The 144,179-nt window shown below is 38.8% G+C and overlaps 7 protein-coding genes across 7 annotated transcripts in view; 6 read left to right on the top strand and 1 right to left on the bottom strand.

Moving 5' to 3' along the window:
* The window catches only part of LOC128362991 (neuronal acetylcholine receptor subunit alpha-7-like), a 29,104-nt gene extending 5,206 nt beyond the window's left edge, over positions 1 to 23,898 (top strand). The window contains exons 2-9 of the mRNA XM_053323871.1: positions 6,632 to 6,771; positions 9,552 to 9,596; positions 10,343 to 10,452; positions 18,310 to 18,557; positions 19,448 to 19,642; positions 20,301 to 20,387; positions 23,051 to 23,160; positions 23,275 to 23,898. Coding sequence (XP_053179846.1) covers positions 6,632 to 6,771; positions 9,552 to 9,596; positions 10,343 to 10,452; positions 18,310 to 18,557; positions 19,448 to 19,642; positions 20,301 to 20,387; positions 23,051 to 23,160; positions 23,275 to 23,898 — 1,559 coding nt within the window. The remainder of the gene's footprint in view (positions 1 to 6,631; positions 6,772 to 9,551; positions 9,597 to 10,342; positions 10,453 to 18,309; positions 18,558 to 19,447; positions 19,643 to 20,300; positions 20,388 to 23,050; positions 23,161 to 23,274) is intronic.
* Positions 23,899 to 37,436: 13,538 nt separating this feature from the next.
* On the bottom strand, positions 37,437 to 40,734 carry si:ch211-175m2.5 (uncharacterized protein LOC568697 homolog). Its single transcript, XM_053323782.1, has 5 exons — positions 40,433 to 40,734; positions 40,180 to 40,344; positions 40,012 to 40,111; positions 38,640 to 38,770; positions 37,437 to 38,393 (listed from the first exon to the last, which is right to left on the bottom strand). Exons 1-5 carry the CDS (start codon positions 40,484 to 40,486, stop codon positions 38,109 to 38,111), a joined length of 735 nt encoding a protein of 244 aa, XP_053179757.1. The 5' UTR covers positions 40,487 to 40,734; the 3' UTR covers positions 37,437 to 38,108.
* Positions 40,735 to 40,923: 189 nt separating this feature from the next.
* Positions 40,924 to 45,808, top strand: polr2g (RNA polymerase II subunit G). The gene is made up of 8 exons (XM_053323853.1): positions 40,924 to 41,163; positions 41,366 to 41,475; positions 42,077 to 42,236; positions 43,758 to 43,808; positions 43,915 to 43,980; positions 44,944 to 45,015; positions 45,176 to 45,209; positions 45,441 to 45,808. The coding sequence occupies exons 1-8, from the start codon at positions 41,152 to 41,154 to the stop codon at positions 45,452 to 45,454; spliced, it is 519 nt and encodes a 172-aa protein (XP_053179828.1). The 5' UTR covers positions 40,924 to 41,151; the 3' UTR covers positions 45,455 to 45,808.
* A 255-nt stretch (positions 45,809 to 46,063) lies between these two features.
* eef1g (eukaryotic translation elongation factor 1 gamma) lies at positions 46,064 to 54,084 on the top strand. The gene is made up of 10 exons (XM_053323767.1): positions 46,064 to 46,102; positions 46,923 to 47,081; positions 47,386 to 47,449; positions 48,175 to 48,317; positions 48,476 to 48,619; positions 48,781 to 48,910; positions 50,496 to 50,700; positions 51,572 to 51,744; positions 52,823 to 52,947; positions 53,719 to 54,084. The coding sequence occupies exons 1-10, from the start codon at positions 46,091 to 46,093 to the stop codon at positions 53,875 to 53,877; spliced, it is 1,314 nt and encodes a 437-aa protein (XP_053179742.1). The 5' UTR covers positions 46,064 to 46,090; the 3' UTR covers positions 53,878 to 54,084.
* Positions 54,085 to 64,404: 10,320 nt separating this feature from the next.
* Positions 64,405 to 80,015, top strand: LOC128362780 (neuroblast differentiation-associated protein AHNAK-like). Its single transcript, XM_053323633.1, has 7 exons — positions 64,405 to 64,711; positions 72,056 to 72,119; positions 77,791 to 77,849; positions 77,966 to 78,122; positions 78,497 to 78,723; positions 78,821 to 79,933; positions 80,004 to 80,015. The coding sequence occupies exons 4-7, from the start codon at positions 77,966 to 77,968 to the stop codon at positions 80,013 to 80,015; spliced, it is 1,509 nt and encodes a 502-aa protein (XP_053179608.1). The 5' UTR covers positions 64,405 to 64,711; positions 72,056 to 72,119; positions 77,791 to 77,849.
* Positions 80,016 to 80,185: 170 nt separating this feature from the next.
* Positions 80,186 to 98,520, top strand: ahnak (AHNAK nucleoprotein). The gene is made up of 6 exons (XM_053323345.1): positions 80,186 to 81,170; positions 81,312 to 84,365; positions 84,498 to 88,154; positions 88,296 to 88,380; positions 88,543 to 90,671; positions 91,380 to 98,520. The coding sequence occupies exons 1-6, from the start codon at positions 80,231 to 80,233 to the stop codon at positions 97,538 to 97,540; spliced, it is 16,026 nt and encodes a 5,341-aa protein (XP_053179320.1). The 5' UTR covers positions 80,186 to 80,230; the 3' UTR covers positions 97,541 to 98,520.
* A 14,107-nt stretch (positions 98,521 to 112,627) lies between these two features.
* Positions 112,628 to 137,483, top strand: klhl4 (kelch-like family member 4). Its single transcript, XM_053323409.1, has 11 exons — positions 112,628 to 113,088; positions 121,683 to 121,850; positions 123,035 to 123,171; positions 124,047 to 124,243; positions 128,413 to 128,625; positions 130,387 to 130,573; positions 130,662 to 130,886; positions 132,523 to 132,685; positions 133,992 to 134,204; positions 135,568 to 135,739; positions 136,063 to 137,483. The coding sequence occupies exons 1-11, from the start codon at positions 112,628 to 112,630 to the stop codon at positions 136,120 to 136,122; spliced, it is 2,196 nt and encodes a 731-aa protein (XP_053179384.1). The 3' UTR covers positions 136,123 to 137,483.
* The last annotated feature ends 6,696 nt before the right edge of the window (positions 137,484 to 144,179 follow it).

Raw genomic sequence — 144,179 nt, 5'->3', positions numbered from 1 at the left:
AATCATTTTATGTGATAAATGATTATCTAATCTAACTTGGCAGAAAGAGATTAAGAAATAAAGCCATGACCACTACTCTGCATACATGTGTATGCATGTGTGTTGGACAGCGGCTCAGTCTAGATGGGTTCAGCTGAGCTCATCAGGAGCACTAAAACACTGATGTAAGAGGTGGTCATTTAGTGCTCTGCCTAAAATAGCAGTCCTGTTTATTTCTGTGTGTGGGTATGTGTTTATGAGGTGGTTTGTGCAAGAGAAAGAGAGAGAATGTGTCCCTCGGGCCGTCTGTGTTTGGATAGCCTGTCTGTGCGGAAACCTCATCTGAACGCATTGCCCCACTGAAAACATACTCAGATGTATGCCTTTCTTGATATATGTTAATGTGTGTGTGAGAATGTGAGAGAGAAAGAATATTATTCTGCTTATGTGCACGGTTGTTCTACTTTCAAATGCCACTCCAAACAAAGACCTATATTTTTGACTTCACAGATCACACTGTGGTACACTATTCACCTTCTACTGCTATATTTGACCACAACTGTCATCTACCTGAAGTGACATTTTACTTATTTCCCTCCAGTTATTTGTTGATGACACTAATCAATGGGAAGATGGTACTGATTATGTTTTTCTGGCTTTTTTTTTTCTCACAAACACATACTTATCCGCTCATTCATTACAAATAAAAACAAAAAAAGATAAGCGGCAGAAGATGGATGGATATAAGCACTGAATTATACATGATTGTAAGTGCAGTATCAGATATTAAATGTAAAATAAGCTTGTCTGTTTACAAGCATTAACATTTGGGTTAGTGCTTGTAAACTCTGCTTTGCAAGTTTGTACATTAAGGCCTCTCTCTTTTTGGGTTCAATCTCGCCCTCATAGCCCTTTATTTCTCATTGCAAATCACAGCATACAGAAAGTTAAGGATACTTAAGCTAAACAGAGTGTTGGAGATATGCATTATTTTGAGGTGAAAACCTTGCCTCAAAGCATGTAAAGTTAAACATGCAAACACATATCTTAATGCACAAACTTTCAAACTCTGCAAAGTGAAGTTTGAAAGACCTACAGGTATACCATAGCAAAATGGAAATTAAGTTACAGAGTAAAATATAGAAACTTTGAAAATTGAACTTGCAGGCACAAGGCTGAATTAAAAAAAAAAATCCAAATTAAAAATCCAAGCATGAACTTAAGTTTAAAAATAGATAAACTGTCCATCCTGACTCAGAGTTGTAAAGTGGGAGAGGCTGCTGGATCCAGAAATGTTTTAACCCATTTTCCCATTTGAAATTGTTTTCCTCAATGTTGCTGAAGATAGAAATGACTCTGTCAGATAATATAACCGTCACATAAGTTTATATCATGACCATCAGAACTAATTATTCCAACTTCATTTCTGAGAATTCATGTTATTATGTAAATTTGGCATGGCAGTTGGGTCAAAATATTACAATACAAATGAGCCACTGCTACAGGAAAGAAGCCAGTCAGGGATGGGATTCAGAGCATTAGTGAAGTAAACGCTTTGTCATAGAATGATCTGAGGGCAACACAAATCCACGAGTCAATTGATTTAAGCTGCAAATTGTATTGCCTTTCATTTCAATTGCATAACCTTTAGCCTCTGCCGGCCACTAGCAGCGTGTGTCACAGAATGTCAAGCTCAGTAATTGGATGTTTTTTTCCTGAATTGTATCTTGGGAGTCATAATTCTTCTTCCCCAAAGATTTATGTACACAGGACCAGTTGTTGCTCTATTGTATGGATGATTCAGCTCAGTTTAAATGCAGATCAAAGCCGCAGAACTACTCCAACTGAGAGTCCTATAAAATTGTTTATGGGGAAAATGACACCCAAGGCGCCTGAAATAATGTATCTTTTTCCACTTTGCAACATTATTTATGTTCTGGGTGTTATTTTGGTATTTGAACATCATTAAAACTTTCCTCCCAGACTGATTGAAAGGCAAGGTGACACATTCTTGGACAGGTTGTCCACCACAGGGCATAAAGCATAATGCATAAAGATATACAAATCAAATTTACATCTCTATGTCTCACATTGTCAGTTCCTCTTGATTCTCTTTTACAATGTTCTGCTAGAAAGCTCTCTCATCCAATATTCTTCAAGTAAATATCGATGTTGAGGAACTGCGCGCACAAAGAAATGTATTAATATTTTGCAGGGTGCTGCCGAGCTGAAATAAAAGCTCCCCCTGGGTGCTGATACCCTCAGGGCCTTAGAGGTGCCCAGAAGCAGTTCTGCTTATTAAATTAGAATGAATTCTATATGCAGACATGTTAGAACTCAGGGGCAAGTTAGGTTAATATGCACACATCAGTGTACACAGGCTTTGAACACACACACACACACACACACACACACACACACACTGATTGAAGTAATCCTGGCCATTACTTTCAAAGGTGTATTTCACTCATACTGACAACTACAGTAGTTCTTAACCAGGACAGAAGGACTAAGCTACTGAGACTTTTTTGCAGCAACTCCATAATCCACAGTAACAAAAATAAGTTACACTTACCTGCTGCTTAGGACTGGGCTATAGGTTGTAATCAAAGGGCACCTTTGTGTCCTTTATAGCTGAGGCAGGAACTCATGCTCACATTCTCAGATGACACCACCCTGGCTGAATGTCTGACTCAGTTTGCCTCCCTGAACTAAGATGAATGTTTCCTTTCCTTCCAGTGACAATATAAACACAATGTTTGACCTTTATGTATTGAGATATTTATAAATAATGAGCATATTCTCTGTTGGATGTTTCACTGATAATTGATCATGTAGATAGTTCTGCTAATGAGTGACCTTCTCATAGACCTGAACAGGACACACTGGTGACCCTTGACATTTCCTGTAATGACCCACATTGTGTTAGAGTATTGATCTACTTAGCTGCTTATCATTAGCATGTCTGAATTTAACACACACACACACACACACACACACACACACAGGTTACATATGTTTTGTTTGTGTGTATGATAGATTTTTAAGGTCTGTGCAGCTACAATAAAGTGATTTAGTTTAGTGTCAAGAAAGTCAGGGAGAAATAATAATAATGAAACAAATAATAATTAATAACAATTTAATAGAATAAATTAGGCTTTTGATCAATTTCCTTTTATTCCCACTGAGTAATGCCTCTCCAGAGGGTTTTCCATCATGTTCTTTAACTAAAAGGACAAAGGTGGAGAACATGGGGATAAACAACTGCCGACAAATTGTCCTGTTCCCCCTCTTTTGTTCCCTGCTTCTGCTTGAGTTTGTTTGATGAGGCTTCTTGCGGAGATTGGAAAATGAAGTCGTCTTGCCAGCTTCTCATATCAGCTTCATTAGTGAGATGATTAAAAAAAAGAAAGGCAGACATCCATTCCTTCATCCCTGGTGTACACTGCACACTGTTTGTGAATTAAAGTTGCCACAGTGGTATATTTATTTGATTATTGAATCCCTTCTGAACATGATTTTGTGAGACAAGCTGCGACAGAGACTGAGCTTTCAATTTGTCTTCACTGACTTTATTAGTTTAGTTAGGTTTGTTTGGACCTCAGTTTACACATCATAGTGATACAACACAAACACATAGGGAATATATGTTATAGTGCTGTAGTTGAGGCTGTATTCATATTTGTGTGTCCACGTCTGTATGCTAAATTTATTGTGGATAGATGCACAGATTTATGACTTTGCTGTGCAGTGTATTGATTTATTGAGATTGTGTTCTGCCTTTGCAGAATCCTTGAGCAAAACAGCCATTAGACAACTTGCCTGGGTGTCGTTTCAAACATATTTACAGACATAAGACAGCCAAACTTCCACATTAGGTAGTGGGACCTGGATAAATAGCTGAATTGGAAAGAATAAGGTCTGACCATTAGGGATGTATATCGTTAGGATTCTATACTGATACCGATACCGATACTCCTTATCGGTACCGTTATTTATCGGTACTCTTATTGATACTACAACATGTAATTTAGTGTAAAAAAGACAAGATGTTAAAAGATTCAACTGTTTTTTTATTAACACAAGGGGGGTAACACCAGCAACATCATCAAAAAGCTGACAGCAGGGAAGTCGTCTCAACACCTGCCTTTTTAACCCTTAGCAAGTTAACAGTTAACATGTGCCTTGCGAGGTATGTCAAACAAATTAGCAGGCAGCAGACCATCCATACAGCCTTAAAGGCAACTGTCCACGTAATGCAACTTCAACAGAACAGAGGCTATGCTTACAATTACAAATGCTTCTCAAAAGATCATAGATAAAAAAATAAAAAAATAAAACTAGGGAGATGACCAAAGCCCTTGTCTTCATGTTCAACCCAACAGACTGTAAGTACAGACAGACACATACATCAAACAGAACAGTGTAGAGGAGACACTTCTCCTGCTGCATTTGGCCCTAACAGTTTTTGTTAAGGAAAAGCGACATATTTACTTTCTCTGGCAGCAGCCGAGACCTCTCTGGACAGAGTGTGTCTCCAGTGTTTGAGAACACTCGTTCAGACGGTGTTGAAGAGGCCTGGACGCAGAGGTAGGTGAAGGACAGCTGTGAGAGTAAGGGAAGTGTGTCTTGCATCGAGCCGAGTTTTCATTAACTTTGATAAAGTGAGCACATACCTTCGATCGCTTAGACCTCACCGCCGACATGATTGACTAGACTAGAGAGAAAGAGGCGCTGCGTCATCACCTGTCAACGGCGGCAGTGTCATAATTACGTGACGGGTAGGTAGACGTTCACAAAGTACCAATAACAGTATTGTTTGTCCAGAATCTTAACGGTACCCTGGTACCGACTCAATTAGGAACCGGAACCAAAAAATACCGGTCCTCAGTATACATTCCTACTGACCATGTATTAGTCAAAGTTTGGGTGGCTCTTTGTGAGCAGGGAAAATGATTCTGCTTCAAGTAGCTCCCCTATCTCTGACCTCAGGCTAAATCCTGCCATAACTCTCCTCATTACAGGCTTAATGGGCCAATCAGCCCCATGCAAGGCCAAAGACACACTCCTCTCCCATTACAGTTTTACAGGGTTGTAGAGCGCTTTCCCTCCCTCCTCCTTCTCTGTAATCTTCTCTCCTTATTTGTCATCCATACTGCATGTTGTTTTTGATATCCTCTCTTTCTGTTTTCATGTTTCACTTTTTTCTTTCTTCTTTTTGTGATATATGAGGTGTAATTATACTGTCTGTTAATGGGGTGACCTGCTGAGCGCTATATATGCATATCAATGACAGGTTATGCACATCCAATATGTTAGAGAATATATTATGGCATCATATTTGTTGCCTGGAGTGTGAACATTGTCCATACCACAAGTATAAGCTGAAGCCAAGATCTTGTCATTAGTGCTTGAAAACAAAATGCTGGGACATTGTTTTCTTTAATTGCAACTGTTTGTAGTGCAGTCTTATTTAAACAATGCACTTAGGTTTCAGTGTTTTTCCCTTAAAAATGGTCTTGAAGGCTGAATGACTTGTGTGTATTTGTGTATGTCTCACTTTATTTTGGGACAAATGGAAAGTACTTGATGTCTGTGGAAGGTGAGGCAGAAAGGATTAATAATGATGATGAGAATCGGACCAACAAACACATCATCCTAATCACCCTGGACCACAGACTACACCAGCTCACTTCTGCCACACTGCGAATGTGTGTGTGTGTGTGTGTGTGTGTGTGTGTGTGAGTGAGAGAGAGGGGGGGGGGAGAGAGAGAGAGAGAGAGAGAGAGAGCATGTGTTACTTTTCAGCACATTAAAAGTTTCCGGTCTGCAACTAACTTTTGCATTTTAAACACCAGAGCTGAGTTTAAAGGATTTGCTGTGGGAATCAGGGACATCTCAGTACAATGAGAGTGAATAGGTGCAGTATATGTACAATATGTTTGAAACACCACCAGTAAATTATATTCTGGCTGGAGGCTGGTGCCAGCAAAGCAACGGTATTAGGTTAAGAGAAGCATTAAAGCTACTTTCTGGATTGGAATTTAGCATCAGCCCACAAGAATGTGCGCTAAAGTACAATTTGCAAAAGGATAGCCAAAGCCAAAACACTGAGAAATTTTTTTTAAAGAAGCTGCTCCTGAACAGATTTGTTGTTTAAAAATGCAAAGAAAAAGACTACACAAATGATATCTTTAAATAAAGAATTGACATTCCCAAACTATCTGTAGTGACATCAGGGTTGGCCTTTCAATCTTTATTTATATGGTTACTGCTGGTGCTTATGTGTGGCTAAAGAATCTGAAGTGTGTGTGAAAATCCACACACTAGCTTTATCTGTGCATTCAACTTCTTCACATGGTATTTGTCATTGTATAGAGCTGCCTCAGGTCTTATGATGTGACCAAAGTTCCATAACAAAGCTCTCTGGCTGTCCACTGACCAAAATCAACTATCACTGCTCAAGAAGAGGACAGTCACAGGCATGCGATCCTTTGAACAGAGACAAGTTTACAACTGCTTGTTATCATGTAGTTCCATGCTTCCATGTTGACATGTTGGAGTTTTTAAAAAAAAAAATATTATTTTTTAAACCTTTAGTAAATAATCATCACACAAATCTTCTTTGCTCTTGTTTCTTGTGTTTGCCAAGGATCCCTGCAGGGGGAACACCAGAGGAGGCTGTACAAGGAGCTTCTAGCTAATTACAATAGACTGGAAAGACCTGTAGTCAATGACTCAGCTGCCATCCTGGTGGAGCTGGGCCTCACACTGCTGCAGATCATAGATGTGGTAAGGACAACAGCATTTTTTTGAAATATTCACGTGTGTGTGTGTGTGTGTGTGTGTGTGTGTGTGTGTGTGTGTGTGCGTGTGTGTGTGTGTGTCTGTGTGTGTGTGTGCGCCTGAGACAGAGTATTGAGTGGTGTAGTTGGCAGGTTATGTGGTTTGTGCTGTAGTGGGCATGTGTTTTTTAATAGAAAACTGAAGTGTGCTGCTTACTTTTGCATAATTTACATTTCAGTTACTTAGTTGATGAGAACTCAGAAGCACTCAGAGGCAATTATTTCAAGTAAGGGTCAGGATCGCAGGAGTGTATTGGGCCAGTGAAAAAACATTCTTGTGTCACTGATTGATAATGTATGGAGGACAGCTTTTTAGGAAAAATGTCTCACAGAAAAAGATAGCATTGTTTGAAAATGAAAAAAAAACAAAAAAAACAAATGAAAAAAAAAGTTCTTAGAGTAAATGGAGTTGTGAAAAAAGGTGAATGTAAGATATGTTTTATATCTTAGTGGATTTTTTATTTTTTGTCTGTGGGTGACTAATAAATAGTTTCTGTGAGTGTGTGTTATTCTGATGTGTGTGTGTTTGAAGCTGTGGGCATACATGGAATAAGTGACACATTTAGTGGACAGTCTGTGCTTATGAAACAGTTACATTTTGGCGGAAATAATGCTCTTCTGCTGTTTGACTTCTATTATATAAAGGCCCCTTGACTGGGACACATGATACTTTCTGCCACACACACACAAACACACACACACACACAAATACACACACACACACATACATTGGGGACATTTAGATCCTCATACACTGTTTAAAGGGATAGTTTGGGTTTTTTGACATGAAGTCCTGTGACCGGAGTTCTGGCCGGCTTTTGGTGTCGAAGAAAGTAGTTCCGGCTAGTTTCTGGGGTCACAAAAATAAAGCGTTTTGCTTCAAAAAACAATATATGTGCAAAAAAGAAAAAATCGTTGTCCGTAAAAAAGTCAGACCTCATAATCACCTGGCACTATTTTCCCTCCCTTCGTATCACTTCATTTTTTATATATTTTATTGGCTAATAATATATTTACCTCTCTTTAGTTCTCACGTTAGCTCCCTCGCGTATCCGCGCATGTAAACACTGTGAAACAGTTGATGGAAAGGTGCGCAGCTGTCAACAGGCAGCATCGCGCAGTGATACGAAGGGAGGGAAAATAGTCCCAGGTGATTGTGAGGTCTGACTTTTTTACGAACAACGATTTTGTGATGCAAATGTATTACTCTTTTGAACGCATATTGTTTTTTGAAGCAAAACGCTTTATCTTTGTCACCCCAGAAACTAGCTGGAACTACTTTCTTCAACACCAAAAGCCGGCCTCTGCTCACAGGACGCAGTGGGGGAAAAGTCACTGCTGATGCACGATACTGATGATGAGGATGTCATACAACTTCATGTCAAAAAACCCAAACTATCCCTTTAAAGTATGATCTGTGCCAGTGTGTTTATTGCGTGTATGTTCACCATCTGCAGAATGCTTCAGGCGCTCTGACCTTGAATAGTGAGGTAAAGTTAATATTTTTGAGTAATAAATTTTACATGACCCACAATACTATTTTTGATCATTTCAACAAATTGCAAACACACACACAAACGCACTCACACACACACACACACACACACACACACACACACACACACACACACTCACACATGCACACACACGCACACACACGCACACACACATGCCGCTAGGGGATTTGAAATCCCTGAGGAGACACATATTCCAATCATTACCTTCAGCTGTGACTTTTGCTCCATCATCTGGGTCATCTGCTTTCAGAAAAGACATTATTAAAGCGGCTGCCATATGTGCCACATTTCCAACTCCAAACACAGTAAATGGACTAAAACAGGAGAAACACAAGATGGCTGTACAGTGGATACAGTTGAAAAACTGAAACCTTGTTGATCTCATGCAGCCGTTTTGTCTTCTGTTTCTCTTAAGAATCCGTGCAGGCATTCCTGTTCCCACCTTTTCACTCTCACACTGGAAGATAAAATACTGATGCTTGCAGAAATGCTAATTTCACCTTGCAGCTTTAATAAAATGAACAACATACTGCCATTTAGGAAATCTTAAATTAAGTAGTTCCTCCATTTTGGAAATATTTCTATAGCTCATACTTTGATGTGGACACGACAGAAATTTTAAGTCTTGTCATCGATCCCTATTTTTGACAAAAACAAGTTACTGTTAAGTAATTACTGTAACAGTAATAAAGTTGAATTGAATTTATTTGAAACAGTCATTTGTATATGATAAGTAAGTTGTTTGTATTTGTGCTCCTAAAATAAACTTTAAGTGTAAACATGCACTTAAATGAAAACTAATCTGTGAGTTTTGAGAAGAAAAAGTCAGAGCATTACTTTTGTCAGTGAATATGATTTTATTTGCCTAATGCTTCATTTTGGTAGAGACACCATGACAACAGTGTAAATCCACTAGGATCTTAGTTTTTTAGTTTCCTGTAGGGCTGTGTAATTTGTGAGATGGCTCCACTGTGGAACTGTTCAACAGAGCTACATTTTATTATATAAAACCAGCTTTTACTTGGTTTTACATAGTCTCTTTTGGATATGCAAAACAACTGCACCGACTTGCTGATGACAAAGCCTTTTCCACTGTATTAAACTATATTAAATATGGATTGGCCTGGTTGTTCTCTGTTCTATAAAAGATTACTTAAGATAACTTATTTTTTTTGTTCCTCTCCTCCTTCTTATCTTTTTCTGTGCTCAGGATGAGAAGAACCAAGTGCTCATGACCAACGCCTGGCTGCAGCTGGTGAGTGGCATGCAATATTTATAATGTGATATTTATTGTATATTGAGTAAGGATAAGTTTACAATCTTGTGTATCCCTGTTACAGTACAAATGCATATATATATGTAAATGTGTCAATGCACAGAGGAGGAGAATAATGAAGAGGGAGGGAGGAACAGTACAGCATATTTAAGCAGCAAATTTCAGTGAAAGTCAACTTGACTGTTAATGGACTTAATACCAACGGAGAAAAAATTCTACAGATTTGTAGCCTCGAACCAAAATAGTCTGTTCATCAGTTATATATATTTTTAAAGTGGGACACAGTTCGCTCAGTGCTTATTGTTTAGTGCAATTGAAAGCTCAACTTGATGCTTTGAGAAGTCAGAGTAGCTTGACCAAATAGACAAGATTTCAAGAAGCGCACATTGTTTATTCACATCGAATGTAGCTAGTTTTGTAACTGCAGAAAGCTGGAAATGGTCAGAGGCTACTATATTTTACACCTTGTAGTAGGCTTGCATAGTTAGAAACATGTTTCCAAGACTAAGCGTTTCTTTACATTCTTTATCACTTGCTCTAATTTCATTTGTAAGACATGACCCTTCTCATTTCATCTGCCATATTTTTGTTTAATTTTATTAGATTAGTTCAAGTAGTTCAGAAGTAATTCTGAGATTTTTCAGAGTTGACAAGTTATTGCATCCATTGTTTAAAAAAAGTAACATCATCTTAATGTCTCTTTTGAAAATCTCTCTCTGTCTCAGTACTGGACAGACATCTACTTGAGCTGGAATCCAGAAAAATACCCTGGTGTCCAGAACCTCCGATTCCCTTCAGACCAGATCTGGACACCTGACATCCTCCTTTACAACAGGTCAGACATGCCTGCTGCTACTCATAACCACTTTCCATAAGTTGGAAAGGTTGCAAACTTTTTTTTTTAGTTTTTAAATAATGTCCTGTTTATGTTTTTTTTCTGTTGTCAAGTGTAATAAAATAGGTGTAATCCAACAGTGTCACTTCTCTATAACAGATAAACACACATGTCAGAGACTGTGTGTTTTCTTACTATTTTTATATTTGAGGAAGTGTGTCGGTGTGGGAATGAAATGTCATTCTAATCCTTCTTACATGTCACTACTTTATTAAATTCTGTTTTTAATCTCCATAAACCATAGCTGTATCAGGGTTACTATAAACCAGTCTGATAAATAATCACACCCAAACGCAAAAGCCAGTGACATAGGCAGTAGGTGAGAAGGCTGCATTTTAATAACATAAACAGAGATTTACTTGCATTGATGCAGCTAATGCATTTGCCCACAGATATAAAATTACCATGATAAATACTCTATTCACTCTTTGTGTCAGTGACTAAATCTCAACTGTCTCAGCTCAACCTGTTGACATAATGTAGTAGCTGATAAAGTCTGTCAGTTATCAGTAAAGACATTGATTTCATAAATAAAAGCAGATCCATATGTATTGATTGCAAATACAGGTAATCTTTCTTTATATTAAAACAAAAGGTTGCTGTGTTTTATTGCTGCTGTCAAAGTTTTCTTTTTTTCACAAATGAAGCTGAGTGAGCTCATTGCATTTAGTGATTCAGGTCATGCTGTTGCTGTTAGCTTATTGTTCTTCACGCTTCTGTTTGTGGTGTTCTCAAGTCAATTAAAAATGTAGGCCAGTTGTTTTTCTCCAAAACAACTAATTGCATTGGGTTTGCATGCTTGAGTGAGAGAGGGATGATTGGATCTCAGACAGAGGCGACAGAAAGATGAGGAGACAGATAGATTCAGTCCCAAAGAGAAAGTGTGTAGAGCCCTTTAAGGAAAGAATATTGTGAAACAAGGTAGATGGACAGCTTTACCGTTGGTCTTCACTGATATTATGGATGGATGGATGGATGGATGGTTAGATAGATGGTTGGATAAGGGAACCTCAGATGTTTCTCTCGATGCCTGAATTTCCCACAAAAACACACACACACACACACAGACACACACACTTAAACATTACAGTGAACACAAGGACAAAACAAAGGTTTGGGGGTATTAACCCAAATTTTAAAAGCTCAGCTTTTAGACCTGCCAGGATTACTCATTCTAATCTCTCTGCTCTCACCCCTCTCTTTCCCCATCTCTGCCTTTTACCCTCTGCCTCCCTTCCTCCCTCTCTCCCTTCATTATCCATCCTGCCTTACCATCTCTCCTCTCCTCTCATTCCATTTGTGACTCCCTCCATCTCTCTTTCATAACTCACTGTCTCACCATAATTCACTCTATTCAATCAACTCTTTCCCTCCATATTTTATCGTTGCCAGCCATCACTGCTCCTCTCTATAAATCATCCCATCTACCTGTCTCTGTCTGTCAAGGTGTCAGCATGTTACTCTCCTCCTCTTCTCATTGTATACATGTTTGTCTTGCTAGTTTCCCAACTCTCCTCTCTACATCTTACTCTGCTGCCTGCTCAAAATCTGTTCATATATAAAAAATAAAACCTGTCTTATAGAAAGTACTTTAAGATATTACTAATTTGCTTTTCTTAGCTAAGGCTAAGTTAAGGTAAGTAAAGTATATCACTTTGGTTAAATATTGTGTGGTTAAATATTTCTGCCATTTTCTTACCTGCAAACCCAAACAATGGACACAAATAGGGTCTGGCCTGTACCTGGCTGCAACAATGCTTTGAGCTAAATGCTAGAATGTTAGCAGTCTAACATGCTCACAGTGACAATGCTACAGTATCATGCTGATGTTTAGTAGGTACAGCTGATAGTTCAGTCTGGACCAAAATGATGGAAATGAATATGTTCAATATACATACTCAGTATGTTAGCTTAACAGCATTACATTTTCTGTTTGCTAATTTTTAGGAGACATGACTGAAAATGAAAAACACATTCACAGCAACCTGATGAAAACAGCCATTTCCATTTCATTATGTTTAATTGAAAAAACAGCACAAAACTGTGTTGATGTTGCTGGTTTTCAGCCTCAGGCTCTTGGTAACCTTGTTGAAGTTGGCAGAGATGAACAATAATGTGAAGCCAGAGGAAAAGATTCAGTTTACAGTCGAGCCATAAGGTGTACATGCCCCCTTAGGAGAGACGAAGATTTACAGCAATTCTAGCAATAACATGGATTGTTGCTGGGAACACACACACACACTGAACTAATGAAACCACTCAGCTCTCTTCTCCACCCTATCCACTAATGCACAGTTAATACACATGCACACACGTTTAGTATGTGATGCAATCTTGCACAGGGAAGCACAAATGCACAGTCCACATTTCACCAGCACACAGCATACACACACATATAGTCTGTCACACAATTACAGACAATAATGGCACAACACACACCATTACACAGTGGGCCATCAGTGCGCAGCCAATAACAGCAGATGCATTCAGACTCATTACCATGCTGTTCAGATGAGAGCTCACCATAAATTCATTCATAGGTTTATATTGTTTCAATATGAAGTTAGTGATGTTTAGGAGGTCAGATGCCATCTCAACATGCAGTGTGTTAAATAAAAGAAAAGAAAAAATCCAATATTGTCTGTGATGAGTCATTCAACTTCCAGTGTGTAATCTTTCAAATCACTCTCATATTGCTTTTCATATTTCAGATCATTGTGCTCACACTGACTCACAATGATGTTTCATGCATGGATAATACAAATTGTGAGTCATGGATTCACCATCCAGACTGTATCCACGCATACTGACTGATGAAAATATTTCCTTTTTTACCGTATTTGCAATGGTCTTATACTGTGATTGACAGCAGCCATCTCCCAGTAAACCCTCTGGTGATTTGAAATTTTCCTGCCATATTGATCCTCTGGCTATCACCAACTTTGTTATTGAATATATTGCAAACAATGGGAAGAATACAAAAGAAAATCCAAAGCACTGAACACTTCAAGACATACAATGTGCACTTGACCTCTACTGAAACCAAGGAACATGTTTACTGAAGCTGCTCCACTTCTTTCATGAGAACTGTAAACTTTTATATTGGTTGTTTGACTCCATCTCAATCTGTCATAACAGCTGACAATCCACAAGAGTCAGTTTGTGCATGCATGTGTTTGCATGACTGTTTTGTTTATGCTGGTTCTTGTGCATGAATTGTTGCATGTGGGATTGTGTTTGCATAAAGAATGCACAGATATAAAACAGCTATATAAGCCATTGACCCCTCCTCTCTCATTAGAGGTAAAACTCAAATGGTCTCACTTGACTGAGGATCGATGAGGCACATGAAGGACGTCCAAGTCAGGTAAATCACAGAGTGAATCATAATTATGACAGCAGGGAAGGCGGAGGTACAAAACAGACAGAGCATTTTGACAGGCCATGAAGATGAAAGGGGAACTAATCGAATAAATGGGTATTTGGAAGGATTGTTTTGTATGTTAGTGCATGGATGGTTGAAGGACTTGAGAGATGGACTGATTCAATGAACAAACACCAAAGAAAAGGAAAAGGAAATATGGAGCAGAAGCATAATTTCCAAACACAACATATAATTTCAAGAAGGCAGACAGATATTTTGTATTTATGTTTCTGTATGTATTTGGTTAGTCGATTAACAGGAAATGTATTGCCTGTAAGTTGACATTCTTCTTACCAACACTAAAAGAGTTACCATTACAAACACATTTTTAGAATTTTATCAAGACCAGGTTTAAGCCCAGTATTTACACTTAGACAAATTATGTAACAGATCATTATCCTACAAAATTATTCCAAGCCTCCTGTTCCATCTTTTTTACTTGATGAGTTGAGGATGAAGATGTTTAAAGTAATCTATTCTGCTTGGCTCATTACGTGTATTTGGACTTGTGTATTTCCTAAAGTTAGAGATACACTCCCACTGTAAATTGGAAATGTACTTCTTGCCTGCAGCTTCCTTGTCCATCTAGTTAACCACAGAGCCTTAAGGCTGTCAAACAGGATGCCTGATGTCAGGATGCCCTGAGGCTGTTTAGCTGAATGCTTTATTTCTGGGATATGACATAACACACATGGATGGATGAAGCTACACTGACCTGTGTAGCTCTAACTGTGAGTTGCAAACAGCTTTAGGGAAGGTGTTAGCTACCAGAGGAGTTTTTTTTAATCTTATCTGACTTGATGTTGCAAAGCTAATTGTTAACAGAGAAATAATATCATAGCTAAAGGCAAGAAGGTACCGTGTGGTACTCTTTGTTGCTCTTTCAAGCTGAGAAGCCTCATGCTGTCATCAGTCAAGAGTATAATAGTCAAATCACATTACAGCACATACAGTTGTTATATCAGGTATTCTTGTTTAAAGATCTAATTTTAAAGATTAATGCATTTAAAAAATATTTTTAATAATATGTGATAATTTATTCCATCCTGCATAGCCCTTTTCCTATCTTAGATGCACTCATTACTTTATGACTTCCTTGTTTTTGTCATTAGTGAGTCTGTTTGCATCTGTGTGTGCGTAGGTCTGTGGGAGGATATCAGCAGGTGTTGAGTGAATGAGATGAAAACTTGGTGACTCATGTCCCATGATGCAGAAACCTGTCACTGCCACCATTGTCATTGTTGGTCAGTCTCCCCATTGCCTGGCTCTCACATGTGAACAGTACTCTTTCTTTGGTGAACTTTCCATTCCCCTCGTAGTCAATTGCATTTGCTTTCAGTCCATTTCTATGTTGAAGCAAGCTAAATAAAGTAGAATTATTTAAATTCATGACGGTCGAAAACAACACGTCTCACTCTTCTGGCATATTGTCACATCGCATTTAAAAACCGTGTCTTAATGTCTTTGTGTGCATGACATCTCTAGTGTGCTGCACATGTGCATATATTGTACAGCATGTACTCTTCAAAACATACACACACACATACACACACAGCTTTGATGTGTGTAAACGCTGATTGCAGGAAAGCGCGCACCTTCTGATAAAGTAAGGCCAAAGCTTGAATAATTCATAGCAATGCTCCGACTTGGCGAACCCACACATCTCTTCCCCTGGTACAGAGAGCCACAGCTGATAACAACAACACACACAGAGAAGAAATAAATTACAACACTTAACCCCACTGAAAAGGTAAATCTCTCAATTTCAGGGAAGGCAGGGACAAATAAAATGGGTCCATCTACAAATTCTCTTAAAATGCAAGCCGTGTTCTTTTGTCAAGGTTTTAAAAGAGGCTCCTGGGTGTTTCTGACAAACTGGTGTTATCTCTCTTGCTGGGGACTGGATTGTGTGTGTTGATTTGTGTGTTCATTGTGTGTGCCTTCAGACTGTATGTATAGTTGACAGTGTGTGGGAGTTCTAAGTTGGTGTGGGTATAGTTCAATTAAAAGACCTGTCAGCTTTCCAGTGGGATTTTGTATGGTCTTTAATGACAAACGCCAGTTTGCTGATATGAATGTGTTTAGGGACATTGCATGTAATGATCAAAATCTCCACATGACTTTACTACTAATATTTATTACTCATTCACACCTAAACATTGATTTGTCCTCAATTAGTCATTTCCTCTGCCTGATTATTAAGTTTTCTATGATATAACTTTCTTTTTTTCTCAATGCAGTGTTGTGTGGGGTTACATTTCAGCAACATTTTCTACTGCTTCTGCCTCTGCATGCAATTATTTTCTGATGAAAAAGTGCTAGTTTTTCTCTCAACCACTATTTAACTGCCACTATTTTGGTGAACATACTGGATCAAAGTGCAAACAGTATAAATCTGTAAATGTGCCTATTTTGTTTGTCATTTCTAATTTTATGTGATATTTAAAGGATCCAGCCCTACTCGGAAATATTCAAACTTTTGACTACTTCTGGAGATTTTTCAGTGTCTCCCATGATGTGTTTTTCCTGATTTTGCTTTCTAGGACAAAATGTGGCTGCAATTTGTAAATTTAAAAAAAACTGAAATTACTGAAATTAAAATTTTTACCAGAAATATTTTTTTAAGACTTTAAAAATGCTCACATTCCCTAAATGTTGCATGATGGTGTATATGACACCCCTCTGGAGCTTTTTACTCAGTTACCATGCAGACTGTCAGCAAGTGAAAAAATATTATCATGAGAGTAAACTGTTTCCTTCGAAAAACAACTGACAAAGTGTTGTGGTTGAGGTTTCCAAATAATCACTGGCTAATGTTGAATATAAATCCTCTCGTCTCTTGTGCTTCCTGCATGGTGTCCCTGAAGCTATAACAACAGGGACAAAATAAATACTGATAAAGAAAAGGAGAGAGCTTGTTTGTTATATTCTGTACACAGAAACAAAACAGAAGGTACTCCCTAAATTCAAAGTTCAAACATCGCCTCTAGCACTTTATTTAAGCACCAACACCAGAGGAGCTACTCTTTAATACTTAATTAGAGTTCAGCTGGAGTGCCAGAGCTAGGGTTAGATGTCTTAAGCATTTCTGTTTTACTGTAGGCATACTGTGTGTCCTCAGAATCTCAGCACTTACAATTTCTACTTTATTCAACAAATTCCTAAAGTTAGTTGCTGACTCTTGAGGTTGTTTGAGAGCAATATTAATTTTGACAAGAATTTTAGTCTTAGTCTTGTTTTTGTTGTCCTTTGACCTTGTTTGTAATTGTAGTGTAATGTTAGGTAGTGTTTTAGTCATGATTTTCTCAGACAGTTTCATGATGGAATATTTCTCCTGGCTTTATGAATGTGTTATGAACTTATTGTACTTCTTTCATATAAAATTGAATATCTAAAGTTTGTTAGAAAAGGTGCAATACACACCTTCACATAGCTATTATTTTTCAGATCTCATTTTGTGTTATGAGGGCAACAAAACACCCATTTAATTGTGTGTAAAACCTGTTTGTTTTTACAACTTACAATAATCCTATATTAGAAATAGAGAGTACATAACACAGTAATAAAGACAAACTAATTACAGTTAAATTATACCTTGCCCTCTCTCGTTAAATGTTCAATTATGTTGTTGGGCAAGTTTCATAAATTAATAAGAAAATGCATACATTATTAAAATATTTAGGATGGAGTTTGCGTGTGTGACAGAGAGAGACCATGTGTCTGTAAATGCAAGTTTTGGTTAAATGCCAACATGAAACTATGGCAGGGCAGATTGGTTAAAAAGGAAGGTTAAAAGGAGATTTTTCCATAACTTTAGTTGTTAATATTTTTTAATTTACATCTGTGAATTCATCTCATTTTATTCCTGTCACGTCATGTATTTGGCAGTGGATGGAAGTGAGTGTTGAATTTTCCTTGACCATGGATTTCATTTGAGATATAAACATCTGTGTGTGGATTACAGGAGCGAAGAGGCAAGCTGGTTGATCCATAGGTGGCTGAATAGATATGACACTTGATGTGACAGGTTAGGTTGAAACACACTGTCAAACTTTTTTCACACAAACAAATGACCATACACACACAAATATGATATGCACTAAAAACGAAATATCTACTTTTCTAATTACTTTTGTTGATCGGAGCAAACAAGAAAAAATGAAAAATTATCCTCATATGACTTCGGCTATCACAGTTTACATTCAAACAAACTGACACAACCCATTTGGAAGTAGTTGCCAGCTTGTGGTACATGAACATGAAAAATGATAAATAAAGAGATTTGAGCAAGATACACCTTTAGCTCACAGCCAGATGACTAAATGTTTCAAAGGCACTCACACACTCGTTAATCTCTGTTACTCTCTCTACAGTGCGGACGAACGCTTCGATGCCACTTTCCATACCAATGTATTGGTGAATGCATCTGGTTACTGCCAGTACATCCCCCCTGGCATCTTGAAGAGCACCTGTTACATCGATGTGCGCTGGTTCCCTTTTGACGTGCAGAAGTGTGACTTGAAATTTGGCTCCTGGACACACAATGGCTGGCTGTTGGACCTCCAGATGCTGGCTGTGGACACATCCACCTACATACCGAATGGCGAGTGGGATCTTGTTGGTAAGTTCCACTGCAGCTATAACTGTCAGAGTCCAGTAAATGACCATACTTGAGAATCCATAGTGATCGTATGATTCAGTAAGAGCACAAACACAAAACCAATTTCTCCTGGGATTCCTCCATTTGAATGCTAAGATGGAACCAACTTAGAAAAAGTTAACAATACACAACAACAGCTGCTGTATTCAGTCTATGTAGTAATACATCATTTGCCTTCTTTCATCAACACTTTTGATGATTTTTAAATATTTGAAACAGCTGAAATATTTAGGTACAACTGAAGGAGACTATCTGTTAAAGACTGCACAAAGAAAACTACTCAAAATGAAAGAATTACTGTTATATAAATTTCAATTTTGATTGTGGGGCATCATTTGGATGGTTGTACCTAGATGAACTGGAAAGGGGACATTTTTTGGAAGCCCTCCCAAGTGGGGTGTTTCCAGCTGGGACAGAGTAGCAGCAGATCTAAATGCCTGAACCCCCAGGGTGTTGGTTCACTGAAAAATGGGTGTTAGACTGGACCAGATGGCATGCAATAGCAATGTTTGACACTTTGGCAGACATGTAGCCGGACCATATGTGAGAGCAGAACACCACATCCCCAGAGTTGGAGAGTTCAAGGTGAGATAGTTCCACTATGATGAATAATAAAATGGGGGCAGGGGGTGACTTAAAGTACATTATAATAAAGACAAAGCAAAATCCCCAGTCTATTATGATTTAAATCCTCTCCAGTGGATCATGTCATGGGTGCATTTCTAATATTCATGAATTATTTCACTGAGCTTTCCATTCATCCTTTTTTTCATCCATCCATATGAATGGATGAGATCACAACATTTGATAAGTACTGGTGTTCTACTTGTATGTGTGAACTCATCCCTCAGGTGTCCCGGCTAAGCGTAATGAGCTGTACTACGAGTGCTGTAAGGAGCCCTACCCTGATGTGACGTTCACAGTCACTATGCGACGCAGAACCCTGTATTACGGACTCAACCTGCTCATCCCCTGTGTTTTGATCTCTGGCTTGGCCCTGTTGGTCTTCCTGCTGCCTGCTGACTCTGGGGAAAAGATCTCTCTTGGTGAGGGGATGCTGAACACATGTTCTTTGAATGAAATGGCAACTAAAATGAGTTTGATTTACAAGAAATGTGTTATTTCTCAATGGAAGAAAGATAGAAGATTTTTAAAATATTTTTGTAATATTTTAAAAGTAGACCTACAGTGTGCTTGGAAAATAAGAAACTAAATCAAAAAATGAACTAAAGAGGTTTTCATGTACCAGGAGTAATGTGCAAAATTTGTTTAAAGCTCATACAAATAATGTCACAACTGTAAACCAGTACTTGAACACATAAAGTGCACTCACTTTTGTCTGCAAACATGTCCTTATGAATTACCACAAGCAATGACATGCATGCCAAAAACCCTCATACTTTAAGATAAGAGGCTTGCCACTAAATTCATTTTAGAATTCTATCAGCACCTGAGTTTTGATGAAAAGTCGTCTGTAGGTGAGCCGTCACAGTGTTTGAGGGATTTCTGGAGCCGTAACCTACCTTGGACACATCAGAGGAGCCATCAGCTGATAAATGGCTGTGGTCATAAAAACATAACAGATTACATACATAAGTAATTACAGGAATAATTTAATAATAATAATAGCAATTTCCTGATCACCTAATTTTGCATATGCTTATACTTTCGCTCTGTCTATGTTTTCTTCATCTCTGTCTCAAGGCATCACTGTGCTGCTTTCGCTGACTGTCTTCATGCTTCTGGTAGCAGAAATCATGCCGGCCACGTCTGACTCTGTTCCTCTTATCGGTAGGTTATAATTATGTGTGTATATATCTAAATGTAGCATATTGTAATGTCATGAATGCAAAATTATTATGTAATTAATAACATAAGGTGTGTGCATGACATCTGCATGTTTCTGCAACCTACAATTACTCATAACAACCTACTCTATGTATGTTCGCATAGACATTTAAGTGAATCTTTGGAGAAGCAACAAAGAAGTATTTTTCCAGAAAGTTTTGAGCAGGAGCTCACCAGAGCTACACACCGCTAAGCCAAACATTAAAACCAATGACAGATGAAGTCAATAACATTGAATATCTCATTAGAATGGCACCTGTTAAGGGTGGTATATATTCAGCAGCAAGTGAATAAAGAAAGTTGATGCATTGGAAACAGGAAAAATGGGAAAGAGTTAGGATCTGATCAATTTTGACATGGGTCAAATTGTGAGATCAAATTTAGGGGTGCTAGAAAGGGTCTAAAATCGCCCCTGCAGCAGAGAAAGTACACCCCTTCATGGCAGTGGTATTCAATGATGGTGCCGACCTCTTTCAGCAAGATAATGCACTGTGCAAAAATTACTCAGTTATGGTTTGAGGAACAAAAAGCACAGTTCAAGGTGTTGACTTGGCTTGAGAATTCAGTTATTGGTGCCAGATACTAGAGGACACCTTCTAACCTTCAAACTAAAGTGATTGGAATATTGATTCGGTCTATCAACACAAAGGCATTACGGGCCAGTTTGCAGTACAACAACTTGCCTATCCCTCTGAGTATTTCCTGTACTTCCAGTAAACACCAGTAATATAAAACATACATTATTGTTGAGTGTTTTCAATGTTGCGTTTTGCCTGACCTCTATATACACAATATGGTATATATATAAAAACATAATCAAAATAATCATTTGAGAATCATTTCATGGTTTAAGCTGGTGTTTGGTTGGAGTAGCCTGAGGCTATCTATCCATCATTCACACTGCCTCTGAATGGTGGCTGGAGTGAACTGGGCAGCCAGGACTAAAGCTGTTAGCACCAGTAATAGGCTATGAAATATCTGATTCTCCACTCGGGAGGAAAGAAGGGAAAAAAGAGGATGAAGGAATGCAGGATGAAGGGAAGGAGAGGCAAAGAGTCAGGGGAAACGGGATGAGTAACATTTCACGAGCATGGACCACACCCACAACATGATGTGCTTAAACGATTTATTTAAAAAAATTATTGATGAGCATAATTCTTCCGTTGCCGACTATGTTTTGGGGAGGCTCGTAGGAAGTCTGCCATAGCACCCGGCCAGTGAAGACCCCCTCAGGACCCTATGAAGAAGACGAAGAAAAGGGAAAAGAAAAATGGGGTGGGGGGAGGGGCGCAGAATACGAAAGTGGAAGGGCAGGAGAAATCTAGATGGTATTTATAGGAATGGCTGGAGGCGAGGCAGTTGTGGTGTGGTCCCACTCCTGAAACTACACTTTATAAGCTTCCCGTGGGACTAAAGTTCTCAGAGAGAGGCTTTGTGCAGTAAGTAAAGAGGCAGGCTTGTTACAACTCCCAACACATAACACATACTTTGAATGATAACTGCAGTTTTAATGGGTCAAAATTATACACACCATACCTTGTATTTGTAAAATATACAGTACAAGTGTATTGATGTAAGCAGTGTTTGGTCGTACAGAACAGTGTTAGCACTACATCAATATAATAGTAAGAGCTTTCACTGAGAAAAGCTTGACAGATGCTTCATCAATAGAGTCATCATTATTTTTTTTTATTTCCTGTGAACTGAGCACATGGCCAACTGGGACACTTTCACTGGGCTTGTTAAACACAGTGGCTGAATGTGGATGTGAAATTATCATGGCTGCTTGAACTAAACTGGAAATACATGACAAACTGCTGCCTGAATGAAACCCTATGTATTTTGTCATCAGCCTTTAATCACCATGTAAGTGTGTTCAACTTATATCAACTTAGTTAAACCTATTTAATCAATTTCAAGTCCATTTGGCTCACTTCATATAATTCTGTTTGATCCTGAATTTCCTGAATTCAGTCAGCCATGACTCTCCTCCCAAACAAAGTGATTAATGATGTAGCGTAAATCTTCTTTCACTTCTTATAAACATTTTTTTAATATATATTCAACACTTTTCAATGTTATGGCTTTATCTCACTTCCCATCTCATGGTTTTATCATCTTCTGCTCCACCTCTCTTTTGATGCTTTCCTCCATGACCAAACAAATAAGGCTGTGTGTGTGTGTGTGTGTCTGTGTGTGTGTGTGTGTGTGTGTGTGTGTATGTGTGTGTGCTAGGAGAGAGCACAATGTTCAGCTCAACGCTCTCTTACTGTTCCCTTGTGTGGGTGACAACATCCCTCCAGTGCCAGCACTTATCTCTTTTTCTCTCCCTCCCCTACTGTTTTTTGGTTTGTTTACCCCTATTCTCTGTTTTGTTAAAATTTGTGCATTGATTTGTTTCCCTGTTTTTATTCCAAGTGTTCATTTTTGCCCCTTGGTAATGTAACTTATTGCATAGATTGATCACATTGCTTTCCTTTCATGTTAGTGTGAAATCAACCTACTTTTTGGAATTAAGTCAAGCTTAATGTTTTACCTGTTGGTGCATGTTAATTAAATGTCCATGGGGTAGTTCAGGAGGGGCTAAAGTTCTGTGTACTTTGCAGCTCAGTACTTCGCCAGCACCATGATGATTGTGGGAATGTCTGTAGTCGTGACTGTTATAGTCCTGCAGTTTCACCATCATGACCCTCAGGGAGGCAAGATGCCCAAATGGGTAAGTGAATGAAATTGATTTACAGTAATTCAAATTATCATTACTTTTGCTGTCAAATGCTCAAGTTTGCAGGATTGCGTTACATCATATGTGCCACTTCTTCTCTCTTCTCAGGTCCGAGTGGTTCTGTTGAACTGGTGTGCCTGGTTTCTGCGTATGAAACAACCCGGCGATGAGCGCAAGCGTTCCGGTTACAAGTCCCGCTATTCCTCCCAGCACCACTCCAGCACCAGCTCCATTGAGATGGGCGCTGTCCCAAGCCTCACGGTGCCGCTCTCCCAGACTTCTTGCCCACCTTGCCCCACAGGCACCTCCAACGGTTCCATGAGCCTTTACTTTGGCAACTACCACCCTATAGATAGTCCACACTGCCCACCTTCTAGCGACTCAGGAGTAGCGCTTGGGGGACGGACCCATGGCTCCATCAGTGACGAGGCTGGACCACCTGGAGGAGTTGGAAGTGGTGTTGGAGGCCTGGGAATGGGAGTTGGAGCTGGGATGGGAGTCAGTATTCCCCCACCAGAGATCCAACGCATCTTAGAGGAGGTGACCTACATAGCCCAGCGGTTCCGGGACCAGGACGAGGCTGAGGCCATCTGCAGCGAGTGGAAGTTTGCAGCAGCAGTGGTGGACCGGCTGTGCTTGGTGGCCTTCTCTCTCTTCTCAATAATTTGCACCTTCACCATCCTCATGTCAGCACCCAACTTCATAGAGGCTGTTTCCAAGGACTTCACATAGCTGGATGCAGCAGCAGGAGAATAGTAAGAATGTGAAAAGGCGAAGGCAAAATGATAATAGATAAAGAAAGTGAATGGGGAAAGTAACAATGCAATCTACAGCCTTATAAAAGGAAGTGATGGGTTACATAGATTTTCATGAAAAGAATGATAACATCTCTGAAAACTAGTTGCAAAAACAGTAAACAGAACCTTGGGCTTCTGCCAAGCTGCTGAATTATGTAGTAAATAACCCAGTCAAGACACCAAATCACAGCAATTGATGAACCAATATTAATAATAAAGTATTAGTTATTTTTAATGGATTTAAAACAGATCAATTCATAGTCTCACTTTGTCTTAATGTCAGTGACAAATTGTTCATATCTAGAAAAGTAATAGTAGGCAAAGGGCTGGGAATCACACAAGCAGTAGAGGAGGGCACAGTTTGAATTTTCTTTTTCACATTCAGTAAGATATAAATAAGTCAAAGATAATGATGTTTATTGCCTTTGTCCTGAAAAAAAAATGTAAATATCATTATATTATCAGCACTATTCATTTAAAAACAGTCTTCATATACATTACAACAACACTGAGGCCCACCTCACTGCATCCTCTTTGGTTGATTTCAGTCATGTCAATTATTGTTGAACTGTATGTACAAATCCAAATACATATGTAGAAATACTGCCTCACTCTGAACCCACACACTCCAAATGTTCACTCTATAAACTCTTGATGAAGAATCTTTTTCTGGTGATGTACCATCTCTGTAGTAATGTTAGTTTAGTTACTCAAATGAGATGTTTCACTGTGAACTTTGTTGGTTTTTGCTTTCACTTTGACAACCAGACACGACTTTGTTATTTTTACATAAATGCAGAGCCATTTTCTTTATTTATCAAGTATATTACAGTAGGAATGCTTATTTGGGATAATTGTTCACTTCATCAAATCTGTAATGTAATAAGAACTGTTTGGAAAAGTGTAATATTGAGAACATTTAATAGATTGTATTAAAATGCAGCACTGACTGGTATGAAGTGGTGACGACCAGTTAAACAAGACGCACAGCTGTCAAAATACAGTATGTTGAATATTGTACTGTACATTTTTTAACTATCTGGTCTGACACTATAAATACAAAATAATTACATTTATTGTGAAAAATGTGTATGAAAAAAGTTGTTAAAATGCTGTAAAAATACCCATATTCACGTACCTTGATGAACAGGAACATTGTACTTCTTGGAAATCGCTGTACATAAACGGTCACTGAAGATGAAGATCAAAGTGACTTTTGAACCTCTGACAACATAGACAACAGTTAAAAACTTGATAGCAAGATGACCACCTCACAACTCAAACTTCCAAACTTTCATGGACTTCCATCACTGGAGAATATACTGTAGATTTATAAAAGGCCCCCATGTCAGTAAGAGTTTTGTCTGTGTTTTGTAGAGGGAGCTGAGTGATTGATGCACACAACAAAGTTGTTAATGTATTTCATTTTCACCTCCCAACCATCTCTTTGTTGTTGCTACAGTCATTGGTATCTTTTTCTCTTTCTGTCTTTATAAGTGTGAGTTTTTGGCTTTCTATGTTAATAAAAGTCTATTTATTCTCTGTATAACAGACTCTATAGATCTGTAGAGGGAGGGGGAGGGTTTAAAAGAGTATGATGAGCGAGTAACCCGTTAACATCCATATCATCATAGTACTACAATACCCCAGCCTTATACCAGCTTCACTGTGGTGAATGGCCTGATATTTGAGCATGTTATGTGGTGGAATTTAGTTTATTATCCAAAAAAAGTGAATAAAATCTGAATTCTCTCCTTAGATTCATATAGCTGCATATCTGCATAAACCAAAGGTGAAAATATAAACCAACATAGTTTTAAGATTGTTAAACTCAATCCACAAACTACAAATCCAATCACTGCCAACGTGGAAGAAAACAGATCACTCAGATGTGTAGAGTGCAAAATGACTGTTAATGAGGAAAGGAGATTGGACAAGTAATTTAATTGGTGATGCAGTTGAGTAATAGCACATCAATGGTATATTTAAAGATGAGCCCATCAACAAACACAATGTCAGCATCAGTGTCCTCTTTCTTAATTAGGGTGATGGGTGAGCCATTAATGTGTCTAGTGTTCTTGTCTCCAGCCTTTATCTCTTTGAAATATACACTATGCCCTCATTTTAATTGGCCAAATCATGCTAAGCTTGATAGAAAGGCAAAAAGATAATCATAGGGTCAGCCTCAGCTGTGAGTCATTATCGACACGGCAAATGTAATGTCACCCAATTAACAAGAAAGTGAATTTTTCCTTCATTTCTTTATTAATGGTAAAAAATGTCTTTGGTCTGATGTAAGGCAAAGAAGTAAAATATTGAGCAGCAGAGGAAATCTAATAGAAATATTAACTGAAATGGGCCAAAAAAGTATGCAAGACGGAATGTGGGGCATGTTTTCCTTTTTCGGGCTAGGAAATGTGCTCTGATTTCTTTTTTGTGTGGCCAACAAAGGCTTCCTCTCAACTTCCAGTTGTTTGATGTTTTGTGGATGAACTCCAATTTGTAGGACTGGGTCCACATTTGAGGCAGAATGGTGCAATTATTCCTTAAAGAGACCAAGTTTCATTTTATACTGTCTACAGTATTGAGGGATATAAAAAATTTCAGAATGATTGAAGAGGGACAGGAATACTGTCTATCAGTCATTGCGCAATACTGATGCTTCACATCTAAAGACCATGGTGATGTAGCACCATAACCAAATTGTATTTGGGTACAAAGAAAGTACAAATACAATACGTACAATTTGCAACATCATGCTCACTTGTTGATATTAAAATATAATAGCCATACAAGAGCCATATATTCTCCAAATAAAGTCTTATAGATGATTGCAAAATCTTCCCATGAGATGAATATAATCATCTTATTTCAGGACTTTCCATGAATTGTGACTACTTTTGTTAATAGTGGAGTCTTAAATCTGATCCAACTATTGTCACTTGTTTTGCAAAACCTGGAATTATGTGAATCTTCAAATGAAACAATGAAAAATGTCTCTTTTTATTTAAGAAAAACAAACAAACAAAAACAAAACTACATTTAAAGACTAAATATGAAATAGAGCTGTTCAAATAAGCATATTTAAGGAAAAAACTAAAGAAAAACAGGTTTAGTCAGGTCATACTTAAAATGAGAATCAGCTGCTTCACTGTGATAGGAGGACTCCCACTGTTGATTATTCACATACACGTTATAAGGTAAATGTGATGTCTAAAAATGTGTGCTCTATGTTGTGCCATGTGTTTCTATGTGTATGTGTGTGTATGTTGGCGTGTATATGTTTAACACATAGGGACACTAAAGTGCTGAGTTATGCCTCCTGCACTGTGTCAGTAGTCTAATTATTTATTAAAGGGGCATGGGAATAAAAATGAGGGAAACAGTCCATGACTGAAGGAGATGAATGCACTGCAGCTCACGGGCAGAGGGATACGCAGCACCTTGAATTTGCTTTTTAAAAAGAGAATTACTAGAAAATTCTGAATGTTGATCCATCAAACTGCGTGATCAGGCGTTGCTTAATTGCTATAACTTTTGTCATTCGAGGGACCAATCTTACTGCAAATAGATAATCAGCTGTATTTGATATACAACAGTGTCTTAATATAATTGCACCATTAAGTGAGTTCATGTGATTCATTCTGTGATGTTCATGACCCAATGGTATGTGATCTATCCAGACTGCAATGTCAGGCCCAGTTCTACAACTTTAAATTGAAGCTAAGCATTTTTTTGGTGAAGACACTCTAATTGGATGCAATGTGGATAAATTCAATGTGGTTGAGCATGAGAACTCTAATAGCAAAAGAATATACAGAAAGGATTTCAGGGGGGTGACAGTAACCAAGAGGAAACAAAGAGGTTAACACCAAAACCAGATATGCTGGCCTAATTACCTTACATTGTGGTTTAAATGGACAATTAAAAAAGACAGAGAGGGAGAGATCGGACTGAGCAGCCAGTCTGTAGGCCACACATAAAGAATGTTTACATAACTGAGGATAAATGGGGAATCCCTGCTACAAGGCTAGATTATACAGTAGGTTACAGATAGAAATGTTAAGGTCATGATGAAGACTGAGCTCTTGCAGTCCATATGTTCATGTATTTCCATATGTCTGTGCTGTGGTCATCATGGTTTAGGAACAAAAATCTGTCTCAAACTGTCTAAGGCAGGCTGCAAAATCATCCAAACTTGTTATTTTAACAATAAAACATATCAAACTACACACAGAGATACAATCAGAGTGAATCAACGAAATTTAGGAGATTGCAAAATAATGAAATGTACAAAATTTCAAGTTTCAAGTTCAAATTTAGAAAGTTATGGGCATTTCAATGTATCATGATGCTATTATGTTGCTGTAATGCTTCACATAGGCAGGATGTCATCTATGTGGTGCATATCAATAGGGATCGATACATTCTGGAAGGACCTAATTTAATGAAATCTGATTTTACTAGAAGACTGACAGAAAACATCACCTTGGTGGAGGTAATAGACATTTATAAAACACAAGTAAGTTCAAAATGCTCACATTTGGAATAGGTTACCATCCTCATTATTTTCATCATAGGAACAAAACAAGGAAAAGGTCAAGGACACCCGAACTGCCCAACTGCAGCCACAAGCTGAAATGAAAAGGAAACACACCCAAACACACCACAGAAAAATGAAGCTACTGCCCCAAGAACCTAACTTACGACCTAAACCTTACAGTGCCACAGAGCCAGGTAAGTCTGACAACATCGTATTATGGCTATTGATTCCTAAAATATATGAAGGTATGGTAAGGAAAATCACTATTATACACAGTTTTGCTTTTGTTCACTTGTTTTAGGTTTGTTTGTTTTTTGAGACTGAACAAACAGCTTGTGCCACTTTACAGGCTTCAAATGGTATGAGCAAGTACATGCATGTTATAGGCACTGATGCTCCCGGACGAGCCCCCCAGTTGTCACCATCCGGCTCTAAAGCTGTGACAAAACAAAGAGGGAAATGCAGGCAAAAATATTTGCTTTATTCCAAAATTAACATAGTAAGTAAAATAAATGAACTAAGGAAAACTATGAGGTGTGCATATTAGTTAAATCAGTGATGAGTGCATGTGTGTGGATGAGTGTGAAGTGTGCATGGAAAATAGAGATGTTGAATAAATGAACACAAAACAACAAATGCAGATAGAGAGTGATGACAGGTAGCCAGTGTCTTTATAGTCTGGCAGCACCGGGCCCATGTGCGTCCAACTACGGTATAAGATTCTGCCCTCTAGTAACCTGCTTCACAAAAACAAAAACAGAATGAGAGCAAGCTAAGGGAAAACAGAGAAAACTGATGCAGACCAGGGGGCCATCACAGGAAACAAAATGAATATAATAATGATCATATCTGTGATCATGGACAATTTAAAGGTGAACAATATATGATTATTTGATTTGCTGGTTACTATTGAGTAACCTATTTAGGAGTACTGAATGAGTGAAAAACGATACCAAAGATACCAATGAGTGATTTTGGACAGAGCGAGTGTCTTTGTAATGTCTGTGTGCACCTGCCAATGCATGATTTGCTCTCATCATCATCTTTATCTTTGCATACCTCAGCTCTCTGTGGATTCCTTCAGTTCAAACAAGGAGCCTCTGCACCATGACTACACCGTGGGCCATTACCATTTCATGTCTGCAATACAGAACACCATCAACTCGATGCAATATTGACAAAAAAACAAGAAAATGAAAGACAGGTTTTATTTGAGAAAGCGAAAACAGAAACTGTTGTTTCAGATTTACTTTAGGATGTCAGAGCATGTCCCTCACTGATTTTGTGTGACTGTAGCAAAGCTTAACACAATGATGTTGTGAGGGAAAAGTATTGTCTTTCAAATTAGTTTTAGCCTTGTAATTGTTCAGACATTTTGGAAGTACATACTGTAGCAGCCACTCAATGCATTACACACTGTTCAATTAAAATCAGTTTGTTCTCATATCCTTCTGAGAGGCATGTGAGAATTTCATCAGGGATCAGAACATGTAGAGAGGCAGTGAGTACATAACTAAAACAGTTTGTTTGTTGGTATTTTACTTAGGCCACTTTTAAATAGTGCAAATAGGTTATTTTTTTGCCTTATAACCGTCCTCATCAGTTTTAAAAGTTAGGCTTTCTTTGGGAACATTTAGCCTTTTCTCACTCACTTCCCTTGTCTTCCTTGCATTACATATACTGTATGCCTTATGTTATGAACATTTGATAACAGTGTTAGGGAAAACAAACCCTTGGAGCAGATGCTTTTACCATAATGTCATCAACACTGCAAACCCCTGGTGAGGAAGAGCATCCCAGTCTTCATGTGCTTAAAATACTGTGCCAGACCACCTCAGTCAAGTGGCTTTTGAGATGACAACAACTAAACATATGTTGTTGTTGTGTCTGTTGTGCTTGTTGTTGTTGTTTTTTCGTCAACAGGAAGCTCCGATGAGAGACTTCAATGATGCAATGAAGCAAAGGTGGTAAAGTGGTGTCTGGATATCTCACATACACATGCATAGATTTGCAGGTGCCACTTCCAGACACACACACAGTCCCACATAAACACATGCTTGTACACCATAAATATATTTCGCACACAGCGTGCACAGTAGGGGCCTGAGTGGGACCAGATTGCATGTTCAGAGAGTGTCAAACGTTCTGACTGCTGAACTCAGCATGACGCTGATGTATACTTCACAGGGTATCAAAAAGTTAGGAACCAAAACAGACACTTTCCTCTTTTTTCTGGGAATACAGATTAAAATCTAATCTGTGATGGTTAATAATGCAACTACAATAGGTGGTAATATATACTATTGGTGAATTATTTGGGAATCCAAACCAAAAACAGGAGCTATAGGGCAAAGTGGGGAAAGGGCAGGAAAGTAATGAAATCCATAAAAAGGTTATGGGTTGAAGCTCAATCTTATTACCATCCAATATGGCACTGATGTCTACCTGCTGAATTGCTGGCCCAGCATTATTAGTTAAAAGAAAAGTGAAGCTCTTGCTTTTGTGTGTGTGTGTATGTGTGTGTGTGTGTGTGTGTGTGTGTGTGTGTGTGTGTGTGTGTGTGTGTGTGTGTGTGTGTGTGTGTGTGTGTGTGTGTGTGTGTGTGTGTGTGTATGTGTGCGTGTGTGCGTGCATGTGTGTGTAGTAAGTAGGTTGCGGGTGGGTGGAATACTGTGTGGGCCTTGGCAGCCATGCTATTGCTTCTTCAACACACACACACACACACACACACACACACACACACACACACACACACACACACACACACACACACACACACACATACATATTAGATCATAGTAATTTTTGGAGATATTGCATATACTTGCATTCATTCCCTGGAGACTAACTTTAACCATAACATTAACCACAAACCGAAAAATCGGCTTTTGCCCTCGTTTGGACAAGCTGTTCAATTAACTGATCTTAAGTCTAATGTGAAATTTGTAGTAGTCTATGACAGACCACACACACACGCACACACACACACACAACCAAAGCAGCTCTGAGGCAGAGCTACTCAGTGTCACCCCTGGCCTTTACCTCATCTCTTGCTTCCACTTCACGTTTTCTCATTCCTGTCCCAATCAATCTACCACTCCCACAATCCCCTGGGGGTTGGAGTTGAGAAACAACCCTACTGGACGCTGCTGCCACACCAGATGATCATCTTTCCCCTCTTTGCCCAGCATGTCGCCAGGCCACCTGTCCAGTCCTCAGGTTCTAACAGTCTCTAACACTCACATATTATCCCAGTCCAATCAGTGCCTTGTTTCGAGAATCTCTCTGTTTTATTTCATTTTTGCGTTTGCTCCATTATTTTTGTCCAAAATAAAAAAATATCTTAACATTTTCTGGTTGGATTGGCACAAAATTTTATAATATTGATTCCCTGGTGATGTGTCCCACTGACTTTGGTGATCTCCTGACTTTTCCTCTTGCACCACCATGAAGTTCACATTTGTGGTTTTGAATGAAATATCTCACTTCCTGTAGTGCCACCATTAACTAAAAAAAATGTATCCACTTTGGTTTATGACCAAATACCTGCCAAACAAATAACATTCCAGTTAGCCTTAATTGTACTGCGTTTAGTGGCAGTTAACAATGTTAATATAGTTAAGATAGGCTACTAAACATAGTAAACATTTTGACATCAGTATTTATTTTTGCCATTGTGAGCATTTTAGTGTATTGATGTTAACATTTAGCTCAAAGAACTGCTATCCTCAGAACAGCCTCACAACTTCTACATCACTATAGACTTTCAGTGTTATCTTTTCTCTTCTGTTTTGTTTGGTTTACTTCTGTCTTTTGTCTGTTTGATATTTTTTTCTGTGCTCTCTTTTCTTCTTGTTCTGTGTTGTGTTTTTCTGTGTTTGCTGCTGTTCTATTCCCTTTCAGTAATTAATTAAGAAATTATTTAATTAAATCTGTCGTGACACTTTCATTACTGTAATAAGCTGTGATTCATTTCAGTTGGTGGGATACAGAGGCAGCCTGAATGCTAATGTGATGCATCCCTAAATGAGTGAACGGCACGGAGGCTGACTATACAGGGAGTGCTGTCCTCTATCAGTCTTGACTCTTCTCACTTTCCTCTGGGTTTCCTGACAAAGCAAAGCCATTCCTCCTCTCGACGGGCCAGAGGTCTGGATAACTGTTTACTTGGCTCTGTCTGCATGCTGGAAGCAAAAAATGAGTTTTATATGTGAGACGTGTAAATCCCCCTGAAGAGATACAGTGGCAATTAAATGAGTCAAATGATATTCATATTCATGGCACACACCAACAAATGAGCACAGCAATTTCAAATATGTACAATAAAGTCTGCCAAGAGATGATCTTGCCAATTTTCAAGGACAACTGGAGAGAAAGCTGATTCTGAAATTGTTATTAAGTATTACAACCTTTTGTAATATTACAAGCTTTGCGCTTTGAATATATTAAACAGGGAATGATGACAAAACTAAACGCAGTGGTTAAACAGTCTTCCATGTAATATTGAAGCCATTAGTTCCAGCGTGCTCCAGAGCTGAGAGAACAGGCTGCAGATCAAACCTTTAATGGCAGCTTTGACAAGAACTGCTCTTTCTTTGTGAATTTGAATATTTAAAAAAAAGAGAGAGAGGAAGAAAAAGAGCAGCAATGGAAGTATCAACATACATGCAAGCGCATACAGACAGCCACAAATAAGCAAATATTCACTATAATATATAAATACCTGCAAGAAAATAAGCAGGGAAACACAAATGTAGTACAAGCATTCATGAATAGTTCTCTTTCAGCAGCAGATATGACATAATCCGCAGGCATGAAGTAATCTGAGTGAATGTGCATTTGGATTATCAGTCTGGAACAGTCTAATCTGAAACACTTCTCAAACTGGTTGACTGAGGGGTCATGAAAGAGCTTCATCCATGTGGAGATGCAGCGTGTTGGTATTTGCAGCAGTGTTGTCAGGATGATTGGTAGCTGTGAGTCCCAACTAGCAGTTGTTGCAAGCAAACATAAAAAAACATTTATTACTGAGTTACAAACTTAGAGATACATATAATAATTGCTGTGGCAGTTAGCTTGGTTACTTAGGTTATGAATTTACCTCTGCTATTGGCAGTCTTTAAGCATGCAACTTGTTTACAAAGTCATTGGGTGCTATTTTCGAGTCCTCTGGCTGCTACTACACATTACTCTTACTTAATCATCATGATGCATTATGTGACAGTTGCGATGACAGGTCTACAAGCTCCCTGATCAGGTTTCCAAATTGTGATCATTCACCTTGCTGCTGTTCCAACCCCATGTCACGGCACTAACAAATGTATTTTTTATTTATGTCTTACGTCTGAAATACATTTTCTTTTCCACATACATTCATCTAGGGTGGGGCAATACAGACAAAATCAAATATCACAATATGTTTGACCAGAAACCTTGATATCGATATTGCAACAGTATTGTAGGGATGACTATTGGTGCTTTCAAAAAATATTTACACAATGTGATTTTTGATAAAGATTTATCAGTAATGTGGCTATAATGATAAAAGTGGGTAAAGGCAAATAATAGAACAACTAGAACAGTCTGGTAAGTTCAGACAGTTACATCACTTCATTGTAATGCAGCCTTTAAATCTGTTATGCCTGACTCATTTAGGAGCATAACAAAGAAGGTCCACACAGTAACAGCTTAAGTAAATTAATAATTTATTAAATATTACTCAATTTAAGCAAACTCTGAGGTATAAAGTTATAAACTCACACATTATGTGATGTGAGACTTGAAACCACCAGGGCATACACTGAGAACTGACTTTCCTATGAAGAAGGAGACAGTAGCTAAACTTTGAATCAAATATTTGTATATTAATAAATTCTGGAGGTAATGAGGTAATTGAACTTTCTTTCTGGAAAAACCAAATCAGACACAATTTATTATTCGACACAAAGTGTTTATATTTATATTTGTATTCTTACATGTCTGGAAGGGAAATTTATACCACTTACATATTCATCACTTGAGAGAACAAGAAAGGGAGTTTTTCTATGAAAAGTGAGACTCATCTCCCTGTCTTAAAAAAACATTTCTTAGCAGCATTATATACTCAGACTATCAGTGAAAGAAAAATATGACATTTGTTATTGATGTTTTTTTGTGAATCTTTCAATTGTAAATTTGCATTTACAACTTCAGTATTTTACTAATACAGTCTATAAAGAACAATATGCCTTTTTGGTGCCTGTCCTCTCTATGTCGCAGCTGTGTGAGTGCATATCGGGGTGTGTTTCATCCATGATACACAGTCTGTAGGGATTTAGACTCCCAGATAAGATACAAGTAGCATGGGAAATTCAGTTAAGCCAAATGAATGCGGATGACCCCAGCTGCAAAATGCTCATAACATTCTTATTCAATACAGATGCATACACTTTACTGGAAAATGACTGTGTACGCAGCTGTAATGTGTATACACAGACCTGCACATGTGCATGCTCGCACATGCATATTCTTAGCAGCAACTGACACATTCTTTGCACAGACAATAATGGTATCATCCTTGTGCCTGTCCGTTTGCTAATGTCCCATATGTGCTTGTTTGGTTAGAATTCAGCCCTTCTGCCTGTATGCATTCTTTTCAATGAGTTACAAAGTGCAAGTGGGTCCCTTCTGTGTAAATAGAGCATGCATCTCAGTAAAAAGACTGGGCTAAAATAGACTGTGATATAATGGGTTTGTACTTTTTTGTACGGCATTACTTTTTAACAAACCTTCTGTGTATTAACTTTAGTAATGGTGATTTAAATAAATTGATTGTGATTGAGCTTATACAATAGCTGCAGGCAGCTAGGCAAAAATTGCCAATTCCACCAACAAAGGAGCATGAATAGAATCATAGTAACACCATCATTTCTTGATGGTCTATTGAGGCTGTTGTGGTTGAGAAATGAGAAAAGTGTTGCCTGGTTTACAGTAAATGTTCTGTATTTGCTTAACATAAAAACTTGTTTTCCTTACTTTCCTTACTTACTTTCAAATGATTTGTGTTTACTGTTCATTTGTCAGATGTGATATGTGTGATTTATTTTTCATCAATTTTAGCTGCACTTCCTAAACTTTTTCATTTAATTAATTTTCAGGAGAAGCACTTCTTTCAAAAAAAAACAAAACAAGAGGTTGTGCAGACACAAACAGATGGCAGATTTACAACAAAGAAAACATGTTAAGTTACAATTATTAAGACAATTTTCTGTTTATGTCATTTTAATGTAAGTATGTGGAAGTTACATTCTGTCAGCTTATATCTATTTGAAGGAAAAATGGAAAGATGTCGCACAGTGCCAGAGGAATTATGTGTTTTGCAACCAGCAGTTAAGATCAAAAATTCCCCCATAACCACCATTATGGTTTCATGTGGTTGTTTAAAGCAGTGCTTCTTTAATTTTGTTAACATACTGTATGTATAATATTGCTGGAAGCCCCATTTTGAAAAGATTCAATCTGGGGTTCTTGTTCGGCCTGCTTAGATGAAAGATGTCTTAAACCTATTGCTACTGCTCTTTGATTTAATATCCACATGCAAGTCAAACTTCATAAATTATATGTAGTTCACCTTTTTTTTCACTTGACCCACAACCTCACCGCTCCTTCTGCCTGCTCTACAACTAACTGGCCTCTCTGTCAAGTCCCATTTGTGATGTATATATCATGGCAGATTTAATCTGCCTCACAGGAACACAGACACAGTAAGTCTCCCCAGATTCCCATTGTAGTTTACAATGGGGATAAAATCGTATTGATTTATCCATCAGCGTCTGACAGACTACAATAAGAAATTGATGAATGCCTCCACCTGGAAGCTGTTTCATAAACAGTAGATGTCAGAAAGCAATCTATTCTATTCTATTCTATTCTATTCTATTCTATTCTATTACATTCAAATCTTGGTCAGTGAAAAACAGGGCAGCTGCAAACCATAAATTAGCCTTGTCTGGAGCCTGTTATCTCATTTTAATACAAACAGGAGACATGGAGGTCAGGAAGGTGGATGCTTAATGAGGAACTGTAACAGTACCTGAGCAGTTCCTAAGACATGTGACACTTTATCAGGACAATAAGGACAGGGCATGAGAGGCCCAGGGAGGAAATTATCGACGAGATGACCTTTATTGTAAATGGATTCCCATTCACATAGTTAAACAATGTGTCTCAAGCTGTTTTAGAGGAATTCAATGTGAGTATAACTTGAAGAATCCCCTTCCACAGCAGCAAGTACCTAGTTTGTAAAGCTTTCTGAGTCTGAGTGACGTTCTGTTCATCTCATTATCAGCTGTGATTCTTTGAAGTGAGATTAGTTATTTGCAAGACGTTTGTTCATATTACTAATATTGTCAGGTGTGAATGTTTGCTGAATTGCTCATTGCGACGCAGTCTGTGTAAATCGGTAACATCAGTCATACATGCACACCAGAGTTAGTCTTCTGGTGATGCCTGGAGTCATGTTTGAGTCGTATCACTTTAGATAACAGACAGCACAGGGATGTCAGCTTTAAAAGTAGGTTGTCAGAAGATAAAACGTGGAGAGAGGAAGGTGCATGGCACACAGATGTTATAAGGGATAGTGATTCATCAGATCTAGTATTAGTACTCACTAAAAAAGTGTTTTTCTTGTACATAGTGTGTAGCTCAGTCTGTCTCCAATATGCAGCTCTTGTGTGATATGTCTCATCTCATTAATTTTTTCACTTGTTGCAGCAGTGTAAGTTTACATCATTTCAACATATAAATGGATGTAGTGCCACCTAGAGTTGACAAACAGTACTTCATCGAGATGATTGTCCAGCCAGCAGTGGACATGTTACCCAGGAGAAGCTGATTTAGTGAAAAAAAAGATTGTTAATGTCTTTATGGAAGCAAGATGTTTATGTGTTGAATACTAGTTGAAAGAAAAATGCAGTTTATTGAGAAGACAAGCTTAAGCACATAGTCTTACATTATTGTGAACAATGAGTGCCTTATGTACAGTCTTGTTGGCAGAGAGAGAGAGTAACAATCAGATTAAGCAACACATTGAAAAAAAGAGCACTTTCAACTGCTGAACAAGGAAACAAGGTGCTGTCTTCTGAGTTTTACATGTTTATTTTTCATAGACTTCAATAAACAAACTAACCCTTTTAATGGAAACCAAAGAACAACTATAGTATTTTGTTAATTGAAAACAATAAAGGTAAAGTATCAAATACACACTACCACCTAAGATTTTAAATGTCAAAGTAAACAAAAACAAATATAACAATTATGTTTATATGATATCAACCAATTTACATTATGTGACCAATACAAATGCCAGCCCAAAAACAAAACAGTCATTCTCTCATATTCCATGACAACACTGGCTCAGTCAAGCTACTGTAGTGTTTGTCTATAATCTTGGGAAACATTGATCAATATGAACTTTCAAATTTACTTGCCTTCAGGTTGCAAACCTGTAGATCTGATATTGCACTTCACATCAAGATATATTAGAACATATTTGATTGTTGACACATGAGAGGGAGACGAACATATAAAACACAACTGGGGCACTTTGTAACATTAATCCCTTTTCACTCTCCCTCTGACTTGTCCTTGCTCTTGTCCCGTGGTAAGCGGCCCATATTATAAAATTCTGGGTTTGGCCTCATGTCAGTGAGGTGGGCGAGCCTGTTGGACATGGCAAAGAAAGCAGCAATGGCAGCGATGTCCCAGGCATCTTCACGGTCAAAGCCCACTTCCTCCAAGGACTTGAAGTGCTGCTTTGTGATGGTGTCGCAGCGACACACAGCCATTGCGAAGTCCAGCATGGCATGCTCCCGAGGTCCCAGCTCTGCATTCTCGTAGTTAACAACAACCTGGGCGAAAGTAGTAATGGACGAAATTAGACGGCAGGATATTTTTATGTGGCAAAACAGAGAATCACAAAAATAACTGTCTCCAATTGTTGAAACATAACTCAAATACAACATATGCACAAAATAAAATCTGTCAGTAAGCCACTTATTAACAAACGATTACAACACAAGCTCTGAATCTGCTTCACTGGGTCAGACTACTATATTAGTAACTGTGTATTACAATAAAAGAATTAAAGATAATACCTGGTCAGAAAGAGTGGCTTTCTTTGAGTAGATACGGTGCAGTGCACTGTGGGATACCACGCAGTAAAGACACTTATTGTGGGCACTGGTGGCCACAACAATCAGCTCACGATCTGCTTTGCTTAATCTGCCTAGAAGACAGAAATAAGTGTATGAGAAAATGTGCGAAACATATTGATTTAAATGTATAAAAAAATAAGTTAATATAAAAAACAGAAGTGGACTCAGAGGTGGACTGGATAACCCCTGTGTCCTAAAAACCTGTATCAATACAAAGCTAGAGTGGGGTTATCTAATAGCCCCCCTCCACACACACACACACACACTGGATTGTCCATTTTGGCTTAGTTTGTAAGCCTAAGTAGGGAGGAGGTCAGCTACTGTTCCACTGTCTTGTCATTAAGGTTTTTTTTTTTTTTTTTAATCATTCATCTCTGAAAAGCTTGACAAATGATAATGAGCAGCTCTGTCCACATTCCTAGGCTAGACACAGGTTCTCAGTTGGTCTAGCCTCAGGGTCCACATTTTTCCTTAGTCCCTAAGCCATGGTTTCATGTGGGCGAATTTAACACCTGCCCTGCCCTTATATAGTGTTTGGGGAGATTATTTATGCTAATACCAAACAATCTCCCAGGTGTCTTAAATTTATGATCAAGTGGGATACATCATTAAGTGCACTCGGGAAAATATAAGTAAATAAGTAAATAAATAAAGTAAATAATGCATGAGGCCAATGTGAATGCTCACTAATACCCACTGATCCCCATTGTTACCCCCAGAATGATTGTTTTTTTTATTATTGTGTAAATGCTCTGACATGTTCATATAAAATCCTTCTACAATGCACATTTTAATCTTAAATTAACTGTGTAATAAAGTCACATAAATGCAATTTGGCACATGACCACCTCAGCAACTTACATGATAATTGCCAGCTCACGTAAAGATAAACTGACCAAATATTTCCAACAACACATTTTTCCAACTCCCAACTGTAAATTATGTGCTCAGTGCCAAAATCTCCTGAAAGTTTGCAAGTGAGAAAACAATTGATACAGTCTCTTTTATTACATCAGTATGACTGAACATATTTCCATATATATATATATATATATATATATACACCGGTATGTATTCTCATGGGGCCCAAAATCCCTGGGAGCCCCTGCCTACCACTGTTTGATTATCAGCTGACACAGATTCAGCATCACACCTGCCACCTCATGCAAAACCTCCACTTCAAAAGGGGATTTTATGAGCCCCTAAAAACTTTAATTACAAGGGTCCAAGTAGTCCTCAGTGTCCGCTAAACTTTAGCACCGCCTGAGACTTGGTGCCACAGCTCATACAGTACATGGAGCACAGCACGCACCTGTCTCTTTGTTCATTAGTTCATTGTAGTAAGCGAAGAAAGCTCTGAACTCTGCCGGTCTATGAGAGAGGACCTTGAAGACATTAGGCAAAAAGCCTCCCTGTAAAGAAACATAATGTTTAGTGTAATCAGACGATGTTTGCGCAGTCGGATCATTCTTTTTATTACCTTTGACTCCACTTCTTCCATAAGCTCCACTATATCATAAGGCAGGTCTTTCTTGTAAGGGATTGGATAGCGGCTGATTGTCTCAGAAGGAGGCTCATTGGAGAAGCGTCTGGTCCCTGCCGCTGCCGGCTTCCCCCAAAACACGTAGCTCGACCGGAGAGACGCCTGGACGGAGGACGGTAGAGTCATGAGACAGTCATAAAGACACAGGCCTAAAGACTAGCAGAAAGTAGAGAAGTACTCGACAACTTACAAGCTGTGTGAACACGGGAGGGCGAAACAATTTGAAGAGGAGGCTATTCGCCATAGCAGCCAAATACACGATATCTGGAAGCTCGAAACTTGCAGTCAGCTGTCTCAAGGAAGTCACACAAATATGTGCGGTATACAGATGTAGCGTCACTACTTCTGCTGAAGTGAAAAATTAAGAAAATAATTTTATCATCTTTCCAATTTTTTCTCAGTTTTGGGTGAAATTAAAAATCTGGGTATGTTTCTATATTGTGACAGTGTTTACTACTAATCTCCTGTTGGTTAAATGATGGCGATATGTTAAGATCACGTCATACCAATCACAGTGCAGGATTGAGTCACGCCTTGCTGTCTGCACTTCCCCTCCCCACCGCAAGGGGTCAGACTACCATCGTGCCTAGGTGTTTATGCCTGTATGCACGTTATATATGTTTTATCAACTTCCACAATGCGATGTTTTGATTTTGTTTTGAGAGGATTATAGTTAGTGACTGCTCGTGTTTTCCAATTTTAAGTGAAAGGAAATCTGTGCCCTGGGAGACAAACGCAGAGCAACAAAACCTGATCAAAACTCCCTTCATCGACCTCGTGAACCCGGAAGTGGCTGTCGCGGTCAAACGACAGGTTTTTATTGTTTTCATTCATTAAGTGGTAATACGTAAAGATAAGTCAACAAACAAGTGTACTGAAAAAAGACGGAGTGAACTTTGCGGGATAGAAATGTTTTACCATGTAAGTATGTGTATTATTGTCCACGTGTGAGCTGGACAATTGGAGTGTATGCTTTTTAAAAAATCATTGTTTGTCTGGCGTGATCGCTAGTTAGCTAGTTAGCATTGCGAGTTCAGCTAATCAAAACTTCTCTTCCTTATAGTTTCCCTGCAGAAAAACAGCGTCAATGTTTTTCTAGTCTCAATGCTTCTCATGTTCACAGATTTCTTTGGAGCATGAAATATTGCTACACCCGAGGTATTTTGGTCCAAACCTCCTGAACACCGTGAAGCAGAAGCTCTTCACAGAAGTGGAGGGTACCTGCACTGGGAAGTGAGTGGCTGCAAGGCTCAATTATGTCCATAGCAACATAGAAATGTTAATTTTGGGCTTCTTATATAAGTGGAACAGATGTTTGTACCTTGACTAGAGAATTAAGTTATCAGTGTAATGACAACGTGTGTGTGTGTGTGTGTGTGTGTGTGTGTGTGTGTGTGTGTGTAATTTGGATCTTATGTTAAAGAACGTGAATCTCTGATTTTTGTTTTGTTATGTTTTACCCTTTAAGTCAGTTGTTCTCAAACTTTTTCTTGTCAAGGACCCTTAAACTGACACAAACTAGACCATGTACCCCTATTTGTTTTTAGTTGTTATTATAGAAAGTGTTTGAAACGCATGACCAAAATAGACGTTCATTCTGTTACTTATAGATGGAATTATAATGACAGTAAATTCTTCCCCTTTTTTGCTGAGGATCCCTTGGAACACCCTTAAGGACCCCACTTTGAAAACCATTGTTTTAAGTCATCATAGATAGTCATCATATCAATTTGAAAGCCATATTAACAAAATGCCCAGTAGTCTTGCATTGATTATCCTGCATAGAAAACCTTGATCTGTGCAAGGAAATAATTTGTTTGCTCCTCTTGTGTAGGTATGGTTTTGTCATTGCAGTCACCACCATTGATAACATTGGGGCAGGTGTAATCCAACCGGGCAGAGGGTTTGTCCTGTATCCAGTCAAGTACAAGGCTATTGTGTTTCGCCCATTTAAAGGGGAAGTGGTGGACGCTGTGGTGACTCAAGTTAACAAGGTGAGAGGGGCAGTGCAGCTTTTACAGTCACAAAGCAAATATTCAAACTGAAACATTATAAAGTTCATCACTATCACCACTGTAACTGTTGTCTGGATGATATACTATACTACATCACCCTGACACTGCACTGCATGATACCCTTTTTCTTAAATGTCATAAATGTGTACATTTACTATAAAAACTGGGAGATGGAGCGTCCTGGTGGTTGAGTGCTTAGAGTACATGCATAATCACAACGTCCCTGGTTTGAATCAGGCCAGGGACCTATGCTGCAGGTCCCTCTTTCTCTCCCTGTTTCCTGTCAGCATCTCTGCCAGTTACTATCAATATAAAGGCAAAAACATCCAAAATAATCCTTCAAAAAAGGTAAATAAGTTGAACCGGCGTATAAGACACGGACACTATTAAAGATTGATTATTAAAATGCACCAGTAGTTATTAATTTATAAATACATACATTTATACAAGTTATTCCAAAACCTTTTCACTCTTTTATTTGAAACACACATATTACGCCTTAAACGATGTCATTTTAGTGGCCCGGTAATGATTTGCTAAAGTGAACTGGACCTTGGACTCTGTGTCAGTCCCAGAATAAAACAAAGCATCATCCTCTGCTCCATCCAGTGAAAAAAACAACAATGCTAGTGAATCTTTTAGGCTTCAGATCTGTGCTCATGTGTGTCTCTGCCACAGCTCAATAAAAGCTGCTCATTGGTGCGCTTTTGCCCATCGCACTTCAACATGAGTTTGGTCTGTAAATACTGAGACATCACAGCAAGCAGTGTCCCGAAATACTTCTTAACAACACACTGAATCACCACTCGCCTGTGAACCCTTTTAGATTTTGTTATTTGTATTTGTCCGTACAACATACAGCAGTAATGGTTCTATCTTCATTATCTGCTGATACAGTTGAAATGCGCAGCGCATGCTTGACACAGCTGTTTACAGAACATTATAGTTCATAAGTGTGGATGCTCATATTGTTATTACAGTTATAGTTATTGTTATAGTGGTCACTCTTAGTGTGGACAGCCTTTTACAGACATATAACCATATCCAGATCCAACCTCTCTCAGCATTTTACTGTTGTATAGTACGCAGCCCACTTTTAAATGAAAAAAAAAAAACCTAGTAAAGGTGCGTCTTATTTGCCGGTTTCTATGGTACTTCTGAAAATGTGTTCAATATTTTATTATAAATGGTCAAAACTCAGATTTACATATATTTTCGGATGAATCAAGTATGTGAAAGGTACATTAAAAGTTTATATTGCATATCTTGATTTTTGTCAAATATAATTGCAGTAAGCATACCTGTATTTTATGTTGGCACATTCCAAAGTATATACTTAATTGTTGAAGTGGAGTTAATGTGTCCAGCGTAAAAGAGTTCAGGGTAGAGTTATTGCATCTGTACTAGTTGCTATGTTGAGTATGAAGTGATGAATAATTGAAAATGATTATTTTCTTTTTCATATTATCTCATTGATATTATTGATTCTGATTCTTGCAGGTTGGATTGTTCACAGAAATTGGTCCCATGTCTTGCTTCATCTCTCGCCATGTGAGTCAGCTTAACATCTGTAGTTTCTGACTGAACTGAACTGGTTGCCTTTGATATACTCTTCAAATTATACTATCTTTATCTAAACACACACCTTTTTTTGCAGTCCATCCCCTCAGAAATGGAGTTTGACCCCAACTCAAATCCTCCTTGTTATAAGACAGTTGATGAGGTAAAAATATTTATATTATTATCTGCCACTCGTTTGAAATATGTTTTACAAAATACTTGCCATGTTTCCAGATAATTTCCTCTATCAGAGTTATACATAGAGCAGGCACACAAAGAGAAGCAAAATGTTTTCCTAGGGCACACTGAGGTAACAATTTTGTTATTTTGGTTGCTCGCTGCATTCCCCAGTGGGAGGAGAGGTGCAGTACAGGGTCTGTCGTTGCCAATCTAGCGATGTACTTTGATGCCAAGGAGCTCCAAGCAAGTTGATGGCTCAGCATACGCGTGTTCCTTAATATTTTAATAATATTTTATTTGGTGAAGGTAAACTCACATAAAATCGCACAGAGCCCTCTATTCATGGTTTTCTCATGTATCCTGTACTGATGTCCTTTCCTTTACTCTGGTCATTCATTACAGTCGTCTCATGGTGGCAAGTATCTGTTCCATCTGCAGTTTCTGCAGTTAATTGGAGCAAATATCCACACTGTAAGGCCACAATTAAGCACAGCAGATCCACTAGTTAAATGTTGTGCAATTAGGACGAGAAATCTCAGTGCTTATGTGCTCAAACTTCAGTTATTGGTAATGATGAATGATTTCTACTGCGGTGTAAATCAACAAGTGTGTTGGAAACTGACACGTTGAAAACAGTTCACATGGTTCTATGAAAACGCTTAGCTCAATAAAAAAACATCTGTCCCTGCCAATCCAATCTTGGGGTCTCCATCCAAAAGCACAAAGCAACTGGTAAAAACTGCCAGTCAAATGTAACTGAATTCACCTTTTAAAAAAATATTCAGAGAGCAAAGGAAAAAAAAAAAACGTGCAGAACACTGGACCACATCTTTCATTCTATAAATTGCACTGTGATGATGTTAAACTGCAAATGGTTATTGTATGGATCATATTATTACCGTCGCTGAGTCTTGTATTTAAGGATGTTTTCTTCTCATTTTTTAAGGACATTGTAATCCAGCAAGATGATGAGATCCGGCTAAAGATTGTGGGAACAAGAGTGGACAAGAATGACATTGTAAATGTTTTGTCTTTCTTAAAATAATTTAAACAATAATCATGACCATGTAATTGCAGATTGCCATACCTAAGATGTTACACATTAGTTTATAAGAGTGACATACGGCATGTTGATTTATAAAATACATTTAAAAATGAGCTTTTCAATTGTTTTTCAGTTTGCCATTGGATCCCTCATGGATGATTATCTGGGTGAGTATATTACACCACAGAACATTGTTGTGTTGGTAATAGATCTGCTTGTTAGATGTCAAGAATTTAAAAAAATGACTTGCATAGATTTTAGTTTGTCAAAACAGGTTTGTAATTACTTCAATTTGGAGTATGGAACATTTTTATCTATACTATGTATGTCCTGAGTTATACTTTAAAATTATTGTTGTGATTGGTGGTTAATCTTGCCCTCTGTGCTTAATTTTTCAGGTCTTGTGAGCTGATTTGGCTCAGAGGGAGCACATTTCACATGGGACAGTTTTGTAGTCGCCTTGAATTTTTTTGTTCAAATTAATATTTTTCTACACTGATACAGTTTGGTCACAGATGGTAAAACCCTGTAGCTACTTAATTTTATCACTATGTTGAACAGGCTACATCTGATATGTTTTGTTGAGACTGATGTGAAATTCAAAGACGTTGTCACCAAGAGAATGCTTGCTAAAATGAAAGCAAGGTCATTTACAATACAAAAATAGCCAGCATAATTAAAAGTTTCTTTCATATAGAATTCCATTTCAATTATGTATTGTTTCTTTTTGTATGTCAATCATAATAAAATATTTTATTTGTTCTTATATATTTGGTACTTGTTTTCTGTACCTGTTAAAGAAGAATCAGTGTGCCATCCTTTTTATTTTTGTGTGTGCAAATATATTAATTACACAGCTCAAATGTTATCAAGACTTTGTAATCTTCTCAGCTGAGATGGGTGACAAAGCATCACTAGGTTAATACAAAAAAGGAGGCGAAATGCGTGAACGCGGAAATTTCAAGGACGCGCACGTATTGCGCACGTATTACGACCGTAAATACGTCAGTGGAACGCGCCCTCGTTCTTTCTTTCTCTCGTCCTGAAGATGGCGGCAGGGGTAAGTAAGATGGAGAGATAGCTTGAAACTGAGCTTTCCTTAACATTTCCTGGTGCAATCCGTCTAAAATCAGCCCCATCCTCACTCTCATTGAGCACCTTTGAATTTTAACAACACTTTCTGTATGTTAAGGTACTATTGTTGGGCCTATTTAACGATAATTTCATTCAGTGTTCTAATTGCACCGGTTAGCTCTTGCTATCTTGACGTTGCATTCAGGCTGAATGACGCCCCTCTCCTGGGCCAGGCTTGTGCCACGTTACCTTTGCGAATTTCATTATCGGGAAACTTAGTGGAATAAAAAGGAACGTTTTTGCTTATTGTCAGTGTCAATGCTCCGCTTGTGTCGTCTTTAAGAATACGTTTTACTTGAGTGTTTAAAAGCTATGGTAATGAAACACTATTATATTTCGCCAGCGGCGGCTAACGGCAGTTAGCATTGTAAGCATGCTAAAAGACGCGTGAATATTTGCTTTTTCATGAAGATGGTTAGTTGCAGTAAACGCGATCGTGGTAGCTAGAAGAGATGTCTTCTCCAGATTCAACTGGTTCCCCTTATTGCCCAGTTCATTTAAATGACCCCAGCGTGTCGATTTGGTTGGCATCATTCATCTTCTGTTCAGAACACTATTCTCCCAGGCACTACCGCATTTTAAAATACAGCTGCTTTAGGCTAGCGTGCATGTTTTTTTGTTTGAATAGTAGCAATACATCGATATGAGAGCATCCCTAACCTTTTCATTACTTTTTAGAAAAATGTGATGTTCAGTGCATTTGATTGTTCAAAAATTAAAGTGTTTCCGGTCTTCTTTTTTTTTAGACTCTGTACACGTACCCAGAGAACTGGAGAGCCTTCAAGGCTCAGATTGCAGCCCAGTACAGTGGTGCTCGCCTGAAAGTGGCCAGCAACCCCCCTGCCTTCACCTTCGGGCAGACGAACCGTGCTCCTGCCTTCCTCAACAACTTCCCTTTGGGCAAGGTTAGCACTTAACTGATGTAGTTGGCTGGATGGGAGTGCTTCAATTGTGGACACATACTCTTCTCGGAGGGCCTCCTATTTTGCAGTAACTGTTGTTTCAGTGTCAGTAATGAATGCAGTTTGAGTCAGTTACTCCCATTAAGTTGACTCATCAACTAATTGTTAAATGTAATTAATTTTAAAGGCTTTAACCAGTTTGACCAATGTGCTGTTGTGCTGTAATGTTCTGATGCACTGAACTGCTTGATTATCTGCATTAAAATATGATAAATGCTTTCAATTAATTTTTTGCAATCTTTTGTAGGTACCTGCCTACCAGGGAGATGACGGCTTCTGTCTGTTTGAGAGTAATGCCATTGCTCACTACTGTAAGTTTTATACTTATTAATTATGAAATGCTTTGGGTTTTAAGCACTCTAACTTAAGTGTTCCATTCATAGATTTCATAAAGACTTAAAAGTATGTAGTATGGACAGGTAGGTTTTCCATAGACACTAAATATTTCCCATAGGTCTAGAATGTTTTGTCCCCTTAATTGGCTGCAACACATTAATTTAAAGGTAGATTTTAAAAAAACAAAGTGCATCTTTCTCATGTCAGACATTCAGATGTTTCATTGTGGGAGAAAACATGATTCCATCAATTAGATGTGCTGGTTGGCCAAACATGAAATTCATATACACTAAATTGGTCTCATGACACATAAATGAATTGTAATCATTGTTAGTTGTATATGTTGGACAAGTCAAATGTCTGTCCCACATTTCAAGTGTGCAGCCACATCAGACTTTTGTTGTAGTTTGCTATTTAATTATTTTATGCTCACTTCTAAAGTACATGGATTAATGATGCCATGAATGATGCCACTTTTTTGATGGCATTACCTACGAAATGTAGTATAGATATGAAATAACAGATCTGTAAGAGTTACTGGAGTTGAGTTGCATTGTTGGTAATGCAGGCACCAGGTTTTGACAAGAAAGAAAAATGCAAGGGAATAAAAGATGGCACGAGTCTGACAGTGTTATAGGAGTGCAATGCTAAATTGGAGTACTCCTTTTTGTAAGAATTGCTTTATCTCATTCAACTATAGTGAGCAATGATGCCCTGCGTGGTGCCACTCCCCAGGCCGCAGCCCAGGTGCTGCAGTGGGTGAGCTTCGCTGACTCAGAGATTATCCCTCCAGCCAGCGCATGGGTCTTCCCCACTCTGGGAATCATGCAGTTCAACAAGCAGGTGTGCAACTCAGCATTTTCTGGTCAAGGTTTAAGACTTAAATGATTTGGTAATTGTGGTTTGTGCCAGTTTCAGCTGACTTGGCATGATTAGGCATTTGACTGTAGATTAGTAGTGTAATTCTGTATAGTCATTATTTTGTCTTGGTCTTGGTCCAGGCCACAGAGCAGGCCAAGGAGGACGTGAAGAAGGCCCTTGCAGTGCTGAACCAACACCTGAACACCCGTACCTTCCTGGTGGGAGAGAGGATCAGCCTTGCTGACATCACTGTGGCCTGCTCCATGCTCTGGCTTTACAAACAGGTTTGACATTCACACAACAGTTAGCATAGTTGCACAGCCAGCCACACATTGCTGTTCAATTCTGACATCTATGGGTGACACTTTTGATTATATTTGATCCACAATATTCTTTAGAAAGTCTTTCTGCTTTGTGGATCCTAATGTCCCTCTCTCCATGATAGGTCCTTGAGCCTTCTTTCCGTCAGCCTTATGCCAACGTGAGCCGTTGGTTTGTCACCTGTGTCAACCAGCCCCAGTTCAAGGCTATCCTTGGGGAGGTCAAGCTGTGTGAAAAGATGGCCCAGTTTGATGGTGAGTTACCACTAATGAAATCACTTGGCACAAGACTGTGCACAAGCATACTATTTAATTGAAACTGAAATTAGACATGCACTCTGTCACTGACTTAAAGGACCAGTTTGTAAGATTTAGTGGCATCTAGTGGTGGGGTTGCATATTGCAACCACCCTCCAAGTGTGTAGGTGAACCTATCATGGCCACAATACTCATGTAAAATGCAAAAGAACCAATGTTGTAGAAACATGGTGTGCTTGGTTGAAGAGGACCTGCTCCCTATGTAGGTATTAACGGCTCAGTGGGAGGTAACAAAAATAAAATTTTCATAGAATTACACACACCATTTAAAATATACTCCTGAATGTTATATTCCATTTCCATTTTGTGTATTTCAATTGTCAGAAAAAAATCACCAGGTGTTTTTGTAGTCTGCTTGAACAACATTTGTGGCTTATAAATACATTCAAAGAGGCAAGTGTTTGTGGAGGAGTCAAAATGATTACATCAGACAGAGCAGTTTTTTAAATAGCAGTGGATATCTCATCTATATCGATTACATATGAATGACCTGGTAGCTTAGTGTGTAGATTCTGCAGCAAAATGTTGCAACCTGTTTCTCTTGACATCAGTCTGTGGTTTTGGCAAAGATTTCAATGTAGCATAGCTTCTCAGGGCAGTTAATGGTCATATTCAGACAACAAGGAGATAACTCATTGTCAGTAAATGCCCAGAAGCTCAACATGTTCTTGAAGTGTTTGAACAATGCATAGCATAGTGTACTAAGTGTATTCCACATTCAAATGCAGACTATGTAGGTCAAAAAAGTCTTGTACTTTAATAAGAAATCACTGTTATCTTATGAAAAATCCCCTGTCATTGGGCAAGGCAGTGTCCAGTTGTGGCACCAAGTCTTAATCTGACAGGGGAAGAGAAAAAAGAGACCACATTCATCCCAGTCATCTCTGTTTAGTGAGTAAAAAGGCTGGTTCATGCTGTGGTCACATTCAATGAATGAGACTGAGGGTTTTAAAATGTTACTCTACAAGACAGCTACTTTCCAGGTAGTAGAGATTCTCAAGATATTTTCTTTGGCCAACAAATCTGTTCTGCTAGGTGTCACAAAATTCTACACGCTCTTACCTTTTTATAATTGGTTCTGCTGAAGTAGTCAATCCAATATGTAACAAAATCAAATAGATGTACAACTAAATTAAGTTATTCTTTTTTGTCTTATACACGTTTTCCGTTCTGTTTAGTCTTCCGCAAACTCCAAATTGTTGATAGAAAGGAATGTAATTCTTAAAAGGCTATAATCCACTCAAATATCCTAAATTAAGTTAAACATTCACAGGCTTTACTTTTATTTTTAAATGTCATGAAGATGTGTTTTGGTAAAAGGATGGCACTAAAATCTACATGTCTTTCTAAATACCTGGGTGTACACAGTAGTTTAACTAAACTACTAAACTTGGGGTAAAGTGTTAAATACACTACACTTTACCGCTTCACAATTCACCTGGGTGGAGTGCAGAACAAAAGTCATAACTGTAACTTACTGTACATAAAACATGTTTTTCATTGTTTTTGTTCTTTTCTCCAGCCAAGAAGTTTTCTGAGATGCAGCCCAAGAAAGAGACCCCCATGAAGAAAGAGAAGGGAGGCAAAGAGGCAGCCAAGCCCCAGGAGAAAAAAGAAAAGAAAAAGGAAGAGAAGAAGCCTGCACCAGAAGAGGAGATGGATGACTGCGATGCTGCTTTGGCCGCTGAGCCCAAAACCAAGGACCCTTATGCCCACCTGCCAAAGAGGTAGAGATCTGCAGCTCTTTCTATAGTATGTTACTTTTTTATCATTTAGAATTTCACATTCCTAGCTGACAATTACTAGATATTCTGCATCACTAGTAGCCAACCATGTGTCATGTGAGCCAATAGTCTGCAGGTTTGCATCCCAGCTGATCGTCTTGGTGGATTGTTCCCCTGAGCACTCCCCCTCCTCTTGAAAGAGTGCAGATCAGTGAGTGGAAACTGTTGGCTCTGTGTGGCACATGTTTTTGCTCCCTGTGGTTTTTCAATTTATTACCTGCATAAAGTGGGCACATTTCAAAGGGAATTGCAGTTCACCTACAGGTAGTACATAGAGTGCACTTAGATCAATCATTTCAGATATATTTCACCACAGTGCTCAGGCTTTTGTTGCTGGAGCATTTGATGCCATACTGAAAATTAAATTGAAGATAAAGATGTCAGGTGTTTTGGAAATGTGTGTTTACGCCAATCAAGAAGCATATAGTCCCCTGTCATGGGCAAGGCGGTGTCCAATCGTGGCACAAAGTCTTAATCTGATGGGGGAAGAGAAACTTGAGTCCATATTCATCCCAGTCGTCTCTGTTTAGTGAGTAAAAAGGCTGGTTCATGCTATGGTCACATTGAAATAAAATTACCTCAAGATCTACAATTGACCTTTTTGATAGTGAAAGATTACTGTAAGAGAAAACCAGAAACCTCTTAACTAATTGAGTGAACAGTGAGTGTCAAGTAAACAGTTTATGTAGTTGACTGTTAAGCAGCAATGTACCTTTGCAACACGCAGCTTCTCCCATCTTGTCATTCTCTCCTTGCATGTTTTGACAGCAGGTGTGTGTGTGTGACCTGGTCTTTCTTCCTTTTTTTTTTTTAGCGCGTTTGTCATGGATGAGTTCAAGAGGAAGTACTCCAATGAGGACACCTTAACAGTAGCCGTTCCCCACTTCTGGGAGCACTTTGACGCTGAGGGTTACTCCATCTGGTACAGCCAGTACAAATACCCTGAAGAACTCACACAGACCTTCAAGAGCTGCAACCTCATCACAGGTGAGACTCGGCAGCAGCCACTTAACCCAATACAACTTTGTCCTAAAGAGAATAAGTGATTGTATTGAAGTCATTTTATTTGTGAAGGCATATCTGTGTTTTTGTCATTCACACTTGTTGAACTGAATCAACGTGGTGGCTCTCAGTGGTCCGAAGATTGTGTGATCTAATCTTGGCTTTTGTTCTTTTTGTATGTGGGTTAGCAGTGTCTTGTTACTTTTTGATTATTTCAATTGTCAGAAAAATGCTGCAAGTCCAGAAGTGGTTCTGCTCATTTATGTTAGTGACCATAAGTGTTTTTTTGTAGCCTGCTTGAACAACATTTGTGGTTTCGAAGTACATTCAAAGAGGCAAGTGTTTGTGGAGGAGTCAAAATGATTACATCAGACAGAGCAGTTTTTTAAATAGCAGTGGATATCTCATCTATGTTGATTGCATATGAATGACCTGGTAGCTTAGTGTGTAGATTCTGCAGCAAAATGTTGCAACCTGTTTCTCTTGACATCAGTCTGTGGTTTTGGCAAAGATTTCAATGTAGCATAGCTTCTCAGGGCAGTTAATGGTCATATTCAGACAACAAGGAGATAACTCATTGTCAGTAAATGCCCAGAAGCTCAACATGTTCTTGAAGTGTTTGAATGCATAGCATAGTGTACTAAGTGGTATTCCACATTCAAATGCAGACTATGTAGGTCAAAAAAGTCTTGTACTTTAATAAGAAATCACTGTTATCTTATGAAAACTCCCCTGTCATTGGGCAAGGCAGTGTCCAGTTGTGGCACCAAGTCTTAATCTGACAGGGGAAGAGAAAAAAGAGACCACATTCATCCCAGTCATCTCTGTTTAGTGAGTAAAAAGGCTGGTTCATGCTGTGGTCACATTCAATGAATGAGACTGAGGGTTTTAAAATGTTACTCTACAAGACAGAGCTACTTTCCAGGTAGTAGAGATTCTCAAGATATTTTCTTTGGCCGCATTTCAAAAGGCAGGCATGAAATTATTGTGGAGCATCTAGATAAACTTCTTGTAGTCAAGTGTTACGTGACATCAAACAAAACACCCTTCATGTTCTTCACAGGCATGTTCCAGCGCCTGGACAAACTGAGAAAGACCGCCTTTGCCAGCGTCCTTTTGTTTGGCACAAACAACGACAGCAGCATCTCTGGGATCTGGGTCTTCAGAGGCCAGGAGCTGGCTTTCCCTGTGAGTATTACCAAAAATGTACCTCCACGTTCCACAAGGTCCTGATCGGATTACATCCCAAACCTCAAACATCTAATGGCTGTTTCCTCAACATTGATTTTCTTGTCATTCATATTTGCTTGTTATGACATGATTCAACCAAGCTCATCTAACAGAAGTTGTTTGAGCAAGAGGATGATTGATTAGATAGTCTAGTCAGCATTTAACATTTAACAAACAAAATATGACATGTCCCTGTTAAAGAATACATGGTATATGGGTAAATGTATACCCACCTGTTAAATCTCTTTTTAGATAAGTAGGTACCCCCTGTCATTGGGCAAGGCGGTGTCTGTTTATGGCACTAAGTCTTAATCTGATGGGGGAAGAGTGAACTGAGACCATATTCATCCCAGTCATCTCTGGTTCAGTGAGTTAAAAGGCTGGTTCATGCTATGGGTACATTAAACAAGTCAATATCTTAAATTGACATAAAATGGAGTGGAGTAGGAAGAGTTGGTAATCTCCACTGCTTTAGTTTGTTTGGATCTCTAAATTTGATAACGGCTCTAATTTAAACACATTGCGTTCAGTAAGTGATAGCCTTATCAGGAAATGTTAGGAAACTTGACATTCTGCAGATTCTTAAAGCAAACACTGAGCATTAATAATCTGCTGATGAATGCACACCATGTGATGTTTGAAGTATTCCCTGTTGGATGTTTAATCTATCAAACCTGAGGGTAATTCACTCTCACTCAAATAACACATTATTTTTGTTCTATGCCCCAGCTGTCTAGCGACTGGCAGATCGACTACGAGTCATATGACTGGCGCAAGCTGGATCCCAACAGTGAGGAGTGCAAGACCATGGTAAAAGAATACTTTGCCTGGGAGGGAGACTTTAAGCATGTAGGTAAAGCCTTCAACCAGGGCAAGGTCTTCAAATGAGAGGGCACTGGACAGTCTGAATAAAAGCACTCTGCCTCTGCTCTCCAACACTTAAAACCTATGGACTTTTAGCCACCATGTGCTTACTAAACTGCAACAATGACTTGGAATGACAGTGTTTGAAGACAAGTGTGATTTTGTCTCAATGGCCCCATACTGGCTTTCTGTTTGAGCTGCGAAATAAAGCATTTTCCACAATGCCCTTCATGGAATTTGTGATCTGTGACTTCAAATGTGTTGAGTTTTGAGTCATTATCAATCTACATATGTGTTCAATTAATACATTTTGCTATGTCAGAGTTGTTTAATGGTTCCTAGACTGTTGGTCATATCATTTGGTGCACTGTGAGTAGACCTCCAGAGCAAAATAATGGCAGTTAAAATGCATTTTCCCAATGACTTCCAGTGGTTGAAGTTCTTTTTGATTTTGTTGTCTGAAAGTGTATTTAATATACCCTGACACCACCTGTTGGTTGTGGTTCAAAATGCAACATTGTCCATTTGGCCACATAACTAATTGTTTGGTGTGGTGTGAGCTGCATCAGATTTCAAACATTTAACCAGAAGAGGTTAGTGAAACACTTTTTCAACTTTGGTGAGTAACATGTGATTTCATACAAACAAACAAATAAGTAGATCATCAAAAGCACCATGACAGGAAAACAACACAACTGAATAGGTTAGAATTAAGCCTTTGCTGCGTTTTTCTCTTATCCCTGTAGAGGGCAGGCAAAGACTTCAATGGGGAAGTTGTAGTCTCTGCGTTCAATGGAAAGCATCCAACAGGGAAGGAAAATGACTGGGTTGAGCTCTGTGGTTTACACAAAGATGAGAATGGCGTCTGTTTTAAACCATGGGTTCTTGTTTTGATGCATGTGTAACCCCTAGGAGAGGTAGGCTGGAACAAATCTTGATTTAAATAAACAAACATCCACTTTAATTATCCCTAACGAGGTGCAAGCATCATTAACATGAGATTTTTCCTTTTAGAATTTTCTTCACTGAGATACAATAAACTCACCCAATAATTTCTAGTAAATCAAATTGATAAATTTACAAATGCATCTAGTGTACTGCGTATGTTTCCTGTCTAAGAATGAATTATTTATTCAACAGGCAAATAAAGATCTGTTGTATGCTTTGACCACACCCCATTCAAATGCTGATATACAGTTCTTTGAAGCCTGCTTCTGCAACTTCATAACATTAAAGCTTAAAGGATTTCCTGTAAGTGGGATAGAACAGTATAATCTGCCTTTTTGTACAAATATTGATTTCAATCTTGAGAGGCTTCAAAGAAAATTCTCTCCATTACTCCTTTTGTCAGTATTGAAGGAAATGTTTCTGCAGCTTTACATGCATTTTGCCTGCCTTTTAGATTCTATGTTGTACTGTGAACACAAAAGGGCTCAATTAAATATGACTCATCCAAGCATGTAAAAGTTTGTATAACTCCGTTCCCCACACCTGCTTTGGCTTATCTTTTCACTTTTGTCTCACCTGATTTCTTTGTTCAGTGCCTCATTGTGGACTGTTGTGGCTCCGGGTTAAATAAGGCACCTAGACCAGCCCATATTATGATTTCTATTTATTTTCATATCATGAATTCCCATCATCTTGCGATACCAGTTTGAAATGTTCAGTGATGTATTTAGCAAAGGAGAAACAACTAACAATAGATTTAACTTAATATTAAATCCAAATGTAATCAATGTTTTCTAAACATGAAAACATCTGGGGTGGGTCTCTTCCTCCCTGACGATCACTCATTCATGTGTGAGATGCACAAAAAAGGAATCTTCCTGTAGTGAGTCAGATGTGTCATTTTTTCCATCTAGCTAAGTGTGATTCAAGATCATTTTGGCACAACCATCTTCCATCATAGTGTTGAATCAGGGAGGCCATTTTAGTTAGTTCTGTGGCCTCATGGAAATCAGAAAATGGAAATGTTCCCACAACAGCGAAGCGCCCAAGTCCTTGAACACATGACTCACCCATCCTGTGGATCGTGGTGGAAGAGAGCTGTAACTTGAGCAAATAACTTTGACTTTGCTCACAGCATCGCAACAACTACAACATTGCTGATGGCTAACCCTTCGATTGCTGAAGGAGTGGTGTTATAAAAGCCTTTTTCATTATGCAAGCAAATAAAAAGTTAAAGCCAGTTTGAAGGTTTTTATGGAACACATCCTGCGCTACCGCAGCACAGTCAAGTCCATACGATATCCTGATCCTTATTTATGTTTAGTAACTACAGAGTTAAAGAGCAAAACTAAAGCAAACCACAAGAACAATATGCAGTCTTCTGCCAACAGCAACATTCTCTCTTCCAACCTTGCCAACTTTCCTCCCCCTGGTCTTTATTTCTCTCTTGGCCACACACTATTTCTTTTTCCTTCCTCTCTCCTTGCTCTCTGGACATTTTCTGTGTCCGTGCATGAACAGGGGATTTTTCTTAAAAGCGGTGAGGAGTACTGGCAAGGAAGGAACACAGAAAGAGACTGTATTGTTTCGCCACACAAGGTCCCTGTGTGGCTGTCAGCCCCCTGCAGGAGCTTTAGGCATGGTCTGCATGTGCTGAGCATCTGGTGGTGCAAGACACACATCTGGAAAAGAGTGAGGCGATCTGTGGAGGGCTTGGAACGACAAAGTGAAGTGCTAACACCGGAGAGTCAAGAGGCTGAAATCCAGCAGTTGTCATTAAAGAGCCTCAATACATTTGTAGATTCTGTAGGTATTTAAGTTCCTTGTGTTTGGCTTTAGCCTTTTGTAACTCCAGAATGAGAAAGTTATAATTAGACAGTAGAATGTGCAGGGGGTTTTTTTTTTTAGGCTGGAGCTGTGACCGCAGAATGCTTAAATATTTTTTTTCTTCCCCATTAGACAAGTTTACAGCGCTGCAACACTGGACTTTATAGCCAATACAAGTGTGTGTCAGTGTTAATCGGTCGTAGGGATGTCTCCAGGCGGATAGAAACAACACTTAGCCACCACACACGCAGAGTCCCACCCTCTGACTTTTATAGAGTTTTCCTTAGACCCTAGTCTGGGGTTGGGCTACAGATCCCACTCACACACACACACAAACACTCCAAACTTGAGCAAAAGGAATGAGGGCAGGAAAATGGATCCTTAGTCAGCATTTGAGGGCAACTTCACCCCAAATGTCCCCCATTTTCTTTTGAGGAACAGCCAAGTGCATTGTGTTTAACTAGAATTCATTAAAAGAAGGTATATAACGACTCTTAAGAAAAATGTGTAACATAGTTTGCAAGCTTTCTATAGTGGTGGAATTGCATTTACAGTATCTATATGTATCTTAGGCAAGAAAATGACCTTCGCCTGGTAACCTCTGTGCTGGAGTAAGGGGCGTTTCATCCCATTTGTGCACTTAAAGGGGTGTGAGCTGCACATTTCTCCGTGGCAGTAAAACACAGTAGTAATTCAGTACTGGAATGGAATGAGGCAGGTCAAAGGTGAGTCTGCTGAGGGGAAATAGCTGGAAAAGGCAGGGAAAGACAAGATGATAGTGCATACTAGTCATAAAGTAGGTATGGCTACATAGCAGCATCCTTAAGCTGATGTGGCAGTCAAGTGATTATTAAGTTTCTATTTCTTGGTGAGTTTGTGTTGCCCTACAACCAGGGTTGCTAGTGTGAGTGTGGGGAGGAAAGTGCGTGACACGAGGGAGGAGAGGAGAGGTACTGTGGAGGGAAAACAGACAGCCCCTGCTTTTCTGGACATGAAACCCCAGAGTTGCCTCTGGCTCATATTACCAGAATCTGGAGGTGGGGCAGGAGGAGTGATGTTGTCAAACTAAAACAAAACTCATACGCACTTTCATGGAGTGCAGACATATTGATCACTCCTTATGAAAATCAGGACAGAAGTAAAAAAATAAAAATAAAAAAGAGAGAAGAATTTATCATTATTATCCTTATTATTCATATTTATTTTGTGCTACTTACCAAGGGTATAGTATATAGCATTGTGTTTTAGTAAATATTACATTAACAAAAATTAATGACATTGTGGAGTAAACCTACATTTATTTTGTAGACTTCCTCTGGCAATGTTCAGTTAATTAACAGGCAGATTAGACCTGGAGGAGCTCTCTGAACCAAAGAATAGGTACCCCAAACCTGCTTATGAAAGGGTTGATTGCCATTTTCATGTATTAACTTGCAGGTAGTTTACATCCCAAACAGAGAAAGAGTTGGACTGTTGGAACATATACAATTATGACTGGAATGTACGCCTTGGAAACGTACCTGCATGTGTTGAAGCACAACAGATGAGAGGTGCGTCACAGGGAGGAGTAACTCTTGCAAAATCCTGTAACCCATCAGATCAACAGTTCATAATATTGAACAGTGAGTAATTGTAAAGCTGTAAGGCAATGAACCACACGGTGGATACACAGATATCTGTTTCTCAGTGATTGTGTGATATCTATTGACTTAGTCACATTCTGGGGGTTGATATGTTGAAACAATTGGGTAACACATGCATACCTGTATCTAAGTTTTTCGTAATGACTCTGACTGTATAACGTGATGGCAATAGCAAGACTCAACCTGTGAAAGGCGGCGGTCAGTTCAGGTGAATCTGTTATGGAGACACAAAAACACTGTCTGGGCTGCATTGGAAAACAGGAAGAGAGTTGGTGGTGGTGGTGGTGGGGGGGGGCATCTTCTCTAAAAAAAACAATTATGAACTTTACGTAACAAAGTGGAGCAGGGTTCCTTACTACATTACAAACCGCTTTGTGGCATGTGATATTTATCCATACACACGCAGCGCATTGCTATGGAAACTTCCCTGCAAGTACCTGCCCCCATTGCTTATTATGTTGCTATAGCAGCCATCCCAGAATAGTCTTCTCCCTCGTGTTCGTGACTCACAACTTGCAGTGGAAACCACAATTCAATCTGTCTCTCATTCCCCTTTTTTCCCTTACATTCTTTTCTGTACCAAAGGAACAGCTTGCCTTTCTGAATCATCTGTGTGTGTTTGAGTGTGTGTGAGAGAGGGAGCACGCGCTGTGGGGAATTCCAAAAAGATTACCAATGATGAGTTACTATGGTGATGGCAAATATCAGGCAGGGTGACCTGCATGTTGCAAGATAGTGTATCTTGAGTAGTGCAGACTGTCATTAGCTGACTTCTGATTTCTTTGTAGTTGTAATCTCTCCATGGATACACTCTGCTCTCTCAAATGTTACTTTAACTCCACTTTGTTTTGAGAAGTCCCAGCTTGTGGTCTGCTTACTCACTGCACAAAATCACATCAATGGAAATACGTTGTGTACAATGTAAATGATGCATGTAGTAATAGAAAACGAGTAAACATTTTGCTTGTACAATATCACTCAAGTTTGGTTTTGGTTTCACGGTCTTACTAATTTGCCTAGAAGATGAAGAAAATCAAATAAATTGGTGCTAATAAAATTAAGTTAAATCAAATTATTGATATAAATTAAAACAGGCTGCATATAAAGAATGAGGCCATTTCTTAACTTTCACAGCAATTATACAATACAGGAATTTTCCAATTATGTTTAAAGCTTCACCGGCCATTTGAGAAAACAAAGGGTAGAAGGAAAAGCTAATGAATCAGTTTCAAACACAAATGTTGACTGGTTCATATTTTAAATTTAGTTTGGCTCCATTAGGAGGAATAAGATTACACTCTCATACAAATTATACATACCAATTACCTCTGTGCACAGAAAAGTCCATAATAAGAGCTTATTAAATGGTAACTCGACTATAACAGCAGCTGTTTTGTATTACTTTGTTTTCTTCCTATTTTATTGCATTGAATATTATCATATTCAAATTCTGTTCACAATACTACATATAATAGTAACAACAACCTGTCGAGTCAATGCGATTACTCAACAGTGTTGATTTAAAAAAAAGACAAGCAGTATACAGCATTCAACTGATGTGTGTAAGTCTATGTTTTGTTTGTTAATTCTTAAGAAATATATAACTATGACAAGAATGAATGGTCTTGCTTCACTGACTGAGCTCTCTGTCATCATTCAAGGACTGGGAACTTGCAACCACGACCTTGCATTTATCTGTATCTTCACACTGGAGTAAGGGTGATTTTTAATTTGTTCCCCTTACAACCCCAGAACAGAAAAAAATGTGTGTGGATTTTTTTTGGTTTATTTGTGTTATGCTTTTATATACTGTCTTGTAGATGGGGATTGCAATTAGGCTATCTGTTTAAATTAAGGATCTTCCAATGAAGAGTTTCAATTCTATTTTAATACACAGTGAGATCAATCAAGAAAATGGATAAAGAGAATAAAGAGACTTCATTTTGCATTATTAAACTGTAAACAGCAGTAAGAACATATGCCACGGTGCTTCATTTTGCTGTCGTTTGACTCATTTTCAAAAATTGGGCTTTCATTTATGTTTGGGGAACACAGGCTGAATCTGTAGTACATTTCTTTTGACATTCTTCAGAACTGATAATGACTCTTTGACAATGTTTATCTGTCTGTGTCTTCAGCACCGGCTGGCGAAACACTTGTTATAATATTGACAATGTTGCATTGTGTTAAACATCTGATTATGTCAGTATACAAAGAACGGTTGTGTGTGCAAACAATCTGGTTGGTCTAGTGAATGCCTGTTTTTAACAATGAACTCTTGGGATGCAACCCAGAGTCTTTAAAATACTTTTAATTTTATTGACATTTTCAAGTAACCACAAAAGCAGATGTTTTGAATAGGCTGGTTGTTTATGTAAATCACAATTTTGCTAGGGATTACTGAAAATGAAAGTTCTACTTTGAGTTTACACGAGCTGACAAGATAAATATATCACATAGACATCAGTAATTTGAAAATGTGACTCAATATGAATGTGAATCAATTTATTGTTTACTCTTTGCTTTCAAAATACAATTTAGAAATAGTCTCCTGTGATATATGTATTAAAAAGTTAAGAACATTGTGTAATATTGCCAAGTGTTTTGGAATAAAATCCTTCTGTATCTCATGTTCTTATGTTCTTGACAAATTAGCTTGATGACTCATAGAAACAGGACATTTGCCAGGCACACTACTTGCATTGTTGGTATTGAGGGAAGAATGTCTGCTTATTAATTGTGACATTTTGCAAATATAATACAAGCTTTTTCTCTCTGTTGATCACACCCTAACCTCTATCAGTGGTTTGCAAAACAATTGTAAATCATTTTGGGTTAAAAAATATTGAAATATCTTAATACAGTCCATTGTGTCCTGCGTTACGCAATCAAATGTGCAACTCCCACCCATTTGGCTCTTATGGATACTATGGGCAGAGCCAAACAGTTGTTTGAGTTTATGTGATAAAATTTAAACTATCATTAAATCCAGGTGTGGTGTCACTTTGTGATCGTATCACAAGCTACGGTATTGTTCGGGCCAGTGCCGTGTGACTTTCCTTATCTTTCAGAAAATATTAATCATGTACACACACACTCACACAAACAAACACATATATACACACACACACACACCCATACCCACACACACATTCAGCCGTCCATCCCCATCTAATCCTCTGATTTTCCTCTCCTCTACAGTCTGAGCTCCCCTGTTTTCATTGTAGTTATGGGCCGTGACTCATCGTGCGTCTGAGCCAAGCTATTTGCACTGGTTCACACTGGCTGACACACCTAGGGCCAGGAAACACACCCATTCCCACATATCCTTGTATTCAAATACGGTGACCTGCCACAAAACAGTGATGGGTACTGGGGATTCAGTTTTTAAAAACAAGCTCTGAAAGTGCAAAATCTTAATCTCTCTTATATTGAAGTGATATCCCGATTGCACAAACAACATTTCAGTTATCTCAAAGCTTATTCTCTTACTCACCCGCTTATCGTTACCAGCTTATCTAATTTCTCACCTCCTGCTGTAGATTGATATAGCTTTAATAAGGGTTAATCAGTGGGTGATGAAGGCTTTTATCTGGACTCACCTCATTAACGTAAGAATAGGTTCTAGACAAACAGTGAAAGTGCTTAAACATGCCCACTGTGCAGCAGGTAATGAGCATGCAACAGGGCAAGTGTTTACTGAGGGGCTGTTATGTGACCATAAACATCTAAAACCTGCAGAAAAGTTGTTGAGCAGGACAAAGTTGGAATCGGTATCCTGCTGTTTATATACACACACATCACAGGAGTTGTCTGTCCGGAAGTAGCAATTACAGCAACTGAAACTGTTCATCAAAAGTAACAACAGCCACACCTCAGTGGCAACAAGTGAAATACGTGAGGGGCTGAGCAAATAGGTGAAGTAGCAAGACGCTTTGAAAAGTGGAGCAACACAATTCTAGTCCTGTTGCTATGTGCACAGAAAAGCATCAAAGGGTTAAATGTGGACCTCTGCAGTTGAGAAAATGATGTGATACATGTTGCCTACTCATTCATTCACAGAACATCTTATAAGAAATGTGCTTCATGTGAGGTTCTTTAGCATTGTTTACCTAAAAGACTGCAGTCCAAAGAGTAAAGCAATAACACCCCTCATACAGAGATCTTTAGGGTCCCTGCTTATCTTACACATGCTCGTGATTATTCCCTCATTTATCTCAGCATGCACACAAACACACATATGTGCACACACAGTGGGTTCTCTTCTGTTGTTAGATAGCTGCACCCTGCTTTAGAAAAAAAAGAGTCAGAGCTCTCTTGACTCATGGTGGTGTAATGTGGTAATATTAAAGTGTATGTGTGTTTGCAGTGTTTTTCTGTGCGTACATGTGTGTGTGTGTGTGTGTATGTGCCACACCCTGTTCACTCCTCACAAAGACATGCAGCCACTTCCTCTATGTTTGCTCAACTCTGTGCATGTTGTCTGCTATTTCACCTCACTGAACATAGGTGTGACATGAGGGAACGAAGGATTCAAGCGGTGTTTCAAGGATGCTGAACATTGGTGTTTGAGGTGGAACAGTGCTCAGACACATATATAAAGGCTGAACACACACATACACTTCCAAACATATCCCACATGATATCTCAAACTTGGATGCACTCACATATCTTAAATAGTTTTTATTGCTTTAGTTGCTGAACTTGTGCTTATCCGGCATTTTAATGTATAAACCTGTGAGATGTTTTTTGCTGACCCAATATTACCCCTAATCCCAGATTAAATTAATTCAAGACACCACCCAATATGACTATGTCTCCTTGACTCATGTAACCACATGTCTTACTTCTCTGTCACATTGTTGAAACAGATGTACAAATCAGCTTGAACATCATTGTAAAGAATAATTTTCTGATCAGATGCAGAGTTTTGAACTTTTACATTTTCTGCAAACAAACATCACAAACTGAGGGGCAAAATTTCCTTTTTTTTTACATTTTGGAAATGGGTTGGATAGGAGCTGGGTCTGATGCAGCGCTGTTTTTGAGCTTGTAGAGACACGACAAGTGTCAGTGTAGAGATTGAAATGTGAGCAGCAACAGTATAGAGAGAGGGAAACTGAAACACTGTTATGGTAAATGATGGCCATAAAGCAGTGTTAAGTGAAATCCCAGTCTGCTGTAAGAGGAACAGTACTTGAAAACTAATAAGAGTGATTTTAGAGTTTCATTCAAAAGTATTGCACTCCCCAGATGAATAAAATTCATGTGAAACTGGCTGTTTTAAAACAGGGAGGAGAATAAGGTCATCCTAGTGACTGTTACTATTTCTATTGATATTTACTGCTCATGAAATCATGGAGGAGATTGAAGATGAAATAAGTCTCAAAATATTTAATACATTTCAAAATCAAAAACAGAAATAAAGTTATTTAATACACAGCTATTTCAGTCTAGTAAGATCTGGTTCCTGTTCTCCAAAAACTTTAGAGAAACCTATTATGTAAATACACACTTTGCCTTTTCATGTAAGTAAAGGACTCACTCCTGGGTCATTTAGGTAATGATAACTTTATGTCAGCTTGTGTGCAGTTGTTTAAATGCCGTAATAATAGGTTTATGTCATTGCCTATCATATGATACTCATTTTGTGGTGTGTTTGCCTGATTACTTCATTCTTCTTCTGAAATGTGAAACAAAAAGAAAAGCGGACGGGGAAAAAAAATTGGAATTGTTTTATTTTGTTTAAATTGATGATAAAATGACACGTTCATATAAAAGATACAGTGGATTTTGGTTGCTTTCATCATTGTTTAAGTAAGTTTAAGGCTGCCCCTTTTTTATGGGTGTTAGTTGCGTATAATGAGGTGCAACACACACCATGCTTTGTCCTAAAACTGGTAAACTGAGCCAAAGCACTCATTGTTTGTTAAATTTTGGTGATAAACGTAGATACATATGAATATTTAGTGTAGGTATTTTGTAGTGAATGGATATTTCCTTTGACTTTTTTAAGCAGGAGTTACTTTTCCTGTTGCATGTCATTGGAGCCCTCCAAATGAAGCAGTGGGTGGTCCTGTAGCTGCTGAGGGCCAGTCCCTCCTACAGGTCCCCTCCCCTCTGTCCTCCTCCCTTTCCAAAGCAGGAGCCCTACCCAGCTCTCTGTCCAAGCACTCTGCTCAGCCCAGAGGAGCAGCCACACAGAAAAAAAAAAGTTAAAATCAACTCAGAGCTGAGGAGGGAGGGAGAGAGTTGTGAGAAAACGCCCTGGAAACTCGGTTGATCGAGAAATAGGAAAAGAGTGACAGAATCCTATCAGACTGCAAAGTTGCGACTGGAAGAAGTGCTTTTCTTGGGCTGAGGAGAAGGGGAGAGGACATGTTTTTGAGGATGCTCAAGCTGGTGTGAGGCTTCTTGGGCGCAGGAAAGATTCCGCGCAGGTAAAGATGCACTTTTTTTCTTTTCCTAGATTATAATGAATGAGTTTTTTTTAAACTGTGTTTCTGAACTTTCCTGTCAGCTGTGCTTTGCTTCAAAATGTAGTTGTGCTGCAAAATAGAAATTAACTTATAATAACTTGGTCAAAGTTTAAACAAGTTGCAAGAGTGTCAAAGTTATCAGCTTAATTGGCACTTGCAGAGAGTGCGTATCAGTGGTAAGATTACAGTGACTTTGTCCTACTTTATGACATATCTCCTCTGGTATCCTATGTTTTTTCCTAAAGGGTAAATTTTGCTGAGGCATTGGCAGACATATTAATTATTATAATTATTATTGTTATTATTGTAAATATTATTATAAATAATTATTGTATTATTGTATTATCTGTAAACATGAAAGGCAGTGATTTTGTGATTAACAATGATTATCTAAAGTTTTAAATGCTGATTTTAGATGGAGCAGGTCATAGAAGTGGGTGTGTACCCACAGCTACCCACACAAGGATGACTGTGGTTGCGCATTTCACTTTTCCATTAACTGCAGCCCAAAGGTAGTTATCTAAAGTGCATATAAATGCTAAACCCATCCTTCTAGTGTGAATATACTGTGTCTTCATATGGTTTTATATAGCCTCCTTAGAAATGAGAGTTAAGACTCAAAATCACTCTATTTGTAATGATTTTATGATGGCGCAACTTGATGTCCATTGTACACACATAATAATAACAATAATAAGTATTATAAAAAATATGTAAAATTCTCTTAATTCTTATCTCACACATTAGATGAGAGTTGAATGAACACAGGAAAGACAAAATGTTATCCTGATGTTATCACTCAGAATTTTCTGTTATCTTGCCGACGTCTTGGAAGTTTTAAATCTAAAGGTACTTCATTACAGCCTGCAGCGACATGCTTGGGTGTGGACTCATCTCTTTCACCTCCCTCCACACCCCTCCCTTTTTCTCCCTCTCTTCTTGCTTAGCTGTCTCTTCGCTGAGGCACACCCTTTATATCGAAAAAAAGAGAAGAAAACCCAGAGAGAGGGGAAAATCTCCATACATGAGGCGTCTCAGTGGGGTTGGCAAAGCACATCCAAACTCCTTCATCATAACTTTTTCATCATGTGTTGTACTGTTCCATATAGTTATGTATACTAGTATGGAGGAAAGAAAATCTCATATTGCTGTCTATTGAATGTGACCTGGTTTTGTGGAATAAGGTAGACTTGTCTGGAGGTCCTTGGTATGATATAAGTCAGTGTTTGAACAAGGCATACCACCTCTCCAGCAACACTAGCGTTACGCAAGAGAATGTTTAAAAACTATCACTGCTGCTTTGTACTGAGGCGTGTATGCTTTTTTTATGACTGGGTTTTTAAAGTTTTGGCCAGAGAGACATATCTCCTCTTTCTTTCTTTTACCTTGGGTCTCTTAACCTGGGCTTTTGGCCAGGGCGTGCAGGGGAGGAGAGACAGGGGGAGAGGAGAAGGAGGGAAGAAGACGGAGAAAGAGAGTCAGGGAGTGAGGGGGGATGGGCGGGGTGGGGGCGAGGAGGGGAGGTAATGGAATGTAGTGGTTTGGAAAGACAAGCTAATTGAAACCAGGTTTAAGGCATACAGGGGGAGCTAAGACTTCGCACATTTGGGGAAAGAGAGAAATGCATTTTATCTGCCCAAAGTGGAGGGATTTAATGTTTGCTGTCTAACTTCAGCACATATTTAAAACATTAACGGCATCTTTCCAGGTGTGGTTCCAACTTGAGTAATCACACAGTGATATATTGCATTTGTTCAAGTTGAGGAAAAAGCAGACAATAATCAAGACCAGACATACCCTTGTTGAATCTTCATTGAAAGTCAAATTTCAGCTGCGTGTATAGTTGCCTGGCTGCCACAGCCCTGTCCTGCCACACCCAAAAGTCATTTCAGTCGAGTGTTCGAAGGAGAGTTGCTTTCTGCTTCGCTCTGCACAGTCTTTTCTACAATGAACAGTTAACTCATGTTGAATCTACCACAGCTGTAAATGTCTGGCATTTCTCAAATTGCTCTTGTCAAGGTGATTGATTGTGACAGACTGCTCAAAGAGCAAAATGGTGACACTGGGCAAAGAGATCTTTATGTAGCAGGTTGTGATTTAAGATATAATAGGTTTAGTGCTCTTAGAATAAATAACATGTTTTATCTGGTGTTGATATGTCACAAAGTAATGTTTTACATGTTACAATAGGTGGAGTTTTGCTCTAAGTGAGGGTAAGGGCTTATGTACATATTTAATAAATATGTAAAATACATTTCAATTGCTGAGACTTTTAGAACTAGTTCTTGGCTGCCTACAGTTAAAACACTTGTCAGTCTTGGCCTGGGGTGGACAGTGTTTGTTCAAATAGTGGAACTGTCCAGCAATACAGCAGTACAGGGGCTACATTATGTTGTCACCTAAAATAACATAAGACCTTTGAAATTCTAAAAAGCACATGGTGAAATTCTGAAGCAGTTTTATTCTTGATCTCTTGATTGATCTGCGTAGCTAATGTTTGCAGTATGCTGTGTAACTCATGCTGATTTTGTTGCACTTGCCATCCATGTGACAAACAGCAACCTTGCCAGCCTTAAGAGGAATGACATGCCTTATGACTGTTTGGAGTTTTAGCTTGTCTGTGTCAAGGTATTTATCACAGCGCTCCACCAGAGCCACTATGTGTTCTTTCCCTGTTGACTGGCAGGATAGATGAGAGGAGTGGTGTTACCAAGTCATGCCAGTGTGAAACGGAAAGAAACTGGTCTCTAACACACTTCCTCTGCCATTTCCTCATGGGTTTGTTGAGTGGGTGGTTGTAAAGAGGGACAGTGTGGGGGTAGGCGAAAAGAGGGAGGAGGATGTAGTAAATAAACTGAAAGAAAGTGATAGTGATTACAGACAAACTATAACTTTTTTTCCACACATTTAATAGCTAATTTGACCTCTAGGACATCCTGAACCTGATTGGTTAAATAAAACAATGGCAAATTTGCAGATACACAACTAACTGTTCCAGTGAGGGAAATTTAGTTTTTTCTCCAGCTGCATTTAAACATCCAACTGTAGTGTGTGATTTTAGAAAGTCTCTCTAGGTAATCCACCCAGCAGCCACTCCCTTCTCATCCACACAGTGTTGGTTTGGAATGTTTCAGCATGCCCTCAGCGTGCTCTACCAACATCTATCATTAGCATTGCTTCCTTTGTTGTTGAGAAATAGTGATTTGAGTATGGTTTGATAAGACAGTCATACACACAATACATCTGTTAGTTACACCCAATCATATGCTGTTTCAGATTGTTTATTGTAACTTGCTTTGAAGAGACTTGCTAAGAAAGGTGTGACTCACCAACAGACAATAACTTTCCTTACTGCTTTTCCAAACATTTGTGATACAAAACTTAAAACTGATGAAACAACAATAAAACAGATGTAACTGTTGCTGTACTGCATGGTCTACCTGCGCCCCATTTCTGTCTGATCTATACCCCAACCCCCACAAATGCTGTTAGGTTTCTGTGAGGTAAGGAATGACATGCAGCATCTGTTACAAAAACTATTTGGAATGAGGTGCCCAAAGTGTCAGAGCAGCATGGCTTGGAATGTAAATTTAGAAATCCATTCTGCTTTGTTTAGGTTTTCTTTATCTGGCACAACATACCCAAGGATGGCACTCCTCACAATCCAACAGTCTGTCTTGCTCTAAACAACTCTGACTACTACAGAGTGGTCCATAGAGCACATATCCCAATGCTGTGCTTAAAGTTCTACAGTTATGAAAGTCTTATTTCTATATATACATTCTGCTGCTATGGTTGCCATCTAGTCCTCCTCTTAACTGTCTTGCCTCCAGCTCCATGAATGGACTTGCATTTGTCCTTGTTCAAACAGCAGCTGTGGAAGACAGAAAAAAATCATGACTGAATTACCAAACTAAATTGGGTTGAAGTTGGGCCTATGGAAAGTCGCTATGCCTGATGGCGTCTTGGCATAACTGTTTAAACTTAATTATCCTTCTTTATCATTCTCTCTTTGTAGCATAACTAGTTAAGCCAGTTTAAACATTTGCATTTTTGGCTCAGTTGATCTATACATCTCTCTGCAGAAGAATCGCAGCTCTGCTCCTCTCTATCCCGCTTTTTTTTTTTTGGCTCTGAAACTGCCCTAAAGCACCAACCCAGGATCACTTCTTATTTTAGTAGTTTCAGAAATTCAGTCATAACCAACATGCTACTGTTTTGTATAGCCCAATATTACATACGTTTTCTCAGGGGGCTTTAGAGACTAACAATATCAACTATTCCTGACACAGCCAAAATTCTCCAAGAAGACAAGGAAAACTCCCCTAAAACCTTAGCATAAAAGGAAAAAGATGGAAGCAACCTCAAGAGAGTAAACTAAAAAGAGAAAAACTTCTACCCTGGATGTCTAGGAGTGCAATAGAAAGCAATGAGACATAATAAGAGTCATGAGTTATCTGAAACTTACCACCTCATACAATATACAAACTTTCTTTGACTGAAGATGAGGCTTAAAATGAGATTTACTTGGAAATCAAGGCTAGTTGAAGTTCACCTTCAATGCAACCCCTGCTCTTGTTTGTGATTTTGTAAAAAAAAAAAAAACAAGAGAAGAGAATTTTAAGAGTTTTCTTCAGTTTTTCCATTTTGTGTACAACTCCTGCCAAAGTCACAATGGTTTAATCAGCAGCAGGCCAAGTTGGCGTCAGTGGGCAGGCTTTGGTCTTGTGCAGGACTTGTGGTTTGGTTTAGGGCTATGTGGACTATGGAGTGCAGAAAAGAACCATTTATTTTGACGCGCATTCCATTTATATGTGTCACACATGCATGTCCTATCAGCGTTTTTTGAGGGAAGAGTGAACCTAAACTGGGGCCTGCTGTGTCTTTCAGTATCCTTCCTTCTGCGTTTGTTGTGCTTGTTGCCTCAAACTACAATGGAGTGAGAGGAACAGGGAGTCTACTCTGTTATGACAACAAGACTGACTTGCTCTCTCTCCCTCTTTCCCTATCTGCACTGAGGCCTTTTCATTTGCTCATAATCAAATCTTATTACTCGCCAGCACCGCTGTGCTTTATTCCCTTACAACTGAGCTTTAATCATTGTCACACTGCTTCTGTTTTCTGTTCAACAAATTGATTGGATTTGGCAATCAACCTGATGGGCTGCCTGAAACCACTTTGATCAGTTTCCAGAGTACTGGGACCTACTTAACCACATTATAACTGTGAAACAGTGCAGGTATGTGCCCTCAAGGCATGGAAGAAGAGATACGGTCTGGAGCTGGGTGAAAATGGATGGCCGTGAGGTGTAAAGTTGTGTTTGGTGCATCAACCAGGTGCATAGGTGGAACTAAAATGATGATCATAGTTATAGTGAAAAGGGGATCCGTTCGGCCGACCCAGTACTGCTTCTCAGTAATCATTTGAGAGTGTAATTCAGTGTGCCAGTAAAATGTGCGTATCTGACTGAGTGTGGTGTTCTTGTTTATTTGAGCAGAACCTGGAGGTAGACTGACTGTGGGGGAGTGGGGGTGGGTTGGGTACTCAGTAAGGGTGCAGGGTGGGTGACATAGAATGAAGCTAGAGTCAGTGAGAAAGAGGACATTTCTTTGGAGTTAGTCACCGTGGGGAGAGGCTGGGCTCCCTTCCAGCTGGCCCAACGGCTCTTTGAAGGAATGTGTGTGACTGGAGGCCTGGGTGGGGCTGTGCACTGAGCTGCTCCCTCTGCAAGTAGTGCACAGAGGCAAAGCGATGTGATCCGCCTCGTGGGCTGTGGCATGGTGTTTGTACTCCTCAACATGTCTTGTGTTTTTATTTGCTTTCTCCACTGTTGGTGACCACAATTCACCTTACTATGCATGTCTGGTGTGTGTTTATGAGTGTGTGTGGTCTCACCAAAGTATTGAGAGCAGAGGGTAGAGGACCCTATTTATTATCTTTTGAGTTTTTGTGCTCAGCATTGTAAAAAAGACAATATTTGTTTTTTAAATGACATATATGGCAGTACAAGTTATAAGCACATACCCATCTTTTATCAAATTTTGTTTTGGGCATCAGTGATCCAGGCCAGATTGCTACTGTTACCTTTGTCTTTCATTCAGCCCTTCACCTGAATTACCCCCAACATGGTGGTCTGATTAATATGCCTGTGTAACAAGAGTATGGACTTGAAAGTGTACACAGCTGCTGTGCCACAAGTCTCCCTCCACAAACATAATGACAACCACGTATTGGCTGGCATTTATCTTGGCTATGTGCCATCTATTTTAGTAAAGCCCCCTTCAAAAAAGCAATGGACAACAATGCATGTCTTGAGCAAAACTTTAAAGAGTTTTACAAGCTTTGCACCAATGTCACTGGTGTTAAGGAGCATGTTTACTCACTTTCTCTCCATTGAGTTCAGTGTTGGGCATAGCTATTTGAAACCTGACTGTTAAGAATTTGTCTCACAAACACAGTCATTGGTACAATTTCCACTAGTAAGTAATGAGCAGTTTAGTTTATTGAACATTGGGGGTTTGGGTAGGGGTAGGTAAATGATGGGCTCTGAGAGCCTGTCTCTGAAGAATTTTTCTGTAGGGACATGTTCCCACCGGTAGATGCCTGTCTGTACACACATCAAGTCTGGTTCTGTTTGTACTAGGACTAGGACTAACAAAGAGAAGGCTTTGTTTCACAATCTGCTAGTAGGTTGAAGCAATAGCCCTTGTATGTCCTGTAACTCGTTTCTATGTCTGTCAATTTCTGTCCATCCACCAGTCTTGTCTCAGCATAACTAAAGCAATGAAACTATAGCAGACAGTACATTTCCTCTTAGAATTCCTCTAGAACTGGATTTCCTTCTTTTAACTCTCAATTTCAAATTCCATCAAACTGAAGTGGTTTCCAGAAAGGTAGCATATAGTGTATCCTTGTGTTTCCTCCTCTGCTTAAGTGAGAACCACACCAAACAAGTCGCGGGATTTATTGACTTAGAGGGAGTGTTTTGCATCATAATATGCCAGGGTCAATATGCTACCTTTGGTTAGGTAATTATTAAAACCTCCGAAGGCTCTGGTTGGTCATGTAAGGTCTAAGCATCTCACTGCATTTCCTAATGCGACAATAACAAGAAAGAGAGGAATATGTTTCATTGTCTGTTTAACATGCGGCTGCAACATTGTGCATAAGATGATGAATTCTGGAAACCTTTTTTTTAAACTTACCTTTTCATTAAATCCAACCCTAATGCACTGTTCATGTAATTTAAGTCATTTTTTGTCATATCAAGTAAATCCTAACCCTGATTTGTTTTTCTGTCAACAGAAGTCAAGAATACGAAAAACAAAACATCAGACTGAAGCCCTTGGCTTTGCTTGAGCAATCCAAAGTAAGTGACATAATGCATCTACATAACACATCTGTCACTGGTCAAACAAGGGAAAGGCAACTATATTTCTTATTACCCATCACTCTACTCCAAGGCCATCTAGTCCATGTCACCTCAGAACAGCATTCGATTGTGTGACCAGACACCAAACCTCTGTTGGAATGTTTGTTGCAAAGCCTCCTTTGAACCTGGAAGGTCATGGCACTGCCATTCTGCTGTGAAAGGCCTGCCTTGTGGAAACCTGACACTGGGTTGCTTCTGCTCCCTGTGCCTCCTCTTTGCACGCCTCTTTCCTCCCCCAGCGACCACCTGTTCTGCTCGAACCCCTTTCCCTTTCTTATGAAACAACCCTGTCAAAGCCTGCCAAGCTCATGCTGTTTTAACTGTTTGTAACTGGCAGCTGTGGACAAGTTATTCCTTTTGAGTTCAGGGAAAACTAGTGGAAGAGGCAATCCCAAACCCAAACGTATGCAGCCCCTGACAGCCAGTGACAAACCATAAGATAGACATGTACTGTAATGCTCTGTGGTTGCACTCTAGTTAACAGAGACTTTTGTCTGGCTGACTGCCCTTCACCCCCCTTGCTCAATACACATACCAAGCCATAATAAAACATAGTAGATAGATGAGCTCTTCTGCCTCCTTTACCCTCATTTTCTTTCTTTCTCCCTCAAAGCTTTTGGAAAAAAAATCTAATTTTCTTTGTCCTTAAAATACACTTTGATGACATCAACATGTGACACCAGGAATGTTAGTCTGACGCATGTCAGGTAGTGAAATGAAAGAAAAAGAATAGAAGACTGCTTGATTGTCATGTTGCCTGTTAGCTTTGAGTCACAGACCGCCTGTCTTATGATCCCAAGAACAGAGACTTACTTATGAAGCATCTGTTTACAACACAATCCATATCTAATCATATGATGCTTTTGGATCATACTAATTGTTCAACTGAGCCCATTTTCCAGAAAGGTCATATAGTAAATTCACCCCAAAAAGGAGATTCCGATGAAGACTAACCCCTGTATATATTCAGGATGTTCTATGCACAGTGTGTAGCTGAAAGCTTCTGAGGAGACTCTACTCTTCTACAAAATCATAGACTAACATTCCACAGAGCAGTATCACAACCATTCCTTTCCCTTTCTCACTCACTCACTCTCTTTCCATCCCCCTCCCTAACCCCACCCTGACTCTTTCTAAGTTCCTTCCTTCCCTTCTCTATTGCTGCAAGCTTCAGCTCCTCCTTGCAGCTGGCTGCCAGAAATACTGTATGTCAAAATTGTGAGAACAGGGACAGCCCAAATCGTTCATTCTGAACCATATGGACTCTCAGAGTGAGGATGAAATGTGGGAGGTTTAAAGTTCAAAGTTTAAACCTCCCACATTTAAGTTAGTTTGAATATGAAAAGTCGTTATGTATAAAAATAGATGGATAGAGAAAAATATTTATAGAGCCGTGTCCAGAGGCTGGCCTCTTTAAAAGATGGAAAAATAAATAATATTGCTTTCACTCTCTTGCTCTTTGTGAATTTCTGTGAACACATGAATGTTGCCTTCTCACTCCCTTTATGAGCCTTTTTTGTAAATACTTAATCCTTCAAATGATAATATCTGCATTGTTTGTTCAAATGCTTCAGTTTTACTGTCTATAATGCAATGTGAACAAGCCCCAAAAAATAGGAAGGAAAAGCAAGATGTGGAAAGTTTGTCAGCTATTTTTGTTTGTTTTCATTGACTGCATGAAGTGGTGCAGTCCAAATGCTCTCACGCTGGGATCAGAAGAGCCTGGTTAAGACACTATAACTGGCAGGGTCAGTTGACCTGAGTAGAATTTGATCTACATGAGTTAATTGGGTGAAGCTGGGTTCTTTGGCACTGCTTGTTTGTCTCCTCTATATCCACACATTTCAGCTGTGTTTTATACATATGTGGCAGATACTGTAAGGCTTGATGTCTTAATAGATTAATGTTACAAGTCTCAGTCAAGTCAAACTGATGGATACAAAGAGATAGAAAGAGGCAGTAAGTGAAGAAGAGAGAGAGAGAGAGAGAGAGAGAGAGAGAGAGAGAGAGAGAGAGAGAGAGGGGGGGGGGGGGGGGCGGTTCAGGTTGTAGACGCCTGAGGGTGGTTGACGTCATCTTTGGCATGAACAAAGTATTATCACTCTCAGTGGCCCTGGCCCTTGTTATTCAGTCCTAAGAGTCTGCAAACTGCTATTTTAGAGAGAGGGTGTAATATTACCGCAAGTATTCCCAGTCATGCAAAACCAGTCTATTTATTGACTTGTGTTAATTGGTGTATTGCTTTCTATGTGCCCTTGGACCAGGTCCAGCAAACTAGTGAGACTGTGTATGCAAGACACTTGGCATTGCAAACCCTACATGCCCTAACTTTCATGAAAACTCTGATTATTTTAGGTTCATCATCTTCATCTGCACAGAAATCTTGATCTGTTCTGTTTTCAGTGTTTTTTCAGTAATTAGGAGATTGTACAGTGTAATAGTTTGTTTGTTTCTTCGTGATTATCATACAGAGGGGAAACATTTGATTTAGTTAAAAACTGGTGTATAAACATTTCCCAAAACATATCTGGGTCTGTCTATAATGTAGAGTCACTGTAGCAAATCTAACTATTGTTACTGTGTGCATAGAACCACCTGGCAGTATGCTAATATCTGATACACAACCTAAATAAAAACTAAAACTACAGCCTACAATTCATATGGTTATAATAGACGTTAAGAGACGAAAAGGTTTCCGTCACACACACACCCACCCACGCATACACAAAACACCAACATGCACCAACTAGATTTATAGCCCATTGTCTGATGTCCCACTTAACTAGCCAAAAAACCAATATCATCTTTTTTTACCCTAATTTTTAAAAATACTTTATAGTGGCAGGGGCGAGAGTGGCAGATGGCCGTTGAAGGAGTAATGCATGTTACCGACCCTTCGGAAACAGCTGTTTCTTTATCTTTGCCTCAGGTTCTTCTTGTTCCCAGCAGCTTGTTATCTTATAGAACAGTGTGGCAGCTTCAGTAAATGGGGAAGGGATTTATGGCTTACAGTGGTGATAAATAATGTGTACAATTGAAAACATTTGTAAGTGTGGTTTTAGTTTAATTATTTAGTTTAATTATTATTATTTAATTATAAGTCAGAGTAACAACATGCTGTTGAAAAACAGTGTGAAGCGATTTATTAGATGTCTTTTTTTTAAACTTCGGAGTCATAGTTTTCCTTAAAAGAGAAAGTCTTATCACATGGAAATCCAGCTTTACAACAAAAATTGTGGCAATACATCCAAGTAACTATTTTAGTGTTTCCATCAACATGTCAGAGGCTAATTAAGTCAGTTTTTTATGTTTATATAATGTCTCTGTGAATTATCTCCCATAGCTTGTTCAAGTCATGTCATCTTAAATAATATTCTTTTAGGAGGCCCTCTTGCTTAGGGTAAATTTTGAGCCAAGACAAGCCAAGTGAGTGGCAACAGATGACACAAACAAAGAACAATACTCATAAGCCAAGTTTCAAAGGCATAACTGCCTCCCACACACCCTACCACCATTTTTGCTGACCACCAAAAAGTTATATCTTGCATTGGTCTGAGTAGGTATGGAGTGGAGCGATTAAGTTTTCGAAATTCCTCAACTGTCCATTTCCTAGTTGATCTCTGGTTGTCAAGTCCATCCCATAAAAACACAGACAACCAGTCAGCACCATGACTCATATCCTGTTTCCTTTGTGCTGTCCAATGGATAGGCTTGTTGCCACTGTTTGTTTGGTTAGAAGCAAATAGGTTTGCTGAGACCTACTGAATGGCTGTACATTTTTTATGTGGTAAGCTGCATCAGGCAGTTAAATGATTGTCTCAATAAAATGATTTTTGTAAATTCTGCTTTGTAACTGTCTCACAGTGCAACATCATTCAAAAAATAGTTTCAATACTGCCAATAGTGGTTGCAGTTGGCATGATTGAATCAAATGCTCAACATTGAATGAAAACACAGCACATTGAATGACTATGACTTTTAAATTGAACTATTTACAACAGCTATAGGTGTACAGCTTTTCTAATGAATTTTCACAGATTATTGTCCTCTGTAGTCAGTGAGACTGTGTCTTCATATCTATGCAAAAAGTCTTTACGCAATATGCGTTTTTGACACTGAACCCCTAATGCGTGTGTATGTGGTGAGAAAATCTAATTCACTTTGGACACAAGTGTCTGCCAAATTAATGTAATGTGGAAACATGCAAACCATTGCGGCTTGTTAGAGACACATGACTCAGGCAGCCTTGTGTAATTAAAGGGGTGGTTTGTGGAGAGTCTGGTATCAATGAAATAATTTCTTGTCTGTTCCTAAGATGGTGTGGGTAAGACTAGTCATCATGTTTGATAAGACAGGTCTGACAATGATGTAAACAAGGCATATAGTCATAACTACTGCAACTGTGTTTACCTTAGTGCACAAAAAGACAGACAGAAATAGAAAAGTTAAAGGAACTGTGTGTGGGATTTAGAGGCATGTAGTGGTGAGGTTGCAGAATGCAACCAACTAAATATCCCTCCTCTCAACCCCTCCCTTTCGTGTGTGTAGGAGAACCTACAGTGGCATGAAACTTGTGAAAAATGCAAAAGGCCCTCTCTAGAGCTAATGTTTGGTTCGTCCTCTCTGGGCCAAATAAGGTGGTGCAACCTGGTGGGCTCTGTGGAGTTCTTATTTTCAGGTGATCATACACTAATTAAGATATATCTATGAATACACTATACCATATCTGCCAGTAGTTCCCCTAAGTCTTACATGCTGGTCCTTCAAGCATTTTTTAAAACAATGACACAACAAATTGTGTCATTGTTTGCTTACTAAAATGGAGTGTTTGCTTGTTAAAAGGACCCAGCACTGTGCCCAGTAATCTAGAACAGTGTATGACCATGCCCAATAACTTATATGTGCTTTTGTAATGTAGAGTACACCTTAAAGATGGAAAAGATGGATAGTGTGCACATTCAACCCTAGGTGCAGGTTCAGTTGCAGGACAAAAACAGTGACAAGCAATAGGAGAGGATGACAGCACACTGAAATGTACAAGCTACCAAGTATTTATGGCAACACAATGTGAAACAGATAAGCTGGCACTAATAAACAGATTGAGAGGCGTGATGTGCATTATGTATGTGAGCAAATATGTACTTGGTTACTTGTTAAAGAGAGAGGGTGTGTGCTAACATGTTGGTGTATATGTTACTTTGTGTGTTTTCATGAAGCAAGGCAGCTTTAACCATCATTGTTCTCTATTGACATTGGAGCTCGGCTGTAGGCACAGGATTGGGCTGCTTTCCTCAGTGTAGGGTGTGGTCTGACTAAACCCAATTTCCAAAACATGGAGCACACAGGAGGAGGAAACTGATGGTTTTGTGTTTTGGGGAGATAGGCTGTGTTGTCTGAAAGGGTTTGAACACCATCTAGTGTTCATCATTGGTTCCTACATGTGAGACCTATTACAGATCAGGGTTAGCTCAATTTATGTGTCTAACCCTAACCCAAATCCTGGATCCTAATCCTGGAACAAAATGCTTTGTGAAAGCCATGAGAGATAAACATGCATTATTTATTGTGATTTTGTGTTAATGATTATTACTATTTTCTCTTTATTCAGGAAAACCAAGGCAGAGTGTCCATCACACCAGGGCTTGAATAGAGGGAAACAAAATCAAGGTATTTTATGAAGTTAAATACATTAAATCCACTGAACTTGGTGCATATAATTTAAGTTATTGCCCCCTACATGTGTTTTTCTCTTAATCCCATTATTCGTATGGCTATATTTGCAGATGGCTGAAGAGGAGGAAACTAGGGAGGTGCTCTTTCCAGATTGGGAGGGTCCGGACAAAACTGGCTTGACCATTGAACAGACAAGGGAAGGCGAGATCTTTGTTAAGGAGGTGAAAGGAGAGTCACCTGCAGCACGGTCTGGAAAAGTATATGAAGGTAGATAATTATTTTTCAAAAATTCAAATGAGTGTCTTTTATCAAATTTTCAAGTTTGAAGTTTGAAGTTTTTTATTTTGCACAATAATAAGACAAAAAGAAAAAGAAAAAGAAATAACAACAAAAGAAAGGTGCAAGGTAGCGGCAAGAAAGGGCTTATACAGGGCCTCTACCTATATTAAAATACACAAGTTTAATTTAAAACAAGTAACTATGAAATATAACATAAAAATAAAGCAAAATTATAATAATATTAAAAATAAAAAAATTTAAATAAAACAAAAGTTTTAAATTAATAGTTGTATCACCTATATGATGACTAATGTCTAGTATTCTTAACAAACCTTTTGCTTCTGTCTTCACTTAATACATAGGTGACCAGATTGTGGGCGCTACTATCTACTTTGATAACATGAGCTCAACAGAAACAGCTGAGCTACTGAAGACATTGAACCGTCACAAGGTTGGACTGAAACTACAAAACAAAGGAGACAAATCTCCTTACTGCTCACCCCTGAGCACACCATGTCGTTCACCAATGGGCACCCTGACCTGGGAAGGGAAGACCCGATTTGGAGGTTCCAGTCCAGACATTATCCTTGTAAGTTATTATTAAACGCTGATTAATCTCTGATCTCTAATTTGTTCATGGGTACGCTACCAAATAAAATATGTTTCCCATCTTCTTCTATTAACAGAGTGGGGATGATGAGGACTATAAGAGAATATACACAAAAAAGATAAAACCAAGGCTGAAGTCTGAAGATCTTGCAGAGGGAGTAGATGTGCGCACAGAGCGGCATAGCAGCACAAGCAGCGATGGCAGCACAATTACCACCATCACTCGCCGCATCACTACCTACACTGTCGATATGCCGAGTGGCATAAGTGAGCAACTTGAACTTTCAAGCTCAGAGCTCAAGGGGCTAAGGCACGAATCTGGGGATGGCTCTCCTCATAGCCCTTCAGGTAATGTGGGAACAGAAGAGGGAGTTTTTGACTCAAGCAGTGTCTCTTATACAGGGCCACAACTTAGCTCCACAGAGACCCGCTGGGGCACAAGGGGAGTTCAAACCACAACAATTACCGGAGATGTAGAAAGAGAAAGTGGTCTTAGATTTAAAGGACCTAACTTTGGAGTAACAGGAGGCAAAGGCCAGGGAGGCTTTGAGATCTCAAGAGGGAGTGGAGAGCATGGAGATGGAAGCATTCAGGTATCAGAAACAAGCATGGCACTAAGAGACAGCACAACTACTGGTAGTAGACATGTTACAAAAGGAGAGTTGGGAGGTGCAGAGGCAATCTCAACTGATGAGAATGGAGGATCAGTCGGTCTGGGAGGTGTTAGAATAGGAGGATCAAAAGCAACATTAGGCTATGTTACCTCAGGGTATTCCTCAGGGTCAGGCAAGATTTCAGTGGCAGGTATGGATGTGAATCTTACAGGTTCAAAGTTGAAAAGTGAGGTTGATGTCAACCTGCCAAGCTCAAAGGGAGGAATAAAAACATCAGGAATAGACACTGAAACTGACAGCACTGTAAAAATGTCAACAATCAAGATGCCTGCATTTGGAATGACAGGAGTCAAGAAAGAGGGAACAAGTGTTGAAGTTAAACTCAGTAGTGATGCAGATATGTCAGTACCGTTGACATATGAAGAGGTGCAAAAACCTGAAATAGACATCAAAGGCACACATATGATAATTAAAGGTCCTAGTGCTAACATTGAAGGACCAGCTATCAATGTAAGACGCCTGGAGGCTGACAGTGACATCAAAACATCTGAAATAAACTCGAGCATTCAAGCCAAGGTACCAACGATTGATAGCAATTACAAAACAGAGGTATCTAAAGTGAAAATTCCCTCTTTGTCTGGGCCAGATAGAGATGTAAACTTGAAGGGTGCTAAGGTAGAGGTGAATCTTGATGTATCTGCTTCAAAGATGGGTGGAAAAGCATCAAAATCTGATGTTGAGATGAAAGGCTCAGAAGTGATTCGAGGTAAAATAAAACCTCCGAAAGTGGATATTGAGGTACCGGATGTTGAAATTGAGTCTCCTAGTGCTAATATCAAAGGATCAAAATTCAAAGTGCCATCAAAAATCTCCATGCCAGGTGTAGATTTAAGTGTCAAAGGTTCAAAACTTAAGGGTGATATGGATATCTCAACTCCAAAGATAGAAGGAGACAAAAAAACACCTGAAGTTGACATCAAATTAAAAAGTCCTAAAGTCAAAGGTGATGTAGATGTTTCAGTTCCAAACATTGAAGGGGATATAAAAGCTCCAGGGGTGGATGTTGAAGGACTGGATATGGATATTGAGGGCCATAAGAGTGGATTTAAAATGCCAAAATTCAAAATGCCATCATTTGGCTTGAAAGGTCCAAAAGTGGAAGGACCAGAAGTTGATGTAAACCTTCCCAAAGCAAACATTGACACAAAAGCACCTGACATTGATGTGAAAGTACCAGAAGTTGACATCAGAGGAGCTGATGCAAGGCTAAAAGATCCCAAATTCAACATGCCAACTATTTCAGGACCAGAAATCTCCATGCCAGATGTGGGTATCAATCTGAAAGGTCCCAAACTCAAAGGTGATGTGAATGTGTCAGCTTCAAAGATAGAGGGAGACATAAAAACACCTGATATTGACATCAAAGGTCCAGAAGTAAATATTCAAGGGCCAAAGGGAGGATTTGAAATGCCAAAGATCAAAAAGCCCTCATTTAATATTAAAGGTCCAAAAATGGAGGGTCCAGATGTAGATCTCAACCTTCCCAAAGCTAACATTGATGTCAAAGCACCTGACGTTGAAGTTAAAGGGCCAGAGGTTGACATTGAAGGACCAAATGCAAAACTAAAAGGATCCAAATTCAATATGCCAACCATTTCAGGACCGAAGCTTTCCATGCCAGATGTGGATTTTAATCTGAAAGGCCCCAAACTCAAAGGTGGTGTGGATGTGTCAGCTCCAAAGATAGAGGGAGACATAAAAACACCTGATATTGACATCAAAGGGCCAAAGGTTGATATTGAAGGGCCAAAGGGTGGATTTGAAATGCCAAAGATTAAAATGCCTTCATTTGGCCTGAAAGGTCCAAAAGTTGAGGGTCCAGATGTAGATCTGAACCTTCCCAAAGCAAACATTGACGTGAAAGCACCTGACATTGATGTGAAAGTACCAGAAGTTGACATTGAAGGACCTGACGCTAAACTCAAAGGACCCAAATTCAACATGCCCACCATTTCAGGACCGAAACTTTCCATGCCAGATGTCGATTTTAATCTGAAGGGTCCCAAAGTCAAAGGTGATGTGGATGTGTCTGCTCCAAAGATTGAGGGAGACATAAAAACACCTGATTTTGACATCAAAGGGCCAAAGGTTGACATTGAAGGGCCAAAAGGTGGATTCGAAATGCCAAAGATCAAAATGCCATCATTTGGCTTGAAAGGAAAACAAGTGGAGGGTCCAAATGTTGATGTTAACCTTCGCAAAGGTAACATTGATGTTAAAGCACCTGACGTTGACATTAAAGCTCCAGAAATCGACATTGAAGGCCCTGATGCAGAAATCAAAGGACCCAAGCTCAAGATGCCATCCATAAAAGGACCAAAGATGCCTGATTTTGACATTAAACTAAAAGGTCCTAAAGTTGAAGGAGATGTGGATGTTTCAGTTCCAAACATTGAAGGAGATATAAAAGGTCCGGGGGTGGATGTTGAAGGACTAGATGTGGACATTGAGGGCCACAGAAGTGGATTTAAAATGCCAAAATTCAAAATGCCATCATTTGGCTTGAAAGGTCCAAAAGTGGAAGGACCAGAAGTTGATGTAAACCTTCCCAAAGCTAACATTGACGTGACAGCACCTGCCATTGATGTGAAAGTACCAGAAGTTGACATTGAAGGGCCTGACGCAAAACTCAAAGGTCCCAAATTCAACATGCCAACTATTTCAGGACCGAAACTTTCCATGCCAGATGTCGATTTTAATCTGAAGGGTCCCAAAGTCAAAGGTGATGTGGATGTGTCTGCTCCAAAGATTGAGGGAGACATAAAAACACCTGATTTTGACATCAAAGGGCCAAAGGTTGACATTGAAGGGCCAAAGGGAGGATTTGAAATGCCAAAGATCAAAATGCCATCATTTGGCTTGAAAGGAAAACAAGTGGAGGGTCCAGATCTTGATTTAAACCTTCCCAAAGCTAACATTGACATAAAAGCACCGGAAGTTGACATTAAAGCTCCAGAAATTGACATTGAAGGCCCTGATGCAGAAATCAAAGGACCCAAGCTCAAGATGCCATCCATCAAAGGACCAAAGATGCCTGATTTTGACATTAAACTAAAAGGTCCTAAAGTCGAAGGAGATGTGGATGTTTCAATTCCAAACATTGAAGGAGATATAAAAGGTCCAGGGGTCGATGTTGAAGGACTAGATGTGGACATTGACGGACATAAAGGTGGATTTAAAATGCCGAAATTCAAAATGCCATCATTTGGCCTGAAAGGTCCAAAAGTGGAAGGACCAGAATTTGATGTAAACCTTCCCAAAGCTAACATTGACGTGACAGCACCTGCCATTGATGTGAAAGTACCAGAAGTTGACATTGAAGGGCCTGACGCAAAACTCAAAGGTCCCAAATTCAACATGCCAACTATTTCAGGACCGAAACTTTCCATGCCAGATGTCGATTTTAATCTGAAGGGTCCCAAAGTCAAAGGTGATGTGGATGTGTCTGCTCCAAAGATTGAGGGAGACATAAAAACACCTGATTTTGACATCAAAGGGCCAAAGGTTGACATTGAAGGGCCAAAGGGAGGATTTGAAATGCCAAAGATCAAAATGCCATCATTTGGCTTGAAAGGAAAACAAGTGGAGGGTCCAGATCTTGATTTAAACCTTCCCAAAGCTAACATTGACATAAAAGCACCGGAAGTTGACATTAAAGCTCCAGAAATTGACATTGAAGGCCCTGATGCAGAAATCAAAGGACCCAAGCTCAAGATGCCATCCATCAAAGGACCAAAGATGCCTGATTTTGACATTAAACTAAAAGGTCCTAAAGTCGAAGGAGATGTGGATGTTTCAATTCCAAACATTGAAGGAGATATAAAAGGTCCAGGGGTCGATGTTGAAGGACTAGATGTGGACATTGACGGACATAAAGGTGGATTTAAAATGCCGAAATTCAAAATGCCATCATTTGGCCTGAAAGGTCCAAAAGTGGAAGGACCAGAAGTTGATGTAAACCTTCCCAAAGCTAACATTGACGTGACAGCACCTGCCATTGATGTGAAAGTACCAGAAGTTGACATTGAAGGACCTGACGCAAAACTCAAAGGTCCCAAATTCAACATGCCAACTATTTCAGGACCGAAACTTTCCATGCCAGATGTCGATTTTAATCTGAAGGGTCCCAAAGTCAAAGGTGATGTGGATGTGTCTGTTCCAAAGATTGAGGGAGACATAAAAACACCTGATTTTGACATCAAAGGGCCAAAGGTTGATATTGAAGGGCCAAAGGGAGGATTTGAAATGCCAAGGATCAAAATGCCATCATTTGGCTTGAAAGGAAAACAAGTGGAGGGTCCAGATGTTGATGTAAACCTTCCCAAAGCTAACATTGATGTCAAAGCACCTGACGTTGAAATTAAAGGGCCAGAGGTTGATGTTGAAGGACCAAATGCAAAACTAAAAGGACACAAATTTAACATGCCCACCATTTCAGGACCGAAACTTTCCATGCCAGATGTGGATTTCAATCTGAAAGGCCCCAAACTCAAAGGTGATGTGGATGTGTCAGCTCCAAAGATAGAGGGAGACATAAAAACATCTGATATTGATATCAAAGGGCCAAAAGTTGATATTGAAGGGCCAAAGGGTGGATTTGAAATGCCAAAGATCAAAATGCCATCATTTGGTCTGAAAGGTCCAAAAGTGGAAGTTCCAGATGTTGATGTAAACCTTCCCAAAGCTAACATTGATGTCAAAGCACCTGATGTTGATATTAAAGGGCCAGAGGTTGACATTGAAGGACCAAATGCAAAACTGAAAGGACCCAAATTTAACATGCCCACCATTTCAGGACCGAAACTTTCCATGCCAGATGTGGATTTCAATCTGAAAGGCCCCAAACTCAAAGGTGATATGGATGTGTCAGCTCCAAAGATAGAGGGAGACATAAAAACACCTGATATTGACATCAAAGGGCCAAAGGTTGATATTGAAGGGCCAAAGGGTGGATTTGAAATGCCAAAGATCAAAATGCCTTCATTCAACATTAAAGGTCCTAAGGTGGAGGGTCCAGATGTAAACCTTCCCAAAGCTAACATTGATGTCAAAGCACCTGACGTTGAAATTAAAGGGCCAGAGGTTGATGTTGAAGGACCAAATGCAAAACTAAAAGGACCCAAATTTAACATGCCCACCATTTCAGGACCGAAACTTTCCATGCCAGATGTGGATTTCAATCTGAGAGGCCCCAAACTCAAAGGTGATGTGGATGTGGGAGGTCCAAAAATTGAGGGGGACATAAAAACACCTGATATTGATATCAAAGGGCCACAGGTTGATATTGAAGGGCCAAAGGGAGGATTTGAAATGCCAAAGATCAAAATGCCATCATTTGGCCTGAAAGGTCCAAAAGTGGAAGCTCCAGATGTTGATGTAAACCTTCCCAAAGCTAACATTGATGTCAAAGCACCTGACATTGAAATTAAAGGGCCAGAGGTTGATGTCGAAGGACCAAATGCAAAACTAAAAGGACCCAAATTTAACATGCCCACCATTTCAGGACCGAAACTTTCCATGCCAGATGTGGATTTCAATCTGAAAGGCCCCAAACTCAAAGGTGATGTGGATGTGTCAGCTCCAAAGATCAAGGGAGACATTAAAACACCTGATATTGACATAAAAGGTCCTAATGTTGATTTTAAATCACCAGAGGGACATCTTTCTGGGCCAAAAGTCAAGTTACCAAAAATGTCTGGATCCAAAATATCGTTGCCAGATGTTGACATCAATCTGAAGGGTCCAAAATTAAAGGGTGATATGGAAGGTGATATTCAATTACCGAAAGCTGAACTTGAGGGACTCGATGTGACCGCTGATGTTCCAGATATTGGCACAAAGAAATCAAAATTTAAAATGCCAAAGTTTGGATTTAAAAGTCCAAAGGCAAAGGCCCCAGAAACTGATGTGAAACTGGCACAAGGAGACATTAGCATCAAAGGGAAGACTGGGAGTTGCGAAGGTCTTGATGCTGACCTTAGTTTGTCTGGCCAGAAAGGAAAAGGATCCAAATTCAAGATACCAAAATTTGGTTTCAAAGGACCAAAGGTTGAAATGCCAGATGTTGATATTAACCTTTCCAAAACCGGAGGTGATGTTAAAGTTCCAGATGTTGACATTGAAGGACCAGATGTTGACATTGACAGTCCTAGTGGTAAAATCAAGGGACCAAAATTCAAGATGCCCAATATCTCAGGACCAAAAATCTCCATGCCAGATGTGGATTTGAATCTTAAAGGCCCAAAGTTCAAAGGAGATGTGGATGTATCAGCTCCAAAGATTGAAGGAGACATAAAGGCACCTGGCTTGGACATCAAAGGTCCAGAGGTTGATATTGAAGGGCCAAAGGGAGGATTTGAGATGCCTAAAATCAAAATGCCATCTTTTGGCATCAAGACTCCTAATGTTGAAGGTCCAGATGTTGCAATTGATCTTCCAAAAGCTGACATTAAAGTTAAAACACCTGAAATTGACATTAAAGCTCCAGATGTTGAAGTTGAAGGTCCTGATGCAAAATTGAAAGGACCCAAATTAAAAATGCCATCCATATCAGTACCCAAGATGCCAGAATGGGATATCAATCTGAAAGGACCCAAGCTGAAGGGAGACATGAATGTTACAGGTCCAAAGATGGAGGGTGATATAGAGGTTCCTAAAGCAGACATTGAAGTACCAGATATTGACATTACAAGCCCCAGTGGTAAAATGAAAGCCCCAAAAATAAAAATGCCAAGCATTTCCGGGCCTAAAATTTCCTTACCAGATGTGGATTTCAATCTGAAAGGCCCCAAACTCAAAGGTGATGTGGATGTGTCAGCTCCAAGGATAGAGGGAGACATAAAAACACCTGATATTGACATCAAAGGGCCGAAAGTTGATATTGAAGGGCCAAAGGGAGGATTTGAAATGCCAAAGATCAAAATGCCTTCATTCAACATTAAAGGGCCAAAGGTAGAGGGTCCAGATGTGGATCTAAACATTCCTAAGGCTAATGTTGATGTCAAAGCACCTGAATTTGATGTCAAAGTCCCAAAGGTTGATGTTGAAGGTCCTGATGCAAATATCAAGGGACCGAAATTCAAAGTTCCAACCATTTCAGGACCAAAAATCTCCATGCCAGATGTGGATTTCAATCTGAAAGGTCCCAAACTCAAAGGTGATGTGGATGTGTCTCTTCCAAAGGTTGAAGGAGATATAAAGGTACCTGACGTGAACATCAAAGGTCAAGAGGTTGATATTGAAGGGCCAAAGGGAGGATTTGAGATGCCTAAAATAAAAATGCCATCTTTTGGCATCAAAAGTCCAAAAGTAGAAGGTTCAAATGTTGATGTCAATCTGCCAAAGGGTGACATTGATATTAAAGGTCCTGAATTAAACATCAAAGGACCAGATTTGGATATTGACAGTCCTAGTGGAAAGATCAAGGGACCAAAGTTCAAGATGCCACATATCTCAGGACCGAAAATATCCATGCCAGATGTGGATTTCAATCTGAAAGGGCCCAAGGTCAAGGGAGATGTGGATGTGTCAGCTCCAAAGATTGAAGGAGACATAAAGGCACCTGATTTGGAAATCAAGGGTCCAGAGGTTGATGCTGAAGGACCAAAGGGGGGATTTGAAATGCCTAAAATAAAAATGCCATCTTTTGGCTTTAAAGGTCCAAAAGTTGAAGTGCCAGATGTTGATGTCAATCTTCCAAAAGGTGACATTGATATTAAGGGTCCTGCATTGGACATCAAAGGACCAGAAGTTGACATTGACAGTCCTAGTGGAAAGATCAAGGGACCAAAATTCAAGATGCCACATATCTCAGGACCAAAAATTTCCATGCCAGATGTGGATTTCAATCTGAAAGGTCCCAAACTCAAAGGTGATGTGGATATGTCAGTTCCAAGGGTTGAAGGAGATCTATCAGTACCAGACGTTGACATCAAAGGTCCCCAAGTTGATATTGAAGGACCTAAGGGGGGATTTGAGATGCCCAAAATAAAAATGCCATCATTTGGAATCAAAGGTCCAAAACTAGAGGGTCCAGATGTTGACATTAACCTGCCAAAAGCTAACATTGATGTTAAGGCCCCAGAATTTGATGTTAAAGGGCCAAAGGTTGATCTCGAAGGCCCTGATGCAAAACTGAAAGGACCTAAATTCAAATTGCCATCGATATCAGGACCCACCATGCCAGATTGGGATATTAATCTGAAAGGGCCCAAGGTCAAGGGTGATATGGATGTGTCAGTACCAAAGATCGAGGGAGACATAGAGGCTCCTGAAGTTGATATTGAGGGGCCAGATGTTAACATAGAGGGCCACAAAGGAGGATTTAAAATGCCTAAATTTAAGATGCCATCCTTTGGTTTGAAAGGTCCAAATGTTGAAGGTCCAGAAGTTGATGTTAACCTTCCAAAAGGTGACATTGATATTGAAGGCCCTGAATTGGACATCAAAGGACCCGACATTGACATTGACAGTCCTAGTGGAAAGATCAAGGGACCAAAATTCAAGATGCCACATATCTCAGGACCGAAAATTTCAATGCCAGATGTGGATTTCAATCTGAAAGGTCCCAAACTCAAAGGTGATGTAGATGTGTCAGTTCCAAAGGTTGAAGGAGATGTAACATTGCCAGAACTTGACATCAAGGGTCCCAAGGTTGACATTGAAGGACCTACGGGGGGACTTGAGATGCCCAAAATAAAAATGCCATCATTTGGCATCAAGGGTCCAAAATTGGAGGGTCCAGATGTTGATATTAACATGCCAAAAGCTAATATCAATGTTAATGCCCCAGAATTTGATGTTAAAGGGCCAAAGGTTGATCTCGAAGGCCCTGATGCAAAACTGAAAGGACCCAAGTTCCAACTGCCATCAATATCAGGTCCCACCATGCCAGATTGGGATATTAATCTCAAGGGGCCCAAGGTCAAGGGAGATGTGGATGTTTCAATGCCAAAGATTAAAGGAGACATAGAGGCTCCTAAAGTGGATATTGAGGGACCAGACGTTAACATTGAGGGACACAAAGGAGGATTTAAAATGCCTAAATTTAAGATGCCATCCTTTGGCTTGAAAGGACCAAATATTGAAGGTCCAGACGTTGATGTCAACCTTCCAAAAGGTGACATTGATATGAAAGGCCCTGAATTGGATATCAAAGGACCAGATGTTGACATTGACCATCCTGAAGGAAAAATCAAGGGACCAAAATTCAAGATGCCACATATCTCAGGACCAAAACTCTCCATGCCAGATGTGGATTTCAATCTGAAAGGTCCAAAACTCAAAGGTGATGTGGATGTGTCAGTTCCAAAGGTTGAAGGAGACTTAACAGTACCAGACGTTGACATCAAAGGTCCCAAGGTTGACATTGAAGGATCTAAGGGGGGACTTGAAATGCCCAAAATAAAAATGCCATCATTTAACATCAAAGGTCCAAAATTGGAGGGTCCAGATGTTGATATTAACCTGCCAAAAGCTAACATTGATGTTAAGAGCCCAGAATTTGATGTTAAAGGGCCAAAGGTTGATCTCGAAGGCCCTGATGCAAAACTGAAAGCGCCTAAATTCAAACTGCCATCGATATCAGGACCCACCATGCCAGATTGGGATATTAATTTGAAAGGACCAAAGGTCAAGGGAGATGTTGATGTTTCAATGCCAAAGATCGAGGGAGACATAGAGGCTCCTAAAGTGGATATTGAGGGACCAGATGTCAACATTGAGGGCCACAAAGGAGGATTTAAAATGCCTAAATTTAAGATGCCATCTTTTGGCATGAAAGGTCCAAATATTGAAGGTCCAGATGTTGATGTCAATCTTCCAAAAGGTGACATTGATATTAAAGGCCCTGAATTTGACATCAAAGGACCAGATGTTGACATTGACAGTCCCAGTGGAAAGATCAAGGGACCAAAATTCAAGATGCCACATATCTCAGGACCAAAAATCTCCATGCCAGATGTGGATTTCAATCTAAAAGGTCCCAAACTCAAAGGTGATGTGGATGTGTCAGTTCCAAAGGTTGAAGGAGACCTAACATTGCCAGAATTTGACATCAAGGGTCCAAAATTGGAGGGTCCAGATGTTGATATCAACCTGCCAAAAGCCAATATTGATGTTAAGGCCCCCAAATTTGATGTTAAAGGGCCAAAGGTTGATCTCGAAGGCCCTGATGCAAAACTGAAAGGACCTAAATTCAAACTGCCATCAATATCAGGACCCACCATGCCAGATTGGGATATTAATCTGAAAGGGCCCAAGGTGAAGGGCGATGTGGATGTTTCAATGCCAAAGATCAAAGGAGACATAGAGGCTCCTAAAGTGGATATTGAGGGACCAGATGTCAACATTGAGGGCCACAAAGGAGGATTTAAAATGCCTAAATTTAAGATGCCATCTTTTGGCATGAAAGGTCCAAATATTGAAGGTCCAGATGTTGATGTCAATCTTCCAAAAGGTGACATTGATATTGAAGGCCCTGAATTTGACATCAAAGGACCAGAAGTTGACATTGACAGTCCCAGTGGAAAGATCAAGGGACCAAAATTCAAGATGCCACATATCTCAGGACCAAAAATTTCCATGCCAGATGTGGATTTCAATCTAAAAGGTCCCAAACTCAAAGGTGACGTGGATGTGTCAGTTCCAAAGGTTGAAGGAGACCTAACATTGCCAGAATTTGACATCAAGGGTCCAAAACTGGAAGGTCCAGATGTTGATATCAACCTGCCAAAAGCTAAAATTGATGTTAAGGCTCCCGAATTTGATGTTAAAGGGCCAAAGGTTGATCTCGAAGGCCCTGATGCAAAACTGAAAGGACCCAAGTTCAAACTGCCATCAATATCAGGACCCACAATGCCGGATTGGGATATTAATTTGAAAGGGCCCAAGGTCAAGGGAGATGTGGATGTGTCAATGCCAAAGATCAAAGGAGACATAGAGGCTCCTAAAGTGGATATTGAGGGACCAGATGTCAACATTGAGGGTCACAAAGGAGGATTTAAAATGCCTAAATTTAAGATGCCATCTTTTGGGTTGAAAGGTCCAAATGTTGAAGTTCCAGACGTTGATGTCAACCTTCCAAAAGGTGACATTGATATTAAAGGTCCTGAATTTGACATCAAAGGACCAGATGTTGACATTGACAGTCCTAGTGGAAAGATCAAGGGACCAAAATTCAAGATGCCACATATCTCAGGACCCAAAATCTCCATGCCAGATGTGGATTTCAATCTGAAAGGTCCCAAACTCAAAGGTGATGTGGATATGTCAATTCCAAAGGTTGAAGGAGATCTAACAGGACCAGACGTTGACATCAAAGGACCTCAAATTGATATTGAAGGACCCAAGGGGGGACTTGAGATGCCTAAAATAAAAATGCCATCTTTTGGCATCAAAGGTCCAAAACTGGAGGGTCCAGATATTGATATGAACCTGCCAAAAGCTAATATCAATGTAAAGGCCCCAGAATTTGATGTTAAAGGGCCAAAGGTTGATGTAGAAGGCCCTGATGCAAAACTGAAAGGACCTAAATTCAAACTGCCATCAATATCAGGACCCACCATGCCAGATTGGGATATTAATCTAAAAGGGCCCAAGGTGAAGGGCGATGTGAATGTTTCAATGCCAAAGATCGAAGGAGAAATAGAGGCTCCGAAAGTGGATATTGAGGGGCCAGATGTTAACATCGAGGGCCACAAAGGAGGATTTAAAATGCCTAAATTCAAGATGCCATCCTTTGGCTTGAAAGGTCCAAATGTTGAAGGCCCAGACGTTGATGTCAACCTTCCAAAAGGTGACATTGACATAAAAGGCCCTGAATTTGACATCAAAGGACCAGAAATTGACATTGACAGTCCTAGTGGAAAGATCAAGGGACCAAAATTCAAGATGCCACATATCTCAGGACCCAAAATTTCCATGCCAGATGTGGATTTCAATCTAAAAGGTCCCAAACTCAAAGGTGATGTGGATGTGTCAGTTCCAAAGGTTGATGGAGACCTAACATTGCCAGATTTTGACATCAAGGGTCCAAAATTGGAGGGTGCAGATGTTGATCTCAAACTGCCGAAAGCTAATATTGATGTTAAGGCTCCAGAATTTGATGTTAAAGGGCCAAAGGTTGATCTTGAAGGCCCTGATGCAAAACTGAAAGGACCTAAATTCAAACTGCCATCAATATCAGGACCCACCATGCCAGATTGGGATATTAATCTGAAAGGGCCCAAGGTCAAGGGAGATGTGGATGTGTCAGTACCAAAGATCGAGGGAGACATAGAGGTTCCTAAAGTGGATATTGAGGGACCAGATGTCAACATTGAGGGCCACAAAGGAGGATTTAAAATGCCTAAATTTAAGATGCCATCTTTTGGTTTGAAGGGTCCAAATATTGAAGGTCCAGACGTTGATGTCAACCTTCCAAAAGGTGACATTGATATAAAAGGCCCTGAATTGGACATCAAAGGACCAGATGTTGACATTGACAGTCCCAGTGGAAAAATCAAGGGACCAAAGTTCAAGATGCCACACATCTCAGGACCAAAAATTTCCATGCCAGATGTGGATTTCAATCTGAAAGGTCCCAAACTCAAAGGTGACGTGGATGTGTCAGTTCCAAAGATTGAAGGAGACCTAACATTGCCAGAACTTGACATCAAAGGTCCCCAAGTTGATATTGAAGGACCTAAGGGGGGACTTGAGATGCCCAAAATAAAAATGCCATCATTTGGAATCAAAGGTCCAAAACTAGAGGGTCCAGATGTTGATATTAACCTGCCAAAAGCTAACATTGACGTTAAGGCCCCAGAATTTGATGTAAAAGGGCCAAAGGTTGATCTTGAAGGCCCTGATGCAAAACTGAGAGGACCTAAATTCAAACTGCCATCAATATCAGGACCCACCATGCCAGATTGGGATATTAATCTGAAAGGGCCCAAGGTCAAGGGAGATGTGGATGTGTCAGTACCAAAGATCGAGGGAGACATAGAGGTTCCTAAAGTGGATATTGAGGGACCAGATGTCAACATTGAGGGCCACAAAGGAGGATTTAAAATGCCTAAATTTAAGATGCCATCTTTTGGCTTGAAGGGTCCAAATATTGAAGGTCCAGACGTTGATGTCAACCTTCCAAAAGGTGACATTGATATAAAAGGCCCTGAATTGGACATCAAAGGACCAGATGTTGACATTGACAGTCCCAGTGGAAAAATCAAGGGACCAAAGTTCAAGATGCCACACATCTCAGGACCAAAAATTTCCATGCCAGATGTGGATTTCAATCTGAAAGGTCCCAAACTCAAAGGTGACGTGGATGTGTCAGTTCCAAAGATTGAAGGAGATCTAACATTGCCAGAAGTTGACATCAAAGGTCCCCAAGTTGATATTGAAGGACCTAAGGGGGGACTTGAGATGCCCAAAATAAAAATGCCATCATTTGGAATCAAAGGTCCAAAACTAGAGGGTCCAGATGTTGATATTAACCTGCCAAAAGCTAACATTGACGTTAAGGCCCCAGAATTTGATGTAAAAGGGCCAAAGGTTGATCTTGAAGGCCCTGATGCAAAACTGAGAGGACCTAAATTCAAACTGCCATCGATATCAGGACCCACCATGCCAGATTGGGATATTAATCTGAAAGGGCCCAAGGTCAAGGGAGATGTGGATGTGTCAGTACCAAAGATCGAGGGAGACATAGAGGTTCCTAAAGTTGATATTGAGGGGCCAGATGTTAACATCGAGGGCCACAAAGGAGGATTTAAAATGCCTAAATTTAAGATGCCATCCTTTGGCTTGAGAGGTCCAAATGTTGAAGGTCCAGATGTTGATGTCAACCTTCCAAAAGGTGACATTGATATTAAAGGCCCTGAATTTGACATCAAAGGACCAGATGTTGACATTGACAGTCCTAGTGGAAAGATCAAGGGACCAAAATTCAAGATGCCACATATCTCAGGACCAAAAATTTCCATGCCAGATGTGGATTTCAATCTAAAAGGTCCCAAACTCAAAGGTGATGTGGATGTGTCAGTTCCAAAGGTTGAAGGAGACCTAACATTGCCAGAATTTGACATCAAGGGTCCAAAATTGGAGGGTCCAGATGTTGATATCAACCTGCCAAAAGCCAATATTGATGTTAAGGCCCCCGAATTTGATGTTAAAGGGCCAAAGGTTGATCTCGAAGGCCCTGATGCAAAACTGAAAGGACCTAAATTCAAACTGCCATCAATATCAGGACCCACCATGCCAGATTGGGATATTAATCTGAAAGGGCCCAAGGTGAAGGGCGATGTGGATGTTTCAATGCCAAAGATCAAAGGAGACATAGAGGCTCCTAAAGTGGATATTGAGGGACCAGATGTCAACATTGAGGGCCACAAAGGAGGATTTAAAATGCCTAAATTTAAGATGCCATCTTTTGGCATGAAAGGTCCAAATATTGAAGGTCCAGATGTTGATGTCAATCTTCCAAAAGGTGACATTGATATTGAAGGCCCTGAATTGGACATCAGAGGACCAGATGTTGACATTGATGGTCCTGATGGAAAGATCAAGGGACCAAAATTCAAGATGCCACATATCTCAGGACCAAAACTCTCCATGCCAGATGTTGATTTCAATCTGAAAGGTCCCAAACTCAAAGGTGATGTGGATGTGTCAGTTCCAAAGATTGAAGGAGACCTGACATTGCCAGAACTTGACATCAAGGGTCCCAAGGTTGACATTGAAGGACCTAAGGGGGGACTAGAGATGCCCAAAATCAAAATGCCATCTTTTGGCATCAAGGGTCCAAAATTGGAGGGTCCAGATGTTGATATTAACCTGCCAAAAGCTAACATCGATGTGAAGGCCCCAGAATTTGATGTAAAAGGGCCAAAGGTAGATGTCGAAGGCCCTGATGCAAAACTGAAAGGATCCAAGTTCAAACTGCCATCAATATCAGGACCCACCATGCCAGATTGGGATATTAATTTGAAAGGGCCCAAGGTCAAGGGAGATGTGGATGTTTCAATGCCAAAGATCAAAGGAGACATAGAGGCTCCTAAAGTTGATATTGAGGGACCAGATGTTAACATCGAGGGCCACAAAGGAGGATTTAAAATGCCTAAATTTAAGATGCCATCTTTTGGCTTGAAAGGTCCAAATGTTGAAGGTCCAGATGTTGATGTCAACCTTCCAAAAGGTGACATTGATATTAAAGGCCCTGAATTTGACATCAAAGGACCAGATGTTGACATTGACAGTCCGAGTGGAAAGATCAAGGGACCAAAATTCAAGATGCCACATATCTCAGGACCAAAAATCTCCATGCCAGATATGGATTTCAACCTGAAAGGTCCCAAACTCAAAGGTGATGTGGATATGTCAGTTCCAAAGATTGAAGGAGATCTAACAGTACCAGACGTTGACATCAAAGGACCTCAAGTTGATATTGAAGGACCGAAGGGGGGACTTGAAATGCCTAAAATAAAAATGCCATCTTTTGGCATCAAGGGTCCAAAATTGGAGGGTCCAGATGTTGATATGAACCTGCCAAAAGCTAATATCAATGTTAAGGCCCCAGAATTTGACATTAAAGGACCAAAGGTTGATGTTGAAGGCCCTGATGCAAAACTGAAAGGACCTAAATTCAAATTGCCATCAGTATCAGGACCCACCATGCCAGATTGGGACATTAATCTGAAAGCGCCCAAAGTCAAGGGAGATGTGGATGTGTCAGTCCCAAAGATTGAAGGAGAAATAGAGGTTCCTAAAGTGGATATTGAGGGACCAGACCTCAATATTGAGGGCCACAAAGGAGGACTGAAAATGCCTAAATTTAAAATGCCATCCTTTGGTTTGAAAGGTCCAAATGTTGAAGGTCCAGATGTTGATGTCAACCTTCCAAAAGGTGACATTGATATTAAAGGCCCTGAATTTGACTTCAAAGGACCAGATGTTGACATTGACAGTCCTAGTGGAAAGATCAAGGGACCAAAATTCAAGATGCCACATATCTCTGGACCAAAAATCTCTATGCCAGATGTGGATTTCAACCTGAAAGGTCCTAAACTCAAAGGAGACATGGAGACATCAGTACCAAAGATTGAAGGGGGCCTAACGGCACCAGAAGTTGAGATTAAAGGGCCTAAGTTAAAGGGAGATGTGAATGTGTCAGTTCCAAAGAGTGAGGGAGGCATTACATTTCACAAAGGTGATATTGATGTAGATGTACCTGATGTCGACCTTAAGAGGGCAGACATTGACATTCATGGGCCTGATGCAAAAATCACAGGGACCAAATTCAAGATGCCATCAATTTCAGGACCCCACATTTCTATGCCAGATGTAGATTTCAATCTTAAAGGTCCTCATATCAAATCTGATGTGGATGTTTCTGCTCCAAAGATTGAAGGAGACATAACAACACCTGATGTTGACATCAAAGGTCGAGCCGTTGACATTAAAGGGTCCAAAGGTGGATTTGACATACCCAAAATCAAAATGCCATCGTTTGGTATTAAAGGTCCAAAGATAGAGGGTCCAGATATTGACATAAACCTTCCAAAATCTAACATTGAGTTGGAAGCACCTGATATCAACCTGAAAGGTCCCAAAGTGAGAGGAGAGTTTGATGCATCAATGCCCAAATTGGAAGGAAATGCTAACATTACAGTGCCCACCATTAGTATGGAAGGTGATTTTGAAAAAACAGGTGTTACATTTCCCAAATTCAAAGGTCCAAAGTTTGGGAGGAAATCACCAGAAATGGAGGGACCTGAATCCATGGTTAAGACACCCATGTTCAGTGTGGGAACAAAAGGCTCCAAAACAGAAGTTCGTCTTCCCAGTACTGAGGCAAGTCTTGATGCCCCTGATATCGACATCAATGTCAAGGGGAAAAAGGGTAAATTTAAACTTCCCAAAGTCAAAGGAAAAGTCAAGAAACCTGATGTTGACATAGAAACTTCAGCAGTAGAACTGGATGTAGACACACCCAATATCCATGTCAAAGAAACAAAGATAAAGAAGCCTCTTTTTGGTAAGCTTCATTTTCCTGATGTGGGATTTGATATCAAGTCACCAAAATTGAAAGGAGATGGATCTTTATCATCATCTGCTAGTTTGAACACCACAATTGAGGGTTCTGGTATTGAGAGTCCCAATGTTAGTTTGGAAGGGCCAGATGTGAAATTAAAAACACCTAATATTAAAATGTCAAATGTGAACGTGTCTACTCCTGATGTTGATGCAAATCTAAACAGACAAGGGGGGGCAACCATGTCTGCAGGTTTTAAAGGCCACCAAATGAATGTGAAAGGTAGTGCTGATATTGATACAGGTGTTACAGGGGGTGGTGCAATTACTGGCCTTCAATACCCAGAGGGCACCGTAACATTTCCCAAAATCAAGGTGCCAAAGTTTGGTATTGCTCTGCCCAAGGTGGAGCGCCAGAAGGGTGAAGGAAATGATGAATCAGAACTTGTGGCTAGTGGCGGCATAAACATACAACCTCTACCAAATGTTGAGGTTCCCAGTCCAGAATTGAGGCAAAGGGAAGGCAAGGTAAAGGTCAAGATGCCAAAATTGTTTGGCAAATCAAAAGCAAAGGGCAGTGCAGGTGATCTTCGGGGATCAGAGGTTGAATTGAGTACTAGTGGAAAAGGCAGTAAGGTCTCTAAAGACTTAAGTGTACATACTGGAGAACTGACAGGTGGAAAATTTGAATTAGAAGGTGATTCTGGACTAAATGTTTCAACCAAAGGCAAGTCAGCTTCACTGGACCTTTTTAAGAAATCAAGACATCGGTCTTCTTCTCTGAGTGATGAGGGGGGGCTTGCAGGTAGTTCCCCTTCAGCTCACTTAGAAGCAGAGGGTGGTGACATTTCATTAGACCTAGGAGGAGCCAAGGTGAAGGGAAAGAAAGGCAAGTTGAAGTTTGGCACCTTTGGAGGTTTTGGTTCAAAGTCAAAAGGCTCATATGAAGTGACACTTGGTGAGGACAGTGAAGCAGGAGTCGAGGGTAATGCAGGTGTTTCTCTACCCTCTAAAAAATCAAGATTGTCTTCATCTTCCAGCAGTGACAGTGGTTCAAGAGGTGGTTTCAGGTTCCCAAAAGTTGAACTAACTGTTTCACCAAAAAAATGATTAATTATGAGGCAAATTAAACTTTCTCATGTACACCCAAATACCTTCTCTCAATAGAGCAAATCCTTCAAACCCGCTCTTAAAACCGGAGGGGAAGATTTCATCTCATTGTTGTAAACTAAGAGTATGTTTCATTAATTAGACAGGAGTACATGAGATTGTTTAAAGTCCCTTCAAACTGTAAATAAGATTAATTTGTATTGTAATAAATATTGTTTTTTTGTACATAGTCAAGATTTATTAAACATATACCATCTCACCAAATTTTCACTAATAGTTTATTACAGGGTTTGTCAATTTGGCATATTTCATTCTATTAAATGAAAGTTAATGAATGGGTGTGGTATATTTGTATCCAGGGGTCTATTGCACAGAACAGACAGTTACAATAGCTTTTCTGAAGGAAAATGTTGTTTATACATTCATAAACAAATATAAACAGTTATCATTTTTTATGTATGAAATAATTTTTATTTTCAAGCTTTGATATTATATAATCAGTGCAGAAGCATTTACGCAACATAGAGCTGGCCCTATATAACATATTCTAAAGAGTGATGGTGTTGTATAGACCATAATTGCATAGACAATCTGTTTGGAAACTATCAACTCTCTAAAGTGCTGTCAGTGCCTTCCCAATCTTTTTTGAAGTAAATTTATTCACCTTTAAATTCTGTGCCATTTACCAAAAGTATGCATTTGCTTCTTTTGTTTTTAATTGTTTTGCTTCCTTATACTGTGTCATTTTCTGTCTTACCTGTTTTATGATTCTCAGTATTTTTTTCATTGTCACTCTTTTTGTACACACACTTCATGATTATGTGAAATGTCACAAATAAAAAGTCACTTTTTGATGTCATTTGTTCGCTAACATCTGTGTTGCATGAGAGTTGCATAGTTTTGATCAGGCATGACAAATTTATAGAGAATGATTCTTTGGGTCTTTTCTTTTGTGTGCATTCTGCCAAATAAACTACATTTAAAAAGTTATTCTGTTTATGAGGTTTCTTAATCAGTATTTGACAATGCTTTAATAACACCCAATGTATCATTTGTTGGATACGTGATATATATGATATGATATGATATGCTCCATGATATGATATGGTTTATATTTAAAAACAGACCACAGAACAGTATGTTTTGAAGATTTTAAGTTCAGAATAGGCACAATTCATGTATTTTATTGTGCCTATGCTCATGATGAACAGAACTGGCAATTATATTATGAGAAAATGAGAGACTAATGCTATTGATTAAACAAAATAATTCCCCAAGTAGCTAGTTGAGCAAAAATGAGAAATTATTGTTCTATCTGTTGTGCTATGGGACAAACTAGCCACATACATTTTCCTGTGAAAACAGGAGAAAAGTAAATTTGTTTGTTGTCCTATAGCAAGTAAATCATCTAAAAGTAGAAATTGTTGTTGTTTGTTTTCAGTATGCCAAGAGTGAGGAAGAGAGTCACTAACAGAGTTATAATATCAATATTTTAGAACGAGCCTCAGATATTGTAAGAGATGAGGGCAAATCCGTCAAGGCAGTAGCCAAGGCCTTCGACATATGCCACACCAGATTATTCAGGTTCCACAAAAAAAGAGAGACTTGCAAGCGGGACATCAAATAAGATATTGCTTGCAGAGCACTGGACCAGCAAAAAAAGTATTCTCAGAGGACCGAGCAAATTATTCCATTCTTCTTGTCTCACACTGAAATATCGAGTTTTAATAGCTTCAGTAACATCTGCACATTAACACAAGGTAGGCCTATGATAAATATTACTAAATAAATAATAATTAATTAGTTGCAACATCTGAATTTTTGTATTCAAATCAATATTGTGATTGATATGTTATATGTAACCATCTTTAAATGGTATGGGTAATTAGCAGACATGTAAGTTTAATATGTAAAGGTTTGGTGGGCCTAGTTCAAATAGTCTCTGAGTAACTGAGAGTAATGTAAAAAGTGTTGCAACTGTCCCCAGTCTCCCCTATTTTTAATTTTAACAACAAAACAAAATGTCCTTTTCATAAAAACAACAAAAATCAAATAAATACTCAAACACAAAACTTATTTTTCATTTTAACATATATTCAAATAAAACAAAACAAAACAAAACAAAATTGCAAATAACACAAAACTGTACTGCTACTACTACTGCACTGTAGTGCTGTTCTTAGTGCTGTGCATCAAAAGTGACTCAAGTATAAAGTCAAAATGTGGGTCGCGCTGCAACTGCGCTTACCCAACAAGTCACAGCCTATCAGCGCATTGTTGGCATGGAGACCAAAATACACATGGTGAAGGACTGGAGTCACACATCCATACCAGCGATAAAATTTATATAATAATAATATTTTATGCAAGATTTTTCTTTTTTTTTAATTGTCCCGCGGTCCGGATGCTGACCGCAGTCCGCCGTTTGAGGATCCCTATACTATAATTATATAGTATAATTTATACACAGTAGGCCTACTGAGAAGGCTGATTCCCCTTTTTTGATAATTTTGGGTTGGGCTTAATAATAGATTTATACCAAACTGAGGGAACAATACTGTAATTAAAGCAAAATTGGAACAGACAAAAGGACATTTAAGAGTGACAGTGATTTTAAGACCTCATTAGGGATTTCTTCCACACCTACAGCTTTCTTCACCTTTGACTTATGTATGGGAGCTCTCACTTCCTCCAGAGAGATATCAGAATTCAAAATTATATTAGACGGATACTCATCTTGAACAATATTTCTCTGCAGTTCATCTTTTAAAGCACATGCTTCTCTCAGGAAATCATCATCAAAATTTTAAGAAATCTGATTTCCAGAAAATAAATCAGCAGTCTTGCTCCCATTTTTTAAGCACAAACTCTTTCCTGGTTTACAAAATCATCACTTATCATAACCTCCATAGGTACTGTCTGTACTCTCTTGTGTCCTAATTTATTAATCTCTTTCCAAAATTGCTGTGGATTATTGATTTGTAAGTAATCAAATCTTAGTGACTGTCCTTTCCAAAATTTCCGTTTATAGAATCGTAGAAACTTATGAAACAGAAATTGTGTTTGCCTATATTCATCTCTCATTTTCTGTTTATCAAGGGGATCTTTACATTTTAAAAAGGTCTTTTCAGCAATTTTCCTGTCATTCCACAGTTTTTTAAGATGGGCATTCCAGTAAGGCTTAAGACATCTTTTCTGAGGGACCTTATGAGGATTTCTAGATTGACATTTATCCATTTCTGAAATTAACAAATTGAATTGAATTATACCATCTATCAACATTATACTGACACACAACTGGAACAAACTACCAGCAGAACTGAAATCAGTCCCAACTGTTAACATTTTAGATTAAAAGCACTTCTTTTCTCCTGTGCTTATGATTGAGCTCTTTTAAAGCACTTTACATTTTAATCTTTCATTCTATGTCCTTTTAATGATTTTAAAGCAAATCATTATTTTATGCTGCAATCTTATATTTAATGCTCTATTCTAGTATTTTATTTCTCTCTCTTTCTATTTTTCTGTACTTTGTTTTTATTATTAGTGTGTGTGTGTGTGTATGTGTGTGTGTGTGTGTGTGTGTGGGGGGGGGGGGGGTTAATTGTGTGTTTTAATGTTTCCATGTGTTTACTATTATTGGGTTTTATTTTTATTTCTCAAATTGCATGTTTTTATGTTTTTCCAATTTTCAATTCTTACTGTTAAATGTCTGTTTTATGTAAAGCACATTGAGTTGCCATTGTGTATGAAATGCGCTATACAAATAAAACTGCCTTGCCTTGCCTATGTGCTCTTTTTTTCTTCTCACACCATAATAAGATGACAATGTAACTAATATTGATAATCTCAATAACATCAGAGTATGTTACTGTATAAAGCTTTCTTCCTAGTTTTAACATTCGCAATAAACCGCATTGCTAACGATACATGTATCATTGATGGTAGAATAGAGGTTACTTACTTGTGAAGTTAGTAGCAACAATGTTATCTATACATAGGTCAAGCTACTCCACTTTCACTTTGGCTTTAATAAGTATTTGGTGTCAACACCTACTTAAATACTGACAGGCTTATTATCACACACGCTACAATACTATTAAAACACATGCCACCTGTACTTTCATAGCAATAATTACTGTTTCCTAAACCCAAGCTAACTTACTGTAGGGCAGCATACGTTTCGGCTTCCTCCATTTTGGTCAGCAAGTGTAGCTGCTACTGCTATTGCTATTTCAGTGCGCTTCCATGGAGCCTCTGAAGGAGCACAAAGGGAGGGGTGGATTTGTTTTGGTGTTCACATCAAAAATCAACAACTTTTCTCCAACATCACACAGGGTTTACCATTCTCCATTTCCGCTAAAAATATGCATTGTGTCTTGATTAAGAATTCAATGACATGCAATGGTTTTAAGTGTTTTCAACCTTATCACACACACAACTATTTCAAAGCTGTATCTTCAGCTCAACTCTGTATTTCTAGTACTACTTCTTCCATGCATCCATGGAAGCAGTAGTTCACAGTAGACTGCCTGACACCTGCACCCTGAAGGTGCACAATAAGAGACGAATACATAAGAGTATTCTTGTTGGGTACTAGAAAAACCTGAGAGGTAGTGGCTGTTTCTTCAAAAACTTGATCAGCATTGTCTGCAATACCTCATTAACTGCAATATCATCTGTTTTGACATTAACTTCATGCTCAATTAACTCTGCATGTTTAGTATTGAAATGTTTCTGAAAACCTGAAAAGATACCACAAACATGACAACAAATATCCCTCACAAGCAAGTTGGTAATCACAACATCGACCAGACAAAAACAAAACAAATTATCCCCATGGTGTCAAATAGGGTTGGGTGAAATGGGAAGTTCTATTATGTGCTTTTAAAAAGATCCAAAACACAATCACATACAATCACAAGACAACAAACAGCCATGCAGATATATTCCAAGTGTCAAATGTGTTACTGATTAGTAAAGTCATGTGAATCTGAGTGTGGCAGCTGACCAGACATACGTCAGATATACAGACAATATTTTTAACGTTGTGTTAAAAATAGCATAACAACTCAAAGTACACGTTTGCCTCCCACTAAGACAACCTGAGACTTAGTAAACTGACAATCAGACAAAATGTGTTTACAATCTATGGTCAACGACAAATAAGGATATGCAAGATGAGAAATTCAAAAATTGTTAGTTTTAAAAGCATGCATCAGGTTATTATGTAATGAGTTTTTTGTTTTGTCATTTGAAATGACATTTGCAATATTTCTCTTACCAAAAGTAAGACTGAGTGCTCCTAAAATGTCCCATGGTGTAACCATGAAAGAATGATGTATATTTTAATCACCTACAGTGTATTTAAGTGCATTTATAAAAAAATCACTTCATTTTAAAACGAGTGAAGAAATAAAACATTTTTACTTTTTACTATTCCTTTACATTTTAAGGCATAGGCATATATCCTAAACACAACAGTCTAGAAATATTATACTCGGCCCACAAGAAAAGAACGTGTACAAGGTATTCATGCATTTATTTTCAAATTGTAACCCCTTTTAATTTGACACAAGGACACAAAAGTAGCGTCACGTCATTGACCCTCTAACATTAAATATGACAAGAGCGAGACCTTTACCATGCCAGTTTACATGAAGATGTATGAAAGGAAAATATTTTCTTATGTTTACTTGCTAGCTAGCTAATCTTCATGTGGCTTGGTCTGTCAAACCACAATAACTGCAGAGTAGTTTGTTAGCTTGGATAGTTGGTTATTTTTGCACAAACAGAATACACAATTAATTATATTGACCAAACAACTAAAGAGAGAGTACTTAAACATGTTAACAGTAATTTAGAAAGTTTAAAATTTGTCTTACCTTTGACAGCTCACAAGATGGCAACAACAAAAAATGGGATAAAACGTTTGTGGAGGAGGTTTGAACTGATCTGTTACACATGCTCAGAGTCGAACCACCACCTTGAAATTCAACTGTAGTTGTTTTCACCAACACTAGGGGGTGTTTTACACTTTCCTGAGTTAAAATGAATCTAGAAGAGTAAATCAATCCAACACTAAATTCATCATCAAAATTTTACTGTGTACTAATTTAGTGGAGTGATACAGTCTAAGCCCTAAGCATGGGTATGTGTGTGAACTTGCTTTATTATTCTTACTACTGAGGTCTTCTACTACTGATGCGCTCAAATGTATGTTACTGTTTCTTTAACCGCGTTTATTGAGAACTTGAATCTAAGTTGATATCCACGTAGGCTACTGATGGTCACCTCTGCATAGCATTTCATGTATTAAGAAAACTACTTTTTTGAATTTGTAATAATTATATGCACAAAGACATTTTATCTGCTTCATAGGTAACATGTCTTAGCCTGTTGCTGCAGGTGGTTAGCAGGCTTTCAGTAAATCTTCAATCAGTGGACACATTCAGCTTAACTTGGTCAGTGGATCAGAGCATATAAATGCCAAATATAAACTCTTTGTTGATTATTATTATTAATCCATTTCATGAAAGTTGGCTGACTGAGCTACTGTACAGTTAAAAGGTAGGATGTAGACTAGACATGCACTACATCCTTGATGAAGTTTTTAGGCACTTTGTATGATGCACCCTACCCACCATGTCCTCCCTTACAGTTTTTATGATAATATAATAACTTAGAGAGGACAATTGATGACTGCAAGTGATGATTTATTGCAACATGATACTATAAATATAGCTATTTGATGCATTATTGATTAAACAATTACAGTTAATTGTACAATTATGCTACACAAGAATTTATAAGTACAATAAAAATGCATCATACTGCCCAGAAAAAATACATTATGACTATTAATGTAAGACACAATATATAATATCACTTTCTTTGTATTTACATTATTGGATAAATTCACAGGCCTAGTTACAAGTGCAAAATATAATCACACTGTTCACAATATCTATAACATATCTCACATATGGCTTGAATATGGGACTATAGACAGAGATCTGCTTATATTTTGTAAATGAAATGTATGACTCAATGTCATTGACACAACCCCAAATTTGTGCTTATCAACCTCTGGGATAATCACATTAAGATGAGTGTATTGAAGAGATAATGTTAAATATGCCACCCAGCGGCTGAACTGTAATACATTGCCTACAGGAGACTACAGGAGAAAGAAAACGGACACTCCACCACTAATCATCAGCAGGGACTGTGTGGAGAGGGTGGCAGACTTCCACTTCCTGGGAGTCCACATTGGGGAGGGCCTGACCTGCAGCCTCTGAGCTGCTGAAAAAGGCCCAGCAGAGACTTTACCGCCTGATAATACTCAGGAAGAATAACATCACACAGAAACTGCTGGTGTCTGTCTACCGAGCCTCCATCGAGAGCATATTAACATACTGCATCTGTGTATAGTACACCAGCTGCACAGTGGCTCAAGCGCTCCAGAGGGTCATCAACATGGCCCAAAAGATTGCCGGCTGCCCTCTCCCCACACTGGAAGAACTACACATTTCCTGTTGCATCAAAAAAGCGCATAACATTATAAAGGACTCTTCCCACCCTGGACACTCTGTTTGAGCTGTTGCCATCAGGCAGACGATTCAGATCAGTTAAAACAAGGACAAACAGATTCAAACACAGCTTTTATCCTACAGCGATTACTACACTCAATGCTGCAAATTAATTATGAATTAATACTGTTTACAACTGACTGTGAAATAGGGATGTGTAATGACAAAATGTAACCTTTTGTCGGTATACTTGGGCTGTTTTTATATATAGTATTGATTGATTATCTTTTATTTTATTTTATTTTTTAAATGTATTTTATTTATGAATGATGCACTGACTGGTGAGCAATGACAATAAAGGATCACTATGTAAATGGACAAGTTAAGGCAAGGCAAGGCAAGGCAGTTTTATTTATATAGCGTATTTCATACACAATGGCAACTCAATGTGCTTTACATAAAACAGAAAAACATGTAATTTGAGAAGCATTAAAACATACAATTACCCCCCCCCCCATAATAACAACAAAGTACAGAAAAATAGAAAGACATAAACAAAATGCTAGAATAGAGCATTAAATATAAGATTGCAGCATAAAATAATGATTAGCTTTAAAATCATTAAAAGGACATAGAGTGCAAACGAAAGATTAAAATGTAAAGTGCTTTAAAAGAACTCAATCATAAGCACAGGAGAAGAGTTTTTAACAGGTTAAAAAAAGATTTAAAAATGTTCACAGTTCAGGCTGATTTCGGTCCTGACTTTAGAACTGGAGTAATGTGCTCTGATCTCTTTGTTCTGGTTAAAACTCGAGCTGCAGCGTTCTGAATGAGCTGCAGCTGTTTAATGCTTTTTTGTGGGAGTCCAGTCAGAAGACCGTTACAGTAGTCGAGTCTACTTGAGATGAAAGCATGAATCAACTTCTCTTGGTCTGTTTGAGACATGAAACCCTTCACTCTGGATTGTTCTTAAGCTGATAGAAGGCTGTTTTGGTGATTGATTTGATATGACTGCTGAAAGTCAAATCTGAGTCTATCAGCACGCCAAGGTTTCGGACTTCGTCCCTAGTTTTTAGAGAGAGTGACTCGAGATGTTTACTGACAGCAATCCTCTTCTCTTTATTGCCAAAAACAATGACCTCAGTTTTGTCCTGATTTAATTGAATTAGTTACTTGCTCTAAACTGTGACACAATGACTGTATTGGACTGTAGTCATCTGGGGACAGTGCTAGGTATATCTGTGTGTCATCTGTACAACTGTGATAGTCTACATTAGAGTTCTGCAGAATTTGACCCAAGGGCAGCATATATAGACTGAACAGAAGGGGTCCAAGAACTGACCCCTGAGGAACTCCACATGTCATAGCCACTCGATCAGATTCATAACTTCCAATGGTCACAAAATAACTCCGCTCTTCCAAGTAGGACCTGAACCAGTCTAGGTCATTCATCCTGTCGGTGAAATCCAGAAGTGGGGAGTCCTGACTGAGTGGAGAGAATGAAAGGCTGGATGGGATCCTGGTGGGTGAAAGTTGGGAGTCTCCTGGTGGGGCTGGGGGAGACTCCACTTGTCAGGGTGGTTGGGGCTGGGGGAGACTCCTTGTGTTGGGGTAAGGATGATGACGTTAAAGCCTCTCTCTGGGTGTGCTGACTTTCATGGTCAGTCCTTATCTCAGGCGGTAGCAATTCTTCTCCAGAACCCTGTCTTATCTGTTGTATTGGATTGTCTTGTCTTGTCCTTGGCAGGGACTGCTGGTGACTGACGCACAAAATAAAAAATGTTCTAATTTAACAGCTGTACTCCTGACTTGTTAAGGCAAAATCCAACTGCCTTAAAGAGGTGTCTGTGTTCCCAAAAAATGTTGAAGGTTGAATAAAATTCACTGATTGAGCGGCACACGTATCTTTGAGCCATCTGTTTAGCATCATCAGCCTGCTGAATCTCTCATCTCCTCGCCGAACTGTTGGTAGAGGTCCACTGATAAACACCTCAGTATTCAGACATCGAACTTTGTTCAGCAGATCATTAAAATCCCGTTTCAATACCTCTGAGTTAAAGCTACTTAAAGTAGTAATTGTATCTGGGTAACATTAAAACCTATATGTGCAATCACAGAAACGGAGACACAAAGCAGAGTTTTGCCTCTAACACAGGATGTGATCCCTGTGTTCCTGGTTGCTTGAATGTAATTGTTGATGTAGAGCAGAGGAAGGAACTTATCAAGAGTTTCCTTTGAAAGAGGAAAGTGCCCCCCTTCCTTTCTAAAAAGGCAAACATTTTTGTGCTGAAAAAGGGACACAGGAGAAGAAGTAGTTGGAAAACATAGTCCGACACAGTTGTGATGTGTAAATTTAGTATTACGTGTTGATCGTCTTTGTTGGCCATTCATTTTAGAGGATAATCTCGTCGTGTGAATGCGAAGGAGTCCCACTTATAATCCATTTATCAGGTAAGAGCAAAGTTTATGGATTGTTCAGATTTTCAGAGATGTTAGTTGTTAATGAGCATTTCTCATAAATTACTAGAGATTAATATATTGCCAGAAATACATGTTAGTTTAACCAGTTAGTTTGGGTTAGGTCAGTTCCTCAGAAAAACTTCCCCACCAGTGTTGGACTATACTTTCTGGATACAGTTTGTCCTTGCTTATGTTAAAATGTTTCTAAAACTATGCATTATATTGATTTAGGAGACACTGTGCCCTCATCTGAAGGTTCAGCCATAAATGTAACATTAAATGTTATTTACTCATAAATTGTCAACTTATTCCTTATCACCTCCATAGTGAGTGAAAAGCTGCATTTAATTTCTGCACCACAGTCATTATCATATCAGGTTAGGGATGTTACAATAAATAATTGAAAATGTGTATATTTGAGGGTAGTATTTTATGTTCCTCTGAAATTTCAAATCACCATTTTTGTGTATGCCTAAAGATAAGAGTGCTAGTGGAATGTAAGTACATGTTTGTGTTGTGTTTGTCATTGCATTTTGTTTTCTGAGCTATGTCCTCTTGTTAGTCCCATGGACATGGGCAATGGTCAATTATATTTTAAATTCCACTTCCCAACTCATTTGAAAATTTCGACATGCAAAGCATTTATTTCATCTTTCCAAGCTGCATTCAGTTAGTATTCATGCTAAGATTTTACAGTTGTAACTGGGGGTGGAGGGGCTTTCCATTCATGCATATATCTGAAATTATCCAGCATACTCTGCGGTGTGACCCTGTGAGTACAATGTAAAATATATGATGAATATAATGCGTTCTTGAAAAATTAGATAGCAGATCATGTTACTACATTTCTGACAAGGAATGTAGGTATGTTGACTGGGGAGGCAGATGTTGGATGATAATGTGGTATACCACACCAGTCTGACATCTGACATCTTATGTGTCATGTGGAGTGCAGCCAGATGGTGTCCTTGACTCCTGCAAGAATGAAAGAGGTTATCTATTGTGATGGCTTGTTACTATACACAAGATCATACCTCACTCGAATGGGACTGTATTATTATGATATACCTAGACGTTCTCGACAAAATGCCTTATTCATTTTAGAAAATTATAAAAACAGGGGTTTTAATGATAAGTTGCCCACCCACTTGGTTACATGTGATGTAGAATCCTTTTGTACATTTTACATTTTTATTTATTTATTGCGAAGCAAGTCAAGAAAAATTGCAAACCAACAAAATAATAAATGGATTAAATAAAAAATGTAAAATGAAAAAAGAGCTATTACAACGCATTTGACAAAACAAGGGGGGCAAGAAGCACAGATGCAAAGTATAGACTGATGAACAGACAGTGGACAAAACAGAGGGTCTGAAAGATGCGGACAGACCAACAAAAACACCATCAAGGCCAAGTGGTGGCGTAAAGGGTAGTTTGTCCGTCATTAGTGCAGGAGACATGGGTTTGAGTCTTTGCAGCAGCAATTATATATTGATAATGTTTTCAGCAGAAAAACTCAGCTGCATTTTCAGAACTTTGTTAAGTACATGCATACAACCCGAAAATATCTGAATTTACAACCTTCAGTTTGTTATATGATGAAAATCAAATCTTGACAGATAAGTCTATGGTTGCCATGGATACCAAAATACATTTCAGTCCTCTCAAGTCTCGGGCATTGGCCCTGAGCCACATGCATTTCAAGCTGCCTCACGCTCACACGCTAGCCTGGGTAAACCCATGCTCTCTTTCCAGCGACATTCCACTTCACTCAGAAAGTTAGCATGGTCACCAAGACAAAATCTTCGCCTGAGATAGGGAACCAATCACAGAACGGGGAGGCAGGCTCAAGACGATGACGACCGTAGAGTGACTCTGTTTACATCAAGCATGGCGGTACGGAGGTGCAGCAACCATTCGAAGCAGCAGTAGATTGTGTGCTAAATAAATTGGAGGGCAATTGCCATGTGCCTGTTGGACATGATATATAAGAACAATGTATGTCTGACTAAAAAAAAGAACAGTGGAGATATCAACGTCTCAGTGAGTTCAGTTTTTTATTCAATTTATGCATACAGTCAATTTTACCTGGGGTAATTATGACATTTGATTAGCTGTTGGGGGTTAACTCCTGGAAAGGCACACTAGCATAAAAATAAATTCATAATTAAATTAACCTCAACATGGGGAATTATATGGACAATAATATTCCTTACTATCATTTTGCTCAGTTAAAAAAGTTATTTACATTTTAATGCCTGCAGTTAAGTGTGTCCCATTCTGGTTGTGGGACAGCATCATGAGGTTCATATAATTCCAATTTTAATGACATTTAAACATAATGTTTTGCCTGTTATACAGCACTTAATGACTGTTTATGGCCTCATGTAGTGCACAACCATAAAATGTATGCACCATACTCAAACCTACAGCATGGTCAACTAATACGTATATTTGCTGCTTAATTTTTTATGTAGTTGTTACATTATAGATGGTCACTGATCAGTATCCCTGTCATGAAATGGTTAATGTCAGAAGGTGAAGGTCTAAAGCATAGAGGTCTACTAGCAAACCAAGATGGCTTCCTTTTCAGAGAAAGGATTCCCTAGAGGAACTGAATCACAGCTGTAATGGACATACAAACTCAAAGCACATGTATAAATCCTTTCAATTATCAGTCCCCAGTGGGGACCAGTTCTTGTATGCTGGCCCTTTTGGCCTCAAAAATAACATAAAACAATGTAAAATATTTTTATATGGAGAGAAAGCTGTTATTAATAATTCAATGTTTTTCCTTTTGACTGTGAAAATAATGTTTGAAGCTTACCCATTCCAATTGTATCATTAGCATAACCACTTGGATATAAACAATGGATGATCTACACTCTTCATGCAGTCTTTCAACCTGCTGTAGTTTCTACCATAGAGCTGATTCGAATAATGCCCTAACCCTGAACATTGTTTTTAATGTGTACTTCTTGATCTTTCTTGTCTCTGTAGTTATCTTAATCTATGTCTCTACTGTAATATTTTCCTGTGTGTATGAAGAACATGAAGACAAAAGCGATATTCTCAGCTAATTGTAGTAGGAACAATTACCTCACAAAGGCTTTTGTGCACAAGTCACAAGCATTGGAGTGGAAAGAAAATGTGTGCATTTCATCCTCAGCTTTAAATATGTTATTTATAATGGGGAAATGGATGCAATACACAGTTCGCGAGCAGGAAATATCTAAACATCTTTGTAGGTCAGATCAATGTCTGTGTAATTGCCCCATAAATAACATGGGCAAGTATGGCTTAGGTAGATAGTGGGCACGAGCTGGTTACGAATAACCTTGTTTCCAGTAACTGTCCTCTCTTCCAAACCTGCAGTGGGAGGTAGTGGAGGCGGATGAGAGCTTTCACAGTATTGTAATCAAACAGTTTGAGTGCAAAGATCCCTTTTCATCTTTTGTCATGAAAGTGAAAATTTGAAATGAGCAAAGGATAACAGGGTTTTTATTATTTATTCACAGGTGTATTAAGTCAATGTAACTTTACAGCAATAAAACAGAGTTACATAACACAGAGTTCAGGTGCAAAACAACCAACATTGATTGAGTTATTCCAATTTAGTAATCAATATAACCTTACCAGATGCTATGCTGTACCAAGCAGGTTGGATATCACTGCTTGTGTTTCACAATCTTTTCTAGTTCACAATTCATTCTAAATCCAATTACTTCATTTGTCCCATAGGCATATACAGTTTCCTTTGACAACTGACTCATAATAAAGTACTCAGCACTCAGATCTAATAGTGTTGACACAATACGTAGTTATACCACTGTTTTCATATGCCTGTGATACTGTCACCATCGATCAAATGTTCCCAATTACATTTGTATGCTTTCCTTTTGGTTTTGAAGTAGGAGTTCAGTGATTGTATATCAGTTACCTATGACCCTGCACTGTTAAGCTTATGCAGAAGCAGAATTTATTTTTGAAATGTTTTCTGAAACCCTGACAGGGGAATATGTGGCTTACTGACCTTGAAGGTTCATCAGTATGTAGTTTTTCACTTGTAATCGCAGGGGGCTTTCAAGACAGTGACTGAAGGAGAATATTTTTTCTGCATGGCTACCTACACTGAGCCCATGGGATTCTGTTTCATGTGAGAATAGCAGACTACACAGATGTGTGTTACTGTGAGATACATTTTGCTTGCCTTTAACGGTGTGAGGTGATGTGTCAGGTGACGTGTTTTGGTTATTCATGAGAAAGCTAAAATATCTCTGCATTTCTGTTAATGGATGTGCATGCATGTGTGCCCATAAACATTTGTGTATAACAAGCTCTTACTAATACTCCCCATGTAGTTAATCTTCCCCTTTCCCTCCTTCAGCAAGCTAAGATTTACTTTGTTAAGGTGTGACCTCATCATCCTGGCTCCATGATACCCCACCTCCCCCTCATAGCAAGAGCAGGCAGCCCTGTTATCACACACACACACACACACACACGCACATGCACACACACACACACACATAAACATACACATACTCACACAGGGACATACAGAGAAGCAGCAGAGGGGACTGGGTAGGGCTGGGGAGATTTTATCATTTTATTTCCAGAGTATATGTGTCTATCACTGAGTGTGTGTGCGCACAGACAAGCAGAGAGGGAGAGAGAGAGAAAGCGAAACATGGTAGGCGAAGGGGAGGGAGAGTGGATCATGCATGTGCATTAACTCAGCTCCAGCTCCAGCGGCACAGCAGCAGCAGCAGCAGCAGCAGCAGCAGCAGCAAACAGAAACAGCAGCAGCACAGGAGGGAAAGAGAGAGAGAAAGACAGAGGGGGATAGTTGGAGGGAGGGTAGTAGTCTCAGGCACAGAAACAAAAGCTGCAGAGGACTGCTTTCCATCTCCACTAAAAGAACAACGGAGGAGTAATAGGAGGAGGAGGGGTTGGTCATGATAGTGATGAGACAATAACGGAAGAGGAGGCAATTTGTAGTCAGTGAGGACTGAAACCAAGGCTCTTCTGCTCTGCTCTCCATGTTTTTGGGTACTCAACGTACGATTGCCTTCGTCTCCAAACCCAGAGGAGGATGTCTGTTTCGGGGAAGAAGGAATTTGATGTAAAGCAGATCCTCAGGCTCCGCTGGCGCTGGTTCAGCCATTCATCCCAAGGTTCAGCTGGAGGTGGGGGCGGTGGCGTTGGTGGGGTGGGAGGCTACATCCAGCAGGATGGCCTGGACCACAGAGGGACCCCCGGCCAGGGTCGGCTGAAGAGTCACTCACGGGAAAGAGGTGTAGGGGGACTACGGAAGACTAACAGCCCTGCCCACAGTATCTTGGCACCCACGCCAGGACCCACACCTGTCTATGTCAGAGGGGGTCATCAATCATGGCACCATCAGCAGAACACCATCCAGGGTCTCCAGGTCAGCGAAGAATCTTCAAAGAGCAGTTCCTCACCCAGCACTACAAGAAAAGTGGAAGCCATCACTGGCCAAGAAGATGTGAAGAGCAGGACAGAGGAACCTGCAGAGGTGGAGGCCAGAGAGAGGTATGACTGTTATGAAATCTCAGAGACACAGATTGATTATGTGGTGCCATATCAGTCACATTGCATAGCATATGTTCATTTACCGGAAACCAGATTATGGAATGCTATTTTGGGAACACATGGTTCCCTCAGATATCATAGTGAAAGTATGGATGCTAAATACAATCTTCATCTTATGAACAAAGTCTGGTGCCTGAGGCAACATTCCAACGTTTCAAAGTAAGATTGTTTTGTTGTATAGAGGAAAGCCCAACCCTGCTTTAAGCAGAAAATGCTGCATATCGGTCATATTCAAAACATGTTTTCAACATTTTTGAGACTAAATATATGTATATATGTATGAGTACAGCTACCACCACACAACTTCATTCAATATTTGCAGTGCACTTCTGCATGTAGATCCTTTAATTAGGTAAAGATTAAATTATCTGCTCAGCTATGATTTTTTAATTTACTCAGTCTAGGCAGCTGCCACTGTGGCTCACCTGGGGACAGCTCACTCTCATTGTCCACAGCGTGTTAGGCAGGATAAACCAATAAAGCATCCTTTTAATTATTCAGTGGACCAAAAGCCAAGGCTTTTTCAGCTCCCTTGTCTGTGTTGTGTTCCAGATTACATGGACAGTATGCCTTTGCCTGAGTCCTCAGAGTATTTAGCTTTTACACAGAAGACTAATGCAGTCTTCCATAGAGTTAAAAGTGTATGGCGGGAAAGAACCATTACATCACATAACACGCACAGGCTCTATAAAAAAGAAAGCAGTGTGATCACATGAATTATCTAGACTGTCACTACAACCACTTTATAAGCCAAAAGCTGTCATAGCTAGTGGCTGGTACAGGATATTTAATTCATTTTTTTACCAAAATTTGTCATACAAACCCTGATGCAAAACTGTCAGGGTTATGGATGTTTTTCCCCAGCTATAAATCCCAACCCCTGCCTTTCCAGGTTGTGTTTTTCCCCTTGTCTTCCTTGTGATCCTACATCTTCCTCTAGGAAGTAAACAGGTTTCAATATGTGTGTGTGTGTGTGTGTGTGTGTGTGTGTGTGTGTGTGTGTGTGTGTGTGTGTGTGTGTGTGTGTGTGTGCTGTCTGGCTGAACACTAAAAGCACCTCACATCAAGGATGAAAAGACCATGTCTCCTTTTATCTTGTCTGTGACATTCTAAGGTGATTGGTGGGCTTTGCTGATTCCTGCGCGCTTTTGTTCCATGCACCTGGTGATGAAGTGAACAATAAAAGTGAACCTGTCCCTTTGTTTCACAAAGAGATCATTGTGATTAAACAGATAATTCTAAAGACATACTCTCTACCTACAGCCAAAAATGTGTCAATGTGGATAAAATGACTGCTAGGGGCAGTGGACGGTTGGGCTCCCTGAACAGAACATGAATTATTCTGAGTTAAGATAAATTTTGGAATCAGCTCGACGTTCGGCTCTCCGTGTTGGCATAATTGGCAGATGTTCATGTTTTGGGGGTCTCTATGTGTGAAGAGTACATGCATAAAAGATGTGCCTCACAGTAAAAATGTGTAACTCTCTGGCTCTCAGGGGGACCTCGAGTTCATGCTGGCCATGTAAAATACAGTGCAACTATCATATTTTGATAGTGATACTGGAATATTAAAATGGTTCTGCTCTGTTGGATTATGAAATATATCTTACCTGTACTTGATTGTAGTAATTTATGAATACATGCATTTGATCATGAGCAAAATAATCTGACATATAAAGTCATTTTGATAGCTTTGATTCCTGTTTTCCCCACCCAAACTATTAATGTACACAGGAAATATATCATCCATTCTAAATGGCAGTGAATAATTAAGAACATTGACAGACAGTTCCATCACTCCCTTCTTCTACGCAAATAAATTGATCAACCTGTCAGCATCTGTTGTATGTAATTATTAAATCAAGGAATCAAGGTTCAATGGTTTTAATAACAGGCACAGTAGTGAAAATCACTTAGATAAGAACAATAACCAGGGATATACATTGTTGTGTGTATAATGCTACTTTCGAAACAATATTGTGTTTAATGGAAAGCAGTCACTCAATGACTCTGAAGGACTAGTTGCTGGTATGATATTTGGACCTGCATCTGTAGATATATAAAGTTGCCATTGACTGTGTGACACATCATGGCTTGCACATTCATCGCCAGCTAAGCAGATGTGTGGATGTCACTGAGATATGCACATTCATTTACTCCACCAGCTGGGTGGCCCTATTACGTCTCACATCATAAATCCTTGACACATAATTTGTCACAATCCCTCAGGCTGAATTTAGAAATGAGTTCTGCTGGATGTGAAAAATACAAAAGTTTTAGACATTCTTCTGTAGCTGGAAAATATATGTCAGTCATTTTGTGGTATATGTCCCTTAGTGATTAGTTTCATTCATACAATGTCGACAAGACATTCATTCCATTATTGTCTTCCATTTTTTCAATGATTTGGCTTCTCACTTCTGTTATTAATATTTAAGATTGTTGTCAAATGGATCCAACTTCCAGTGTCATTGAATACAGCTCATGCAAACTTGTGGGTTTACCTTCTTGGAATAAATTGTGTGATAAACCATCCATTTAGTATTCTGCTTGACTTGTAAACTTATTAGGATAATTCATGTAAATTGTAATTTTATATCTTCACAATAGTTGATTGGTATTTACATGTCAAGGAGGTTCTTGGAATCCTCAACATTGAGCTACTAAACACGTTTTTCAAATGATTTCATGTAGTTAATTATATTTTTGTAGCACATTCTAAAAATGTGCATGGCTGCCATGAATATTGGAGATAACTCATAAAGTCAGTGACTCATTTATGTTGTGGTCTGTGCTATGAGCATAATTATTCTCGCTCTATTAACTTTCTCCTGAAATTTGTGAATTTTGTTAACCTCATCCAACTGACTGAAACATATTTACATATAAGAGAATTGTTTAATCAAACATAGTGAAGCAAGTAGGATATAACACCTTGATGTTTCCCACCCTTGCTTCTAATGGTCCAACATATCTATACACTGTATTTGTTCTGTCCTCATGATTCTCATCCGAACAACCTCTCCCTACCATTGGCAGGGAATATATGACGGGAGTTAACCTGAATGGAATGGAAACCCTGACCTCTCCCACATAAACACTAACAGAGGCTTGAGTCAGCGGGCTGTTAGTTTGAATGATATCTCAATTCCCTCTCCTCCGCCTTGGAAAAGAAATACCACCACCTCTCCCCCATGTCAACAGCAGTAATTCAGATATTTGCTGGATGCCTCATAACAGTGCAAGGCTTACAGGGTCTCACTCTGTGTGACACTTCCAGCGAACGCGTCCAAGATGTAGTAAATTACCAAACAAAGTATATTTGTTGTATTTCAAAATGAAATACTCACGGATAAGGAGATTTTATGATTATGTAATTGATTCTGAATGTTTGATTTTTATCATAGCCAAATCATCATTCTGTTTACAACAAGGCCATCTTAGATGGAAGCTGAAGATCAAGCCAGAATTTTTATTAGCCCCTTTTACTTCTTTTGCAAAAGGCTTTGAACAGTGGCAGGAAGAGATATGGAAGCATTATATACTGGACACATTCCCTCATTTCTGTTCAATCAGTCATTTCCCCCCCCCCGAAATGGCCCTAATTCAAAGAAAATAATCCCTGACTTTGGCTTTTCATTAATATTACATGGGTACTATTAGTAGAGGTCATGACTTAGTTCAATGGTGTCCTGAGGCACCCACATTCAGTAATTTGCATTGAAAAAATAATCATATGGGCGTGGGTAACTATGATTAAGCTGAAAATGTGGCTCAACTAAATCAGACCTGGAGGAAGTAAGTCTTTCCATAGTATTTGGAATATAAAATATAAGACCTATGACATGATTTGGGGGAAATGTAAAGATGCTAAATTCCTCACCATTTGAATGCAGAGCAATGTAATTGTAGTTCATCCATGAACGAAAGAAAATAATTTACCATACCATAAAATGTACTTTACCACTGGTTTTGTTTTTAATCAGTTCCACTGCTAATATGCTGTGACTAACAACAGAAAAAGTGAAATCTCTATTTTGAAATATATTAATTTTCTGGCACAGTATTCCTCAGTGGCTTCAAAAAAATATCTCACATAATGTATGTGCACAAATTAGTTATGCAGAATTTCATTGTAAATTATGACTTAATTTTACATTTTCACTCAGCAAAATTTAACTTGATGAGATGTTCATTATCTGTTTGCAGGCATTATGCTGAGATGACTTCTCCACCATGCTTCTTCTTTACAACATGTGCAGTTTTGTCGATAGTCAATTTCAAAAGACATGGTTCCTGTATGCAGCTACATTTCCTCCCTCATTATCAATATTAAGCATGTATGTCCGGTATAACTATGGCATCAGACGAAGAATGTAAGTTGTGAGTCTTGGTGAGATAGGAAAAGTGCAGAGAGGAAAATCTATTTCTCTGCAGAGCTATCTCAGTCTGACTGCTGGCTCAAGTTATTACAGTCACTGTATATATTTCTCTCTACACAAAGTTGGAAGCCAGTGTATTGACTGTCAAAGTACAGAGGCATAAAGATTTCATGGAATACATAGACCTGGCACATGCTGCATTAGGCTCTGTAGGAATTGCTGGATTCTCAACCAATCTGAAGCTACTAAGCAGCCTTCATGGGGATATGGCTGTTATAATCCATTTTGAAAGAGACATTTCCCATTTGGCACAGGGAGGCACGACTTTCCCTCTTGTAGAGGGATGGAGTTGACACTAGTTGGAATAAGACTGAGATCCTCAGTAGCACGTCTGACTCATAACCTTTACTGCTAGGGGCTAATCTGGGCTGACAAAAGCACATCTTGAATCTTTCAGCCATTTATCTAAGAGGGCAGTTTTGGCACAGGGTGAAGTCAGACTGATTACAGCAGACGGAACAGAGGAGAGGACATTAAATGTGATCATTTAAATAACTCCTCTGTATTTATATTGTGTGTCTTATTTATCTGTATCTTGTGCTAAAAAAAGCATATGGAGTTTCCATAACACAGGTTCCTCCATTTGTAACAACATAAGGAAAAACCTCATTGCCTGTGCTTCACCTGTTTAGCAGTTTTTAACAAGAGTACCTTCCTGCAGTAAAGATGGCCGACAAGACACCGCCATAAATCCAATCCTTGCCGGAAGTCCCAAGCGGTAGTTAGTCAATTGCCGCTCATATATAGCCAATACTTGCTGGAAGTGTCAAGCCTACACTAATCAAGTTATAATGTTAACATTTCATAGATTTAACTTTAATGTCAACATTATTAATACAAATTTGAATATTATGTTTGTGTGGTGGTGGTAGGGGGGTTCACTCTCACACACAAACACACATTCACAATAGGACTGAATAATAACTAAGATTGAATAGAGTTCTCAGATTAAATAAAACATTTAATTTAAACAACCAAATTAACTGAGCACTTTCAGATTAGGCAGCAGTTGCAACATGCACACAGTCACAACAAATGTCATACTTACTTTCACATGAATATTAATTTATCAATACTTAATATTTAATATTTAATATTTAATGTAATTTAATACTGTGCAATATTCGTATACCATGCAATATCATTACTCTCATTGTCCATACCCATTACTCACTGTATTATCACCATGATCACCATCACTGTGCAATATTTAAATAACGTGCTAACTGCTAATCGATATGGACCATGGATGTATTATGGACGCCGAAAAAGCAATACATTACACAAAGAAGAAACTTCCGCTTGGGACTTCCAGTATAGATTAGATATATGGCGGCGCCCTTGTCAGTCATCTTAACTGCAGTTGGGTCCCTCTCGTTTTTAATGGTCTTTTTTCAGATTCAGTCAGTCACATTATGATGCAATCATTTTGGATAGGTTTGAAGAGAAAAAAAGCATGATAAAACTTCACACTTGGTCACTAAAAGAAACCTGATGTGAACAGTGGGTTATTTGGGATGGATATAAAACCCCCTGCTGTTTTTTACTATTCTGTTCAAATAGACTAATTAAACCAATTTACTTTCTCACAGTTACAGTATAAGACTGCAAGTTGGCATATTTAAACAGTTTGTAGAGCACAAAAGAAATCTATACAAGGTCCTGTTAGACTCGGTGAGTCTCTGTGAATTGCTTAGTAATATGATGTACAACACTGTCCCTACAGCAGTTTCTCCGGAGTAAGGTGTTCTGGGGCTTTAGTGCCTCAATAAAATTGGGCTATACCTCTTATGATCTAACCCACTACTGAAAGGGAAATATACACCTCCGAGAAATTTACTGCTCCCCAGAATGTGATACCAAAGCAATTAGTGTCGAAGAGATTGGTAGGCATGAAAAATCCCTACAGCATGCCTTGGAGCCAATACAAAGGCAATGCATCTCAGTTTTACGGCTACATTGCTTATTCAGTCTTGTTTGGTGTTCCTCTCCAAGACTCCAGAGTCAGTGGGGAATTATTGTGACAGGGCAATAAATTACACTTGCATTTAGCAAAAAGTCTCCTGATAAAGATTAGACTATAGGATACTGCGGTGACCAGAGTGCAATGTAAACAATTCCGAGAGAGAAAATATGGTTGCTCCTGGTAATCAAAGAGGAAAAAGTCACACACTTGGCTAAAAACTTTATAATAGTGTGGTAATCAGGGCATCAATAAGAGCCACCACCCCCTACATCCTCCCTGCATTATCAATCTTAGTGTAAGCCAATACATTGGGCTGCCAAGCATTACAGGGTTTTCAGTTCATTTGTATTGACATATCTGTTAATGTACACATTTATGCTGCTCTCATATCAGCACGAGTGGTAATGAGTGAGGATATAAAGTGTTGCTTTAAATAGCAGTGACATTTTTTCTTGAGTGCTATCAGTCTTTACACAGTAGAAAAACCATGTGATAACCGTAAATTCCCTCAGAGAGACGGTTTCAGTCTGTTTATGTAGCGTAACAAACAACCCTAAATGTCAATGAGTGGACTTGCTCTGTGAAGGACACCAAAGTGACTGGGCTGCATTATTTGCCACGCGTCTGAGGGATTACTTGGAAGCCTCTAAAACAGCATGTAATCTAGCAGCCTGTGGGGACAAAGACTCAGCCTCACCACAATGCAATGAGGAATAGGCTTGTTCACTTGTTATGTCCTTGTCTTTGGGAAACACACGTGCAGACACAGATACACAGACACACACAAAGGCATGCACACATACAAGCAGAGGCAGAGTCTGTATGGAAGGCTGTTGCATAGATCATGGCGCTGCTCCTCCCATTGGACTGCAGTGTTTAGTTATCCACTTATGTATGGAGTTTAGTCCAGAACAGTTTTAATTTCAGCTTATAGTGACAAGAAAGATGCAGATGCACTGCAGGGAGTAGAGGATTCAGGAGTGCCATGCGTCCAAATAAGCCCTATTATGTCCTCAATAATTTGTTGCTTATCTCTGTGTGTACAGCTTTTTCATTTCATACTCATCATAATGTACATAGAGGGGAAACTGTAAGAGAAGTGAATTAAATTGTTTTGTAAATTTGTCTCCATAAATTAAATTTTATTTGTTTATTTCACATTCCTTGAGTCATGCTCTGTAAATAGTATTCAGAATAGTATTATGTACATGTCTATGTTCAAACTAAATAGTATGGGACAGACCCAATTCACTGTAACAAAATATGGACGTTATCACCATGGCGTTACCCATTAGCTGGTGGACTGCTGTTTTGAACAGAGAATGTTTGGAAACAGGTTAAATGTTAAAGATCATCTTTGTTTTTGAGGCCCCAAGTTTAGCAATTTGGCCATCTTTGATTTTTGGAGTCAGAGGTTACCATATTTTGAGAGGGTGGAGCTGACTCTAGCAGTAGGTGCTAGCTGGGATAGCACTAATGCTACTGCTAATTTTCACCAGCATAAAACAGGCTAAAAACCACTTAAACAAAATGTACCTGTACCAGAAAAACTGAATAGCCTTTTATCACGGCCAAATGCAAGACATTTTTAGGTAACCAAAGTGTTACAATTAACTCTGATAAACTGAAAATATACTCTAAAATAGCAACAGCTACGCCTGTACTCTGGGGTTATGCCATGGTTACGTTACATCGCTGTGGTAGCAACTTTTCAATTACATACTCATGCTCTAAAGCATACCCTATTTTACTCGATATGGGCTATAATTTACAAACATCATCATGTATTGAAGAAGAGTGATTGAGATCATAAACATAGTAGGAAAGCATATACTGGGGTAATATATCAATTGAGAAGGACTTCATTTTGCAACCAGTGGAGTCACCTTCTGCTGGTCATTACACAAAATACAGGTTTAAGGCACTTCCACATTGGCTTCACTTTTCAGACTGGGAACTAGCTGTTTGGCATCTGCACCAGTTAATTGTTCCTGGTGTAATGCCCAAATGTTCAGAGCATGGAAAAGTTAAATTTCAATCAATAAAAGTACAGACAGCAAATATGCAGTTGTTCATTTTTTGGATACATCACATCTCTTCTTTTTCTCCCCTCTTGTCTTCCTCAGGTTGGCTCTGAGCACCTTTTCCAGAATGACTACCAACTCCTCCGATGAGTTTTTTCAGGCAACAAATCATGCAGAACAGACTTTCCGTAAGATGGAGACCTACCTCCAGCACAAGCAGCTGTGTGATGTCCTCTTGATAGCAGGGGATCATAAGATACCAGCTCACAGGTTGGTGTTTGTGCTGCCGTCTGCTTTCATTGAATTAATTACACCTGTATCTGCTTTAGTTAAGAGATACAGCAGCTCATCTGGATTCACTTCATTAAGTTGTCAATGTGGGTATTTTTCAGGCTGTGGTCTGGACCATAGTTTGTATGCTGAAATATATATCATCATCAACACGTCAGTCAGATCCATTTGAGCAATAATCAAATATTCTCTCAAATTTAAAGCAAGATTTTCAGGTGCCAGTTGACCAGATATATAAGCAAACCCATGGAACACTATTCACTGGTCTGTATCTAAATAATGTACACTGCTGTGATCTAATTACACATCTGCCCTTTCTCATCGCCACATTACATTTGATACATGGAAGAACACAGTGATCCTCCGCATGGAGGTGTCAATATTTCGGAATCTATCCATCAGCTGAATGGCTGAATTGAGCAGATCACATGGCATCCTCTGAACGCTGCGAAACACTGTGTTCACTGAGAGCATGTGCTTCTATGTCTATCCACCGGCATATTTTGTTAGCTCATCCAGACGGAATCATGAAACAGAAACCAGAATGCTCCACAGAGAGAAAAGAACATATCAGTGACTGACCTAGTTGGATGAAATGAACAGCTCTCTTACTGCTTGTTTCAATGTGGCTTTATATGCTTATAGGATTCATCCACCTCAAGCGGGGGTGGGGTGTGTGTAGATAGACGCTTTCTAGATTATGGAAATATGGATGTGGAATGCTTTATGTCACTTTACTCAATGTCATTTCCCTGTAATGTCACATGAATCAGCTGGTGTGTTATGTGAACTAGACAGAGGAGTTAACATAATTACAAGTCTGACCTCTATAGCTATTAGCAATGTGAAGTAGGTGGGATAATTTCATTCATCATACACAGATGAGGTGTATGATACAGAATGTGGGAGGAAGGTATTGTATCTCTCATAGTGACCTAGCATGATTTAAAAAACACACAAACAATTTCATCACTATGAGAAACAGTAGTACATGCAATTACAGTACAATGTGATACAGAATATTACAAATACACGCCCCTTCTTGTAAAGCAGAGCTACATCTGAAACATAATCTTTAAAATCATCAGCATATACGTCTCCCACAGAGATGTAAACTAATGTAGAAGACCATGAATTCATTGCATTTGTTTTTTATTTGACAGACTAGTCCTGAGTGCTGTATCGGACTATTTTGCTGCTATGTTCACCAGCGATGTGAGAGAGGCAAAACAAGAGGAAATTAAGATGGAGGGAGTCGATCCGGAAGCCCTCAGATCCCTAGTTCATTTTGCCTACACTGGTGAGTGCTCATAAAGACATTCACTAGCTCTTGAAAGTAGTTATGAGACTTCTGCAATCCAACCATAATTAAAATGGACCAATAAGGTAATATATCACTTGGCTGACAGACTGAGCATCACTTTAATATAATATTGCTTTACTTTACTAGCCAATTCCCCTTTGATAAATCTCCTACCATGTGTTTGAATCAGAATATTCATTTCCACAGTATTTACAGTATAAAATAGGGTAAAGCAACATAGTGATGGTGGCATGATATCAAGTATGTTTTACTACCTTTACTTAAAGGACCAGTATGTAAGATGTAGTGGCACCTAACTGAACAGACTTGGCAGAAATGGATTATAATATTATTATTATATATAGTATCTTTTAATCAGTGTACAATCACCTGTTGTCTTTTCGTTAGCTTAGAATAAGCCCTTTATATCTACATAGGGAATGAGTCCCCTTCCAAGGAGGCCACCATGTTGAACCACCATGTTTCTACTGTAACCCAGAATAGAAAAACCAAACACTGGATCTAGAGGGGTCCTTTCATATTTTTTGTGAGTATCGTAGCCACAATCGTCCTTCCTACGGAGGGGAGGGGAAGGAGGTGTGGTGTATTAATTTGGTTGTACTCTGCAACATCATCACTAGATGCCTAAATCATGCACACTGGTCTTTTAAGCAATACATAGGTTACATAGTTAAAAAATTTGACACTCTGAACTATGCATACCTGTACCTTTAACACGTTGGTCCATTTTACTGCAAATACTAAGTCATTTAGGTGAAATTTTGAACAAAATACTTTAGCTGCCTTTATGTTTGTCATCATTGTCGTCACATATACAATGTATCATGTATGTATTTGTCCTTACATTGCAGGTGTCCTTGAGCTGAAAGAGGAGACCATAGAGAGTTTATTGGCAGCAGCTTGCCTCCTCCAGCTTTCACAAGTCATCCAGGTCTGCTGTAACTTCCTGATGAAGCAGCTTCATCCCTCCAATTGCCTGGGAATACGCTCCTTTGCAGATGCCCAGGGCTGTGTGGACCTGCTCAATGTGGCTCATAACTACACTATGGTAGGAAGGCAAATAGACCACGCTTATATGGCCGGGTGGGCTAAATAATTTATTTTGTAATAAGGGATTGTACACTCAAAGTCAGTCTTCATTGCTTGAACACACAAGAGCAGTTGAAGTAATGAAAGCTATAAAAGTGTTAAAATTTCTATATATTTTTAAAAAATCTAGTTCAATTACAACTATGTAAATTCACATTAAAGGCAGCCAAAAGTGTAGTGGATCAAACTCTGTCCTACATAAAATAAAGTACAGATATGATTTACCCATTTTTTCTTGTTTTTTAAAGAAAAAAATACAACCTTTTTTACCCATTTCAGATTTTTCCTCACATACTAAAAATTTAAATCAGATCAATTCAACTTATTAAGTAAATACAATTAAGGCTATACTGTAGGCTACATAAAACATTTGATTACTTGCGACCATCCTCTGCTTTGAGGTTTGTTAATTCAAATAACCTGTCATAACCTGCAAACAATTAAACTGTTGGTGTTATTTATATCATCTCATTTCAGCAAAGAAATGGGTGACATGCAAATTTGAATAGAAATTGAATAGTTTCATGGTTTCACTTTATCTAATTTGGTAATGTGGCTGTCAGTAAGAGATACCATGTAGCTGCACACTGATTAGTGCACTGCCTGACTTGTGAAATTGCGATTTCTGTATATTTCTGAGAGAAATATTTGCATTGGATTAAGATTCATGCACATGTTTGTCAGATAACGTCTTGCTGGCCGTGCAGAAGTGACAGCACGAGGCAAGCGTTATCTCCTAAAGGACATCTGCTCAGCCTGTTTACATAGGCCCCGTCCAGGACCAGGAGGTTAATCTAATCATCAAACTGCACAAGAGGGCCAACTTCCTGTTCAATCACTTCAGTAATGAGCAGCAAGAGCTGTGGGCTTCCTGGAAGTCTATCCTCTGGGTTTTGAGTGGAGCAAGTTGTGTTTTGATAAGCTTGTGTTTCCTGGTTGAGCATGACAGCCACGATCTGCCTCTAACATCCTTTTCCTTTATGAAAGAGTTGCTCTTTTTGTGTTGCAGTGCATAAAAAGGATTGTATTATTGTTTGGGATAACAGTATTTCTTTCTGGTTGCAAAAAAGTATATCTCACATATTTCAATAAATATTATATGATTTAGATTTGCTGAATTAATCCCAGTTAAAAAAACAAAACAAGATATAGTAATTAGTTTCTGTAAAATACATGGTAAAAAAAAAATCCTTCCAGTTGCTTTCTAATTAAACATCAGTTTTCCTCCTCCCCAGAAAACATTGTTATTACACAATTGCTCCTTTGCAGTGGTTAAATCAATTAGTGTCCCCTCCTGCTGATCTTGTTTTCCAAGCAGTTTACCCCACCAATGAGTTTGCCAACATCTGAACACACATCCTTTAAGGGGTTATGAAACAAACTGGGCTGAGCTTTCAATTTTGTTGTCAGACTGGTAATTAAAAATAATTGGTCTAAAGCAACATTAGAGAGTTAGATGGAATTTCTCTGTCACTATTACCACGATAGATCAATCGATGTCCCTCATTTCATTAAGGCTTTCTGTGTTAAGCTCTTAAAACCTGCTCTCATAATAGATCGGAGCAAGACACCATAATTTGTTGAGTTGATGATCAAAAGTGTGCTTGTTTTTTTTATAATTGTTGAGCCGCCAGTTCACAATGACCTCTGGATTGGTCAATGTTATTCATGAGAATATGGCATGCATACAGTGTCTTGAAAACGGATGTTACAATTAATACATTAATATTTTCCAATATATGTTTTAATTTACAACAATAATAATTTTTATACATTACTAATAAGTTTTGGCAGTTTTACGCCAGACAATATTTTTTAAGAAAATGAAAAATTGAATATGCTGTTTGCAAAAATATTCAGCCCCTTTCACTTGGCAAACCTCAGTTCAGTTAAACAACCTAATTTGTGGGTGGTCTATTGCAGTGCATGCCATAATAATGGTTCAGAATGAACAATCACAGATTTCAATATATTACACCTGTTTTAGAGAGGACTCTCAGTCAGTTAAAGAATGATGACCAGAATAGGGCTGCATGATTTGGTGAAAAAGTCATATTGTAAATATTGTGGAAAATATTGCGATTACGATTGTGATATGATAAACAAAATGGTTTCATGATATAATTATTGATGATTTTTAGAATCTAATTTACCATTTGCAAAGTGAAGTTTATGTCCATTGATTAAGCTCCACGGCACAATGTTAATGCAGTTAGGTTATATTATCATCAGTGTGATCCTCAGTTCTGGATCATTTTCTGAAATCCCTCTTTGCTAAATGGGAACAGGGGCATCATGTCTTTTGCCAAGCAGTAGGTCTACGTTTTGGAGTCTCAGCCTTAAGTTGTTGTGTCTTTATTAGTTAACGCTTTCACTGCAATGCATTCATATTTTTATTTGTGCTGTTTAAGGTGCTGATATAAATTAGTTGTGTTGCTGCGTGACGTAGAGACTTTCATTTAAGATGTTTTACAGAGTATCTCTTTCCTGCTTAGTGTCACTGAGCTTCAATCCAATATATCACTAACAGAGGTTACGTTTTTTTTATTGCCAGTTCAGCATCGGCTGCTTGTTACCATCCATTTGCACCTGGTCTGTGGTCTGCACACCAGCAAGTCATGTGACCATTAACTGCACACGCTTCACTGACTACACAGAGACTGAGTGCATGTATCTCTGCTCATGGTGCATAGATGACCAAACATTTTCATGCGCACATTTAAATTAAATCAAATTTGAATGTGTCTTTTGACCTCTCTTGGGGTTATATAATTGTAATCATGCAGCACTAGACCAGAACTTTCTAAAATATATAAACTATCAAATAGCAAAGCAGATATTAGATGAAATGTACAAAACATTGTTTCAGTCTCTGAACCACATGGGCACCATCCAACATATCATCAAGTAATTAAAAAAGCATCATACAATACATATATTGTCAAATCCTCCAATCTGTGCACCTTGGCAAGAAGCAACCAGGTAAAGGATAACAATCTTTGACCAAAAATAAGTTTGAAAAATACAGTTGCTGCAATAATAGGCCTATATTGCATGATGACAAGAAAGAAACCATTACTTTTTCTAAAAAATGTGCTCTCACTTTATTGTACCCCAAAAGGGTTGAGGTATAAACAGGTTTAAGGTCTGATCCAGTTCAAGCCATGCTTAGAATGTCATAAACAGTCTGTGTTGAGACTTGGCAAATGTTGTCTGCAAAGCTCAAACTCAATTTACAAGCATCCATAATCTATAACAATTATTATTATTATTATTTTAGAGTTCATGAGAAGAAATTTTAGATGTGTTTGAGCACCTCTAAAACAAGTCTAAAATCGCCAGTGTTATTCAGGCAACTTAATAATGAATGCTCAGTTGTCTTTTTCATGAAGAAAATATGGCACCATTATGGTTTGTGTTCTGTTATCTGTGTCTTTCATGTGTTTTAATGTTGGACATAACACACTGTAGATGCGTAAAGCAGAAAGGATGTTTTATATAGCATTATCTCTAATGGAAGTGTCCAGAGACATTGTCCTTGAGAGGTAGCCATGCAGTGCTGTAATATTGCCTGGGCTTGTGGCCAGTAAATGGAAGATCAATCTTTAGGAAGGCAGTAGAGAACAGCTCCCACAAAATTAAGAGCTGGATACCGCATTGGTGTGATGTTAATGCTGGTGTGCTGTGCCCCTCTGTTTCTCATTAATAAGCTTATAAAGGCTTAATGGTGTCATGTATGAGCAGCAGCAAAAATGCTTTATAAGCTGATGAAGATTTTTTTTTTTGGAGATGTTTTATGCCAGATTGATTTGTAGCCTGCTGTTGTGTGGATCATTTTATTTAATGAGCTTAACAGACAGTTTCATCTGTTCATCGAAAAAAATTGAGAGATAGAGAGTATTTCACTGTTGTTTTCAGTGATGTAGGAGTCTAGGAGATAATAGATGGAGACCTCGAACTGGAATTGTGCTTTCACTCATTTTCTTCACCTTCCTCTGTGCTTTTTGGCCATTTGGACCTTATAGGTATAGACATACCCACACACACACACACCTCCATGCACCAAACATACTCCTCGGCTAATGACTGATGATTATCTGCCTCCTCCACGTCTCCTCTATGTTCCAGGAACACTTCCTGGAGGTCATTCAGAACCAGGAGTTCCTGCTGCTCCCCACGGCTGAGATTGTTAAGTTACTCTCCAGCGATGACATCAACGTTCCAGATGAAGAGACCATCTTCCAGGCTTTAATGATGTGGGTGAGGTATGATGTCCAGCATCGACAACAAGACCTCGGAGTGCTTCTTGCCTACATCCGACTGCCTCTTCTGCCTCCCCAGGTAAGACTGAAGGGTTCGGGTGGTGGTAGAGAAAAACATTTAAAATTGTGTATTTGCCTTACTGGTAACTGAGAACTAAACTGTCAGAATGCTTCCTTTGTCCTCACTGTCAAAAATCTCCCCCTGTGCTAAATCTGTCAAGAGTGCAAACTGCTAGATTTATAATGCATTTTTGTCTCTGCATATTTATATAGGATTTCAGTCATTTTGTCTATAAAATGTCAGGAAAAGAGTAAAACATTATTATACTGATATCCCAGAGGTTACCATGATGCATTCAGAGGTCTTGTTTTGTCTGAAAAACAGTGTAAAGTCCACAGATATTTGTTTTACAATAAAATGAGACAAAGTAAAATAGCAGATCTTTACAGTTGCAAAATAGCAGATCTTTACAGTTGTGATGCTGGAACCAGGCAGGTGATGTTTAGTATTTTTGCTTGAAAAATTACTGAAACACTTAATTCATTATCAAAATATTTGACACTTGCATTTCTATTAATATACTTATAAATTAATTGTGTAATTGCTTCAGCTTCAAACCACATACATTTACTGCAGGACAATTGCCCAGGACAACCTCAGCCTTTCAACTGACCATTGAAAGACAATGGACCACTGCATTGTCAATAATCACTGTGTTTATGTTTGTGGCTGAAGCGAAATAACTCTCCTCTCAAACTAGCCATATGACAACAGTTTTTACATGGACGAGACTATTATTATTAAATTAATAGCTTGCTTATGTTTGAATGATTGTTGTTTTAAACACTGCAACTCATGTTTTATGAATATCATATTTCTGAGATGCAGCATTGTTTTAGAATTGTGTCATCCTAATTTACATAAAACCAAATACAAATAAGCCATTGTTTGGCATGTCTGAAGTTCAAAAATGTTTCTTTGCTTAGTAGATTACTTTCCAAAACTTATTTTGCATATCAGTTTTATAATTTACTTTGGGTGAATAGTGGCAGGAAAAAAGATAACCCATATTATTGTTATTTGCAAACAACAATGAAGACAATGTTTTTGTGAATGATAAAATAAAAAGTCATAAGTATTCTCATCCATCAGTTTGAGAGGTACTGCTCGCTGTGAAGCAGGTAAACAACAGAAATGAATCATTTTATTCATCAAAATCTCAACTTTATTATGCACTAATTATGAAGATAAGCACAGAAGTGTTGCTGACATTACTTGCAGGCATAATAACACCAATACATTTATACAAAACATAATTCATAAAAATGAAATGTGTGGGTGGGTCAATAAAAACAGTTCAATATGAGCTTCTAGAAAAGCAGCTGCATCAGTTTTCAGTGTAAGCTCAATGTTGTATGGAAGTTGAAGTACTTTCCAAGCAGGTGCAAAAGGCAACTATAAAATATCATAAATATTTAGCATCAAACATAAACCATAATAAATAATAATATATTAAGAATTGCTTATATCCAATCTAACGTGTCTTATAAAAATACCCTCACTTGACTTTGATCACAAATATCTAAAATCAGAGTATGTCTGTTCCAGATAAACATTTCCATTGTTTTTTGGTTTATCTGTTATTTAAGCTCAAGGTAATTTTACATGAGATTAAACCAGGTTTAGATTATCAGGCCTTGCATGGTATCCCTCCCAAGGTCATTTGCATGCCTCCAAAGGTTATTTGTATAAATACTGTATCAATCAAATACGTTTATTTATATTTTAATGCATTCTTTCTTATGATGTAGCCTACTGATGGGACTTTTTAAAATCCAGCTTCTCGCAGATCTGGAAAACAACAAGATGTTCTCTGATGACCTGGAATGCCAAAAACTGCTAATGGAGGCCATGAAGTACCATCTTCTACCTGAACGACGTCCCATGTTTCAGAGCCCAAGAACCAAACCTAGAAAATCCACTGTGGGAGCACTTTATGCAGTAGGAGGGATGGATGCCACCAAAGGTATGGCCCATATACAGTACGTATCCATATACAATTATGTGTGAATATGTCATTTAAATTGTAATACCTACTCTATCTGTGGTTGCAGGCTCCACCACCATAGAAAAGTACGACCTGCGGACTAACACTTGGGTCCAAGTTGGAGTTATGAATGGACGCCGACTGCAGTTTGGCGTGGCGGTGATAGACAACAAGTTGTATGTGGTCGGAGGAAGAGATGGACTCAAAACGTCCAACATGGTGGAGTGCTACAATCCAGTAAACAAAGTATGGTCCACCATGCCCCCCATGTCAACACACAGACATGGACTTGGTGAGTGTTCACATTGTCTGCCAACTCCATTTATTCTATTAAAAAGAAAGTCACACACTTATAAATAAACTAATGATGCAGACATAGCAACATTGTTTAGTGCAGATTAGTGAATCAGTCTATTTGTTCATTTTTAAATTCATGGCTAAAACTAAGAATAAAACATTGACACCCTCTGGAGCAGCATATCTCCCACAAAGAAAACAATTTGTTACTATTCTCAAAGTCCCAAATATTATAACATAATTCTTTCAACTGTTTCACGGTTTGAGATTTAGATTGGTCAGCCTCCCTGGTGATATTAAAACACCCAAAATTGCAGGATGCATGCTCAGAGGGGTCACAGCTGGCATGCTGTTTAAAAAATCACACGTCTTTTGAGATAGACCTTTGATATTTTCCCATTCCCCTATCAAAGATTGGCAGGCTGTGCCGGCCCTGATCTTCCTTACCCTTCCCTGCCCAATAAATCTCATATCAGAAGCATTTTGATTCACAGTTGAAACAGGGTTGGGAGAACAGGGAGATCTTGTCAAAGCATTCAGCTCACTCACCCGGTGTGGTCAGAGGTATTGGCATGCCCAGGAGATTACACTATACAGATTACCTATGTTGTCTTTGATGTTTCCTGTAGCAAATATCTCTTGCTGCTTTGCTTGTGGCGTGCATATTTCAAGCCTGAATATATTTGCCCTAATGTGTATCAGTATCCCTGCCCAGGCATTGCCTGCTGTGTGCATTATGAGTGAAAACAAGAAAATACATTTCTTGAAGAAGACAAAAGAAAAGTATTATTTTTTTTATTCCAGAACCTCCATTCAGTAATACAGGAGAGCTGCAATTCAAGAATAGTCTCTGTCTTACAGTATTTATGTCATTCAGGGTTCTCTGAATGTGGTCTTGCTCACAAATAATTGAACTCTCACCAAAGGAAATAAGGATAAGGGTGGTATTATAAAACCCCATTGTGTTGAAACATCCTCTGCATTGTTGCTGGTAAAACTTGCTTTCCTCTGTGACTTGGGAATGAGGAATAACAATGCTGTTTTATAGTCTTCCTGTTTGAATAGATTTGGTCAGTTGCATGACTCACTGTGTTCCATGCCCAACTCTAAAATGAGAAATGTACCTCTGCCTCAGCTCTTTCCAAGAACTGTTGGAGGAAAGAGTTTAGTTTTAAAATGTCATTTAATCTCTTTTCACTGATTATTTGCCAACATATGGTTTACATTACTGTCCTGACATTATGCTTTGTGATGAGAATTTGAAAAAGAAATGTATCTTTGTTTCATAAGCCTCAAGGAAGTATTGAATATATTTTGGCTGTAGTCACCCTAACATTTCACATTATAAAAATAAAAGTTGGGGGTTATAGTTGTTAAAGAATCAACTGTGTGCTTTTACTGCTAATTGTAAATACACAATGATCCTGCACTCATCATTTAAGTGTTTATATTGCTAATAATGATAACAAATGCACTGTGCTTTTGCATTTACATAAGTACAAATGGTAATGCATAAGTACAACGCAATAATGAGTCATTCAATGTTATAATTTCCTTTCTCCTTTACCAAATCATCCAACAAAACAGCCTGTTATTCTGGTAAAGTGTACCTCTTGCATCAATCTGCGTAGGTATTGCTGTGCTGGAGGGCCCAATGTATGCCGTAGGAGGCCACGATGGCTGGAGCTATCTCAACACAGTGGAACGCTGGGACCCACAGGCCAGGCAGTGGAACTACGTGGCCAGTATGTCAACGCCACGGAGCACCATGGGAGTCACAGCACTCAATGGAAAGTAAGTTGCCTTGTCTATACTTTCATCGCACCGACCATCCAAACATGGCCTAATGCCAAAATTACACAATTAGGCAAAGTATATTGTCCTTCTGCTACTATGTTTCGATCCTGAGGCTGAGGTCAGTGCCAACTGTAAAACCATGATGGACACTGAGGGGGCAGACAAGTACAGGCAATGTACAATAACAAAAGGAATGCCAGTATTTTGAAACAGCCCTGCCTTTAAATGTTGAAGTTGCATATTCCTATGTGAAAATTACCAGTTCCAGTATTCTCGCATATTCTTGCAGGTTTTAGCTTTACATTCAGGCTTGCTGCATGTTTTTTGTTTTGCTAAAAATAAATGATCTCTTCTTATGTCACTTTGGCAAAAAAACAAACAAAAAAACAAAACGAAAAAAAAACAACAAAACAAATAAAAGTATTAAAAAGATATTATGCCACTTCACAATATTCAATAACCTGCAAGTTAATTAGCATAATGTACAGAAATAAATGAAAATGGGAAAATAGGAAAGAAATGTAAAACACTACCGTATGCTTTGCTTTGGAAAATAGTCAGCACCCAGCAGTAATGTAATACGTAACGTGTATTGGCATGGTTGTGTAACTTGCAGTGTGCTGGTCCAGGAAAAGCTGAAGCGCTGTATTAGTAGTGAATTAGTTTGACAACATTACTTCTATGCAGATTCAACATTTGTGGCCTGTGTGAGATAAACTACAATGTGTCAGTGCAGTATTCCAGCAGCTCAAAGCAGAGGCTGGCCTGATTAGTGTGATAATTTATACTTTGTAATCTAGACTCCATGAAAGCAAGACACTTTATGTATTTGTATGTATTAAATTCCTAACTGCACTATTTGAAAGTAAATTAAGCAAGAAACAAACCAGCTTAGCCTTATTTAAATATGTTTCTGAGCAGAAAGAGAAAAGAGGCTGCTGCTTGGCTACATCTAGAATTCAGTGTTAAAGTCGATGCTGAGTTATTTCTGCATCTAGGTCAAAAATAGACAACAAGGAAGCTGTTTCCCTAGCCTCTACTTTCTTGCTGTCGGGCCTTTGAGCTACAAGCACTTAAAACACTGATGTGATATTTCTGGGAGGGAACACTCTCAAGGAAAGGGCCTTTGAAAGATGCTCGCCACTGCTCAATGCTGTATCTTATAAAATCTGTCACATTCTCACTGGCCTGTCACTATTTTAACAAACATCTGACAACTGATATGAGTTATTTCTGCAGCAGTACTGTATGTACACTGTGTAAATCATTTGAGATTTTGAGCCCGTTTTGTTTATTTTCTCAGATTGTTTGCAGTAGGCGGTCGGGACGGCAGCTCATGTCTGAGGTCCATGGAATGCTTCGATCCGCACACCAACAAGTGGAGCATGTGTGCTCCCATGGCCAAGAGGCGTGGAGGAGTGGGTGTGGCGACATACAACAACTTCCTGTATGCTGTAGGCGGACACGACGCCCCCGCCTCAAACCACTGTTCTAGACTCTCTGACTGTGTCGAGAGGTCAGTAAACTCTTATTCTTTGGAGAAAAGACACAAACAAGAAAAAATGTAGTCGTGCAGTTTTGCATTTAATTTGATGGAATTCAATCCAAGGTGGGGCCTCATAAGAACAAAAGAGAGTTAAAATCCTCATAATCCCCACCCTGTTCCTTCATTTTGAGATGTGACTGCACTATACTACATGATAGTCAACAGATGAGATCATAGTTTCCACTGATTCTTTTATTTCATAGTGTCTGGCACCATCTGGTGGCCACAATATCCTCCTTTATCTGAGCATAATGTGACGTAGGTTACAGTGACACCTTCAGTTATAATTCACTGCCCACAAAAACACCTCTTTTTTATATAATAAGCCTAATCTTTTATGTTTCCCAATATTTGTGAATTCAAGTAGGAATTCTATGATTGATGCAATAATGTTAAAATGCGACTTCATGCCATTACTTTGAGAGTGACACAAGTTTTCTCAGTTACTACAGATTCTTTTAGGTTGGCACACAGCATCTATATATTGATATATGTATTACCTTATTATATGCTGTTTTATGAACCAATTCTGAATAGTCGTACTGTATTTTCAATGTCTTATCAGTTTGTAAGGAGTTCAATGATTTTCAAAAACATTTTCAGTAGTTTTTTTTGACCTACTTATAGCTCATTGGATTATTTAGATGTCTCCAAAGATGGACAAACTGTTAAATTCTAACATTTAAATGTTTGATGGATCAGATGTTTGCATTGAATATTTTAGGTACTTTAACCAGTTTGTAAAATCAAATAAAGAATGAATCAAATAATTAAGTAACTTAATAGGCACAAGTAACTTAGTACCTATTGAGTTATATATTTGTGTGATTACTGCAATTCTGTTTTACTTTTTGTTCTTGTTGTTTATGTGCATAACATTATGTAGATTGCATGCTACCATGTCTTATTTGATTAATTTTAAATAACTTTGCTACACTTTCACTGTCATTTTACTTAGTGGGCCACATGGTAAAGAAAAAACTCCTTGATGCAGCAACTTCTTCCCTCACTGATTAGTCTAGCTCTCTTTGGACCAAGTATCCGCCAGATGTTGTTCAGGAGACAGTTTTGCATTTTGCTTTTCGAGTTTCAATTTGGTTCTGTCTCTGTGCTGAAAGTAGATCCAATTAGTGACCATTCAGACATCTGTGATTAAAAAGGACAAACATAAGGATGTCTCTATTAGTGGGGAAGGGGTCCTGTGGGGTGTTGGAGATTTAGGCTTATTGAATACATACATTTTTGCAAAAGTCTTTCCACCCTTCATCCCAGCGATGATGATACAGTACCATATTGCAAAAAACAGTAATTTGACCATATGTTGTAATTTCAGGTATGACCCAAAGACAGACACATGGACCACTGTGTCCTCACTTAGTGTTCCCCGGGATGCGGTGGGTGTTTGCCTGCTGGGTGACAGGCTGTATGCTGTGGGTGGATATGATGGCCAGTCATATCTGAACACCGTGGAGTCCTATGATGCACAGAACAATGAGTGGACTGAGGTAATTACATAAACTAAAACTCATTAATTATGAGTATTATTCCATCACATTACAAAATACAGTACACTTGATTTATATTCTTGGATACATTTTTAAGGAACTGTTTGCTTTTGGCAGACCTTGTTACTTTTCACACCTTTTGGGATCATTTATCTGCTGAGGTCACTGAATCACATCAAACATGTAGCTTGCTTTTATTTTTTTGCAACACGTTTTTCCAATCTTGCCACTGCAACCCTCTTATCTGCATGAAGTCAAATGGGATTTTTTTGAAGACAACCTCAGATGAGAAGCTGCATGTTAACCTCTCTGTCTCTCTGTAGGAGGTCCCTCTCAACATTGGCAGGGCAGGTGCCTGTGTGGTGGTGGTGAAATTGCCTTGAGCGTTTTGTCTCACGACAGCACGGGAAAGAAATGAGAAGAAGTAGCAAGAAGAGTGGACAAACAAAACAACAGATCAAGGACACATCCTTCGAGAGTCATGGATTTTTTTTTCTTCCTTCAGATTTTTCTGAGGAAAACACAGACAGAGCTTTGCCCATAAACCATTGTTTCTATCATTAGTGCACACATCGGCCCACTGGGGAGGACTTGTTCAGAAACTGGAATGCGAGGCGCATTCTCCACATTCTCAACCGATCAAGAATTTTCACAGACTTGGCTAAGCTGTAAGAAATCAGTGCCAAGCCTTTGTTGTACTGGTTTGTTATACTAGATTTATGAAAAGTTCTGTGTACTTCTGTAAGATATAGATTTACAAGTTTTGATCAAGTAAGCCTAACTGCAGGTTAGTTTACATTTATACAATAACATTTCCTATCAGTGCCATCACAAACAGTATATTTTTGGGTTTATATTTCCCTTTACAGCCACTCAAATAAAATGTTATAATGCATAGATGTAACTATGTATCAGTGTCTTTCCTAAGTGGTGGTTTGAACAGACTCTTAAACAAAAAGGACCACTGTGAACACTGGCTGAATTGCAGAAAAAGAAAGGAAATCAAACTTTTTCGCTGAATATTGTGTTTTTAGTTCTTTTTTATTGAGCCTGTAGCTACAGAACACCAAAGTTATTAGCTTGTCTTAGAAGTCTTGTTACGCATTAAATAAAAGTTTACAAAATTGTGAATACCGAAAATATATCATATTGATATTTCACATTGCTGTACAGATTTTTGTGAACTTTCTGAAACTACATTTGTGTTGATGAACCATGCCTAAACCAGTATACTCTGGTGACTACAGTTATTCTTCTTTTGTCTTTATTTCTGGGCGTGCTAGCTGAGCGAATGTTTTATTTCATTTATATGATAATATATCACAAGTTAACTGTCTGTTCTGTATTTTTAAGTATATAATGCCTTCTGGGTCATGTAGATGATCTTCACTGACAAAATGTAAGCATTTGATTAACCCAGATGAAATGGCAAATGGTGACCAGGTGGCACCAGCTACACCCAAATCAATTATCTAAGTTTGTGAGAGAATTTCAAGTTCTGTTTTACATTTTTATGTGAAGCACTAGAAGACTTGATTTCCACAACACTGCACTGATCTGACTTTGATTACAAGTTATAGATTTGTAGTTGGTTGTTCTGCTCTTAAAAGTAAAACATAGCTAAGTTGTTCACAATGAGAACAATTTGTAACTGTAATTATAACAAGTTTTGGGGGCCAAATGTTACTTTTTATGTTTTTATTCTGATTTTGTACAGCATGCAAACCTATGAATAAATAAAATGACTTAAGTCTTCACTGCATGTTCAAATCCATGTTCTGAACTCAATGTGGCCCCTCAGCAGGCACATTTTTTCTTTTTCTTGTTGTTCTGCTTTAAGTAAACTAAACTGATTCTTTGACTAAACAGACTTGGATGCTACTTTGATGTCAGCATTAACCTCGGTTTTGTTCTCATCACAGCACCCACTTTTTAAATCAAGCGAGCATGTTTGTTGATGGGTTTTTTTCACTCCCATCAACAGACTGTGGACCAACTGCTATTGCTTGCCCTTGTTTTTTTCACTGTTTACCCTCCAAATCATATTCAAATTCCCTCTTCCCCACCCTCCTATAGCTTGTTTGATTAGATTTGATGGTTTTTGCCTACAAAATACCGGATTATGTGTGCACGTGTACAATTTTAATATAGAAACCTGTAGGTCATTTCAGATTACAGAAAATATTACACCCACAACACATTAGAACAAAACCTCCTTTGCACAATCCATATCTCAGTTAATGCGAAAATTAATCTCCTCCAACTTTCTATTTCTGTTTATCTGCATCTCCTGCTGTCAGATCTTACAAAGAAAATCAATTAAAGACAATAGCTTTTCCCTGAATTCAGCTCGTCAGAGTGTAAGATTACTGTCAACATGTAGAATATTTATCTTAATATATCTCTGTCCAATTAATTGGAAAGGCATAGTGTTATGGCTGTAGGAACATGAAACCATAATAATGAAAATAGCTTCATTCAGTTTGCCCCTGCATTGGACTGTTGCCAATGTTACAAGATCCTACTCCACTATATTCTGCTCTGTTATATTCTTCTGTTGGTTTTAGCTTAGTGTTTCCCAATCTCAAATTCCTCATCTGTTACACAACATTGCTTTGCCAATTCAGTCTACTTGCTACGCATATAGTAGGTTAGCAACCACAGCTAAAAACACACAGGGATCTAAACATTGAGAGAGTCAGTACTTTGTTATGTGAATATGATGCAATACACTACCTACAAGTAAGTCATCAGGTTTCTAAATCTGATTCAAGGTAAACATGGACATTATAGTTGAGTAGATATTATTTAACAGAGCTGGAAAACATGAAGATGAGAAAGGATACTCTTACACAGGCTTAATTTGAAGTCTTCTTCTTCTTCTTTTTCTTCTTCTTCTTCTAATTATTATTTTTTATTATTATTATTACAATCCTAACAATTTCTCATTAATTTCTCTTTAATTTAGAATTAATTTAATCTAACTCATATTTCACCCCATATTGCAGTCATATTGTAGTTTGAGCCACCAACAATGTCTTACTGAAATAATAAGTGCACTAATTAAAATCCACAAATCCACAGCAAACATTTCAAATTTACACCATAAAAGTTATCCATAAAATAATAGAGAGCTATGATAGACAGAATAATTAAGAATATTCCAGGTCATTACAGCATACAAATTAAATATAAAGCATTCACTTACACGGAGCATTTGCTTTTTTAAAGATTTCCACACTGAATGAATTTGTTTCATGTTTCCAGTGCTGAATGAATTAGAATAAAACCCACTGTGCCTTATTGAATTCCCTTTTGAAACCAAGAAACATTATAAAGGAGGAGATGGAGGAAAGAGAATAACAGACAAATTATAGAATTCGTTTTAGGCTTTAAGACAAATGAGTAATGGATTTTCTTCATTCAGTAGAACAAAATAAAAAGGAAGTAGACATGGGATGTTGTTTTGAGTGCAAAAGGGCCCTACAGGAATGTACATTGTTAAAGTCTAATTCAGGCACTTTAATGACAGAATGAAGTCAAATGATTCTAAATATGTATCCATCCATTTTGATTTTGTTAGTGAGCAGTCAGCTTGGCTAATTTTAGCAGTTGGTTTTAGTATATTTCCACCACCATCACACACATTCACTCTGCTCTTTCATGGTGATGTAATCATATCATAAATTATCCAGAGAGGGTGCTGTTGCACTGCAGAGAACGTACCAAACCACACTTACCACTGCAAACGGCAAATCAAAGATCTCCAATACCATTACTGTTCATAATAAATGTCAACTAGCATTAAGAATGCCAAGGACAAATACTTGAGCTAATAACCCTGCATAATTATAAAGACGTGGTGATGAAATGTTGGGAAATTGGATGTTAAGGCATCTCCTTCTCTTACTTACAAATGAGCATCTTGCTGAGCTTTAAGAAGCCTACGAGCAAGATGAGTTCTGACTCGAGAGATGATTTGTCAGGTTTTAAAGGGATTCCTGTATCAGAAAAGTTTGAACAATCTTTCATAATTGTGTGACAAATGTAGACAGACTGTTCTATTTTTGAGCTCTGCCCCTAGCCTTTTTTGTTATTTTTTTAGGAGTGAGGGAGCAGCTCTCCCTCGTATTTTATTCTTTTTTTTGTGACAGTGAACAGAGATGGAAAGTGATGAGAGAAAGATGCAACAGCACAGCATAAGTTAGACACATTGTACTATATTGATTTGCGGTGAAGACATATAGTATGTATACTGTGTTGCTTTTTTATGTAATACATATATTTTTGGATTTCGGAAACATGAAAGCTTTCATAAATTACAAATAATGGCAACACAAAGATTACATGTTACAGTCTCGGTGTTTTGATTTGACCAAACTTTTTTTTTTGTCAGATAAATGATAACACTGCATAATTGTCTGCTGTCAGAAAACAGTCTCAGAACTTCAGTGCAGAGCTGTTGGCCAAATACTCGATGAAGAATGCCTGAAAAAAAGGATTTGGAAGGTTTATTTGTCAAAACACAGTGTTCTATGAAAAACTGAATAATAATTTTAAAAAAAGCATACGCAGGATCATCCTCACCACAGGGACAAAAGACAAGATGGATCCCTCTAGAAGTGCCACAACAAACTGTCAACTTGGAATAAGATTGTCTTGTCAAGCCTGCTTAAATAAGCCTGTTAACATGGCACTTTTGACATCTTGCAATGGAGTTCCATGTCATGTTGTGTCTTCTCTTCTCAGGTGATGGCAATTGATTTTACACTGCAATACATACATACATATATATATATATATATATATATATATATATACATTTTACACTGCAATATATATATATATATATATATTTATATATTTATACACACATATATATATATACATTATTTTTTTTTAATTATTATTTTTTATTTATTTATTTAGCTGAATTCAGAGAGATTTAACCCTCTGAATCCCAAATCCCACCAGTGGGATCAAAACACCACTTATTTTTAAATGACTGACATTTACAAACCATTTGTCCAATCCAAAAATTGAAAAAACTGGCGTAATCGACAGATTCTCAAGTGTCCGAGGGTACCTGAATGAACAGTGAGTAAAAATGTGACAGAAGCAAAACACGACCAGAAACTGCATGGGATTCAGAGGGTTAACATATCACACAGGCAGTGGGACAATATGTAACTGCAGAGACTTGTATTCCAGTTCAGCTAGAAATCTGGGTGAACTTGAAAAATTACCTCCTTACCTGAGGAACTACAATGCAAACTATAGCCTTTAAGTGACACCAGCAGTGATGAAGTAGTTAGCTGAGCTTTCATAAGTCCACCATGGATACAAAGAATGACAGTTGCTTTTCTCGTCTGATCAAAGGCAGCAGACAAGTGCTGTAGAATGTTTCTCCCTCCATCCTTCCCCCAAACCCTGTCTCTGTCTAATGATAGTTGAATACATTGTCATCTCATTATCTTTGAAGAGGGGAAAGATCCCTCCCGTATGAGTGGGCACTGTGTCTCTTGCCATCAGACGGGCCCTGAGATTGGTGAAGCGCATTCTCGTCTCATTATGTTGAGTGAGAGATATCAGACACATCCCATCTGCCTAACGCCTTCCACACACATACTGCCATGCTTCAGCCATACAAGCTTCCATAGAAATACTGAATCCATAGTTCTAAAACGCAGCTAGAAGAGTCATGTAAGAAGCAGGTTGGCACACTGTTATTAGCTAAATTACTGCATGGTTACATATCAGCCAATAAGGGATAATAACTTTGGATCAGATGAGTACAAGCAGGGCTGATTATCAACAAAGAGCCCTTGTCATGCCTCTATTCTGCTTTTCATATAATCATTAATGTTACAGCCTATGATGCAGTTTGTTGCTTTATGGTTAGCTAGAATGCAAAACTCATCCACCCTAAGAGCAACTGGCTGCAAGGCTTTTTCTGGTTTCTTCTGACAAATGAACAGAGAACAAAATTTCACTTCTGCAGTCCCTCCCTATTTTCCAATTTGCAAACCCTCTCCAGGGTAAAGAAACAGCACAAAGAGGGAAAAAAACCTCTGAACATATTACAGAATCACACAATCTGATGCAATGACACCACAAACTACAGCCTCAAAAATAAACACAAACATACAGTGCATCATACTTCTCAATTAACTTTTTCAATTTTCATATTAGACACTACTTAGACCCAGAGTGAAATTACATTGAGGGATAATTTTGGTGCTTGTGTGACTATTTTAATGTGAATGAAGAGTGTCCAAAGCCATAAGCCAACAATAACTTCTGACATAAATGCCAAATTGGTCTTAGTTTCTCTTGACTGGCTCTAAAAGATGTCATGGGCCGATTGCCAAAACATCTTATCGTGGACACAGTACAGTGAAACCACTACACTGATATACATGATGGATGTCAGATCAAAATGAATCCAGCCATGTTTTTACCAGCTTTGAATTCATGCATGGGAAAGCCTGTCAGGGGCGAGAGATGATGTGGACACTGGCTCTCACTGTTTGTCAAGATTTTACATCCCTCCCCCTCACTACTCGTTTGAAGCTAGTCATCTGCTGTCTAGCAGCTTGCTGCCAATACGCCTGAGAATCTAGATTCAACATTTGTGGACTTCTCACAGGAATGAATGCAATTAGACTGTTTTAGGGGGTGTAAAACATCCCTTTGCATACACCATGCAATCTATCATTTTAATGGGCCTCAACCTTCCTAGGAAACATGCTTTAATATGGTAACTACTTTTGTCTATTTCTTATTTTGTGTGTCTAATTCAGACAGTAAACCAGTCACCCATCAATGGCACATTTTTTTCATAGCAATTTTGCTCCTTTGGAAGGCTGGGCAGGATAAAGAAAAACAGAGCTAAAAGCACACTTTTAAAAGTTGAGCATCAAATGATGTTTTGACATCAAATGGAATAATGAGGAAACATCAAAACCTGAAAAAGATCTACACAAAAACAGCCAATTTTTTTAAATGAGATGTCTTGTTTGTTTTCTGACTGATACAGCTGTGACAACAAAGTTGCTCTTGTCCTACTCACTTTCTAAGCCTCTACAGCATTCAGAGAACATCATGTCCACTTCAATAATAAATTCTATCTCTTTGAAGGACAGACAATATATATTGTACTGCCTCTTTTTCAGATAAATCGTTGCAATAGGAGGGAAAAAAAAACATCTAGAGTTGCTTGTGTGCTACTATTGTGTCGACTACAGCTCTTACCCCATATGATCTTTCTCTTGGCACATTACTGCTGCTCCTGCAAGGCCTGCTTACGAATTGCCTCCAGAACTAAATCACTTCCTTTGTCAGACATGACTGCTTTTCTTTCCCAGACCCATTGCTTACTGCTGTTGTTAGTGAAGATGAACAGCCCACGACAATTAAAGGTGTGGACCATTACTTCTGCTGTAAGGAAGGTTAGGCCTCATGCTTTACAGCCTGAGGGAGAACACTGCCGTATCTACATCTGTCATCCAGAGCCATAATGGAGGGCCTTGGAATGGATAAAGAGCCAACAAATGTCCGCTGCTCTGAAAGCATTGGGTCAAGTTTATACAGCCTTGTCAGAGGTCTGAGGGATGCAGAGAAAGAATATTACTGAAACTTAGTGAAAGTGAAATAAACAGACTGCAAATACAGAAAATATCAGAAATGCTGCAAGACCAGCACACTAAAACCAATTAATGTGTTGACAACTGGGTTGATTAAAAATTTGCCAAAAAAAAAATCTTTATTTCAGTTTAAAAATTCTGATCAGGTTTTAATGTAACTGAATCAATATGTATTAATTACTTGAATGTTTATCAGTTTTAATTGTTTGTTATTTGTGTTGTGACCAGTGTTGGGCAGTTGCAGTATTGTGATTACTTTTTTCTTTCATGAGTTGTGTAAAGAATTACAATTTGAAATGACTTTACAGTGAAGCTCCATTACATTGACAATTTGTGGTTCACTTTTTCTTTGTCTTTTCAAGGATTTGATGGTTGTCTCTGTGTGATCAAACTGATTGGAGTGTGTTAGCTTGCGGAGTGCAGAGGATGAAGATGCAGGGAAGCAGCTAACTTCTACCAAAAGAGGAGAAATATGTGACTTACAGTATCTTCAAAGTTATCGTAACTAATGCTACATGTCATCAGTATACCTCTAAACTGTAGAGTGATTACTTGTTAAACCAAAGGAGGTTTCCGAGTTCTATAAAGGCACCTTTGACGATGCTGGACTGAGATATGAGAGTTATGTAACAAATATTACATAACTCATCCATTCATCCAGGTGAAGAGAGAGCTTCATGCCTGTGCTAACATTAAATTTGGCCTCCGGTACCCGGCTACTCTACACATCACCATAGCCAGTGGCCAGACCAACAGATTTGAAGACCCGGACCAGGCCCTGGAGTTCGTCAACA

This window comes from Scomber japonicus, chromosome 8 (assembly GCF_027409825.1).
Source record: "Scomber japonicus isolate fScoJap1 chromosome 8, fScoJap1.pri, whole genome shotgun sequence".
NCBI lineage: Eukaryota > Metazoa > Chordata > Actinopteri > Scombriformes > Scombridae > Scomber > Scomber japonicus.
This window is presented reverse-complemented; position numbering and strand designations above follow the sequence as displayed.

Coding starts and splice junctions, on each gene's coding strand:
- si:ch211-175m2.5 (XM_053323782.1), bottom strand. CDS start 40,486: ATGGCGAATAGCCTCCTCTTCAAATTGTTTCGCCCTCCCGTGTTCACA. Junction 40,345..40,432: donor CTCCCGTGTTCACACAGCTT/GTAAGTTGTCGA, acceptor TCCTCCGTCCAG/GCGTCTCTCCGGTCGAGCTA. Junction 38,394..38,639: donor AAGCCACTCTTTCTGACCAG/GTATTATCTTTA, acceptor ACTTTCGCCCAG/GTTGTTGTTAACTACGAGAA.
- polr2g (XM_053323853.1), top strand. Junction 43,809..43,914: donor CTTGCTTCATCTCTCGCCAT/GTGAGTCAGCTT, acceptor CTTTTTTTGCAG/TCCATCCCCTCAGAAATGGA. Junction 43,981..44,943: donor GTTATAAGACAGTTGATGAG/GTAAAAATATTT, acceptor TCATTTTTTAAG/GACATTGTAATCCAGCAAGA.
- eef1g (XM_053323767.1), top strand. Junction 51,745..52,822: donor GAGCTGCAACCTCATCACAG/GTGAGACTCGGC, acceptor TGTTCTTCACAG/GCATGTTCCAGCGCCTGGAC. Junction 52,948..53,718: donor GCCAGGAGCTGGCTTTCCCT/GTGAGTATTACC, acceptor TCTATGCCCCAG/CTGTCTAGCGACTGGCAGAT.
- LOC128362780 (XM_053323633.1), top strand. CDS start 77,966: ATGGCTGAAGAGGAGGAAACTAGGGAGGTGCTCTTTCCAGATTGGGAG. Junction 78,123..78,496: donor GTCTGGAAAAGTATATGAAG/GTAGATAATTAT, acceptor CTTAATACATAG/GTGACCAGATTGTGGGCGCT. Junction 78,724..78,820: donor CCAGTCCAGACATTATCCTT/GTAAGTTATTAT, acceptor TTCTATTAACAG/AGTGGGGATGATGAGGACTA.
- ahnak (XM_053323345.1), top strand. CDS start 80,231: ATGCCAGGTGTAGATTTAAGTGTCAAAGGTTCAAAACTTAAGGGTGAT. Junction 88,155..88,295: donor CAAGGGTCCAAAATTGGAGG/GTCCAGATGTTG, acceptor CATCAATATCAG/GTCCCACCATGCCAGATTGG. Junction 90,672..91,379: donor GAAAGGTCCCAAACTCAAAG/GTGATGTGGATA, acceptor CCAAACTCAAAG/GTGATGTGGATGTGTCAGTT.
- klhl4 (XM_053323409.1), top strand. CDS start 112,628: ATGTCTGTTTCGGGGAAGAAGGAATTTGATGTAAAGCAGATCCTCAGG. Junction 130,574..130,661: donor AGGGATGGATGCCACCAAAG/GTATGGCCCATA, acceptor CTGTGGTTGCAG/GCTCCACCACCATAGAAAAG. Junction 135,740..136,062: donor AGAACAATGAGTGGACTGAG/GTAATTACATAA, acceptor GTCTCTCTGTAG/GAGGTCCCTCTCAACATTGG.